The 121,896-nt window shown below is 30.5% G+C and overlaps 11 protein-coding genes, 1 long non-coding RNA gene and 3 other non-coding genes across 21 annotated transcripts in view; 6 read left to right on the top strand and 9 right to left on the bottom strand.

Moving 5' to 3' along the window:
* Positions 1–2,306, bottom strand: part of LOC124844551 (very-long-chain aldehyde decarbonylase CER1-like) — a 9,392-nt gene extending 7,086 nt beyond the window's left edge. The window contains exons 1-4 of the mRNA XM_088095562.1: positions 2,194–2,306; positions 1,677–1,900; positions 933–1,165; positions 68–287 (exon numbers count right to left, since the gene is read on the bottom strand). Of these exons, the coding sequence (XP_087951688.1) occupies positions 68–287; positions 933–1,165; positions 1,677–1,900; positions 2,194–2,253 (737 nt within the window). The 5' untranslated portion in view covers positions 2,254–2,306. The remainder of the gene's footprint in view (positions 1–67; positions 288–932; positions 1,166–1,676; positions 1,901–2,193) is intronic.
* A 14,143-nt stretch (positions 2,307–16,449) lies between these two features.
* LOC124823858 (very-long-chain aldehyde decarbonylase CER1-like) lies at positions 16,450–26,361 on the bottom strand. The gene is made up of 9 exons (XM_088093765.1): positions 26,203–26,361; positions 24,389–24,612; positions 21,935–22,167; positions 20,900–21,119; positions 19,344–19,719; positions 18,034–18,342; positions 17,591–17,686; positions 17,257–17,430; positions 16,450–16,826 (listed from the first exon to the last, which is right to left on the bottom strand). Exons 1-9 carry the CDS (start codon positions 26,356–26,358, stop codon positions 16,635–16,637), a joined length of 1,980 nt encoding a protein of 659 aa, XP_087949891.1. The 5' UTR covers positions 26,359–26,361; the 3' UTR covers positions 16,450–16,634.
* Positions 26,362–45,394: 19,033 nt separating this feature from the next.
* On the top strand, positions 45,395–57,106 carry LOC124823859 (putative ABC transporter C family member 15). Of its 2 annotated transcripts, none has more exons than XM_088094247.1 (12): positions 45,395–45,509; positions 46,603–46,682; positions 50,526–52,867; positions 52,962–53,048; positions 53,300–53,938; positions 54,186–54,350; positions 54,697–54,991; positions 55,139–55,353; positions 55,737–56,042; positions 56,187–56,250; positions 56,346–56,585; positions 56,835–57,106. In XM_088094247.1, exons 2-12 carry the CDS (start codon positions 46,643–46,645, stop codon positions 56,978–56,980), a joined length of 4,539 nt encoding a protein of 1,512 aa, XP_087950373.1. In that variant the 5' UTR covers positions 45,395–45,509; positions 46,603–46,642; the 3' UTR covers positions 56,981–57,106. The 2 variants fall into 2 exon arrangements, with proteins under 2 accessions (XP_087950373.1, XP_047152122.1); XM_047296166.2 differs by lacking the exon at positions 45,395–45,509 and adding an exon at positions 46,333–46,489.
* A 1,080-nt stretch (positions 57,107–58,186) lies between these two features.
* On the bottom strand, positions 58,187–58,699 carry LOC148195594 (TPD1 protein homolog 1A-like). The gene is made up of 2 exons (XM_088094211.1): positions 58,624–58,699; positions 58,187–58,541 (listed from the first exon to the last, which is right to left on the bottom strand). The coding sequence occupies exons 1-2, from the start codon at positions 58,670–58,672 to the stop codon at positions 58,237–58,239; spliced, it is 354 nt and encodes a 117-aa protein (XP_087950337.1). The 5' UTR covers positions 58,673–58,699; the 3' UTR covers positions 58,187–58,236.
* A 5,979-nt stretch (positions 58,700–64,678) lies between these two features.
* Positions 64,679–66,132, top strand: LOC148195595 (uncharacterized). Its single transcript, XR_015780741.1, has 3 exons — positions 64,679–64,818; positions 64,967–65,035; positions 65,850–66,132. It is a non-coding gene; the product is annotated as an uncharacterized LOC148195595 (long non-coding RNA).
* A 2,068-nt stretch (positions 66,133–68,200) lies between these two features.
* On the top strand, positions 68,201–69,851 carry LOC148195596 (glutathione S-transferase F9-like). The gene is made up of 3 exons (XM_088095031.1): positions 68,201–68,427; positions 68,504–68,552; positions 69,212–69,851. Exons 1-3 carry the CDS (start codon positions 68,284–68,286, stop codon positions 69,697–69,699), a joined length of 681 nt encoding a protein of 226 aa, XP_087951157.1. The 5' UTR covers positions 68,201–68,283; the 3' UTR covers positions 69,700–69,851.
* A 96-nt stretch (positions 69,852–69,947) lies between these two features.
* On the bottom strand, positions 69,948–80,982 carry LOC124823848 (ribose-phosphate pyrophosphokinase 1). 4 transcript variants are annotated; one of them, XR_015781016.1, is made up of 10 exons: positions 80,821–80,982; positions 80,556–80,741; positions 78,392–78,640; positions 77,671–77,814; positions 76,669–76,836; positions 74,953–75,022; positions 73,249–73,330; positions 72,060–72,219; positions 70,171–70,569; positions 69,948–70,090 (listed from the first exon to the last, which is right to left on the bottom strand). XR_015781016.1 is itself a non-coding variant. In XM_088095030.1 (9 exons), the coding sequence occupies exons 1-9, from the start codon at positions 80,926–80,928 to the stop codon at positions 70,348–70,350; spliced, it is 1,389 nt and encodes a 462-aa protein (XP_087951156.1). In that variant the 5' UTR covers positions 80,929–80,982; the 3' UTR covers positions 69,948–70,347. The 4 variants fall into 4 exon arrangements, 2 of the variants coding, with proteins under 2 accessions (XP_087951156.1, XP_047152112.1); XR_015781017.1 differs by having other exon boundaries at positions 70,167–70,569; XM_088095030.1 differs by having other exon boundaries at positions 69,948–70,569.
* A 3,887-nt stretch (positions 80,983–84,869) lies between these two features.
* On the bottom strand, positions 84,870–89,890 carry LOC124822771 (uncharacterized). Its single transcript, XM_088094947.1, has 5 exons — positions 89,616–89,890; positions 88,698–88,814; positions 87,226–87,260; positions 86,598–86,698; positions 84,870–85,238 (listed from the first exon to the last, which is right to left on the bottom strand). Exons 1-5 carry the CDS (start codon positions 89,792–89,794, stop codon positions 85,152–85,154), a joined length of 519 nt encoding a protein of 172 aa, XP_087951073.1. The 5' UTR covers positions 89,795–89,890; the 3' UTR covers positions 84,870–85,151.
* Positions 89,891–90,405: 515 nt separating this feature from the next.
* LOC124822773 (tRNA (guanine-N-7) methyltransferase) lies at positions 90,406–94,737 on the top strand. Its single transcript, XM_047294831.2, has 8 exons — positions 90,406–90,708; positions 91,311–91,367; positions 92,072–92,147; positions 92,468–92,547; positions 92,694–92,743; positions 92,820–92,904; positions 93,051–93,149; positions 94,126–94,737. Exons 1-8 carry the CDS (start codon positions 90,472–90,474, stop codon positions 94,345–94,347), a joined length of 906 nt encoding a protein of 301 aa, XP_047150787.2. The 5' UTR covers positions 90,406–90,471; the 3' UTR covers positions 94,348–94,737.
* A 1,660-nt stretch (positions 94,738–96,397) lies between these two features.
* On the top strand, positions 96,398–102,121 carry LOC124822770 (uncharacterized). The gene is made up of 2 exons (XM_088095500.1): positions 96,398–96,758; positions 101,689–102,121. The coding sequence occupies exons 1-2, from the start codon at positions 96,398–96,400 to the stop codon at positions 101,916–101,918; spliced, it is 591 nt and encodes a 196-aa protein (XP_087951626.1). The 3' UTR covers positions 101,919–102,121.
* On the bottom strand, positions 97,621–97,780 carry LOC124822775 (U1 spliceosomal RNA). The gene has a single exon (XR_007027599.2). It is a non-coding gene; the product is annotated as a U1 spliceosomal RNA (small nuclear RNA).
* LOC124822774 (U1 spliceosomal RNA) lies at positions 99,445–99,604 on the bottom strand. The gene has a single exon (XR_007027598.2). It is a non-coding gene; the product is annotated as a U1 spliceosomal RNA (small nuclear RNA).
* Positions 100,368–100,528, bottom strand: LOC148195597 (U1 spliceosomal RNA). Its single transcript, XR_015781189.1, has one exon. It is a non-coding gene; the product is annotated as a U1 spliceosomal RNA (small nuclear RNA).
* Positions 102,122–102,690: 569 nt separating the features above from the next.
* Positions 102,691–104,553, bottom strand: EMB1513 (copper ion transmembrane transporter). The gene has a single exon (XM_088093864.1). The coding sequence runs from the start codon at positions 104,312–104,314 to the stop codon at positions 102,908–102,910; it is 1,407 nt and encodes a 468-aa protein (XP_087949990.1). The 5' UTR covers positions 104,315–104,553; the 3' UTR covers positions 102,691–102,907.
* An 11,397-nt stretch (positions 104,554–115,950) lies between these two features.
* Positions 115,951–119,800, top strand: ASG1 (nuclear factor 1 A-type protein (DUF1005)). Of its 3 annotated transcripts, XM_088094936.1 has the most exons (4): positions 115,951–116,289; positions 116,449–116,503; positions 117,724–118,393; positions 118,891–119,800. In XM_088094936.1, the coding sequence occupies exons 3-4, from the start codon at positions 117,786–117,788 to the stop codon at positions 119,582–119,584; spliced, it is 1,302 nt and encodes a 433-aa protein (XP_087951062.1). In that variant the 5' UTR covers positions 115,951–116,289; positions 116,449–116,503; positions 117,724–117,785; the 3' UTR covers positions 119,585–119,800. The 3 variants fall into 3 exon arrangements, with proteins under 3 accessions (XP_087951062.1, XP_087951061.1, XP_087951063.1); XM_088094935.1 differs by lacking the exon at positions 116,449–116,503 and having other exon boundaries at positions 115,952–116,289; XM_088094937.1 differs by lacking the exons at positions 115,951–116,289; positions 116,449–116,503 and adding an exon at positions 116,581–116,701.
* Positions 119,801–121,896: the final 2,096 nt, after the last annotated feature.

Genomic DNA, 121,896 nt, shown 5'->3' on the forward strand with positions numbered 1-121,896 from the left:
TGACATAATTATAATAAATATTATAATTAAAATGAATGATAAAAATAAAAGAGGTAGAAAAACTTACGATGGAGTGTAGATGAGATACTTTAGGAAGGGAAATGTTGAGAAAATGGAGGTTGGAATGCACTCAAAATTGCAGTGACCCAAATTGTTCATGAAATCAATGTATGCAAGATAGCCAGCATAGGATGCTATGGAAGCTGTTCTTGTGACCACTGTTGAATAGAGTGGAATGGCAAATAACAAAAAGTATGCTATGTGTTCTGCAAATGGATGGATCACAGCTGCCAAATTCATCAACAACTCCATTAATTAATCAAGTGCAAATCTTTTTAATACTTTGAGATCTCATCTATATATATCTCTCACTAATTACACTCACATGCACTCTTTCTTTTGAATAATTATGTGGTCCTTCTCTCACAAAAAATTAAAAATTGTTTCTTTGACAATAGTGGCTTGGAAAAGGACATTATTACTCACCCATTATCATTCATTTATATTTTTTTATGTTAATTTCTACTATAAAAAGAAAAATAATAAAATTTACTTAACAATAAACATGTTATAGAATGATTAAACTTGTGTATTGGAAACCTACTTCTGTTATAAATGCAAAAAAATATAAATTTTTGTCTGTTATTAAATAAAAAGATTAAATTTATTTCAGAAATTTTTGTTTTATGTGATTACTTAAAAAGCTTATAAATAACAAATGTAAAAAGTTATTTGTATTAATGATAACTTTATTAAAAAGGAAAAACAGTGATTCAATACATGAATTAATTACCCATTTAAATTATAAAAAAAGCAGTGGATATTTTCTTGTACTTAACAAGTAAATGATTGATTTTTCAAGTAAAATTTTTCGTTTTTTATATGCATAAAAAAATGGAAAAATTACTAAAAGAAGAAAATGAAAAACCTACAAGTAATGGGTTCTGTGACAATGGAAGAATGGTGATGAGAATGGTATCTGGAATAGAGAAAATGATGATGAAGTGCTCTGTGCAGCCAATAATACAGAAACTCCACTGGTCCTGCATGTAAAAGAGCAGTGATAACCACACCATCCAATCTCCACAAGGGCATCTGAGAAGCTTCTGGAATTAACATATAACCTACGTAGAACAATATCCCATTGAACAAGATCTGGTCATCCCTGCAAATATTTCACATTTTTAACGTTAAATTAACCAATCTAGGAACTGTTTATATATAAAGTTTGGTAATACATATTATCTTCAATTCTCATTATTAAACCTTCTTTAAGCTTTTAAACTATGAACATAATATAGTTTCGGTATATCTAATAGTTTTACATAAAACTGATATAAACATAATATGGATATATTTAATAGTTTCAAATAGTTTGAGAACTAATTATTTAAAAACTAACATCAATATAGTCTCGATATATTTAATAGTTTCACATCGTTTAAGAACTAACATCAACGTAGTCTCGATATATTTAATAGTTTCCACCGTTTAAGAACTAACATCAACGTAGTCTCGATATATTTAATAGTTTCCACCGTTTAAGAACTAACATCAATATAGTCTCGTGTATTTAATAGTCTCACATCATTTAAAAACTAACATCAACATAGTCTCGAAACTAATATCAACATAGTCTTGGATATTTAATAGTCTCACATCGTTTAAGAACTAACCAGTTGCTTTCTCGATCAACTTGTTCGAATTCAATGGCCTTGTCAACGATTCTGGATTTGCCTTTGGCCGTTCTGTGGCGGGAAAGTGTGATCCAAATTTGGTCATGCAGCATCCTGACCAACATGTAGGGGAAGATGAGGAAGTAAGCAAGGTTTTTCTTCTTTGGATCATTCACTATGAAGGAGTAAGTGCTGTGCACGATCCATGGTGTCAAAATCACCCACTGTCATCACCATCAATATTATATTGTTAATTCACCATAAAAACAATTCAAATGTCTATTTTACTTTATTTATAATATATATTAAATTTAATATAAAGATCCATCAATATATATAAAAAATATATATAAAAGTTTGAAAATTTAGTCTATAATAATGGAAGCTTTGGAAGCCTCTAAACCATATGCAACATTCAAGGATAAAATGGTATGAACAAGAGAAGATGAAACAAGAGTTGATGTTTAGCTTATAGAAATAAGATTATGAGAAAATAATGAAAAAATAAGTATGAAACCTTGAAACTGCCGAGAGGCTTCCATGGCCAATTGGTGAGAATGCCAGGTTTTGAAGCCATGTTTGGAATAGCTTAGGGTAAGAAAAGGAAGGAGAACTAAAAATTTGTGTGTATGATGTTCTTGGAAAGTGTTCATATTTATAGTGGCTGAAAAGGGAAAATGAGTGAGCTATATTGATGGCTTTGATGGCGAATGTGTAGGGTAGATATATAGACTAAAAAGTTTAGATAATTTTTGCTTTCAGAAGAGAATAATAAATGTCTCTAACTTTAGTTTTTCATATATTTTAGCTGTATTTATGTTGTAAATTGTTTCTAATTTCATCCAAATTTTAATTGTTATTTGAGTCTCTGATGTGATGTATTTGGATGACTGTGAATAACAATTGAAAAAGATGTTTGAAACTCAGAATATTAGAATACTAAGAAAAGTATTTAAACAATTGAAGACTAAAATTAAACAAGATTTTATATATCAAATGTATGTAACCAACAATTTATGTTTATTTTTCATGCTTTTTTTATCGAAAAAAATAAATCAATTCTTAAATAAACAATGTGACACAACTACAAGGAAAACTGAAATATTAAAATTGCTTAATTATATATAATACATGAACTAATAGAAGTGTAATTAAAGTACTTCTAATGTTTTAAGAATTATTTATTTTGTTCTTCGAAATAAGAATTAGGGTTTACTTGACACTATTAGAGCTTTTCATATTTATTCTATTTGTTTTTTATAAATTGAAGAGAAAAATCACAAGAAATTCACTTATTTTTTTGTTTTTTACAATCTTTCCAAAATATTTTTAGAAAAATCTCATCCAAAATATGTATGTAAAGTTATAATGTGATATTCTATAATATATTTATTAAAATCTCTCATTACAAAAATTAACGACATAATAAATCTCACAACGAGTGATTAAAAGAAAATATATTTAAAATTTGTCTTTATGTTTATCTGGAAGTCCGATTTTGTCGGGTGAACTGAAGCTGCCTACACAGTTTGCATCAGAGCAGAAAAATAAATTATGGAGACAACAAAATTAATTTTGTAACTACTTCTTGCAGTGGAGTAAATGGGGACACAAAATTCATTTTCAATACATTATACTTCTAAAATAATCTTAAGGAAACAGAAAAAAAAAATCTGAAAAAAATAAAAAAAGGAAAGATATTTTCGTCATTAATTAACATGTTTTTTTTCTTTCTTGTTGTCATCAAGTTAATTATTAACGTAGCCTTTATGTATTGATTTTTTGACCATTTAAAATTTATAGTCCAATATTTTCATCATTTTATAGGACAAAGACCTTGTAAACAGATTTTCATATGATTTTGTTTAAGGTAATTTTAATTTAGCAAAAATGGTAATTAGCTAGTTGCTTGTGCATATATTGCTGCAAAGCACTTTTCCTTTACATAGAATAAATTATCATAAGAAAATACACTATCCTTCAGAATTTGAACTAATTATTAACAGAGATTTTATTGAGAGTATAGTTTTCGATTTAAAAACTTGAGCGACTTTAAAAAAAATCTTATTACATGTATTTTCCAATTCATAATTTAAACCAAATATAATAAATATATTTTACCAGCAAGAAAATTTTTTAATGTTCAATAAACTAATAAATATTAGAATTTATTAATTAAGATATAATATGATAACTAAATTCTAAGAGTATAGAAGATTTTTTTTTCAGATAATTAGAATAATGAGACCTGATTATTTTAATATTAAAAATTTATAGTATAATTAATTTTTTTTAAATAAATTTTATTATTCTAAAACACGTCTTCTCTCTACATATCTTTATTAAAATTTTCTCTCATTTTTCTTTTAGATATCTCACTAACAGTTCATTCTTTTAAAGGTTAGAGACTCTAGAATTTTAACTCTACAAGATTATTCTATTAGTTTCTTTAATAGAATATGATTCTCTGCCCCTTTTTTGGTTAGTTGTTCTTTCTCTTGCATGTGACTTTTGATCAACTTACATGTAGCGTTTGTGTTTGATCTGTACATTTTTGTTGATCAATGGTCCTAATGTTGTGTTCTGATCATGTTTGTTCATAGTGATCGTTTTGGTTATTTATGCGTCTAAGGGTACTTAGGGGTTCTTAAACTGTTTTAGGTCATTTTCCAGGTAAGAAAAACTAGTTATCATGTTTTAAGTTTCTGTTGCTTTGAAAGTTTGAACTGTGTTTAGTTTGTTTAAGATTGTTTGAAGCTCTTATATTGGTGGTTAAACCTATTGAATTTTTTATTAATTGAATTGGTTGGAGGTGGATTGTAATTGTTTGAATTGATGTTGAATTAAGGAAATTAGAATCTGGTCATTTGAGCAAATTGGTATGCAGTCTGACATTGAAATTTGTTTTTGAATCAAACATTGAAATTTGTTTTTGAAATAAACACTAAGTCAGGAATACCAATTTCGTCATCTAAACAAGTCTTTATTTCTCCAAATCATAGAATGAAGTGTATTGATTTTTGATGTGGCATTGAACGGTATTGGTATGGTGTTGAGCAACCATTTTGTGAAAGCTTTGACGTTGAACGCTAACAAGTTACTGCTAAGCGCCAAATTTCACTGTAAGCCTGAAACTATTTTAATTCTAATTCATTGAGCGACAAACTAGAGTCGTTGAGGGAGTCAATTTGTGAGAGGAATGGTGTTGAGCACCATTCTAACCACTGAGTGTCATTCTTACCATAAAGCGTTAGTTCATGTTTCATGCTTTTGGGTTGATTTTTTTGGTTGTTGATATGGATTTGTATCATTTTGATATTGCTGGTAACTAAAATGGTTATAATTATGTAATTATATTTATACATTATAATATGGATGTGTTGATGTGTGGTTTGGTTATTGAGAGAATTTCAGGGAGAAATTATATGTCGTGGTGAATGGTTAACATATGCTTTGCCACAAGAGAGTTTAGAAAGTAGATATCGTGATATGTTACCAATCATTCAACTCATATAGAGATGAATAAAGTGAGGGAGAGAATGACATGAGATCTTTATCTTGGACTTGTAGTATCAAGTGTGAAAGATTAATCTCGTGAGTAGTAAGGTGATAACCTCTACGTTTATGACTCTGTAGAGTATAAATGTTATTACAGGAGTACATCTACGGTGAAGCTCTATAATAAAGCATGTATCCAAACAATTAAGTCTAGAGTCAATTGCTTATATGTTTATGTGATTTAGAAAATGTTATAAATGTTGAAGTAACATGTGATGTGTTAAATTGGTTTATGAATTTTCCTTTTGAATACTAGTTTATCTTGCCTTCTTCTTTGTATATGTTGTTTCTCTTTAGTAATGATCACTTATTGGTGTAAGTAGAATATGAATTAGGTGATGACATGCCTTTGGTAGAGGCCGATGATGCTGCTGAGTGATCTCTTGGGGTTTTTAGTTAGATGTTTCATTAGTAGATACTTATCTTTTGTAGAATTTATTTCATATTCTAGAGTCTTGAACATATTCCATGTTAGTATGGTTATTTATACTAGATAAGTGTATTGATATTGTATATGTTTCTTATCTATTTATTGTGCAATATCAGAATTATAATGTTTGATTTAGTAATTCACACTATTAAATAAGATGTTATATAAATAACTAAATGAGATGCCAATCCCTTATCTGGGTTAGACTCAAGCTTCATTGGTGTTGTGTCCCTCCAATAAAACTTTTCCTTCGATAGATCCATCAGTGGCATCAACGTCGATGGTTAATTTTGGTGATTGACTTATACAAATACAGAAAGGGTACTCATGGTTGGAAATGTTTATGTTCGAGACAAAGTGTGAGTTTAAGTTCCATAGGGTAGAAATGAATTTCCCCTAAAAAACCCATCTCATTCCAATTTAAATTATGCCAAGTTCTCTTTTATAAAATGTATACACTAACACAAAAATAACTTACCACATCACTAAATTTATGTCTAACATTAGACAACAGACGTAAACAATGCGTGGTGAAATTTTTGTAATTAAATGATCAATATTTACGTATGACTTATAAGCATAAACCATTAAAATTTTTCGATATTTGACGCTTATAGATCATACGTAAATTTATGTCTAACATGTACACAACATATGTAAATTTATGTCTGTCTGACCTATAAGCACCAAATGTAAAAACTTCTTTTCTTATGTTTGGTGCTTATAAGTCAAACATATAAATATGTATAAAAAAACCTACAATATCCACTTCTCTTCTCTTTCTTCCTTATGCGAAACTCTTTCTCAACGATGGCGACCATTTTGTAGGAGTTAGGACTTCCAGTGATGACCAAAAGTTACATTTTTGTCTATTCTCGTGTGTAGTTTATTAAGAAACATATTTTCTTCGAAATATGTTTATGCATTACGGTTACTTTTTCATTCTTTTCACTATAGTGTTGATGACTATTTATGGGAGAACTCAGTCATTGTAATGCTTGAATGTCTTCCTTATTTATCTTAAACATGAATTTTATTTTATATTAAATGTTTGATATTAATTTTATATTTTTAAATAACTTAGGTTTATGTTTATATAATTTGATGTAACAAGACGTAAATTACTAAATTTGTGTTTGTTAATTAGACAACAAACATAAATTTATATTTTTTCTGAAAAAATTCCAAAATAATATAAGTATTTTTTATTAGTGATAGAGTAATTATCCTAAATATACAAAATCATTCCTGACTATCACTTTGTCTCATTCCATACAAAGCTACTTATGGCTTTTGCAAGTGCATAATGTGACTCTTACGCTTAAAAAAATTATTTATGTATGATTACTTGGAAATTCTTCCAGAAAAAGGCATAGTAAATGAAAGCTCTTTGTAGGAGATAACTTAACACAATGAATATTTTACAAATGAAGTTTATTACCTCCAAGTAGTGTAATAGAAAATTTGATGATGTAAAATGTGCAAACTTTTTGAATTGAAAATTGTATGTTGATCTTTGTTCTTTTATCCGTGTTTTATTAAAGTAAAATAATTATCTTTCAAGTACATTTTCTTTTAACACTCAATATATTATATGTAAGAAAACTATATCTTTCTAAATCCCTTAATAGCCCTAAAATTAACAAATTGAACTTAGAAATTAATTAACGTAGAAAAAATCAATTAACAAGAATAAAAAGTTTGAATCCCACTAAAATACAGACTTTATATTAAAAATGGATTTAAACCTAACTTAATTATGTAAAATTAACAAGAATGATTTGATAACGATCTAACAAAGATCTAATCATTATTCTGATATCATATTAAAAAAATAAATTTAAATCTAACTTAATTCCAAAAAATTAACTTATAAAATTTAATTTACATCCACTTATATTATAAATTGATTTTTTTGTCAAACACACTAATAAATAACATTTAAAAATATCAAAATTTAACATCATTATATCGTAGCAGTGCATGCACATATCCACTGGAAAAAAGTACAGTGAATCCATAAACGGTAAGATTGTTGTGTGACATTGTTTTCTTGAAAAGCTATGATTACTGACAAAGACAGTAAACAAGGTTTAAATATGCTTGAGTTCAGGTTTCGTACAATATTTTATTTACTCTATCACTTCAAAATTTATTGTTCTTCAAAATTTGGAAGGTGGTGGTTGTAATTCATTCATCACATTCATAGAACTACACCTTCTGGTGGGATTCATACCCTCTTCATTGGTTCTTCTAAATTAAAACTTAAAAAGTTATATAAATTAGGAATTTTATTTTATATTTATGACTTTGATATTTTGAAATTCATTCTTAAAAAAATAACTATATGCTAATTAATTAACTTAACATTTTCATTGTTTTTTCTCTTAACTTAATTATTAATATATGTCTATATATTATTCAAATGTTGTTAAATAGATATCTTACACATTAAAAATGTTAGAATATAATTTTCTCTTTCTCATGCCTCTTAAGTTACTCATTGTTTTTGTTCATATCTTTCACATGTCTCTTCTATTTTGAAAAGAAAAAATAAATAAAAGTTAAACACAAACTCATGTTACTTTTATTCTCATTACTCATTTGTTTTGTTCCATTATTGAAGAAAAACTATATAACTTTCTCTTTTTTCACTTGATAACGAAGTATTAGTTTTGTAGTATAATATTTTTTTATCTTATATAAGCCCTTTTAGAAATTACGTTATTGATCAATATTTAATTTTTCTTTTAGTTCAAAATCAATTCAATTATATTAAAAATTTCACTTTTAATATTGAGATATATGCAATTTTGTGAACGAATTTTATCTTTTGCATTTTAGTAGTGATAAAGAGAAGATTACTTTATTGATCACTTAATTTGTCTTATTTTAATTATTCATATTTATACAATAGAAAGATTATTTTGTGCATTGGATATTCTTAAAATAAGATTGTAAAATAAAATGGAAGATGAATTCTTTTTACAAACAAGAATATTTATATTGTGAAAGAAATAGTTGAAAATTTTAATTATAGTTTAATTATTGATGAATTCAAGAATTTGAAAAAAAATCGATACTAATCATTTAAATATACATGTTTTATTTTATAGTTATAATTATATTAAATTATGTATTTAACACTTTTGTATTGATGATAATTACTATTTAACGCTCTTAAAATTATTGATCAAGATATCTTAAATATCTATGTAAAAGGAAAGACTAATTTACATATATTGGCTTTGTTTACTTTTGAGGTTATTTAGGAGGGAAAATTAGTGGAATCCTAGTATAAGTAAGGAGATTTGAGAAGAAATATTATTCACATAGTTATTGTATTGAAATATTCAAAATATTTTGAAAAACGTGAGTGTATTTTTGGAAGTGAAATGGATAAATGTTAATGATGATGAAGAATTATAATAAAATAATAATAATAATAATAATAATAATAATAATATATTAATTTTAATTATAAGGACAAAATAATAATTTTATATGTTAATATATTAAAAAAAAATTTTATTTAATCACATCCATCAAATTGTTATAAATTGTTATAAATTTTACTTTTAAATATTTTTACTTTCATTTTCAAATCCTTTAAAATAAACTATCTAAACTTTACTTTCAAATATCTTTGTTAAAATATGTATGGAAAACTGCTTTTTCTATTTAACTTTGATTGCTATCTGCAACCTAATGGTAATATCAATATGGTTGCGGCAGCTTACACGTGCATACTGATAGTCACCTTTGGTCGTCATTAATGACACATTTATGTCTTACGGAATCTTGTTATTTGTTGGGAATAAACTTTAACATTGAAAAAATTAAAAAAAAATATGATTTATTTGGTCACAAGTGATTGTTGGTCCAATAATATTGTATTTATTTTATAATTTAGTTTTTACCACCTCGGGCCTTGGGCGAAGTTTCGCTCGATTTTCTCGCCAGGTGTTTTGGGAGGTAGGAATGATCGATCCGTCGGTTTTTCGCACTTAAAAGTTTCAGACGACAAGAACGATCGTTTTGTTCGATTATTTGCACGTGAAAGTTTTAGACGATGAAAACGATCGTCTCGCTCGGTTTTTCGCATCTAGGGTTGCTAGGCGTCGGAAGGTTTTTTGCGTCTGGGAGTTTTAGGCGACGAGAACGACCGTCTCGCTCGATTTTTGTGCATAAAGTGTACTAGGCAGCGGGAGCAACTGACTCGCTCGGTGTTGAACTAGGGGTTCTTAGATAACGTCCCTAGGTTTCCTTGAACAGTAGGCTCACATCGGTCAAATGATTTGTGCGCAATATCCTGTCATCTGCACTAAAGAAATATAAAAATTCGAATTTTACATAATGATAAACAAAGTAGTCACACAAACCAATGTATTTACAAGGTTATACAATTAATATTGAAATAGGTTATGCTATAAGGCCGAACGACCAATCAAGTAAGATTGCTCGGTCTTCGGTTGAATGTTTAGGACCAAAATGAAGATTCCGTATTAGGATGTGTCATGGCCGGGATGTACTTGCTTTAGTGCTTTGTGACCTGAGGCCATGGAAGGTCGGGTAGTGGAGGCCGAAAGGCCGAATACCTTGTGACACCGAATGGCCAAAGGGTGGAAATTTTCAAGCTTGACGTCAAATTTGGCAAAGTACCTGAGGCCATGAAAGGCCGAGCGGTTGAGGCCGAATACGTAGAGGTCGAATGACCTAATACCTGTTAAGCCGAATGGCCGAATGTTTGAATACTTGAGGCCATGGAAGGCCGAGCAGTAGATGCCGAATGGCCGAATGCCGAGCAATCGAGGCTGAAGGGACCGGGCACTTGTGAGACCAAAAGGTCGAGTGCGTGTAAGGCCAAATGACGGAGTACTTGTAAGGCCGAATGGCTGAATACCTGTGAGGCTGAATGGTCGAGCACCTGTAAGGCCGAATGGCTAAGTAGTTGAACACTCACAACCATGGAAGGCTGAGCAGTTGAGAACATTCCTCATCAAGCAATAAGCTCTCTTTTGATTAGGTGGCTTGTACACCGGGTCCTATCACCTGTACTTTGAAGCAAAATAGTATTTCGAATTGGAATGGTCATAAAAAGTGTACACAATCAAAACTTGAGATAGTTAATTAATATCAAATTAGTTTAGGCTATAAGGCCCAACAACCAAGCATGTAAGACCGTTCGGTCCCTAGTTGAATGTTTGAAGACCAAAACTGAAATCCATATTAGGATGTGTCACAGATGAGCTTGTAGGTGCTTTATCGCCCTCCAACCTGCATAAAAGAACAACAGCAGATGTTGATAATGACTGTATGGATATACATTTCTTGAGATGCGTTAGACAAGGGTTGAAGTGTCTGGTTCAGGCTCGAACAAAGCAAAGCCATTGGAATCTAATTAGGCTAAACATGAGGTCGAGTTGACCAAACGGGAGAGACCAAGGTCAACCATGAGCAGCCTGAAATAACAAAGTTAGCTAAAAGACGCGCTGAAGATAGTGCAGTGTTATATGGTTATGGTTAATTTGAGGTGTATAAATTGGCCAGTTGAAGGAGCTCCACACACTGAAAGGGCGGTGGATGATGCGGAGGCTTAACCGAATGGCACGACAAATGACACGGGTGGTGGATCGGACGGTTCGATGGATGACTACACTTGAAAATTCATTAGTAGGTAGAAGAAGCTGTAAAAGCAACTGAAGAGATCCATGCATTTGATTCTAAATATATTTATTTTCATATGGAATACTTATCTTGTTAATGAAATTTCACGTTGAGATGATCACCCATGCGGTGTAGCTTTAGCTTTGATGAAATTTCCTGGTGTTTATCTGAGGTAGCAACGTTGAGACTCAGCGCTCGCGAGGTTCCTTGCGGTATCAATGGGATGCCGCTCGACTTTGTGTGGTTGGACGGCTAGTGAATACAGTCGTTTGGATTGGTGTTGTTGGATTACTGTTGAATGTAGCCGTTCGGAATGATGTGGTTGGACGGTTGTTGAATGTAGCTGTTCAGATTGGTGTTGTTGGATGGCTGTGAATGCAGTAGTTCGAAATGGTGTGGTTGGACGGCTGTTGAAAGCAACTATTCGGAATGGGCTCGTTCTGTCCTTAGTGCCGCAATCTGCTCTTAGCATTTCCACTACATATCTCTGATTGGTTCCCTGGTGCTTTGTTGCTCCTCCGTATTTCTCGTGGTCATCATTGGGTTTCAGTATGGTTTTGTAGGACCGAGAGGCTAACATTTTCTGACGTGTCTTCCTGGCTTCTTAACGCTTGGATCGCCTGAATCGCCTGCCTTTTCTGACAACACCGTTCGACTGTCACCTGATCTGATGGTTGTATTCTTGACCAGAGAGGGAGGTACCTACAAAAGGCGCTCTGACCCTCAAGTTAGGAGCAGTTTTAGGAACTATTTATTAGAGTTTAGTATTTAAGTTCTGATCGGACGTAAGTAGAATGTAGTGGAGTCTAATCTTAGCTTTTGGCCCTGGCTTTGTATTTATAATTTGTCTCATGGACTCTAAACTAACACATGCCCAATAAAATATAAACAGATTTTACCTTAAAATCCAGTTGATTGCTCATAAACCGCCTATTAATATCTTTAATCAAATTTTTAATCAAATATCCTTGATTATTTTATCTTCTGCTGAACCATTGGCCCAATAACTTAAACGCTGACCCAAAAACCATTCGACCTCTTTGACTTTAGTTAATACAGTGGATGATAGCCTAATTAACTATAATTGTGACCGAACAATTAACAATTAATAACCGTTCATATATATATATTATATCCTATACACTTAAAAAGTAGGGGCATGGTCTATGTAAAAATAAAAAAGCATTTTGCGTGCTCAAACTAGATTATTTCTAACCCTTTCTTCATTTATATTTTTGTCCTATATTAATATGCATTTTTTATTATCTATATCTATATCTTTGTTTTGATTTAATAATTATTATTTTGATTAATTCTTTTAATATATTTATCCAGACTAAACACTTACTTAATATTAAAATATTTTTACAAGTAATTAATCGATTGGAGAAAAAAAAACAAGTAGAAAAACATTTGAAGAGAACTATCATCATATATAGTTTAAATAATTAGAGAAATAAAGAAATTAAGTGTAATCAACATAGTAATAAATCCATTAAGATAACATTGTCCTCAATGTTATCTATTTATCATATCATTTGTCATTTTTCATACAAAAGTATTCTAATGATGATTTTTTGATATCCTTCTAAGAATACTAAAGGAAGATGATTTTTATGCGATTTCTTAATTTACTATCATTCCTCCCTGGTTATGTTCTTGTTCTCTTTTTCTTTGCTTTTTTCTTGTTGCATATCAAATTATATTCTATCACCCTGTCCAAAAGAATTAAAAATTACAAAAATAGAGACAATTGAAAATTAAAAATTAAAATTTTTAAAACTATAACAATTTTAAAAATTAATTTACGTTAGTTTTTTTTCTTCTTGAAACCAAAGCAAGTTATATCACATATAACTTTTACATTTAATTCAAATTTATTTTCAATAACCAAATCAAACTACACCACACACTCCTAAAAAATGTAAAACAAGTTTTAAAAATCCTACATTGGATTAATAAATTTAAAATTTAATTCAATAACTTAATGATATAGTGACCATGCAAATGAGTTTTATTTCTAAAATTAAATATAATTTAGGCGCATAAAATAAATAAGTTATGCTATTTCTTAACAAAAATCTAATACTCATTTTCTCCCCTGCTTTCCGTATGTGTGTTGAAGGAACGTTAATTGATTATATCATGGGACACCTATTACATATATATGCTATTTTTTTTTCATTGGACTCCCATATTTTGTTTTTAAATCCTACAACAAATATTATTTATCTACGAAGGTAAATAACAGAGACAATGTTTTACTTATAAAACAATGAAAATAAAAATTATTTTATGGGGATCACAGTTAAAATATTCTTACCTTATAAGCTCAAAAGATAATGATCTTATTAAAAAACAATTTATAAATATTTTTTGTAAGAAAAAAAAGTAAAAACTTACTTATTTAAAAAAATTAAAATAAAGTTCAACCTTTTCCATGATTAAATGAATTAATTAAAGTTATATGTAAATAAATTAAATAATTACTAGACAAATTTTAAGAAAGACTAAATTTACGAGAATTAAAATAAAAGTTAAACTTTTCCATAATCAATTAAATTAAATAAATTTATATGTCAAAAAATAAATAATTACTAAACGAATGTAATGAACGTTTGAAAAGATTCTTGCTTTTCATTGAGCATATAAAATAACCTTTCTTATTTTTACATAGTCGTTATATCTTTTATGGGTTAAATATGTTTTTGGTCCCTTAATTTTCAGCAAAAATTGGAATTAGTTCTTCTTCAAAACTTTGACCTAATTTAGTTCCCCAAACTTTAGAAATGTGTGAATTTAGTCCTTTTAACTAAATTTTGTTAAGTTTATTTGATGTTTCAAGTGTGTTTCATGATAGCATTTGAATTGTTTACACCGTTTGACACATTTTTGTTTCAATGTTCATTGAGAAATGCGTTTGAAACATCAAATAAAGTTAACAAAATTTGGTTAAAAGGACTAAATTCATACATTTCTAAATTTTGGGGACTTAATTAGTCCAAAGTTTTAAAGAGAGACTAATTCCAATTTTCGCTGAAAGTTAAGGGACTAAAACCATATTTAACCCTTTTTTATTTATAATCAATAATATATGTTTTTTTTTTTCATTTTCTCTTTTTATGATTGACATACAAATCATTTAAAGCATATAGGAGAAGTAATTGGTAAAAAGAAATAACATGATAACAAACTTTAAAAATAGTAAATATTTATTTATTTTTTGAAAAAAAAAACAGAATATATATGAAATGAATATAACCTCCACCATCAACTGTGCCTGAAACTCATCAATGGGGTTTCTTTCATTGCCAAATTGTTGGAAGTTGCTTTTGAGCTACGTGATGACGATGCATTCTATAACTCTATGAGGACCACAGCTACACACACGCTACACATTTGTCCCTTGCATTCATTAGACATGCTAAGTAGGTGAAACTCTCAACTTCTACCATCAACACTTAGCTGAGGTGGAACGTTTCCTAAACATTCAAAACCCATATTAGGATTTATTTTTTTTACAAACAGATAACCTTCTAGCTATAGTTAGGCTTTATTAATTACATTTTTCATTATTAGGAAGTCAATTTTAAGTTGTTGATACGAGAAGTCCTTCCGTTCAAGTAACTCAAATGAATGGTTAATTATGTTCTTAACTTGGTTTGATGATAAATGAATAATTGTTTTTGAAGATGTTAATTAAATTTCATGACTTGAAAAATAAGTTGTGAAACTATGATTAATTGTATGTGGTATCAATATATATTGAATGTATGATGAAATGTATTGAATATTAAAATTATCAAGAGCTGGTGTCTTACTCTTTGTTTTAATTGATTAAGAAAATCAGGTAATCGATTAAAACTATGCGTAAATTTTAATTGATTAAAAAAATAATCTAATCAATTAAAGTGATTTGATCCAAACCAAGAAGATTACTTTTTGTTTTAATAAATTAAGAAAATCATCTAATCGATTAAAACTGTGTGTAAATTTTAATCGATTCAGAAATAATCTAATTGATTAAAATTAACATATATGTGATTTTGCTATATATATACGTGGTTCATTTCTTTTTGCAGGCATAAAAAACATACTTAGAGCTTTCAATTGTGAAATAAGAACATTCTTTGAGAGGTCTTGGAGCATTCTTGGAGAAGCCAAGCATGAATTAAGGAAATTCAAGTTGCATGGCTTTAATAGTGAAAAAAAATATCAAGGAAGAATCTAAATTTTGGTTTCTTTATAATATCAACACTAGAGGTGTACTAGGGTTTTTTTTTTCTGTAATTCTTTGTGAAAGTGTAAGTAAGGTTCCTAGTGTGAGAGTGTGTAGACTAACCCTTAGGAGAGTGTTCTTGATTCCTAGTGTAAGCGTCTCTAGCCTCACCCTTAGGAGTGTGTTCTTGGTTCCTAGTGTGAGTGTGTTTAGTCTCACCTTTTAGAGTTTGTTTGTGTTGTGATTTGAGATTTAATGTACATAGGTCAATCTTGTATTTTGTAATCTTGACACTTGTAATTAATGAATTTCCTTCCAACTAAGGTGGTTGAAAGAAAACTAGATTGTAAACTCTTGAAAAGTAGAATGGATGGATTATAGTATTTTAAAAGTATTTTCATTTTAATGTATTTTTTGCTTAAATATATTATTATATTTCTAATTCTTAACCTCTTTTCTTGTGAATCCTTGTTCATTTACCTCTTTTTTTATTTAACCTTTCTTTTTGTTTATTTGTGTAAAAATGTTGAAATATCACAAGTGTTTTTCATTAATATGGTTGATAAAAAATAGAACCTAACTCTAAAATTTCATTAAAATAATTTTGAGGACTTGGAAGAATTACTTAAATTCTTTAAAATGTATTGTAATGAAAGAAAGAAAAAAACTTAGAGGATAAGAAACATGTTTTGTTTTTTATATACTTATATATAAATTATTTTAGTTATTGCACATGGGTTAAATTTAAAAAATAAATATGGGTTGGTTTTTCTTTGGAGATTTGTGGAGCTTTTGTTATTAACAAGGCACTATTTAGTTTTAAATAAGTGTTTTGTTATTTTAAAGGACTTTTCCTTAGCAATGTAGGGTAAAACCTCTTTTGTTCCTTATATGCAAAGTATATAATACTTCTAATATATATATATCATGTGTTGCACTTATGTAAGATGGTATTAGCTTGTCCAAATGTAACACTTAACACCCTTATTTACCATGATGATATCCATAAATAGGATCATCACTCACCAAAGAGCTTAAACATAGGAGAAAAACACATTGATTATAATGTTTGTCTTGTTCTTCATTAATAATATTGAGCTAACTCTTTGACTTGCACTTGCACTTGAAGAGGTTGAAATCCATGTTGAAGAGTTGAATGCCAAACTTTGTCTATGTCATTCATAGTGTGACCACATTCATGTTCATTCCATCCTTCAAGAGAGTGTACTATTCCTGCTATGCGCCATGCACTCATTACCCTTCTTGCCAACCAATCCTACAATTCAAATATAAACTTTTTATTATAATAATTTCATATGTTACTAATTTTTTAATCAACAAAAAAAAATCAGTATAATATAAGAAATACTTGAATTGTTCCAACCCTTTTATATATTAGGTTGAGATAATAACTCAATTGTCTTTATTAATTAAATTTGTTATTGATGATAAACAAAATTAAATACTTGAATTGTTTTAATCTTTTACATACCAATAAGTATATACATTGTATTTACAAAATAAATATGTGTATACATTCTATGCGGAATATTAAAACGAACAACATACAATAGCTTTAATCATAGTATACTTGATCGAACTATATCAAACATAAGTTTTTTTAACAAACTTTTGTTCAATCTTTGTTGGTTGAAGTTAACTAGGTTAAAGTAAATCAAATGAAGAACATGATTATTAGAACTAACCTCACAAGAATGGATATTTTGAAGTGAAGGAGGAGCTAGCATTGCTGGGGTGGAATGGTAGAAGCAATCCTTGCGATATTTCTTTGGTGGAAATGGTGTGTATGGAATGAATATTGTTCCTTTGGGTGCCTTTAGTTGTTCTTCTTCACTCAATTCATCTCCTACCAACCAAATCTATCAAAAGAAAAAATGAAGATGAAAACAAAAAATATTACTATATTTCAATTCCAAAATACTCTAAGAAATACTTTTAATGAAAGAAATTATTTTTCTCGAAAAAAAATTCATTTTCTAAATATATTAAGAAAATTTTCGAAAAGGTCATGTATTTTACCTTCTGTGTGCTACTTTTGGAAAAGGTCAAATTAGTTTCAGAGCCTTTGATTGACTTTTTAAGCCTCACATAATCATCTTCATGCAATGTAGCAACCTGAAAAGATAACAGAAGGGTTAAAAGTACATGCCATTTTAGATGGATATCTAGTAAGAAAATGGTTCTAATAAAATAAAGATAAAATTTATATTTTTAGTCTTTTTAAAATTATTGAGTTTATATTTGAAAAAAAATACTTTTTTTATTTTTCTAATTAAAAATAAATCATTGTCTCCAAATGATTTAGACAACATTTTACAAAAGCATGAAAACGATTTAAATATACAACAGTACACATTTAAAATAGTTAAAAAAAAAGAAGAAAAAAGTTGACTAAAATTGAACTTAAATTATTTTAGAAGAAATTCAAGCATTTTTTTACCCATTTAGAGAAAAAAAATTACCTGAATACTTTGTTGACACAATGAGAAGACAAGAGCATAAGCAACCTTAGTGAGTTTTCCTCTAAGTAACACTTGAGTTGTTCCTTTGGGAATGGTGTTAAGAACAACAGCAACTACAAGACTGCTTCCATCGACAACCTTAACTTTTATCTTTGGATGTCTGCTAACAAATAATCCTCCATAGATGTTAAGCTCTTCTTCTTGATTTCTTAGACCTAAACTCAACACTTTTATGCCTTTTCTGTCTGCATCAAGTATTGCTTCTTCTATCATTGTGTTGATAGCCACTTTTTGTGATTGCATGGAGTACTACAGAAAAAAAATAATTATATATATGAATTTTACTTTGAGCATGCATTGAAAGATCAATAATAAAAGTCAACAATGTAGACAAAATAATTTCATAGAGTATGGGCTTTATGATCATATATATTCTCAAAACAAAACAAAAAAAAAACGTTTTATTTATTTTTGTCTGCAAAATAGATACGTGAGAACTTATATACCTAAAACAAATTATATACGATAAGTATTCTCTAAATTCATTATGACATAACATCTCACTAGATCTCGGGCCCAAGTTTGAATATGATAATTTTTCCACAGCATGGGGGGCTGTCAGCACAGCAAATATGTCTATGAAATCAATTAATGTTACAGGGGAACACAGCAACCATATAATAAGAAAAAAATAATAAATAATTTTTAATTAGAGTAAAATATAAGTACATCTTGATTTTTAAGTATACTTATTTCCTTTTTATATATCTTACCTTAGCATATCACATATCATATGTCGTGAAGATCTATAAATTAAAATATTATCTTATAAATTATTTTTGTGAAATTAAATTAAATTTAAAATTCACTTTTAAAATAAAATCATTTAACTAAATTTAAAATTTACTTCCTAAAATAATATTAAATTCAAAATCTATTATAGCAAGAATAAGTATTTATTAGATCTATAATATCATCAACTATTATAAGATCATTCATATTAACTAGATGATCCCAAATGTTTAGTTTAATTAAAATTCTTTACTGGTAAAAAAAACATATCAATTATAAATAAGATAAATTTACAGTATTTCAAATTCTATTTCTTAAGATATTTTATACATTTGTTACTTTCATTCTCTTTCTAGAATCATTTTAGTATATATATATATATGAATTATTTTTCTTTGAAATTAAAAACAATGATAGCAATTATTTTATGTACACCTATCACACAAACAATTACTTTTGTCTAATAACTCAGCAAATAGATCAAATAGGTATAGAGAATGAAAATAGAGAAAACTTACTTGGAGAGTGTACTTGGGAATGGACCAAGTTTGCAACTTGAGTTTGAGAAAACGATTTCCCTCCACAATGAATGTTCTACCATAGATCCATGTGAGGATCATCGACCAAGCTGTTAGAGGCCACATCAAATTCAGGTACCATTTTGACGTGTAAGGCTTAGAAGCCAAGTAAGCAAATGCAAGCCTGATATGATAGATCGATTCAGGAGTTGTGAGATGTGTAAGGTGCACAACATCTGCTGTTTCTTCTTCTCGTTTTAATGCAGATTCGTGTAATGTATCAGAAGCTTTATCAGTTGTGCCATAGATGTAATCATAAAGTGGCATGAACAAGGAGTAGTTTGTTCTGAACTGGGTATGGTGTAAAGAATGAAACCTGCAAAACATCGTACAAAGAAAACATTTCTTTGTTACTAAGGTTCTGCATAAGAAGAATGTTTGTAATATGTTATGTGTTATTTAGAAAACTATAGTTATGATTTTCAAGAGTGTATACATACATTCTTCTGTTATGTTATGTATACTATGTAGGTTTTTTTAATAGACTTGATCAATTTCATAGATGTTTTATATATATATATATATATATATATATATATATATATATATATATATGTATATATATATATATATATGTATATATATATATATATATGTATATATATATATAAATTTAATAAACTTTACCTAATAATAAATAAATGTTGAAAAGAATATGAATGAAAACACAATTTATATGTTATTAGTAATCATTTAGATGAAAAATGGTGAATATTGTATTTTAGATGAAAAATATAGTAATATGAAAACGAGAGAAAATAAAACAAATTATTATCTATGATTTATTATGCATTTAACTTTATGTTAAAATAGAATATATATGTTGCTCGTATTTATTAAGAAACAACTATATCTAATAAAAAAATTAATTCTTTGTATTTTCAATAAAATGTTATCAAGGTTTCTGCTTTTATATAATTAAGTTTAGTTTTGAACTTTAAAACATATGAATGTAGTTTTTTCAAATATTCATATTGTTTTCGAAAATTTTAAGGTTCAAATTCATTTATGAAAGAATAAAAATCTGAATTATATTTTATATGAATGTTAAAAATAGAAAACGCATTTTTCATTACTTGTGTATACATAATAATTCATATTAATTAAAAATAAGCACCCTCTAATTTTTTTGATACCACTACACTACTCCTTCTCTTTTACCTCTTCTCTTCTTTTACACACATGTATAATTTTTTTCATCCGTAAAGTATACTATATATTTATAAATAGAATATTTGAGATACTCCAACTTTTGTAATTAATATTTATAACAAATATTGTGATAATTTATCAGTTTAATTAGATTTTCCTACCAATTCTACACTCAACAAGAAGTATAATATATTTCAAATAAATTGTTTAAACAAAACAAAAACTCCTTTCACACTAATCAACTAAACAAAATACTTATCCAACTTAAAAAAAAATGTAAATTTAGCATTTAGATTACATAAAGGAAAGTCAAAATTCATGTAAATGACATTAAAAGTACTTACGATGAGGTGTAGATGAGATATTTGAGAGGAGGAAAGATGTCAAAGAGCCATTTTGGGACAACCTCAAAGTTGGAGTGACCCATGTTATTCATGAAGTCAATGTAAGTGACATACACGACCATGGCCCCCACAGAAGCTGTGTTTGTGAATACTAGGGTTAACATGGGCATTGCAAACAGAACAAAATATGATATGTGTTCTGCAAATGGATGAATCACAGCTGCATCAACACAACATCCCAGTTAGACATAGAATCAATCCACCCATCAAATTCATTTGCTCCCTCATAATTACCATGATCAAATATATATATATAAAATGAAAAAATAATAATTAGTATTATATTTTGAAATAAATTGTCTTAAAATGCATGGAACAAACTTAGCTTACAATTTGTTCACATATTTTCAATTAACAGCCTCCAAAATATAATTTATGAAAGTGATAAAAGAAATCTGAAATCAAAATTCTGCTTCCTGGATTTGGTGCATTCCTTCAATGGTGTAGAAATAAAACCAAAATACTTAGTTTAAAAAGTCTAAAAATTAAACATAAAATATTCCAACAACAACATAGACTACCTCTATAATTAAGAGAAAACAAAATTTGATGTGTGAAAAGAATCAACCCTAAGAGACCAAACTACATATCTCATTGTCAAAGGAAAACGAAGTTATGACAAATGCCAGCAAGTGTTTCAAGATCAAAAGTGGATGTTTTTTTTTCTATTAAAAAATATATGTAAGAATAAGATTATTATTTTTAGTAATATATTTTCCGACATATAATTTCTAATAAAAAAAATCATTTTTGAAATTCCTTGAACATGCATGACCTACTAAAGGTATGATACAGGTGAGTGAATGAATTACTTTGTATATGAGATAAACCATAAAGTGAATCTAAACCTCTAAGAATTTGACAACACAGACAGCACTGACATTTGGCAATAAATGTCTGAATCGAAACACGAAAAGGTTGTTGGGCAGCATTGAATTTTGTAAGCAAGAACAATTAATGAGATGAATGACTCACAAGTTATAGGTTCTGTGACAATGGAAGAATGGTGGTGAGAATGGTATCTAGAATATAGAAAATGGTGATGCAGTGCTCTGTGTAACCAATAATACAGAAACTCGACTGGTCCTGCATGAATCAGCAATGCCATAACCATTCCATCTGTTCTCCATAATGGAAGACGTGATGCACCACGTAATGTGTAGCAGGCCAAGTAGTAGAGTAATCCGTTGAACAATATTTGGTCATCCCTGAGCCAAGTAAAATATACAATCACATCACTATCTTAACCTTATAATAAAATAAACTATGGTTTTATCATTTTTATGTATACATTTCAAGAACAATAATATATAGTTTAGATAATGCTTTTCATACAAAATTTATTTTATATTACAATACAGAATTATTTATATGTGGACATACTCTACTAGAACTTTTCACACTTTATGAAATTTCTCTTACAAATTTATTTCTTATAAAATTTTGTAAAACAAAAAAAAAAACTTGTTTTACCATGTTTTATAAAACTCTTAACTGACAAATAATTTCTTCATAAATAATTATTTCTTACAAAAGTATAAAATTTGTACGTATTGTTTATAAAATTTTATGTGGAAAATATTTAATTATTATTCATAACAAGATTTATAAATATTTTAAAAAATGTTTTTAAAAAAATTAACAGAAAATGTTTGTTTGTTTTATTTGTTTAGGAGATTTTATAAATGAAATCCATCACCAACGAAATCTGATTCCAATTTCGTAAGAGATAAATATCTAATTCTTACCCAACATTTAAATACATTAAGTTTATAGATTTAAACTCATTTTCAACAACTTTTGTAATATTAATGTTAAAAATAAGAATCAAAAGTTTCAAATTTTTTTATATAATCTTCTGACATTTTATCTACAGTTATATATTATATTATTTATTGTTAATCATTGTTGAAAAGAAGAAACCTATAATAATAATAATAAGTTATCAAAATGTAAAGTAATTATCTGTTTTCTTTCTTATTATTTTCAACACATATTTTCTAATGCTTTTATGAGTGTTGTATGGGCACAGGGCCACGTTCTAAGAAAAAATATATTTTCATTACTAGACATTGACTCAAAAAAATCTCTGAAAACATTGTGTAACGTGTCGTGAAAAGAAAAGACAAAGAACTATGGATAATATATAGAGTACTATAGGTAATTGTGAAAAAGAGAACTGTGAGAAAATCAGATGATCTTTTCAGAATTATGTTTTAGGAAGAAAAGAAAAATTAAGGACAAAATTTCCATTTTAAATAAATGATTTAGGGTATTTAATATAGAAATACATAATAGATTAGAATAAATGTGATTTTTTAGCTCTTATTTATTTCCATAAATATACTATAACTATATTAAATTTAAAATAAAAAAATTGTCTTCCCTTTCTTTCTGAAATATACTAATCAAAAAGTATTTTTAAATATGTAAATTTATGAAATCCGTAATGAACTATTGATATTATTTATTAGTTTTTGAAATTTTTTTGTTTCGTTAATTTCCATATCTTTGAAGCATGTGAACAAGTAATGTATTGCTGAAAATAATCAATATATATGAGTAACAAATATTAAAATATAATAATATTACATATTTTAATTGTGTGAGAAAGCATTTAAAAGAACTTAAATATGTTACCGTCATTCAACAAAATTAAGACATTTGAACCGCAAAAGACGAACCACCTTGCTCTCCAAACATATAACTATATATGACTCATCACATCTAGAAGATGATCCAAAAAGAAACATTAATGAATGCTAAAGTTTGATAAAATATGAAGTTGGACTTTAATATTTCTCATAAATGGTCCCAACTGAAAACCTAGGTTCAAAAAGCAATATATTTGTTGCTTATAAATTTAAAGTAGCTTATAAAAAAATTAAATAAAAATTTAAAAAGTTTAAAATACGAGATAATTTTTTGTAAAAGGAAATATATAAGCCATGACAGTATCTGTACATGTTTGTAAACGGATTAGAGCACTCCAAGCATTATTTTTTCTTTAATTCATTTGTTTTTTATTGATTAAAGAATTATACGAGAAAATTGTATGTTTAATTTATTTATAAACTACCTTTTATTTATAAAAAATTAAAAATGTTTGAGGAATTGAAAAGCTTATTCAAACATATACTAGATAAATCACTTCAATTGTTTTTTATCATAAAAAAATATATTATCATACTCCAACCCATTTACAAAAGTAGTTGACAAAAAATAAAATAAAAAGAACTAAACTCATTTTGTGTGTTTGTAAATCCATTTTTTTTTTCATTTCGGTTATGTAATAGTTTTGTAAAATCATAGCACGATTCTTTTTGTTTTGAATTTTTTTTTCTAAAAAATTAGAACATCTCAAATGTTTTTCTATAAATATATATATAAAAAAATAAAATTAGGGTTGAAAGTGTGGAAGAATCTAACCATTCTCTTTCTCTATCAACTTGTTCAAATTCAAGTCCTTTATCAAGAATTCTACCATTTCCTTTGGCTGTTCTGTAACGAGAGAGAGTGATCCATATCTGATTATGAAGCATTCGCCAAACCAAAAATGGTAATATCAGAAAAGTGCTCACATCCCTTTCTTTTTCATCCTTCACCATCACAGAATAACTGCTGTGAACCACCCATGGAGCTAACACCACATACTGCAAAAATTTAATGCAATTAATGCAAAATTCATAAATGCAATTATATCTACTTATGTACTTTTTTTATAAAATATATACCATAGCTATTGAAAAAATATTAGAGATGGGTTTTTAAAAAAAATGTAGAAATATAAAAAAATAAATAAACTCACTGAATAATTGAACATTTGCATATTAGTAAGTTTTTATATCATAAACAACTGTCATTATTATTGGTATTGAAGTTGTGATGTTGATTGTTAATTAATAATTGGATGTGGCTAACTAATTATAATGCAACTGTATATACCAAATCCCTTTCCTTTCTTAGCAACACATTTGCATGCAAAAGTGTAAAAATAGTAACTAGCTAGATTCATACTTTCTTTACTAATTATACTTTTTTAATATATATGATTAAGTTTCAGGAAATTTAGGATAAAAGTTAGGAAAACATAAAACCAAACCCATAAACTATCCACTCATTTTCACTTCGTAACAAAAAAAAAATTCTCCATACAATAAAATCAATTTACATAAAGTATAAATTTCTATAGTTTAATTTTTAATTTATATATAGTTATTTTTTTAAAAGTGAAATAAATTAAAGAAGAGAGCAAAAGGACTAGAGCCAAACCCCAGATTGTTAAGAAAAAATATATATTTTAAGAATGCCCATAAAAATATATATCACATGCCCTAGATCTTAATTAGAAGGGAAAAAACAATTTATAAAAAGAAATCAATCCTTAGAATATAATAAATGAGTTCCCCCAAAAAAAAAAAAAATCTCTGACTAGAAAGTACATTGAGAGACAAGTTAACTGTACAGTTAATTATTTTAAGGAATCCAACAATTATTCATCACCTTTACAAAGTACATGTAATATGTTTTGAAGTTAATGTTTATACTTAGTATTAAAAATTCAACCACTTAATTCTATATATCCATTGTCACTCCATAAAGTGTCATGTTGAAACTAAACCAAAGGGGCATGCTTGAACACATTCTAAGTTAAACATTGGCTGGTTTTTTCTTGGTTTTTCCCATAGTACTAGTTTTTCTTTATCGACAATAATAATTAATAATAAAATTAAAGAATTAGATATTAAGAATATATTTAGATAGGAGATTTAGAAGTTCAATCTCCATTCTCCAACACTAATATTATAAAAATAAAATTATCTCCACTAACCAACCTGTATTGTATTGTGATATAACTTTTATAATCTCTTCAAATTCAAAACATTAAAAAAATTAATAGATACCATCCAAAAATTACATTCTTTCCTCTAAGGTTTATATTCAACATAGATAATACAATAGAGAAATAAGACATTTTTTAAAACCATAATAAAACTTTTTCATGCTTGCATCTTTCATAGAAACAATGATACATAGATAGCAATGTAACATGATAATGAAAAGTACGTAGTGTGAGTGAAACTTGGATTTTCTTCACTAACTTATACTGATTTTAAGGTTTTAAAATACATTAAAAACAACAAAAAAAGACAACACCAAAATGAAACAGAAAATATGAACTCCATGTATGTTTGTTTATAGAGCTAGAGAGATGAGAAGTAATGAGGAATGATGTGTGCAACCTTAAAGCTTCCGAGAGGTTTCCATGGCCAATCTGTGAGGATTCCAGGCATTGAAGCCATGCTTTGTTCTAAGAACAAGACAACCAATGTTGTTCTAAGAACAAGACAACCAATGTTGTTCGAAGAAAAAGAGTGTTTTTCTATGGTTTGAAGCATTGCGGGTAACTTTATTTATAGACCTAACTCAGTTGCCCTTTGGAACAATTGATGCATTTAATTTACCAACGAAAACCGAACCCACAACTTATCATCACATGGGAAAGCAGAACTAATAATAATGTTGCGTTTTCAAATGAAAAACCTCTCACCACTTTCCTACATTTATTTTTCAAACATAATCGTATTCAGATATGTCATCATTCATTGCTACCAGGTAGATAAATTCGTGTTAAGGAATGTTAAAATATATATTCTTTTAAACACATGTTATTCTTGGTTGTTAATTTTTTTCTTTTTTTTTTTTGGAAATTATGGATAATTTGATTACATGATAATTTTCTTTTCTCCGTGACAAAAAGAGACTGCACTTATAGTCTTTAAGAAAAAAGTATAACTGATGTATCAGTTTTCGATGAAAAATATTAATATTTTTGTTCATAGTTTATTCTCAAATTAATTATTTTCTCCATCTCAATCAAATTAATATTTTTGTTGAAAAAAAATGAGGGGCTATTTGAATGAACTCATTTTTTTAAAAAATCATATTATTGTTATTCTCAATACGTGTCATGATCAAAACATTAAATAGATCATGTTGGGACAAAGGTGGTATTTTCAATAAATTTTATATGAAGTTTGTCTTAATATGGTATTTTTTTAAAGCATAAATATAAAAAAAAAAGGCAAAGTCTAATTAATTAAAGTTTAATATCCCACCTATATGAACCTTGCTTAATTATGTAATTCCAAAAATACCCTTGTGCATTACTAATAAATATGATTATGGGTAGTTTAAAAATCTATTTTTTTATACATAAAAGTAAAAGAAATTTTGAGTAAGTATTTTAATTAAGGGGAAGTTAGATATTTGCCTTTGAATTAAGCAATAGTAACTTACTTTTTGGACTATTAATTTGTTTTTATTTTTTCAAGTTTTATGACCGACTTTTAATGCGACAATCAATGGAGGGAATAAATTAATTTTTGTTTGTTTTCATTTATTGGACTCACCAAACTTTTGGTGTGGGTTGGAGGGCGTAATTAAAAGTCCTTTATTTCGATGTCTATTGCTGTGTTGGTTTTAATAATGCTTTTAGGGCTACGTCAGAAAAAGGCATACACGGATTCATTTCTTTGTTTCGTGTAGTTTATTTAACAGTGTCCATGATCAGGGTTTTATCAAATTGCTGTGAGAAGTCAGAGAAGTACGATTCCCTGCTATAAATGAGCAATCACAAAATGGTTTTCTTATCATGATTTTTAATTGTAAACCACAAAGTTATTGATATAAAGTTTTACAGCTGAAAAAGCAACCAAGAAATCCAAACCCTTATCCTAAAAAAGCCACGGGTTTTCATTTCTTTTCTTTTCTAGTTTAGTGGGGAGGTTGTTCATACCATTTTGTCATGAGGAACACGTCTCATGCACTTAAAAATTTATAAATATAAAATACTCAATGATGGACGAAATAAATAATATATATATAAATTTATATCCTATTTTATAGATATATAACATTCCAACTTTTATAGCATTTAACTACTATGAGATTTGCACTTTCAATTTTACAAAACACTTAACTCAAAAAAAACCTATAATATGTAATTACATATATCCATAAATAACTTATAAGAGCAAAATATATATAAAGTTCTAGATAATTATGAGATATTACACTAAACCAAAAGTATAATAGGTCTTTAAAAAACAAATGAAACTAAAACACAACGTTTTACTTTAAGCCACAATTCCATCTCCTTCTAGCACCTGCTCACCCGAGACATTCTCTAAGCTTACATCATTAAGGTGATCATTATAAACGAGAAAAACCAAAATAGACAAATAACATAAAGGAGAAAAGGTAAGCTAATGTACCAAAAACAATTATATATCACATCTATAAAAAATTTTTGACATATAACACAGATAAAACAATCAATCTTAGGTCATACAATTCTTTCCTTTAGACTTGACTATCTGGATACATGTATTGATGTCGAACTATTGGGAGACCTATGCATGTATGGTGAAACAACATACCACCCAAACTACTACACAAGGTTAGTCCGTCAAACACCTATGGTCAAATTAACTCGAAACTAAGGATCTTCTACTAATGCTCACTACATAACTACCCCTCTTTACTTGAGGTTGGATGGCTATTGGAGTCAGAAACATTCTCTTATTTCAAAGCTCCTACAACAATACATTACACATCACATAATCAACTTAAGGATTTCTCCTTGTGTGAAATGAACAAAATCACTTATGTTAAAGCACAATTTTGTCACTCTTTGTGTGAAATTGACCTACTCAGGGCAAAAACATGTATGCTTTGAATATAAATCATAAATTTATGTTGATGGAACTATTAAGAATTAACATGAAATTTAGTTACATAGCATCTAATATATGGGTTAGTTATGGGATGATACATTTCAACTAATATCAACGTCACACAATCTTTTTATGTTTTTCAAATGAAATTGGAGTAGAGCTTTTTCATAGGTCAAGGTGCTAAGTTTAGATACCTTGCCTTCAAATTCTTACAACTTCTCCTTTACCTTAATGATTATAATTTGTTTATGTTTTATGATGCAGGTGTTGCTCGGGTGCAACATCTGGCAAGACTACAATTTGCGATATGATCATTTAATAGCTTCATGATCAACGAGTTGAACTTGCTAATCAGGTATTGAAATAAATTTGAAAGGATGTTTAACTAATACTTTGGTAATGTTAATTAGTGTCCTTAAAAATCACTTTGGAACCTTTTCTTTTTTTAATGAAAATAAATACCAAAGTGTTGTGTAAATATGAAGGGATTCCTTGTCAGAATTAAAGAATAGCAATTATATTTATTTATTTGAGATCTATTTATGAGACATCTAATAAAGTTTTTATGTTTTGATTATTTAATTTAAGAACCATATGTAATCATATACTGATTTTTTGCATGTAATAATTTTTCTGTGTATAATTAAATACAAATTTTTTAGTATATAATTACATAGAGATTTTACATTTATATTTTTTCGTATATAACATTATCTACAACCATTTAACATATGGATTTTTGTTCATGTGTAATCTGTGTGTATCACTACTTTACATACAAATTTTTGAGCTTACCTATACAAATTGATATTTGGTCAACCATATATAAAGTAGAGCTTACTTATACAAATTGATATTTGGTCAACCATATATAAAGTAGAGCTTACCTATACAAATTGATATTTGGTCAACCATATATAAAGTAGTGATACATACGGTCCAAACCAACAACTCAAAAACTCACTAACATAAATAAATAATAAAAAAACTATATTTCTGCAAAGAGCCAACCATATAAAAAAAAGATAAAAAAAATATCTTAATTACTTTTTTAGTGCTTCGTAAATGTTTCATGACTTACATTAATTATTTCCTTTAATTGATTTCAACTAAAAAATGTGCCTAAATATCATAAACATAAACATAAAAATGAGTATCAAAATGTGATTTGATGAATCCTTGTTTTACAGCTTTCACTTTATTTTAATGATTTTCTACTTTTTAAAATTAAATTGGTTGGTTCACCAATTAATTCATTGACCATGCACGTTGGATCAAGCAATTTTGTTGGTCAATTTTTGTCCCAAACTAAAATGTGAATCAATTAACCTAAAAGCTGGCCATTCTATCAAATAGGTTGAAACCCTAAATGTATACTTTTTCATGCTACAATATTGATTGCAGGTGCATGTGGATTATAAATATGGAAGTTAATGGGATAAATATCATCTTGTGAAATATAAAATTAAAAACAATTAAATTTTATGTAACCAAATTATTTAAATTCATGGAAGGTCATAGAATTTATAAAACTAACAAAAATTACTTATTAAAACACAAAAAATGAAGCTTTTTGTCATGTCACCATCAAAATCCATGTTAGCAAAAGTCTTAGTGTCATGTGAATTTCTTAAAATAAAATCATATAGCATCTCATATAAAGAAAATAAAATATGGACTTTGTTAGTCCACGTGGTGAGTTCTTCCAAACTTAAAATTTAAAATTAATCAAAACGAATAAATTTAATAAAATATGAATTAAAATAAATATTCATTTAAATATATAAAGGTGGAGTAAATACTTTTGGTCAAATCCAAATGAAATCATATCTAAGATAATCACTATTAATGTTTTTCTTTTGGGGTTTCTGTGAATATTTTGTGTGTTTTTATAAAATTAATAAAAAATAAATAGAAAAAAAAACTCAAATTGTAATTTTTTTCATAAAAAATTCTAATGAAAATATTAAAAAAATGACAAATTTTAGTGATGAATTAATGTTGTAAAATTACTTTGTGTTGAATCTATCTTTTTTTTACAATTCTTTTCATTTCTTTTTATTTCTAGGGACAGCGTTTATGACATCTTTTACTTGTTGAATTTTCTTTTGTCTTGCTGTTTATAGTTTTGGTGGAAGGACATTTTACTTTCTCGAAATTTATTAGGTTGGTTGAGGCAATTACCACATTATATGTGGAATTGAATTCAGATTATTGCATTAATCTTAAAAAATAAAAAATATTTTTAATTTTAAAAAAATGCCTTTCTAAAATTTATAACATTGATTAATGGAATTAATGTTTTTTAATTTTTTGTTTTTGTAATTTCAATTACGCTTTTAATATAAGTTTATCCATTTTACTAAATATTTTGATGAAGTCTCTTAAAATTGATATTTTGCCTTCGTACTATAAAACACCAACAATAGAAGAGTTTCATTGACTAAATTAAAGGTATTGTCATGTTAGGGCAAGAACATGACGCCTCAAGCATCACCATATTTATTAAAATAAGAACCTTTTCAAGAATGGCTTCAAATCATGATTTAGTCATATGACTTAAAAGTTACCTAAATCAATTAAACACACCCTTGACATGCGTATTAGGTCGGCCAATCAAAAGTATTAGGTTAAAAAAGTACCTTAATTACATAATGGCATGCAAATACTTTCGTACAATTCTAAGTGGAAAAAACATTTATTACATAGGTTCGTGAATAATAATAATAATAATAATAATAATGAAAATTCATGTTTATTCCATCAAACTAGTGATGATAATTTGATTTGAGAAATTTCATGTTCTCGAAAATGAAATTAGATATATATGGATGGTTTAATAGTGATATGATAAGGATGAAATGATAGATTTAATAACGAAGTTCCTTACTCAAGCATCTTTAGTAGATGATGAATGGATGGAAGGTTGCAGAAGCTAAGTTGAAGGAAAGATGTGTTTGAAATTTAAAGAAGCTTAGTTAAAGGAAAAATGTGTTTGAAATTTAAAGTGGTGAATCTTAAGAGATATGTGAGGCTAACTCTCACGAAAGAAAAGTAGCAATATCTTAATTATTCTAAAGAGACTCAAGAACAAGTTGAGGTCAAAAATGCATAACATGTTTTTACTCATTAAAATATATATATATATATATATATATATATATATATATATATATATATATTTTGTCTCTCTCATTATTGATATTTATTAGTTTCTCCAAAAGAGTAAGTTAGTTTTTACTCTTTTCTTTGGTATGTGTCCTTTCCTTTGCATGCGAAGTGTAGTGTTTTTGCATGTGTCATCTGAGTCTTCTATAAGACTCTCTGTTAATCAGTGGTTCTAACGGTATACTTTGATCGTGTTTTTGTGAGTTGTAGGTACAAATAGAATTCCTTGAACTACTGGAGTCATCTTAGCTCTTGTAGAGCAGTTGGGTTCTCTATAAGTTAAGGGAAACTAAATACCTCTTTTCTACTGTTTTAATGTTTTGATAATCTGGGTTGATATGCTTGAGTTTGATTAAAAAGATTTAGTTTGTTGAGATTATGTCGTGTTATGGTATAATTGCTTGAAATTCAATATAAATAGGTGTATTTGATATTGAAATAACCTTGTTGTGAGTTCTTGTTGGTTGTTACATGTTTTGGTCACTTAAGCTGATGTAGTTGAAGTTATAATTGGTTGAAAATTTCTGTTAAATCTTGATGTAGTGAAAGATGAAAGTCTTAGCTGGTTTTGAGGTATAATTTCGGGGGGTTTATATGTGAATTTCTAGATGAGTGATTTCAGGGAGAGACCTGATGCTTGGGGTTTGTTTTTAGGCCATTTAAGACTTGTTTAGCCTTTTAGTTTATTAAAATCTAATTTGAAATGGGTGAAATCTACTAAGTTATTAGGTTGTTGATGCAAGTGATATTGGATTGTAGTTATCTTATTTGGTTTGGTTTATTATAAGAGAAGTGGGAATTCTGAATCAATTAAGTGAATTGGTGTTCAACCTGACATTAAAACCTATTTCATTGCGTCACGAATACCAATTTGGTAATCTGAATAGGTCTTTGATTCCCCAATTCGCAGAAATGAAGTTGTTGATTTTTCTAGTATAAGGTTGAACGATACTGGTATAGGGCTGAGTGGTACTAGTGTAGGGCTGAGTGCTAGAAAAACAGTGAGCCTTTGATTCTTGGGAACTAAGCGATACTTTTGACTGTTGAGCGCTCCCAAGTCAGTGAGCCATCGATTTTTGGGCGTTGAGTAGCATTCTGTGGTGCTGAGCGTTATCCAAGGGAGTGATCCTTTGGTTTTTTGGGTGTTGAGTGACATTTTTGGGCGTTGAGGGTCACTTTCCTTTGCAGGTCTAGTTCTTTTTCCCCTTTAATTCGTTGGGTGAGGGCTTGGCTCGCTAGGCGAAAAGAATTGTTCTTTGGGCGCTAGTTTATTGTCGTTGAGCTCCCTATTTGAAGTCATTCTTTAGGTTTTCTCTTCTTTTGATTCCTTGTTTGACCGAGTTGGTTTATATAGATTAATTACTTACTTGTGTGGAACTTAGGATAATGTTTTATGGATGGTAAGCATAAATGCGTGTATGGATTTAATATGTGTTATATGTATGATGATATTCAAATGAAATGAAAAGTGTGGATTAAGTATGATGTAAAAAAGATTCCACGGGAAAATCCTTATGGTTGTTATGTTGTGTTATGTATTGAGGTAGAGACTTCGAAATTAGGGGATGATTTTGACACTCTCAATAACTCCATTCTCAAGTAGGAGATTATCCTTCTGTCTTTGTTTGTTTGTGTGTATGTTTGTTTTCTCTTTTGTAATGATCAATGGTGTGAGCTTAGGGGTGTCTCTGGTGAATAGGAACTAGCTAATGGCGGAGCTGAAGCTTAGAGTAGGACGTTTTGTCATTCCTTTTTTGTTTTGTAAAGTCTATATTATGTTGTTGATACAATGTAATATATCTCCTTGTAGTGTAAAACAATGTATATATATATATATATATATATATATATATATATATATATATATTATTATAGATTATTTATGGATAATTGTAATAACAATTTATATGTTCTTCTTTCAATCGACTGTTTTGTTTTACTAAAAAAATATGATTTATTTATAATAGTTGAATATTATGAAAATTAAGATGTTAGATTTTGATAATCAAACTATATTTACGTTTCTCAAATTTCATTAGTCTATTTTCTTTCATGTATTTTACTACCATTTTCAAAATTTTATATTTTACTATTTAATATCTTTTTCGTCCATTTCACAATTATATTTATATTTTATTTTTAAAAAAAGTTAGGGATGAAATGATGGCATTCTTTAAAAGCCATCATCGTTTCATTACAATGTGTAAAGTTAGAAAAACATAATAAGAAAATGTTCAAGACAAACTTATGATAAGAAAAGTTGTAAAATAAAAATAGTTGAATGATAAAATATCCAAATAAGTCTACTTTTAGCTAGTTTTAACTAACTTTTTTATACTTATTACTGATATTCATATCATGTTTTAGAATATTTTGATGGTTTTTTTATTGTTTTTGTTATTAAACTCCTTCTTTTTCTATTTCTTTTATTTTTGTTGTTATTGAATGAGTCTTGTTTTTGTTATATGAGATTGTGAAATTAAAGATATGGTTTGTTTATGTTGTTGTTGAAATATGGTTATTTACTATGCTATTGTGTTGTTGAATTTTGGTTAAAGTTAGAGTGAGTTGATGTACTCAGTCACTAATCATTTGAGCAAGTTAGTATTCAATCTAATATTTTAAACATGTTTTGAACCAATCACTAAGTTAGGAATACCAATTTGGTCAATTGAATAAGTCTCATATATAATCAGATCACAATTTTGAAAGATGCATATTTTGTAGTATAGCGTTGAGTGTCAGCTTCATCACTAAGCGAACCAAAATGCGAATGGTTCGACATTGAGCGGTGATAGGGCACTGAGCGAGAGAAGATGCGAGAGCTTTGGCGCTAAGCTCTATACCTAGCATTTAGTGATCGATGTTGTGATTTTCTGATTCTTTGTTTTTTTTAAATGGTTCATATTGATTCATTTCATATTTTATTGGAATTATGGGTTCTTCATGGATTGTAAATATAACGATGAGTATGGATGATATGTGATGTGAAGAATCTCAAGGAAAAATTCTATGTCTTGGTGATTATTAGCGTGTACTTTATAGACCATAATTTAGAAAGGAGGTATTTTAATATTCTATCAACCATTTAACTCATGTAGAGATGAATGAGGTGTGGGAGAGAATGACAAGAGGTATTTATCCTAGACTTTTAGTCTTAGAAGTGAAAGATTAACCTTGTGAATAGTAGGTAATAACCTCGTGTTTATAACCCTGCACAATATAAATATTATTACGAGTGCACACCTTTAGAGAAGTTCTATGTCAAGGCATGTATTCAGAAAATTGAGTCTAAAGTCATTTTATATATATGTTATATGAGAGATACAATGTTATACATAATGATAAATCTATTCTATGATTTAAATTGTTAAAATGAGGTTTTGTTTTCTTTTGAACATTACCCTTCCTTTTCTTTATGTGTTGTTTATTTTTATTGCAATAATCATATATTTGATATTTGATGTAAGCAGAAGATGAATCAGGTGCATATATGTTATTAGTAGAAGTAGAGGATATCATTGAATGATCTTTTACGTTTAAGTTGAAATATTCTTATATAGTCAATTTTTTGATAGAATTATTTTAGTATTATGTAACCTTGTACATATAGTGTGTTTATATAATTATTATTTTAGATAATTATATTAATATTTTATATATTTTTTATTTAGCTACGGAGAATAACCATAATTTTAATATTTAATTATTTTTATATTGATATTAAAATTAAAGTTATAAAATATTATATTTTAATATGAATATTTCTTTTTATTTTCACATAATCGAGAAGTATCTCTCAAGTAAATTCATCGTCGTATTTTTTTATACGTTGTAAGATTTTTTTTCTCTTTTCTTTATTTACATTTATTTTCTCCTTGGAGCAATCAGGATAAAAGAATCTTATTTTGTTAACAAACATTGTTTTTTTCCAAATGAATAATAAGATTTTAGGTTGTCACAATTACTGTCATAGATTAAGATGTTAATTACATCCATTTTTTTCTATATTTAGTGTTGGCAAAAGCAAAAGTGTGGGAAAAGTTCTTATATCTAAGAAAAAGAGAGGCAATGGCACATAAATCCAAAACATGGGAAGATAGTGGTTGTGAGAATCCTAACAGTCTTAGTAAGACCCACCATGTAAAACAAATACCCAAACATTAACGCAAACAGGTAGTGGGCACAATAACCTAGGATAAATTGGGCGTCAATATTGTATTCTAGACCACTTTCTTCATGTATTTTTATAATTTTTTTATGGTTCGGATTTGAAGAAAAAGTTCAATTGTTGGGATTTATGAAAAGAACTTTGAGATAAAAAAAATTTATGAAAGTTGATGAGGGATGATATAATGGATTTTATAAATTTGAAAAATGTTATAATTAGTAAAAAATATTATATATTGTTATGATTATTAAAATATATAAAATAAATTAATATAAAAATAATTTTCAAAAGTGTAAATTAAAATTAAAGTAATTTTTGAATTATATAGTTTAGAAGTTATAAGTATTTTTTTATTATGTAATTCAAAAGTTAAATAGTTTATGAATTTTGTAATTCAATAGTCATTTTCTAAAAAGAAAATAATTTTAGATTATACGATTTGAAATTTATTTTTAATTTTAAATTCTGTAATATGATTATTTTGACAAAAAGTGATTTCCAGATTATATAATTTTAAAAAATTATGAATTATACAATAAAATTAAAAAGTAAATTTTAAATTATACTGTCTAAAGAGACAAAGTGGGAAAAAAATATTTATGAGAGAACAGGAAAAAGTTATAGAGGAGCCGAAAAAAACTGTCCTATTACAGTGAGCACATGCAATGTACACAAGAATGAAAAATCATAAACTTTTAACCTCGATTTGAATTATGCATATATGTTGATGTGACAGATGCAAATTTTCTTTTGTTTTATGTTTGTGTTTTAGTCTTACTTCTAAACTTTATTTCATTTTTATATTTTCCTTAATGATATTATTAGATTTAGTTCTGGAATACCAATAACTTTAGTTTTTGAGTGATCTAACTAACAGTATACTATGTTTCATGACATCTATACATTTTATAGATGTTTTTATAAAATTAAAAGTTTCCTTTTTTTTTAATGGGAGCTCAAATTAGGATTATCTAGGGGTTTTTTACTTGAACCGAAATTCATATATGAGATTAAAGTATGCTTATTATGCAGTTCGTCAAAGATCAAAACATCATTTAACTTTGAAAGAAACTTGAAGAGCAAATGGTTGGAGTTGGTTTTCTTCGGGAAGTAAGTTGATTTTTGTTTTCGTAGGAATAAAGGGAGAGATTGGGGATATAGGGTTTGACCATGTAGATAATTTACTTTCGAAATCATTGTTGTAGTGAAATGAAATCTGACAATGGAGGGTTTGGTTGCACGGGAAGGAGCACTGGTTCGAGAATGTCACAAACATGTGGATCCTCTTCACAGTTAGCATCAAAATTATGTGGTTGTGTGAAAAAATTATTCTTGTTGAAGGAAAGTACTTTGAATAACAAAGGAAGATTATTTTTGAAATATAGAAATTGGGCATTAAGTGAGAAAATGATTTACTTATAGTGATGAAGTTTTTATTAATGGTTTGTAATTTTTATTACAGAGTAATTGACATTGTAGCTACTTTGAATGGGTTGATGAAGGAGAATATGAAATTGAAGCAACCTTACAAAGAAAAAAATTAAGAAGTTGAAGTTTGTTTTGAAAAAGAAAAGGTTGTATTGGATCTAAGGAAGAAGAATGAGAAGTTGAAGAGGAAATTACATAAACACAGAAGAGTTGGAAAAATTATAGTCTTGTTGTTTAACAATTATGTTTTTTTATTATGTTTTTGTTGAAGCTAAATTGCAATTAGTATTGTAATATTGTGTTGTAGTAATAATGTTTTGATTGTAGGAGTGATGTTACTAAAACATTAAAATTGTAGTTTGTTGGTTAATCCTAGAACATTGTGTGCTTTTGAGTATATTTATGTTTTTGATCTATTTTTTTCAGCAGCTCTTAAACACTTATAATACTGACTACATCAACCACAATGTGACTGTTAGAAATAAGGCAAGTTGGATGGAAATTGGAAATAATATCAATCATTTTGGCATCATGAGTGCCCAAGTTGTTTTCGTTTTGCTACATTTTTATGAACCCCATAGTAGAACTTATCTGTTACCGTTGACTTATTAGAGCTGAAACTTTAGCTTTTCAACTGGTTTTCCATAGCTTTATTTTTTTCCATCTATTCAAGATTGAGAATGACGAGTGGTTATCAGTAACACAAATAAAGGAAAGAAAAAATTGTACCTCACCAACAACATCTAAATATTTCTCTTCTTTATATTACAATACATCAGTATTATGCTTAGCAGAAAAAAAAAAGTAGATGAAATTTAAGGTAAAAGATTGAAACTTTGAAAGCCATGAATATGAGATGTGAATAAAAGAATTATTTGTTTAACGTAGAGCTTTTGTACTTGGTTTTTAACATAATTGTGTTGCCTATCATAACATTGATGATTATCTACTGTATTTTTCTATATATTTCACTAGTGCAGCAAAGGAAAATGACAATAATTGTTTTTGATAATACGCTTCGATTTTTGAACCGAGACATATACAGGCGAGACAAAAAGTTTGTCTCGGTTTGGAACCGAGGCAAAAAGGTATAGGCTTTTACCTCGGTTCAAATGCAACTGATGCAATAAAGGTTGTTGCTTTTTTTATTTTTATTTTTGTCAGACTTTTAGCATCGGTTGTTGGAGAATCGAGGTAGTAGAGATGAGTCTTTTGCCTCGGTTGTGGTTGAGCAGAGGCAGCAGAGGTGTTTTTTTCGTCAACCTTTCTACCTCGGTTGTGGCCAAAACTGATGCCATAGAGAGCTTTTTGCTTCGGTTATGGTCACAACCGAGGCATATTCTACTATTTTTTTAAAAAACAAGTTTGTTTCTGCAACAATCTCAAATACAGAAACAAATCTGCATATTTTAAAATTCTCGAGAATAGTCCAGAAGTATATATTTCAATGAAGATTATAATAAATCATAAATAAAATTCAATGTACATAAAATTATAATCATAAATTAACTTAAAATCATAAATCAAACCAATGACAAAGTTAACCTAATCATATATATGCTAATATAAAACTTACTATATACTAATATCTACATACTATTATAGAGTTGAATTACATATTTTGCAAGTGGTTTCCTTATGGATTTAAGGGGTTTTTCTGGAATTGGAGTAATAGAATTGAATCTCTGCATAAGACAGACACAATGATTTCAATTAATGTATATGAATTCTAAACTATAAAGAAAAAAAAAATTAATAAAACCAAATATTACCATTTCCTTTCCACTTGTAACATGAGATATCAAATATTAAGTGATATGAGGAAAAAGAAAAAAGAGAGTTAGAAATGTTAAAAAGGGTTTTATATAAATAAGAATAGTGTAGTCAATTTAGAAATTAAAAATGAATATGGAGTATGAATTAGAGAAAAGGAAGGTGAAAGTAACATAGATTCCATTAGATTTGTAGTGTAGTGTTGGGCCTATGTCTATGGAGCTTTTCGGGTAATTTCCTCCTGTACCTCTATAACTTTCTTGCTGCACCTCCATAAAAGATTTTTCCTACTTGAACCTTTTCTAATTATCTGGAAGTCAAATATATTTGTGGATTGTATAATCTGGGAGCTAAGTGACTTGCAGATTATATAATTTTTAGGCCATATTTTGAGAAAAAATAACTTATAAATTGTACAATATAAAATTTATTTTTAATTTTAAATTGTATAAATTAGAAGTCATTTTTAATTTTCAGAATGTAAAATCTATAAGTCATGGTTTTCGAAAAAGAAAATAACTTTAAGGTGAAACATAAAAGTTATTTTTTGATTTTTTAGATTTTAAAATATTTTTTTATTTATATAATTTGTATATAAAAAAATTTAAATTATATAATCCAAAAAGAATAAAATGAAAAATAATTACAAGTATACAAAAAGAAAACTATGGGAATGCAGCAGGACGAAATTTCCAGGCTTCGGTTCCCTTATTGGGCCTGCAGTGCCCCAGGGTTTCTTTTATGCAGTTTTAACTTTTACATAATACTTAATTAAGAAACAAAAATGTTTTTTAATTATATTAATTTTCTTTTATTCTGTTTTAAATTACAAATATTTTAAAAAATTATTATTTTTTAAATAAAACTGTAGTTTGTTAAATAAAGAATATAGGGAAAGAGAGAGACTGCAGAAGTATTTTATATTGGTTCGAATAAGAATATCCTACATTCAGTTGTTAATTTTTTTATAGAGAAATTAACTAATTGTTAAGAAATGACTAGAACTTAAACTAAGGATGAAAGATGAATGACTTTCCAAGCAACAACAACACTTACAAAATTTTATTTTTCTTAAAACTTATTCTTCTTTAATATTTTTTCAAATTTTAGCTATAATTCTTTGAAATCCTTTTCCAATTATCTATGAGCAATATCCAATTTTTATAATTCATGCAATATTTATTGAAAAACATTATGCAATTCATTATAATTATAATCATAATTATTGCTAAATAAACTTACTTGGCTTTCGGATGATACATTGTTGACCATTAAGCACATGTTTGCTTGCTTATCAGAATCACATAAGCTTGAGGAGCTTGAATCATTATCCTCCTAAGCAATATAAGTTTTCTTCTTCTTGAAGAATTTGTTTTCTTTCTTTTCTTCACCCTTTTAATGTTTAGACAATATGCATTTATGTGCCTTTTTCTCTACAACCATAACATTTGTACTTTGAAAAAGATTCTTGTTTCTCCTTCTTGTCAATTTTAAATTGTTCCTTACCTGTGGATTTCATGAACTTGTTGAATTTTCTAATCATGTGACTCAAATTTTCATCATTTGAGTCTTCATCTTCCTTGGGGCTTTTGCACCTCTCAACTTCATATTTAAAAGACAAGTTCTTTCTCTTTCCTTGGTCCTCTTCTTCCTTCAATCGTCCAAGTTCCATTTGATGTTCTCTCAACTTACCAAAGAGTGTCGCCATAGACATAGTGGTAATTCTTGTATAAAAAATTTCTTTCATGCACGCTTTACATCATTTGTTCCTTCATGTGTCACTTTTATACATCCCAACTTCTTGAGCACTTTTATAGACAAAGATCATGTAAAACTCATCAAGGGTTAAGGCAAATGAAATTATGTTTCTTGCTCTTCCATCATATTGAGCTCTTCCATTTTCCTCAGTAGTCCACTAAGCATAGGGCTTTGGTTCCTGCACATTATTTACAAGTATATTAGTATAGTAGGTAGATATGGTCCATTTAAAATAGCACCCCACACACCTCTATCGATAGATATGGTCCATTTAAAATAACATCTCACACACCTCTATCGACACACTTTATACAGATGTGCATTCTAACTTTCCAAAATGGATAATTTTCACCAGTAAAAAATGGAGGTCTGTTAATAAAAGCACCTTCAATAAAGGTTTGGTTTTGTCCCGCCATTTTCAAAATATTTGAAAACCTATCAAAGCAAGCTTTGATACCAATTGTTAGATCGCGTAGTGGAATGTTCAAGAAGGAGTTGAATTGGTTTGTTAAATAAAATTGCACTTTTTAAAAAATTTCCCTTTTCATAAATTGGTTTTATAACAAAAATCGATTCCTTATAAATAACAACAATAAAGATAAAGAGTATAGAGAAAAAGAGAGATGTCATAAGTATTTTATATTAGTTCAAATGAGAAGACTCTACGTCTAGTTGTTAATCTCTCTAAAGAGGGATTAATTAATCACTAAGAAATAACCAGAAGTTACAAATGATGCATGACTTTCCTAGAACCAACAACAACATTTACCTATATCTTTTATTTCAAAGTTATTAGAGAGAAAATTCTTTACAACATGTAACAGCAATATTATTAGTAGCAAGCAGAACATCATCAACATATAAGACTAAAATTTCAAACTTGCTCCTACTGACCTTTATATAGATACACTAATCAACAATATTTTCTACAAAATCATATGATGTGATGGTATCATTAAACTTTATTGTCTAGAAGTTTGTTTTAATTCATATATTGAATTCTTTAATTTACACACAATGTTTTCCTTTTTTGTGGAAATAAAGCCTTTAGTTGGTCCATATAATTTTCTTCCCCTAAGTCACCATTTGAAAAGGCAACCTTTGCATGTATTTGGTGAAACTCTAAATCATCATGAACCACCAAAGTAAAAGAATTCTCAAAGAGTCTTTCTCAAAAATAGGAAAGAAGTTATCTTTGTAGTCAATGCCATCTTTTTAAGACAAATCTTTGGCAACCAATCTAGTCTTATTGCCTTTTGAGTTATGTTTGGTCTTAAAGAATCATCTACAACTACCTCTTTTTTAACTTTTAGGCAATTCAACTAGATCTCATACTTTAATTTTCATCCATTGACTTTAATTTTGATTTCATAAGATTCAACAACTTTTCTGAATTGTCACTTTCCATGACTTGTTTAAATGAGAGTAGATCCTCCTCAATACCGTTAACAATAACACGAAAAATCATCTATAAAGGTGATAAAATACCTTTCACCACTCCAAGATGGAATCTTAAAAAGCTCTACAAGTGTGTATTGATCCTAAAAGTTCATTGCCTCTTGTAGAAAAATTCTTGGATATTTAATTGATTTGTTTCCTTTAATGCAATCCAAATATATATCTCAATCATCAAAATTTAATTTAGGTAAAATGTGATTTTTAACTAACATCGTTGTTCTTTTCTTGGATACCATAAATAAGAAAAATTATTATAATGCACTTTATTCTTACTACCAATGTAAGAACTTAAAAAATAAAGTATTAGAATAGATAAATATTTTAAAATAATGAGACCAAGTGTTTTAAAAAGTTAAAATAATTCAATAAAATAAATAAAAAATTTTAAACTCGTCTCATTACTTAAAACACAAATCATCTCTCTACAACTCTTTCTCATTTGGTTCTCACTTCGATGTTTCGTAGGTGTTTCTAGAAATTTCTTACGTTTCAAGCAATCAGTGAGACGTTCTTAGAGTTTGATAGTTTGTTGTGAGGTAAGGGAAGTTAGACTATGCTCTATATTACGTGCGTATTGTAAATTTAGTATCTCCATGAATGATAGATGATTTAAGTGAAATTTTCATGATTGTGTTAGAACTCTTTATGTATGGTTCAAATTATAGTATGTTGTTTGTATGCTTGGTATTGTATGGTTCTGATATATGAAGTTGTCAGGGTTATGTATAATGAAGTTGTAATGATGATTTGGAGTTAGTTGCAAGGTAAGGACTAGAGAGTGGTTAAATCATTAGGTTCTAAGGTGAAAAAAGGAGGTTTTGATAGGTAAGTTTGTGAAATAGGTTTGGAATTGGAAAATTTGATATTTCATGTCTAGAGATATGCTATTTGTGATTTTTTAATACCTTGACTTAGTAAAAATCTAATAGGAAAAGTGAAATGAGTGAATTTGGTAATTTTAGAAGATTTTTAGTTGCAAATTAAGGGGTTTTAACATGTTGAGAAGAAGTGGATTAGGCTGAGTTATAAGTCATTTTGGTCAAAAATGGAGGTTTTAATAGGGAACTTTAGAAGTAAGGGCCTAAAGGGAGCAACAATAATCTAGGACATATTGTAGGGTCATTTGAAACATGTTGGCACCTTGAGTTAATAGAAATCTGATATGGAAATAGGTATGAGTTAATAGGGTGGTTTGGAAGGTTTCAAGTTCAATCTTAAAGGTTTTGGCTAGTGAGCTTATAATCACTACTACAAAAGCAACTTTTTAAGTCCCTTAGTTTAAGTCTGTTTTCAAAATAATAGACTTAATAAATGTGCGGTGATATTTTTGTAAATAAAAGTCCATATTTTAAATTTGTTAATCTCATAACAAACTTAAATTTTAGTTTTCATCTGTTAAAATTCAAACAAACTTAAATTTTGTTTCTATTGAGTTTTCTACCAGAGTTAAATTAATATTTTAAGTTTTTTTTTTAATGTAAAGAGATCTTAGTTTTATATCTATTAGATCCATGTTTAACCTAAAAGATAACTTTTTTCTTCACATATCACATAACACTTCTCTCTCCACTTTCTTCACAAATCTCCTTGTCTTTGCCTCCAAGGGCACGCATGTCACAGCTGCTGCCTCGCAGGCCATGTCTCGCCACCCCGCGTTGTTGCTGCCATGGCCTCTCGCATTGTCGTTGTCGCGTCGCCGCCGTCTCTCGCGTTGCCACATCGTCGCCTCTCGCGTTGTGCTGCCACAGCTGCCTTCTCTTGCGTTGTGCTATCGTCGCTGCCTCTCACGTTACGATGCCACCGCTGTCTCTCGCGTTGCGCTGCCACCACTGCCTCTCGCGTTGACGCTACCGCCGCTACCTCTCGCCGCTATCGTCGCTACCTTTCTTTTTAGGGTTTTAGATTTTAATCTTTTTGTTATAGTAATTTTTAGGGTTAAGAGAGGAGTGATACATGTGATGAGAGTAGGAGGATGTGCTAGCCTAGGTGCTCCAATATGGTCTGAGACACGGAACAAACTAACCTTGTGTGTGTGCGTGTGGTAGGATGATGCTTATCGGCAATGACTTTGCAGAACAATAGAGACCACCACAAGTGCATGACCCGCCATAACTCTGACATTCATATTATATCTGGATGGTCAAGTCTAGGTCCATGACATGATTATGATGGTTAGTTTACTTTGTGTGAAATGTGATGTATGATAAAATTTTAATATTCGATGTTAGATTTTTTTTTTTTTTTACATTAACTTACCCTCTTTGTGAGTTTTCTTTGTTTGATTATTCGTGTATGATTGGTTCTTTGGACGATGATCATATGGTAGGTGTGAGCAAAAGGAGACGATTGTAGAGCAAGCTCTAGGTAGAAATGACTCAAATATATAGATATCTTAGTATATATATTTTCTTTTGGTTGTTTTAGAGAACTAAAATTATAATTAGATTTTGGATTAAAAAGTTGTATATAAAACTTGCCTTATAGTTATGTTTATATACCTATTACGAGACTTTATATTTTATTTCTATTAAGTGTTCTGTTTTATTGAATATATGATGTTTTCTAAATAGTATATTATACTATTTAAATGGATGTTATACCACTATAAATAATGCAAATTCAAATACACCTATATTGTGAAATATTCTCATTTCAATACAATTAATTTATTATTAATGACTGGACATATTATGAAGAATTAAAAAAATAATAATTTCAAATTAAATGAACTAAATATATATATATATATATATATATATATATATATATATATATATATATATATATAATTTTTTATATCTAGGTAAATTGTGATCCAAATTCAATTGCTCTTGTTTAATTCTGTATTTACAGTGTATGCTATCTCCATTATAAACATCATGGTGGCAAACAAAGCATCAATATCAAATGAAATTGCAGTTTGGTGTGGTTTTGAGGGATTAATTCAGAACCTCTCAAACAATTTTGTTCTTCAATCCAATCTCAAAAATTTCCCTTTATCAATCATTCTTCCAACCACAAACTCCAACATTATGCTCCTGATGTTGACATCTAGGTACGCTAAAATCATTTATTTCCTTCAGAATTCTCGTTCATAAAATGTGCGGAACATTCGTACGATTAATTAATTGTACTTACATACGCAATCTGAGACATGGTTCAAGAAATTTTAGGTTTTCAACCAATTATGAGCAAGAACTTTTTGTTCTTCTTCTTGTTTTTGCTGCGTTAGAGGTAAGAATTTATAGTTGAATACCCATAAGTTGTATCAGAAAACTTCCATAATTCTCAAATATTTAACCAAAATGTGGGATATATATCTCTCTTCTTTTACCCCAAAATGAGAAATTTATTCAGCAATTGAAGTTTTTTTTTCTACTATTGTAATTAGGGTTTTGTCTGAATTTCCAAGTAAAAGACTGTCCCATTTGAATTTTTCTAAGGAATTTTTCAACTTTTTCTGTAGTTATTAAAGAATATCAATATCAAACCATCTGTGTCCACAAAAGTCAGTTCCAAAACTATTTGTATAATCTTTCATGTTTTGGACCCATTTCAAGGCATTCTAAGTCTATATGACATGTCTAAGTTGTTCACTTTTCTTATGAAGGATGTGTAATGTGGGAAATATTTCATTAATTGAACTTTGCAACACTCATGGTATTCCCTTTAACTGGATTTGCTTTATCAGCACTCATGGATCCATCGCAGATTGTTTTCTTTTGTTAATGGCAGCTTTTTTCTATCTTACTGAGACCACAAAAACCATACATTGATCCAACATAACATGCCAAAATGGAATTTTGCAGACTCTCACGTGACATAATAGCAGTCCAATTTTCTTTCTCACCAAGAAAATTGACCATAAAATAAACAAAAACATATTTTCTGCACAAAGCTAGCTATTTACCTTTTCTCTATTGCAACTCTTATAAAATCTCCCCTAACCCTTCTCTCTCTTTCTCTGTATATGTGACTCTCTCACTTTTCTCATGCTTGTTTTCTCAGCTCTCAGAAGCTCTAAACTCATCACATGTTAGTGGCTATGTCTATGCATATATTGTTGTAGTTATTATTATTAATATTATCATAAGATATAAGGTGTTGAATAGAAAGCCAAATAATGATTATGTGACTCTTTTCTGCAGAACAAACAGCAGAATTTGAGCTTCAAGTTCAGAAGCAAGCATGGCTTTGGAGAACTTCTACAACATATTTGGTGCCACAAGTAAGTTACTTCTGACCATTCTTACAAGTTTTATGCAGCTTCTCCTTCTGTTATATGCAATACATCAAACAAAACTGAAACTTTTTTCTGTCATGAAATGTTTTTCTGTCATGAAATTTTCAGCCCACCATCAGTTACTATACTAAAAGAGCAGAAGTTTAAGTATATATAGCATTGAATTTGTCATCCATAGAACTGAAACCATCTTATTTGCAGTGATAAATAAGATCATTGGAGGGTGAAAATTTTCTTTTGATTGATTACCAAACTGGAGATTAATCTAGTTTACAATACTAATTAATTAAGATCATGTATGAGCATTACTTCATGTTTTATTCTATTTGTCTTTTTGTTCTTCACTTCCTTAATGACCCCTCTGTTGTTCTATCCCATGTTTTGAAGGAATTTTGTTTTTCAGTTTCTAAGAGATTTTAAGATTTAACAATAAAGGAAAAAGGAAAAAAGAGTTACTAGTTGTGATTCATAATATGAAATATATAGTTTGCTTTTCCAAAAATACATTCTATCAATAATTTTAACTGGTTTATGTTTATATATATATCATAATAAACTGATATTGTATATTCTTAATCTATTGAGTGATGTTAAGTAATAGAAATATTTTAAATTTATAGATGATTAATCTATAAATGAAATTTGTTTATCATATATATAATATATTATATATATATAACTTCAACTATATTTCATAAAAAATATTTTAAATTTTTCAATTCTTTTTTTTAGTTCATATTAAACATCCATAAAGAATTCAAATGTCTTTGTAGAGATATTTAAACTTTTTCAATAAAATCCTTAAAATTATTATATTAATCTTGTCTTTTAAGAGATATGAAAGGACAATCCAATCATTAAATTAAAACATACTTCCTAAAATTTTCTAACACACTCAAGTAAACAATGACAATGTGAAGATCAAACTTAAACTTAAATTAGCGGCTTTAATTGTTGTGTCTAAAATAACAAAATTCAACAATAACATACTAAATAATTAGTTTTCTTACGTATCCAAAGTGAAGTGTAACACTTTTATAATAATATACATGTTGATATGTGAATTATTAAACCAAATAATTCCACATAGTGGTTTCCAAGTAGGTTCCACATATTAGAAAGTGATTGGTGTGAGATTGAAATGACAAAGACCACATGACATGACCTTTGTAGCTGTCAGGAAATTACATTGTCTTTTAGTTTCTTGTGGTGGATTCATTGTTCTAAGTGCAAGAACCATTTCCCATCAATATAATAATACTCCACATGCCACTCTTCTATTCTTCCAAAAATAAATTTCCAATTTCCAATTTTTCCTTCAAGTGGGGAAGACAACAAAACTTAAACTTTGCTTTCTTGATCTTTCAAAGGGTTGGAATTCCAAAGGGTTTCTTGTGAAGTTTCTACTTAAAAGATTAGAATTTTCAAGGTAGTAAGTTAAAATCTCCATTGTGTGAAGAAGTTGAGTTTTTAAATGAATTTTGTTGTTTTAAAAAGTTTGTTTTGGATAAATAATATTGAATTGAAAAACACTAACAATTCAATTCATTCAAAATAATAATTAAATCTTTATAAACATGCACTAATTTTTATATCATAAAAAAAATTGTTTTTTAAAAGAATTAAGTGAAAATAAAAGCAATAGATAAATTAGGTTTATTTGGTATCATAAAAAAGTGAAGTGATCAATAGTTTTTTTTTCTTTTTTACTTTAAAGTTTTAATCTTGAACATTTTTTATATTCCAATGTTTGTTTACATCTTTATACCATTTCAAATCTAATAGATACTCAAAATATAAATAACGAAAAAAATTAAAAATATTATTATAATAAACTATTAAACAAAAAAAAGATCTATAAAATGTTTAGAATAAGAACATGACACAAATGCTAAGATGAAATAAGTAACTTATCATAGAAACATTTATGATTTCGAGAAGACAAATTTTGTTTTGAAAACCACAGTGACAACTATGCGGTGCGGTACAGTGATTCCAAAGCTGTCTCGTTACCTTGGTTAATGCATCTAAGTTTTGGGTTTCCCGTAAAATTTAACTTTTTGTTGACATAATGAATATACGACAAATATTCCTTAATTCATTAAATTTTAAGAACCGGACAAGTTTTCACAATCATTGCTGAGTTGTTTCCTACGTTTCTTTCAACTTTACACAAACTACTTAAACTAATATTAAAAATCATACTCCTAAATCAGAGTCACACAAAAACAATATCATAAAGTTGTTTCAATGAAATCTTCAAAGTATTGACTCAGAAATTATATATAATAATATTGTTCTCTTCTATTTTTAATTATAAAAACAACATTAGGAATAGTGAATCGTTTTATATATTACTTTAACTTTAATAGATTCTTAATGCATATTTATTTATTTTTATGTTGCTTTCTTTAAATAGGAATAACAAAGTAGACGAGGGAAAGAATTTGAAAGTTATGAAAGACATTGTGAGAAGGGAAAGAGAGTAACTTATGGGAATTACGTAAAAGAAAAATGAATCAATACATAAAAGATATATTAAATATTAAATGTGTAAAGAAAGAATAAATGTAGAGATAAATTATTAATTTTATTGTTAAATGTATTGGGATACTATTAATTTAGTCTTTAGAAAAAAAAAAAAACCTGAATTGGTATGTGGATGTGTGGAAATTATAGATTCAACCTTAGTATAATTTAATAATGACAGAGTCTTTGTTATTTAGTGTTCATTAGTCTTTAAAATTATGTTTTAATAATAAATTAGTTGTATAAAAATTAAGACGACATAATTGATGGATCTTTTGACACTTTCAATATTTCAAGTACTAAATTAACAGTATCTTATATGTTTAAAAACTAAAATTGATATTTGTTTTCGATTTATTTTATTCAATGGAAAGTGAATGATTATTGAATAAGTGGCTATTCTGTTTTATTATCTAGTTGTTATTTTTATAACTTATACAATTGTCTAAGCGGTACTATAATTAACTTTATAAAATTATAACTTTAATAAACACTTACTAAAAAAAATTATTCTATTTTATTTTTATTTTCAATTGTCTTTATATAAGTGCTTAACAACAAACATTATTCAGCAAAACATTCTCACCTGAATTAATGATTTATGTTAAAAAACTTCGTGATGTACCCACTTTTTTTTCTGTGCAAACCACAAAAAGAACATATATATATATATATATATATATATATATATCATTAATGTCTCTCATCACTTTTATGTATGTAAGTCTTAAATAATTAAAATATTTTTAATTAATTTTTTATTACTTTCGTGTAATATTTATAGAATATATAGACTCGGTCATTTTTCAATTCTTCTTTTTATCATTTTATTGTTATTCAATTTTTATTTAATATTTTTGATTAATTATAATTTGTTTCTTGATATTTGAAATTGAGAAGAAAAAATATATGTATGTTTTTTACATTGAATAGTTAATAATATATTATTTTATTTGTTGTGATTTCTATTATTTTTAAATTATTCAATTAATATTTGGAATAATAAAGAGATCACGAGCATAATATGAGTATAGTGTTGCTCGATGAAACGAGAATGAGAAAGAAAAATTATATCAGTTGAATAGGGAGATGAGGATGAGATGGTTAAATTCCTACCCGTTTCATTGTTACTCTTAAAACCAAGTCTTTCATGCATGAATGAATGAAATAGCTAATTTGAAACTGTAATACCTGAACAATGAGACAACCTTATCACATTATTTAACGTCAACTTTTGTTGGAACTAAATGGAATATATCTTCATGAAACTGACATGAATGAATTTGTTGTCTTTGGCAGAGCTAAAAAGTCAGTTTTGGACTTCATGGCAGCCATTAGAATCACCATGCTTGTTGGAGCATGTGATTTTACCTGTGGAACTCGGGTTCTCTGTGATCTTGTTAGTCCAACTCCTGAGAAAATATGTGAGCCTGATCAGAAAGCAAACCAAGGTTCCAGATGGTGCCACAAAATCGATGCATCCACCAGCAATCAAACATGGCTTTGCTTACAAAATCAGCATTGTCTGCAACACACTGTTGCTGGCTGTTCATGCATCACTGCTGCTACTGATGCTGAATCAAGAGACTCAATGCACCTCAAAACTTCAGGCTTTCACATCAGAAATAGTTCAAGTGCTATCATGGGTAACTAGTCTTGTAGCAATATGCAAGATATCAAAATCAAGCACACATTTCCCTTGGATTCTGAGGGCTTGGTGGCTTTGCAGTTTCATTGTGTGCATTATAAGCACAGGCCTTCATGTTCATTTCAGTGTCACCAACAGTGGTCAGATTAGCATCAGAGAATATGCAGATTTCCTTGGTTTGCTTGCTTCAACATGCCTTCTGGTTATTTCCACAAGTGGGAAGACAGGCACTGTGATGCTTGCCACAAATGGTGCAGCTGAACCACTTCTTGGAGAGAAAACTGAGAAACATTCAGAGTGTCTAAGGGAATCTCCATACGGAAAAGCCTCACTTCTCCAACTCATTAATTTCTCATGGCTTAACCCCTTGTTTGCAATAGGGTATAAGAAACCCCTTGAACAGAGTGACATTCCTGATGTTGACATCAAAGACTCTGCTGAGTTTCTGACCTGTTCCTTTGATGAGAGCCTTAGAAAAGTCAAGGAGGAAGATGGCACTGCAAACCCTTCTATCTACAAGGCAATCTACCTGTTCGCTAGGAAGAAAGCAGCAATGAATGCATTGTTTGCAGTGGTAAATGCTTCAGCATCTTATGTTGGTCCTTACTTGATAACAGACTTTGTGGATTTCTTGGGAGAGAAGGAAACTCGTGGCTTGAAGAGTGGATACCTTCTGTCACTGGCTTTTCTCTGTGCCAAAATGGTTGAGACCATAGCTCAGAGGCAATGGATTTTTGGAGCTAGGCAATTAGGCCTTCGCCTCAGAGCTGCGTTGATATCTCATATATATCAGAAGGGTCTGCATCTGTCGAGTAGATCGCGCCAAAGTCACACGGGTGGTGAGATAATGAACTACATGAGTGTAGATGTGCAGAGAATCACAGATTTTGTTTGGTATGTAAATGTCATATGGATGCTGCCAATACAAATTTCCTTAGCAGTGTTCATTCTGCATACAAATCTAGGACTAGGTTCATTGGCTGCACTAGCTGCTACGTTGGGAGTGATGACTTTGAACATACCTCTAACAAAAATACAGAAAAGATACCAAGCCAAGATCATGGATGCCAAGGACAACAGGATGAAAGCCACTTCAGAAGTCCTCAGAAACATGAGGACTCTGAAGCTTCAAGCATGGGACACTCAATTTTCTCAAAGGGTAGAAGCACTGAGGAATGTAGAGTATAATTGGCTAACAAAGTCCTTGAGGCAAGCAGCGTTTTCTGCTTTTATCTTTTGGGGATCACCTACATTCATCTCTGTGATAACTTTTTGGGCATGCATGTTCATGGGGATTGAACTGACAGCAGGAAGGGTCTTGTCTGCATTTGCCACGTTCAGAATGCTGCAGGATCCTATATTCAGCTTGCCTGATTTGCTCAATGTGATTGCTCAAGGAAAAGTCTCTGTTGATAGGATCGCTTCCTTCCTTCGTGAGGAAGAAATCCAGCATGATGTCATTGAAAATGTTGCAAAGGACAGAACAGAATTTGATGTAGTTATTGAGAGAGGGAGATTCAGCTGGGATCCTGATTCAACAACTCCAACCATTGATGAAATAGAGTTGAAAGTTAAGAGGGGAATGAAGGTGGCAGTTTGTGGATCTGTAGGTTCAGGAAAGTCTAGTCTGCTATCAGGCATTTTGGGAGAAATATATAAACAGTCTGGGAATGTTAAGATCAGTGGAACAAAAGCTTATGTTCAACAATCTGCATGGATACTGACTGGAAACATAAGGGACAACATCACCTTTGGAAAAGAGTACAATGCTGATAAGTATGACAAAACTGTTGAGGCATGTGCATTGAAAAAGGACTTTGAGCTATTCTCATGTGGTGACATGACAGAGATAGGAGAAAGAGGGATTAACATGAGTGGGGGACAGAAGCAAAGGATACAGATTGCTAGAGCAGTTTACCAGGATGCTGACATATACCTTTTTGATGACCCTTTCAGTGCTGTTGATGCTCATACTGGTACTCACCTCTTCAAGGTTAGTTACATTTTCTTAAGACTTAAAAAATATGCAGACACTTCATGGTGTGAGAAACAATTTCTTTACTATTTGTTCCACATGTTTTATGCAGGAGTGCCTTATGGGGATTCTCAAAGAGAAAACTATAATTTTTGTTACACACCAAGTTGAGTTTCTCCCAGCAGCAGACCTCATTCTGGTAAATGCAGCGTGAACGTTTTGTTTTTTTTTTTTTTTGTTTATTCTAATCACCAAAGAACAGATCAAATTATGCTACTAAAAGACATTAAAATCTGATCAACTACTCATGTTGTTTAAGAGAGCTAAGTGTTTGGTGATCAACTAATTTAAATTTAATCAAACCATACAAAATTACTTTATAAGGTAAGTTTGCACCATATTGTCAGTGTTGCTTAGTATATAACAAATGGTGACCCAAATGAAATCTAGGTGATGCAAAATGGAAGGATAGCACAAGCTGGAAAATTTGAAGATCTTCTAAAGCAAAATATAGGATTTGAAGTTTTAGTTGGTGCTCACAGCAAAGCTCTGGAGTCAATTGTTGTTGCTGAAAACTCAAGTAGAACAAGTTTCAATTCAATAGCTGAGGAAGGTGAATCCAACTTCAACTCCAAGTCAAGTCTTCAGCATGACAAAGTGCAAGACAATCCTCCAGAGGACAAAGGAAATGATGGAAAGTTGGTGCAAGAAGAGGAAAGAGAAACAGGAAGCATAGCAAAAGAAGTTTACTGGACTTATTTGACCACTGTCAAAGGAGGAATGTTTGTTCCTCTCATTATCTTGGCACAATCTTCATTCCAAATACTTCAGATTGCCAGTAACTATTGGATGGCTTGGGTTTGCCCCACAAGTAGTGATGCCAAGCCTATATATGACATGAATTTCATACTACTTATTTATATGGCACTCTCAGTTGCTGGTTCGTTCTGTGTTCTGCTGCGAGCCATGATGGTGTTAAATGCTGGACTTTGGACATCACAGACACTTTTCACAAAGATGTTGCATAGTGTGCTCCGTGCCCCCATGTCCTTTTTTGATTCTACCCCAGCTGGAAGAATCTTGAATAGGGTAAGTAAGCTTTCATAACAATTATGTTTATGCTTATCATTACTACCACAATAGTATTTCTTGATTCTTAATACAATGGAATGGACTAATGTTTTGCATTAGAGTGACAAAAAAGTTCTGCACAAGTTCATCCTTGGCTATCTTATTGTGTACTGTTATACACTTTAAACAGTTGGATGTAGACTGTTTATCCTCTTTGAAGTGTTCTTTTCTCAATGATACCAACACTAGAAAACTTTGATTTCAGGCTTCCACAGATCAAAGTGTGCTAGACTTGGAAATGGCAAACAGAGTAGGATGGTGTGCTTTCTCAATAATACAGATTCTAGGAACCATTGCCGTGATGTGTCAGGTGGCATGGCAAGTATTTGTCATCTTCATTCCAGTAACTGCAGTCTGCATATGGTATCAAGTATGTAATTCTTTTTCCTTCTTGATCTATCTATGACAGGACAAACAAAAAAGTGAGACAGATTCCTGGTTTCAAAATTTATACAAGATATAATATGATTTCTCAAGTTTATCAAGTAAACATTGAAATTCATATCAGTCAATGATGTAACAAAGTTAAAACTAAGACATTGGAATTGGATGTTACAAACTATGTGAAATATATATTTGAATTTTAGATCAAACATTTGAAACAGAATAAGGAAGTGATGGTACTCATCTTAAACTAATAGCAGAAAATGATTATGAAGTTAATCTCTTTTTCTCACTGTCCAATCCTAACAGAAGTTGAATGCTTTTTATTTCAGAGATATTACACCCCTACAGCTAGAGAACTGGCTCGCTTAGCACAGATACAGATCACTCCAATTCTCCACCATTTTTCAGAATCTTTGGCAGGAGCAGCATCAATAAGAGCTTTTGATCAAGAGGGCCGTTTCATATACACCAATCTTGTCCTTGTGGATGGCTTCTCAAGACCATGGTTTCATAATGTTTCTGCAATGGAATGGCTTTCTTTCAGATTGAATTTACTGTCAAATTTTGTTTTTGCCTTCTCACTGGTCATGCTTGTGAGCCTCCCTGAAGGAATAATCAACCCAAGTAAGTAGTAATTTTTTATTTGGAAACTTAACATTGTCAATCACCACAATAAACATCCATGTTTCATTGGAACACACTAATAGATCATCAGATAAATCACCTTTCAAGAATTAAGAATTACATTTTTCTGCATTGGATTTGTTACAGGTATTGCAGGACTGGCAGTAACATATGGGATCAATCTGAATGTGCTGCAAGCTTCAGTTATATGGAACATATGCAACGCAGAAAACAAGATGATATCAGTTGAAAGAATTATTCAGTACACAAATATAAAAAGTGAAGCACCTCTTGTGATTGAAGACAGCAGGCCACCAAGCAACTGGCCAGAAACTGGAACAATATGTTTCAAAAATTTGCAGGTTAGATAGCAACGGTTTAAAACATGTTTAACACATATAAGGAATATGTTATAATATGTATAAGCATACATGCATATGGTAACATTAGGGTTTAATTTCTGTTCACTGTCTGCAAAAAGTTTTACACCATCAACCCACCAAAGATCATAAGAGATATGTTATTATATGATAAACATATATGCAATATAGATATAACTAATAAGATAATCAATGAAAATGTCAACAAGTTTTCAATACCTGACAATATCTGATTGAATAATAGTACAGAAGGCATATAGATTCATGGGCTGTTTCCTCAGTATACTTCTTGCAACTATATTTTTCTTTTATGTCCATGAGTTCTTGAATACTTATATTCTACTATGCAATAAAATGTGTGACAGATACGTTATGCTGAACATCTGCCATCTGTGTTGAAAAACATCACTTGCACATTTCCTGGGAGGAAGAAAGTTGGTGTTGTTGGGCGTACTGGGAGTGGAAAATCAACCCTCATACAAGCCATTTTCAGGATTGTTGAACCAAGAGAAGGAAGCATTATCATTGACAATGTTGATATATGCAAGATAGGCCTCCATGACTTAAGGTCAAGGCTTAGCATTATCCCACAAGACCCTGCCTTGTTTGAAGGCACTGTCAGAGGAAACCTGGACCCTCTTCAGCAATACTCTGACATTGAAGTGTGGGAGGTAAACAATTTAATCAAACAGTTTGATCTAGAACATGAAAATGGAAGCTAAAAAATGAAGATTCTTTTTCACACAAGGCCAAAATGACGTTTTAAACTTTTCATAAACATTATCATCATCTACCAGTGACTTTTTCATTTTCAGGCTCTAGACAAATGTCAACTGGGCCACCTAGTGAGGGCCAAGGAAGAGAAGTTGGAGTCCCCAGGTTGAACAATTTATCTTTGAACTTTCATAGTTTTGTAATGCTTGTTTGTGATACTTGTAATCGTTACAAAAACTGACATGAATCCTTTTTATCAGTGGTTGAAAATGGTGATAACTGGAGTGTTGGCCAAAGGCAACTATTTTGCCTTGGAAGAGCCCTGCTGAAAAGAAGCAGCATACTAGTGCTGGATGAAGCAACAGCCTCGGTAGATTCTGCAACTGATGGAGTGTTACAGAACATCATAAGTCAAGAGTTTAAAGATAGAACTGTTGTCACAATAGCTCACAGAATCCACACAGTTATTGATAGCGATTTGGTTTTGGTGCTCAGTGATGGTATGTGCATTTATCACATTCTGCCTTGCTTCAACAAATTTTTCCATAAGCGATTTTGTGAAAGAAAAACAAGAAGAAAAAGATGAAATGAGCTTCTACATAAGCTAAACTTAACTTATGCATAAGTTGTTTTAGGGATCAAAAACTTAATTAATTCTAATAATTAAAAGCAAACATGATAATGGAACTAGAAATTTGATATGTTAAACTGATAAGGGAGTTGCTTAATGCATCAATCTTATGTTACAGGGAGAATTGCAGAGTATGATGAACCATCAAGGTTACTTGAGAGAGAAGATTCCTTCTTCTTTAAACTAATAAAGGAGTATTCTGGAAGATCACAAAGCTTAAACAGTTTGGCAATACAACATGTCCAAAGTAGGGAACAATTATAGAACTTTATGGACATTGATTAAGATATTGAAGAGGATAAAACCAGCAAGGATATACCAATAAAGGGGTTCCTAGCCCCATCTTGTGGTACTTATCCACAGCAAAAAAGGATTCTTCAAGTGACCCTTCATTGATATATATATATATATATATATATATATATATATATATATATATATATATATATATATATAATGGTGAAGCACAGGCACCAGTTTGAGCATGAAAGAGGAAAGTGGGAGAGAAGAGAAAGAAGATCATACACATAGTGAGTGAATGATGAGATTTTGAAATGGCAAATAAGGATGTTTAAGATGTGTAGGTTCATTATGACTAGTAAACTGGTGAGGAAGTGCACTTTATATTGGCCATATTGTACAATGGAATTGAAATTTTATCACTAGGGTTTGGAATTTGGGTTGATTTGTTTTGTTTAAAAGACAATTGTGTTGGACAGAGTAAATCAATTTGAATATATTAATGGGAGTGAAGTAGTCTTATAATCAAATTTCAGCCTTTAATAAGTAGACTCCTACTATTGATAATTTTTTATATGTAAGAGCTAAAAGATGTTTAAGAATAATATGTTTAGAGAAAATATTAAAATAATATCTATCGAAATTAAAATAAATTTAGTATAAAGTAAAAGGTAAAATTTATTCAAAGTTAAATGAGTAATAAAGCCTTTAATTTATTTCTTTACAACAAGAATTAACAAGAAAAGCTCTCATGCTAACTGGACTTAAGAACATCATTGGTCAATTATATGGAAAATATTAATCAAATACATGAAATTATTTGACCATCTTATTATCTTTCTGATAATCTAGCATTGAGATAATTTTACTTAAAGAAGCAATTTTACCATTGAAAGGTACTTATCTAAAAATAATAATATGGACCGAATAATTTTAGATTCTTGACATCCCAAAAATATAGCACACAACTATATACAAGTATCCACATTTAATAATATGATAAAACAGTTACTATAATACGAACATCAAACTTACAGTTATTACAAAATACCCATTAAATTTTTCGTTTAACTTTGCAAGAGCTTCCTGTACCACTATCGAACGTTCAACATATAACCGAACAGTTATATTTACAGAACAAAAATAGTGAACGTTCGGTTCACCAAAACTATAATTACTATACGATCGAACGGTCATCAACTATTCAGCAGAGTCTCACCAAAACATAAACCTAATGTCTTATTATAAAATAATAATAAAAAAGGTGTTTGGTTGTACATTTAACAATTAATATTTGAAGAAATGGGATTTAGAGGGAATTGAGAATCCCAAGCATAATTGAATACAATAGCACCATTAAAGAGAGGTTGACCTGTGCTAACAAGGCACACATCACCTGAAACTTTCAAAAGTAGAGGGTTAACTGCTTCAACTGTTTGAAATCCTTTACAATTCAATTGTACATTGGTTTGAACACATGCACACCGATTTGTGATAGTCACAGTCCATTCTGGTTTTCCATTTACTTTACGTCCTGTTCCATTTTGAACTACATGGATGTCGCTTAAAGAGCATTGACTATAACCTAAAATCATCATGCATCACACAAATTATCAATAATATTCAATAAAAAAAACTCATGTTTCATTCATGACAGAAACTCTCACCTTGTGAGACAAGAGCAAGTAAAAGAGTTGTGATCAAAATCTTCACCATTTCTGATCTCACAAATACAAGTTTCAATTTTTCAATTTGTTTAGACAATGAATAACATTGTATATATGATGTTATTTATAGACCTATTTGAATTTAATCCAATTAATTTCTTTTTTCATTTAAAAAAATGGAATTTAAATTTAATGATCATAAACTAGGAAGGAAAATAAGGCAAATTAGCAAAGAGAAAATATACTTTTAATTATATACTTGATTATATATCTTCATTATTTTCCTGATAATGTTCCTATTTCTTTCAAAATAATTCTTAGAAAGGTAACGCAGTAATCAATTCCATATTCGTTTTAAAAAACATGTGTATTAATTAATTTCAATTCAAATTACTCATTAAAAATTCATTTTTCCTCCTTATATAAAATACTAGAATATTTAAGTAATTCTCAAAAATTAAAAAAATTGGTTTATTAATTTAGTTTTTATTTTTCAATCTGTTAATACTTTTATTATTTATCTAAAATCATCTTTAAAATATTTGTGGCCAGTCATAAAATATTAAATTAAGATTAATTATTATTGTTTATAATAAATAACATAGTGTTATTTATAGATATAGAATGATTGTATAATTCACTCCTTAAGTAATCACTACTAGCATCTTCGTATTCCCCGTGCATGTATGATATATTCGTAGTAGCATCCCAACTTGAACTTGCTTTATTCTCGTCCATATTAATCATTAAAAGAAATATCATCAATGTTATTGTCTTTTGTTTTCTTAACACGAGTCTTCTTCAATCATGAATTAGCCATCACAGACAGATTAAGAAGGATGATAATTCTCCTTTTAACATGAAAATTTTCCTTTTGTTGTGCTAAATATTTATGAATTTATTAACTATTTTGTCATGAACATTTATGAATTATGAAGCTACTTAAGACTTATTAAGTATGAGTTACTTTTATCATTTATATTATTTTTAATAGCAGTTGATTTTGGAATGGAAAGGAACCCAGCTAGTAAGATTGTCCATTTAAGGAAATTAAAATCAAAGGAGGATTGACTAACTTTTGTATATTCTAATGATTTGTAGCTTTGTATAGATTCTTTGTGCTCATAATTTATGGTCTGTATTTTTGTTGTGGTAACTAGAAAATTGTATTTCATTTTGGAATTTGTGGTATGTCCTACACCAAATGCAAAATAACAGGGGAGGGAGGGGTCAAGGGGTTTGAATAGTGTTTCAAATTTTTTCGCAAAAATGATGTTTAATAACTATTAAGAGTGTTAGATAAATTGCAGTAGTTGTTAAACGCTTGTGTTTTTAAATAAGCGTCTAGAAAAACATTCTAAATAGAATAAATAGTAACACAAGTATTTTTATACGGGTTCATTTAATCTAAGCTATGTACAGTCTCCCTTAATATCTCTTAAGGGGTTCCATTAATCTTTAACAAGATTACAACGGATACAACCTACTCCTGGTATATAAGTATTACCAACCACTTCTGGTTCCCTAGTCAATCTGACTAGACCGAGTTTAACCACTACTGGTATCAACCATAGATAATTGTCTAGACCGTTTAACTCAACTGAGTTAAAACATACATGTATTTTAATTAACTTCTGAATACAACAATCAGTGTTTTGAGTACAAGTACAAATTCAATTAAGTCTCACATAGATGATAAATTCAATAAAATGAAATAAGAGAACTTGTAAAAGCTTTAGACGATGTTAGCTTGGAAAGCAGCAGAGTAAGAATTCAATTATCTCTTCTTCTATATAAGTTATTGTTTTTTCTCTTTTGCGGGTCCTCCTTATATATAGTCTTCTTCGAGAGATAATCGTTACTTAGAGAGACTTAACCTCTTGAGAGTAAGTGGCTTCTGGTACGAAGATTGTACTATTCTTCATCTTGGGAAGAGCAACATTACTTTAGTAGTGAGATCTTGTATGATTATGACAGGACATAAAGCTTTAAGGAAACATTTCATAAATGTCTTCCTATTTCTCAACATCTTTCTGATCCATGTGTAGTGTTTTTAAATAAAGTTTGGTATTGTCATTATCTGCACAGATAAAGAGAAAAAAAATAAAGTAGATAAATGTACAATATGTTCATGCATTTAATGTTCTTACGTTAAGCGTTTAGGCATGATTCGTTGTATGAGCGTTTAACATGAATCTATTCTTTTGAAAGTAGTATCTCAATTGATAAAACATACATCTTTATTATTGTTTTCTCTAGACGCGCTTTTGACAATTATTGTTTAAACTTTTATAATTGACACGCCATTATTTATCTTGCTTGCTTTTAACAAATATGTTCTAATATGCATTTCTCTTAGACGTTATACTCACTAAACGATATTTTGTTATATATTGTATATTAAACGTCAAAACTCGAGTTGCTATGGTCATTGAATCTTACATATACATCTTCCTCAATATTAGATGTTCTAGAGTTATGTGTTATTGGCATTTGATGCTTGAGAGTATCTAAGTAAAATTCTTTTTTTCAGTTTTATAATCAATTTGTCCCAAACTCTCTTTTATGTTTATAATAAAACATTATACCCCAAATGGATTAAAAAAAATGTTGAATCTTTTATTTTTATTTTTCATAATTCATAGTGAGTATTCTTAATCAATGCTCTTATGTAAATTCAATTTTGTAAATAACATGTATTAATTACTTTTTTTTCAAAACTATTTCGATATGAAGTTAGCCTTAAACATTGTTCTAGCCATGTCTTGTGAAACACAATTTTTTCTTTCAACAACATCATTTTGTTGTTGTGTCCTTCGAGGAGAAAAGTTATGGTTAAAGTTACAATTTTCAAATAGGTTTAATAAATCTTTATTTTCAAACTCTCCACTGTGATCACTTATAACAAAAACAATTAAACCCTTTTTAATTTTGAACTTGTTTCAAAAATATACAAAATACTTTGGAAGATCAATAATTTTACCCAACTCCATCTAGTATAATCATTAATAATAACTAGACCACTTAAAAACTTAGTCCTAGTTGGTCCAAAAAAATGTAAGTGTATTAGTTCAAGAAGTCTTTGTTTGGATACCACATTTATACTTTTGATAGAGTTTTTGACTTGCTTGTCTTTAATACATGACTCATAGAGAATATTGTCTTTAATGTTTTGTTCACATGAGGTGATTTGTGGGAGATGATTTGGGGGAGAGTAATTGAATGGATTTAAGGATAATTTTTTTGTTGTTTTTTGAGTGGATTTGTGAGTAATTGAGAGTGGATTTGTGGGTAATTGAGAGTGGATTTAGAAGTAAAGTTTGTGAGAATTAGTGTAGGATTTGATTGATGTGATAGATTTAAAAAATTTGTTTTATTGATAGAAATTAAAGATTACCAAAATGTCCCTAGGTATTACATTATAAAATGTTATTTATTAAAGTTATATGTAATTGTAAAAATGTATATAAAAAGACAAAAATTATAAATAATAATTATAATTAATTTTTAAAAATTAAAAAATTATAATGTAGTAAAATGAATTTATTTTTAAATGTAGTATTTGTTTGTAATATAATTTACTACCAAGTATTTCCAACTATGGTTAAGGTTTTTTTTTTACGTTTTGAATTAATTAATAATAATAATAAACAATTAATTAATTTAATATTTTTTATAAAATTAATATATATTAATTTTTTAATTTATAAAATATTAATTATTAAGAAAATAAATAATATTACAAAATTAAAATAAAAATTTAAATAAAATATGTTAACCTTTGGAAATACGTTTATCATATTTAATTTCAATATATTAACCGTATTTTCAAGGGTTAAAGTTTTCTTTTTTATTTTTATTTAATAATAATTATTATTTATTAAATTATATGAAAATATAAATAATAATTAAATTATGAAAAATATTAAATTAATTAACTAATTATTATTACTAAATAAAAATAAAAGAAATAGACACATGATCAACACTCCTTCTCTGCTCTACTACGAACATGGAGTTCTTGTCCTTCCTCTTCCTTGTCCTTCTCTTTGTTCTCTCTCTACTTCGCCAGAGAAAAACCCCACAACAACAAATGCTTTAGACCCTACCCTCTCATCAGAGGATTATTGGAATTCCTCAAAAACCGCCATCGCTTCCTCGAATGGACCACCCAAGTCCTCAATGATTGCCCCACCAACACCACTGTCATGTCCCGTCCCTACAGATTCAACATCATCGTAATGGCCAATCCCGACAACGTCGAACATATGCTCAAAACCCAATTCAAAAACTACCCAAAGGGTGAACGCTTCATCCACCCCCTCCATGACCTCCTCGACAACGGAATCTTCAACTCCGACAGTGAACTTTGGAAGGTGCAGCGAAAAGTTGCCAGTTACGAGTTTACAACCAACTCACTCCGTAACTTCATTGTCAACTCCATCACCACCGAACTCCAACCATCACCAAAATCGCATCAGCCCGCAACACGCATCAGCCATGCACAAGGGAGGAAGAATGTTGGGGAACCGATTACTGCACATGCATTCTTCAAAGCTGGAACCGTATACAAGAACGTGGAACTGAATACATTTTTCTGTGCAATTTCTTGAAGGAGTGGAACTGAATACAACTTCATCTTCATTTTCTTCTTACCACTAGAATCGGTACCATATTTGTGGAACCGAATACACGCCCATGAACCACCTCTTCTTCAAGCGTCGTTGCTTCAGTAAACTTCATCTTCATCCATCAAGTTGTCCTCAACATCAAGCTGCAATCAACCCCGTTCTTCGTCTTGAATGGTTGTGTCAATGGCAGAGAATCTCGCCAGCTAGGGCTACAAGCGATGCACATCGAAACTGCAAAGTTAACAAAATTATGAGGGCACACACGTAATTTGCGAAGAAATCAGCGCAAATCTCCTCATTTTAGCGAGATGAAAGAAACAGTCCCATCTCGCAAATCAATGCATTTCGCCGCTTGCAAATCTGCACAAACGAACACCTTCTCACCCTCAATTCATCGCTCGCATTCGCCTCTGAACAGTAAAATCTGTTCGGCCTAAATGACATGTCTGATGAGCCTATTATGAGACATTTTTACTTAGCATTGCAAGAAATCTTAAGCTTGCATGGGCACATTTCCTATGCCATTGACAATAATATTATTTTATGGTCACAAAAAGTAAGAGACTTTTTGAGTTAATAACTCGTCCATATCAATTTTATAAAAGTTACATTTTCAATTAGCATTAAATAATTTAATCTCATCATTGTTGTTAATTATACATTGATCTTTATTATAAACAACATCACAATCATTGTCACAATTGCTTATACTTAATAGGTTGTGTTTTAGACCATATACAAAAGAACATTACTAAATAAAGAAGGTTTCATATTTACCTTATTAGTGCCAATAATTTTTCCATGTTGGTATCCTCCAAAAATTATCTTGTCTCTTTTCTTCGTTTGAAGACTTTGAAATATACACATTTTTTTCGTTATGTATTGTAAGTATTAGAACATCGATATTTCTTGTTGGATTGAGTATATTTGTCAGTAAAATTATTTATATTTTAGGTATTCATATTTCTTTTAATCTTTTGTGATTAATTTTGGTAGAGTATTTTTAATTAGAATTGCTAAAGGATATTGAACTAGATATATTATAAATCATGTAAGTGGTTTAATATTTAGTTTTTGTTCATAGCCTTTATTATAAGATTTTCTTATTTTCCTTATTAATAAATTCATATATTTTTTACTTATATTTGATTGAGCTATAAGTTCTCCTAAGGCATAATTCTCGTATAAATGTATTCATATCACTATTCGCTATAGGTTATTTTTCAATAATTTCCTTGGTGATAGACAACTCCCTTAGAAAATTGATAAAAAAAAATATGTTAGAGAGTTTTTGTAAGAACCTGAAAATTTATTTAAAAATTTAATGGAGTATTAAGTTAATGAAGCCAGGAATTTTTCCTTTAAAAGCCATTTTCAGACCTATTCTGGTTCATTAACCCAACTTCATTCTCTCTCTAAAAACTCAGAACTCAGTCTTCTTCTCTATGTCTTCTCTCTACCATTCCCTCACCTTCAGTCATTGCATGTTTGATTAGGTGGTGCTCAAGTGACCGCGGTGCAGAGAGCTTCGCAATCATCCGATTAAATTCTCGTTCTTCAGCGGGTAAGTCATTTCCCCTTTCTCCTCCGTGATTTTGGAACCTAGGGCATACAACTCTACTTGTTGCATGTAGCTAGTAATAATCCTTTCTACTTCCTCTGTTCATTCTAACTCTAAGAGTTGTTTCCTATCACCAATTTGGTGAATGTAGGGTGTTGTGCATTTCGTTGTGAGAGGTTCTGTGGAGTCGTTGTTGTGAGTTGTACTGTGAGAACCCTAGGTAAGGGGAGCTAATTTTTTTTCTTTGAATTTATTTCTTGAATCTGCTTTGTAAATGAATGCATGTTGAATTTTGGACTGTCGTGCGATTTTTTACGATACTCTGGATTTGAAGTATATAGGATGGTTTGAATTGAATGACGTAATTGATGGAACTGTGATTGATTGCTTTATAGTGAGTTTGATGAACTTAATTACTATATTGGGTCATGTTAGAAGTGATTTGGAGTGTGAAATCTGTTGTAACTTTAGCTAGGTAGAAAACTTGGTGATTTGGTAGTGTTTTAGGTCCTTTTGGAGGAAGTGAGGTAGTGAATTTGAGAGTTAGGGGTTCTGGGTATAATTGGGCTATTGGGGAAGTCTTAGCAAGTGGATTGTGACTTGTTTGAGTCACCAAATTGGTCATAATAGGTACAAAGTGTTAGAACTGGGTTTGGGGTCCTCTAGTTATTGAGTTTGATGTTTTGGAGTAGAATTTGAGTTGGTTTAGTACATCTAATTCCTATCCAAATGACATAGACTGGTATGAGGATTTACCTTGCATAGTGTTGGGGAGGGCCAGCTGAACTATGCAAGTGCAAAGACGACCAATAGTTCAACAATTATACAAATCCGGATGAGTCGTGTTGAGTACTTAATGCATGGTTTGAATGACATTCTTTGATTGTTCTTTTTATATGTAACTAAACATGATGATATTGATGGATTGTAGTTTATGTATGTTGCTTGTTCATCTAGCTCACTCTTGCTTCTGTGTTACGTGTTGCTTGTGTATGTTTTTCCTTTGCGATGATCATCCACTTGGATGAGAGCAGATGTGGTTGAGGAGATACCTTTGGAGCAAGTACTGGAGGATGCTGATGTTGCAGTGTAGTCTACTTAGGATTTCCTCTCTTTGAACTCATGACATTTTGAATACTCTAAACTGTTTAAGTTTAAATTCTGTCTTCTTTTATGGATGATTGTAATCTCATACTTAATCGCAAGTCATGCTCTAACTGTTCTCTTTATTTGAATGTTGACACCTATGTTATATGATCGTGGTTATTATATATTTGGGATGTTACAATTTTAATTTGATTTTTACTTAATTTTAAAGGTCTTCGTTTTTGTATACAGATTGACCATTTTCAATAAATTATTTACCTTAATTTATTATGTTTTATATAAGGTATTCTAATACTAATATGACTGTGATGAGTAAAACATAAAAGTGAAATTATTATACATTTTAGGAGGATTTTGGTAAGGGTTAGTTTGATTTTTTATTAAATATATATTTGAACCAAATTATATAAACACTTAATTTAATTTAATCAGAACATAATTCATTTAATTTAATCAGAACATAATTATTTTTTAAAATTCAAATAAACAATTTTTTATGATTAGGTTTGGATTAATTTTATAATTTTATTACACAACTTTTTACTAATATGTGTGTGTATGTTTGCACGTATTTTCCAGTAATTTTGTTGCACTTATTTTCCAGTAATTTTATTAAAAACATTATTGTATTAATTAATATACGGTTAAAAGCTTCAAAAAATATTTCATAATAGTTACGTTTTATGAATTGAATGTATAATATGTAATGATCAGTTTGGAATATTAAATCGGAAAATATTAAATAATTATTTAATGCTATTTAATAAAATTATTAGTATCATACGTTATATTTGTAAAATAATATAATTACATTCAATGGTATTATATTTAAATAGTGCAATAAAAGAAATGATAGTGTTTAATTTATTAACTTAAATGATCAATTGGTCTTAATTTTTGTCAAGATATTTTAAAGTGATCTTCAAATTTTTCTTTTTCAATTAATTCTTGATGTTTTGTAAAATTTATATAATTATTATATCAATAAGTTAAATATATATTTTGTATCCCTTTATAGTTTTTTGTTTTTTATTTATTTTTAATTTTTTAATTTTTTATAAATGTTCACTTGTTAAGTCAGTGTTTTGAAACATGACTCTATCAATATAATTTGATAATGACAGTGTCACGTTTGAATGTTTTACATTTAATTTAGTCTTTATATTTTTATTTGTTTCAATTCAAATTTAAATTTTTTCAAATTAAAAGCCTCTTTACAAATTTAAATCAAATTTAGTTTTTATATAAGTATGACACTAATATTTTTATTAAAATTCATATTTTTATTAAATGTTTCTAAAATTATTTTTAAATCAACTTTAACTCTATTATTCGAATATAATTATTTAATTTATAATCAAATTATAATTTTTGTATTATTGGAATTTGACTATTAGATTAATATTTGACTTTTGCTATCTGGGGTTCTAGTGATAGTTTCATTTTATTATCTCATTATTATTAATAAACATATATCTAATTAAAAAAAAGAGTTAATAAAAGTATTCACAGATATTAAAAATATTTATATAATAATAATTTTTTTTTGCATTAAATACTTTACAATATCATGTATTTTTGTTGTAATTTTTTATTTCTGTAAACAATTGTTTAAATTAATATTTGAAATAGTAAACGAATAAGTAAAATATGACTATTACAAAAAAAAAATTATCAAATAACAATCAATTTTAGAAACAACAAATAATTAGTCACTAGACTAATTTAGATACTAATTTATAAATTAAAAATCATTAGTCTCTAAAATAATCACTATGAATAAATTATAACTAATAACCAATTAGATTTTAAATTGACCACTAACATTAATTATTTATCAAAAAATTTAGTGTCTAAATTATAATAAAACTTTTTTAGGGTACGAATATACTACTTTGATGAGAATAAGAGAAGAGAAAATGTTCACACTCTTTAAATATGAATATTAGGATTAAAATGAATTTTTACTTTAGAAGATTAAAATTGAATAGGTAAATTAACACCTTCTCACTTCTTGTCATCACTTGTTTATAAGACATTGAATTGTGCTTTAATACTATTATTTATTATATTTATTAAATATTTATTATATTTATTAAGCCTTATCCACCTTGATGGTCGTAATTAAAAATAGTGTATAGTGTTTTACTACCGTTTTTGTTTTTATTATAGTTATTAATGCAATACCATTATTAACTTTGGTATGAATTAATATTTTGAGCACTTGAAGAATTATTGAATAAAGTGGTCCGTTTTCCTTAGCCAGTCATGAAACTTCATTGTCCTTTTGTTGAGGTTGGTAGTATAAGAGAACAGAAGCTTAACGCTCATTCCTGCATAAAATTTCCTGTAATATTGAGAATGGTGGTGAAGGTGTATGGCCCAGACTATGGAAGCACTAAGGGAGTGATAGTGTGTCTGATTGAGAAGGAAGTTGAGTTCGAAACTGTGCATGTTGATGGCTTTAAGGGAGAACACAAACAGCCCGAATATCTCAAGTTGCAGGTTCTTTTTCTTTCTTTATGGAACTTTTAGGCATTCTATATGTCAGATCTCATTCCTTGTTGCTTCTTGTTTGCAGCCCTTTGGACTGATGCCTCTTGTTCAAGATGGGGATTATGTTCTTTATGGTTTGTCCCTTTTCCCTTTCAAAAGTGATATTTTAACGCATATAAAATTTTTACATTCATTTGATACTATCTTTTTTTACTTTTTACTCTCTTCTTTCTTGAAAAAATACAAAAAGTTTATATTTTTATGACTATTTTACCCTTCTACAGTGTGTCAAATGAATGTAAAAGTGTGTGATAATACCATTACTCTTTCATTTTTCGTATTTTGTTTATGAGTAATGATTTCTTATATACATTCATTTGACATAAAAAAAACGATTCTTTGACACACATCAAATTTTTTATATTCATTTATTATTTTTTTTTATTTTGTACTCTCTTCTTTCTTAAAAGAAAAAAAGTAATGATATCATGACACACTTTTTCTTACATTTGACACAAATTATAAGAGTAAAATGGTTATAAAAATGTAAATTTTTGTATTTTTTTAAGAAAGAGAGTAAAAAGTAAATAAGGATAGTGTCAAATAAATGTAAAAAATTTAGGTGTGTTAAATAATCTTAATTTTTTTTTAAATACAAAAGTCTACATTTTTATGATTATTTTATATTTATACTGTGTCTCAAATGAATGTAAAAATGTGTCGTGGTACCGCTAGTAATAATCATTTTTCTTTGTTTATACGTAGATTTAATATAACATAAGTGATTGTGCAGAATCACGGGCAATACTGAGGTATTATGCAGAAAAGTACAAAAATCAAGGGACGAATCTGTTGGGAAAGACAATGGAAGAGAGAGGGCTTGTGGAACAATGGCTTGAAGTTGAAGGGCATAACTATACTCCACCGATCTACAACTTGATCAAGATGTACTTTGCTTCTGTACTAAATGGTGAAGCAATGGACCCAAAGGCCGTTAAAGAGAATGAGGAAAAGCTCGAAAAAGTTCTTGACATTTATGAAAAGAGGCTATCCGATACAAAGTACTTAGCAGGGGATTTCTTCAGTCTTGCTGATCTTAACCATCTTCAATTTACTTCTTATTTGGTGAATGAAATGGAAAGAGGGTTTATGGTTAGAGAAAGGAAGAATGTGAGTCGTTGGTGGGATGATATTAGCAGCAGACCCTCTTGGAAGAAGGTTCTTCAGACCTACAAAAACGTTTATGATGTGCTTAAGGAGATGAAAGTAACAGCGTCTTAGCTTTTCTTTCACCTCCGAATAAAATGTTTCCTTTTCTTCGTAGTAGTTCTGGACCATATGATAAGAGTTTGGTGTTAACATGTGAATCAAAGCTATGTAAAAGGCTTTCATGGTCAAAATAAAATGCCATTTTATGAGTTTATTATGTTTCACCAATTGATCCAATTAATCATCGCTTGCATCTCTTTCATTATGGTATTCTTAGCCATGGAGCTTAGTGAAAGCATCAATGTAATTGGAACTCGGAGTAATTGTGTCAAAAAAATTGAATATCCTCCCTTCAACAATAACAGTTTGAACACTATGAAATTGTTAACAGCCCAATTAGAATAATAAAAGAAGTGTTAATAATAGAGGAGAACTTTTCAGAAAAGCATTTAGCACCAGCAACCTAGCAAAAGGAGAAATTGTTCAGAAGAGAATTACATAATAGCAGAAAGAAGAAAGGTATCAGACCAAGAGCTCACCCACCACACACATGCCTTTCATTCAATGTACTTCCAATAAAAGTTCCTACGCCTTGTTGTAGTGCCTCTTAGTGTAAACCTGCCCTCTGAATATTCTACCATGTCAGCTTCCTTTGCAGCTAACTCTCTCCTTTTTTTTTGTTTAATGTTTTGGTGGGCTGGAAAGCTCTTATTTGGGCCCTCATTTGGGCTGCACATTACACAACCATATTATAATTGCCCAACATAGTACTACAACACAAAGCAAAATCAAACCCTTTCTTCTCTCTGCAAATAGTTTCTTCCGCATGTGGAAAACTTCTTTCTTTCCCACTTCTGGTTGTTGCTTAGTCTCATCACCACATTCCTCTTCTACGTCCTCCTCTACATCTACCCGTTTAAAAATTGTGCACGATTTGGATTTCTACAAAATCAGAGACAATTTCAATTACTTTAATACATAAAAAAAACACAAATTTCCAATCAGAACATCTCCAATAGCTTCATCCATAGTGTAAATCATGAGATGAAAATGCCACGATTGAAGCTGACGTACAACTAGACCCCTTGCATAATGAACACTGACTCCATTACTCTCCTCACGATGTTGTGCCCTGATGAATCCTTTCTCTAAGTTAATTAAGATTCTATCTTAGAAAAAAAATGTTTGCATCCAAATAAAACGTGTATATTCCACTTAGTCAAGTGAATAGTGACATGTTGAGTTATACGATGTTGGCCGTGTAAACAAAGGTTTTATAACGTCATTTATGATGAGAACTAGAAGTGAATATTTATAAATTACAGGAACTAAAAAAAATTAACTTTAATTTAAGAAGAAAAAGAAAACTCGATCCAAGCAGGAGAAAAAAAAAACATTTGAACTGACAATTATATCTAACAATTAACTATTCCACTAAAAAAAAGTAGTTAACAATAAACCTTTACATTTTACTGAGCACTGTATAATAAAGATGGCATTCTGTTGTGGCTGATGCCCACTTCCGTTCAGAGAAAAATAAATAAAACAATAATTTCGGAGTCCAGTCAATTCCGAGAATAATCATGATCACTTTGATTTTTTGCATTATTATTTTTCATTTTAAAAAGTCATTAAATAAGGTAAAACTATTTTTAAGGATACTTGAAATCATGCAATATATATAGTATATGCTTGAGCTGGTTTGATATGAATCTACGACCACACAAGGACAAGGAATGGAATGTCTGAGAACATAGCCACACAATTCAATACCAATCGTCGAGTAAAATTCACCATTTTTACTTAAAGATCTGTACTAAAACGAAAAACAAAGACGCCATGCGACTTCCAGTGTGGATTTCCAATACCTATAACATATTCTGTACGTACAAAAATCTCCAGAAACAGCTCTCTATAAGGGTATCCTTAAACATAAAGCTTTCACTATAATAGAACTTTACAATTTTGCCGCTTGTTACCGCAGTGTCTTAAGCTGGAACGTGCTTACCAATGATACAAATTGTTCAATCAATGCCCAAACTTGAATAAGGTTCAATTCCACCCTGACAAGGAAGATAAATGAAAAAAGGAAAAAATTGCAACATAAATCTAATTTTGGCACCATTTCATCCCATACAAAATTAAAACTTCTATCTTAACCGAAATTTTGTTTGACAAAAGTGAAAAGGCTAACATACTAAACTATTATTAGAAATCAAATCTAACCACCGACATGCGATTATCAATACAATCTAGTGATGAACAGGAAGAGCCAAAGCTATAAAACAATGATTTTTTTATTAATTTATTTGAAAAAATATACTGTACGTACGCAAGGATGCATATGCATGAGTATTGAGGATGGTCTCGTTTTCTCTATCATGAATAAGAAACAACCAACTAAACTTATTTTACAGAAATATACTACTCACTGAGCAATCATCATGAACTCGCCATACAGTCTCGCCCAGAAGGTTTGCCACCGACAGGACAGTTAATTGGGGGAAATAGTTTTGTTCTGCTACTGGAATTGTGTTAGTTATGATAACTTCTTGAAACAAACCGCTTGATAACCTCTCTATAGCAGGAGGACTGCAAAGACAAGAACGATGCATAAATCATGTGTAAAACAGCCTTACATCAAGGGATATAATTGTACATTTATGCTAATAACCATCATTGCAATACATACTTCATATATCCATAATGACAGGCCACCGGAAAAGAGGAGAACAAACGTTGGAAATTTTTTCTATCTCTATAAATACAAATAATTTTCTATCCACAAGAAAAGTGAGGCTCCCACACCATATAAGAGGCAAAAAGGCTTTTACAGTTTTCAAATCTACCCAGACACCCACTTATGCTAAAGGAAAAGAAAAGGTATGCATAGGGACAAAATATAAAGAAAAATAATTAGGAAGGTTGAATGAGTATTGCAACTTCCTCAGGAGAACTAGTAATCCATGTTTCTACCATCCATTTTTTCATGATAAAATACAGGCCACGTTGGACAAGAGAAAGCTGATTGAGGTTGTCACCTCCACCCAAGAAGTACCCACATACTTAAAGATTTCTAGGCCGCTTAGATCAGTTAATCACCAAATGAGAAACCAACGGTGTAATACTTCCTGGCTTTCAAATTCAAAGGAAATACACAATGCATAAGACGAAACAGCAACAGCAAAAAAAGTAGTACATGATAGGTACCCCCATAATAGAATAAATAGTTTGTAAGTTGGGGCTGGGAAAATTGGGAAAGTAAGGAATGTTGCCTCATAAGAAAGGGATTGACTGGGAGATTTTATCCTGTAAGGGGAAACTCAGATTGTATTCTTTTGGGTTAATAGAAGAAACTTCTTTTTCTACAACTCTAATCACATTTCCATTACTACATAGGTTTTTCTGTATGTAGGGGATTTTTAAAACAGCTTGCGTCCACTGGTTTCTTTTCCCATGTATTTGCCAAAATAATGAAACAAAGAACTCAATCAAAACCTGAAGGAAAACAATCTGTTGATAATTGGCCCTTGTTGCAGATTCACCACAAAATGTCACCATAGAAGTGTTTTGCAACAAACCTTAAAAGTAAATAACTGATTTATATAGCAGTCATTATACCTGAAAACAGCATGCGTGGTGCATGCATAGACTTCCCTTGCCCCTTCTTGATGCAACAGAGCTGCCCCTTTGGCAATAGTCCCTACAAGACAGCCAAATTTTATTGAGAACAATTGATAAGACAAACAAGTCATACTGCTGAATAAAAGAATACATAAATAAACAAAACACTTAGAAGTGTAAGCTATCCCTACACAAAATTTCAGCTAAAAATAATCACCACAAAAGAATAGAATGGTATGTATGATACCAAGGAGCTAACTCTTTGAAGTTTATGCTGCTAGATACAGAGCTAGTAATAACTTTTCATGTCTAACATGCCCGCTCAAGCTTAAGCCTATTTCACTCAAAACTCTGGAAAAGGAACTGACCTAGAAAATATATCATGTTATAATCTAATTAAATGTGAAGATAGAAGCATTGATGCCAATGTCACGGAATGACAAAGAAAAAGGATGTCACAACATCAAATACAACTGAATTTGGATTCTCTCGCTTTAACTCCAACCATGATAATGCCATTTTAGAAGAGAGGTAGCACAGATTCAACATTCTGAATAGAATTTCAATGTTTTGTAAATCTGTACTAAATTCACAAGATTAAGTTAGAGTATAAAAATTCAAGTACTCAATGATTGAAGTTACCTCCACAATTATCTGCAAGCATTTATTTTCACCAAAAAAACTACTACCAAGACAAGGGGAAGTACAAATAAGGGCTCAAACAATTCATAATACAGTAAATAACTAATTAGAATGACAATTCAATTCAAGTTTTTTATTAATTACTAAGTCACAAATTCATGAATTTCACATATGCACCACTATGGCAACCCAATGCAACATCAAAAGTTACTAACATCTACTCTAAATAATGTCCTCCAACAAGACAGCTCTGAACTCTAAATTCAATCATATTTCTTTCATTGTCCAAAGTAAAGCATACCAAGTAATTATCAGAAGGTAAGGACTAACTTCACTTAACTATGCAAATAAATAAAAAATCTCATTGTTACGTTCTTTCTGCTTGAACTAATTTTATAGAGAATAATTCAAAATAGTTTCCAAAATAGCAGGCTAAACACATACATTCCTATCCTTTTGGGAGAAAGGTTATGTTCATATATCTACCACCAAAATGTTCAAAACAGCAATAACTACAAAGGGTTCAAAACAACAGTAATTCCTTCCTCGTCTTCACCGACTTCTTTAATGAGAGAAAGATAGCAGAGGGAAACCTTTGTTTTTAACTCAAAGATATAAAGAATATATTAGGAAGCCGAAAATAATGTTAATATAAACAAGAATATCCACTATATTTCTTCATTTGTGTACTAAAACTAAAAGAAAAAAAAACAACAAAACAAAGTAAAAAGAAACTGTATCTGCATAAAACATTGAAAATCAATAGCAGAAGACATCCAACTTTACTATTCTCAAACTAAAAATTATCTTTATTGAAGCTAAAATGAAGATTTTGTTGGTGTCTATAGTTACTTTGGGTACTAGACAACAGAAGTTCACACCATTTACCACGAAAAATAAGAAAATTAATCCATTTTACTTGAAAAAAACCATAAATAGGAGAGAAAAAGGGAGGAAAAAGATATTGCACAAGTATTGGGAACAAATCAAAGTGATTATAAGGATCAGAGACAAACTATCATCATTCGCTCCAGCAAATAAAGAGTTTTACTGACTTACCAGCAGTATCAATCATGTCATCTACCATAACTGCTACCTTTCCCCTTACATCACCTATCAAATTCATCACCTGCAAGATGAGATTCAACCAATCACAAGACAAATCCTAGAAGGTGCTTTAGTTTAGAACAATAGTTTATAAACTATGATTTATCATCAATTGTAAGGGAATAATATTGGTCAGTGGCCACCCATCAAAGGTCTTAGGCGTTGTTTTAAAACTCAACTTGTCTGGTAACTGATTTGGAACTTGCCACAAGTTCTGACTGGATTGAACTGTCCCAAAATGCTCAATCTGGGAAGCCCAGGACAAACCCAAGAACCAGACTTGATTCAGGTTACTAAAAACCAACTGTCTACAAATTGGTATATATATGTATAAAACTTCCAAGCAGTGGTTACCAGATCATAGATGACTTTGTGAGGGAAATGCAAACCAAGTTTATAACTACACTTTTTAGATTATCGATTTAATCACGTTTTTATCTGTCATCTGACAATTACTAGCTAGTTGATTAACTAGTTTAACTAGAAACTCTTACCCTAGTTTTCCCACTTTCAGCCACCTTTTCAACTAATTTTACCAAACAGTCGTAGGAAGAACTAGGAAATAGTACACTACCACTAGGTTGTTTTAAATTAAGTAATGTTCAACCAGTATTTTTTTTGTCAGAAAAATAACAAAATTTAAATTGCATTATTGCTAAATCTATCCTTTCCTAAAGTTTTAGACTCTAACCGAGCCAATGTCTAATCTCACCAAGTGGGATAAGGCTTTGTTCTTATTGTATTGCTAAATCTATTCGTGCAATGTGACAAAGAACGACAACAAATTGTGCCATATTTTTCCAAAAAATTCATACAAACTGAAAATGCTTCAGACTGAAAATGAAGGAATGTCTACATTACCTGAATTGAATCAGCTACAACTCGATGGGATTTGTAGGTTCATTGATTAGGACTTAACAGGAGGAGTTTTACATATCCAATAATTGTGAATAAAAATAAAATAACTTTAAATTATTTGTGGAAACATATCAATTGGTAGAAACCTTGATGATGAAAAGGATGTTGTATATGAAGTGTACACATATTTTCTCATACTTGAAATTTACAAGGATGGTGCAATTCCAAATATCTAGAGTTATATGTTTGTGTGCGTGGGTGTAAGAACTGAATTATTTTATATAACTATTATGTCATTTAGTTCAAACATTGGCCAAACTAATTATGTATTGTCCAGGACCAGATTTTAAATAGTTGGTCTTACATATGAGACAATTTAACATGAGCTGAAAAATAACAAAGATATAAATCATTTTACAAGTGGAAAACCAAGACTCTTATTTCATGCTGTTAGAATAAGTATTAAAAGCTGGGTAGAAAGTAACGTGTTGGGAACCACATCCTGTTATACCTATGAGTTGTACCTAGTTTCGCACCTAAGTGTCTAGTCTAGTGCAGTCTTTTGATTTTTCATCTTCTCATTATATCATACTTCTATCATTATAAATAGAAGATAGTAAGAGGGGACTTTCGAGCCCTCCAAAGATATATTTTTTCCTTTTTTAATCTTAAGTCATGCTAAAAATTCTAAATTTGTGTATCATAACTGAATTTGAATTATCTGAATTCTGTATATTTCAAGCTACCAAGAGCCTTATTTTTAGTCATTTTAGTAAAGATATCTAAACTCCAACTTACAAAGAATCATACCTCTGCAACATTATGCCCATGACGCCTTTTATCAACAATAGCTAAGGGAGCATCAGATAATTTTTTGGCAAAAGCACGTGCTCTGGCAACACCACCAACATCTGGTGAGACAACTACCAAATCGTCTGAACAAATAGTTTTGCTGGCAAGGTAATCAAGTATGACAGGCTGGCAGTGGCACAAAAGAACATATGATTAACCAATGACTCAATTACATTAATCCATGATTATTGAAATCCAATACAAAGTGAACATATCATTAGATCTCAAATTTTGCAGAAAATGACAGGTACCAATTTGAATACTATATATTTTTCCCTAGAATAGTCTAACACAGTACTACATGAAATCCTCCAAGAACATCAATTTAGAACCCAACCATTAAGAAACCCACTACTAACCATCCAAGCAAAGACTTCAACGTACATTTTGCAGTTAACCATGTATTTCATGGACGAACTGAAAAGCAGCACAGACAAAATACTTCTCATTATTGCTACTGATCACAAACACATTACAATTAGACATTGGCATTAGGATAACAATTTGTTTAATTTAACCTGCCCCAGCACAACACATGGCACAACAAAATGCATGAAAGGGTCTCCATACCAAAATTTACGAAGAACAGCAAATAACTAGAAGATACTAAGGGATGGTTCAAAGGTTTATTAACAAGAGAACAAAGTGCTGCAAGTCACCAGAGTCCATGTGTGATTGAACGGAGAAAAAAAAAATTAGAAGATTTCTATACATCTAAAAAAACCAAGATTTCAAGTTTCTTTATGACAAACTTAAATTATCATATAATTATAAACAATAAAATTGGCATGCCACCAGAAGTGTATTATTTCAGTCCAGAATTGAGATGCACCAATAAAACAAATATTGAACTGACTATCAAATATACAAAATATCCAAGGAATGTTTGTTTGAGTTTAATAGATTAAAAAAAGTTATTCTTGGAAGCCATTATATGGTAATGACATAATAGCTCGTTACCTGTCCATATACATGATCAACTGGAATATCAAAATAACCCATGGACTGCCCAGAATGAAGATCACAAGCAAGTACACGATTTGCACCCGCTTCTGTAATTAAATTTGCTACAAGCTTTGCAGCAATGGATTCACGCCCTTGAGTCTGAAACAGTAGATGAAAAGCATCTTATACCAAAATTGAATTTGGAAGTTTAGTTTCTCTCTTTCCAACAAATGCTTTGAAAAAAGCAAAGCAATTATTTACAACCAAATAATCTATACCAAAAAATGCATTTCATCCAACAGTTTAAGTTTTTGGCAGAGTTAGTGAACGATGGTGAACATAAAAGTTATCAATACAAGAAATGTTATCTTCTTTGGGCTCATTACTAATTGAGACAAATAAATTAATGCAAAGGGATGAATCAGTCATCAATATTAGAATTGCCACAAATTGCAATAACTAATAAAATGGGTCATATTTAAAGGTTAAGCAGCTTGAGATATGAGCCTTATGCAATAATTCGTTTTTCCAGATTATTTAATAATGGTTTATTCTATCATAAGTGTACCATATGTCTTTAGAAAACTGGCATACGATGGTTTATGAATAGTTACATCAGAATTTGTGCAAGTAACAAAAAGCACAATTTCAAACATCCTGGGGGGATATGATGGAATGAGAAGGACAAATTTCATAACAATAAATGTACTGTACATATGTAAGCTGATAAACAGACCTTTCTATCAGCTCTGGCATATCCAAAATATGGAATGACAGCAGTAATATTTTTTGCTGAAGCTCTCCTGCAAGCGTCAATCATTATGAGAAGCTCCATAAGATTCTCATTTGCAGGAGGACATGTGGGCTGCACAAGAAACACATCACACCCCCTGACACTCTCTTGGAGCTGAACATATATCTCGCCATCAGCAAAACGCTTTATCTTAATTTTTCCAAGCTCCAGACCCAGGTAGCACGCAATTTCCTACTTAAATTCATGGAAATCAAACATTTCAGTAAATTATTAAAGAATAACATGTGTGTAACATAAGACTTCAAATTAATACATAAAACTACATACATTCATTTCTAACCACACCAATTGTTTCCATCTTACATAAAATAAAATAAATAAATAGAGAACAAAAGGAAATGGAAAAAATAGAGTGGTGTTTGTTTATGGCACATTTACTTGTTTTCTTTTTTCATTTTGTGTTTTCACTTTTTAATAACGAAACTGTCACTTTGTTTTAAAATTCCTATTTTAATTATTAGCACAAGAAGCAACAAAAAACAAAAGGTTGTTTCCAACGTTTATTGTACAAATCTTTAAAATCTGGATGCACATTAAAAATGAGGAAACGGTTTTGTAATCAAAATGCGAAAACAAATAAATCTTAGAAACATAAAACAAGGTGATCTCTCGCAATCATAAAAAAAATATATCAAATGAAAAAAAAATTACTCACTCTAAGCTAGAGAATTCATTTCAATGAAATACAATGCTAATCAGAATTACAGAGTAGATTACTATTAAAATGTTAAAACAAAATTACTAATTAGTTTGCGCAAAAAATTCCATACCCAACTGAAGTTTATTTTTGTTTTTTCATTTCAATACAGTGTCAATGTAAAAATTTGAGTACTACAACTACTACACAAAAAAGACATCGATTTATTGATATGTGAGTACATGACTCAATGACTGTGTACAAAAAACTTCAGCTAACTTTAGATTGAGAAAAATGAACGGAACAAAGGATAACGAAATGACATTGGCAGGAACAGTTTAACAGTCTAACATAAAATGGAATGATATGAAACCTATCTATTGTTGTTAAAATGTAATGTTATTCTATTATTATTTCTTTTGTACGTACCCAGCTTTAGGGGTAGTGTTTAAGGTAAGGGTCTTGCCTTATTATGTATATCCTATATATGCATCAATGAAAAGCACAATAGTGTAGGTTGAATCCATTGTTTTTCTGCCATCTTATTTAGTCAAGTAATATTGACTGGTAGCTATTCTATTTTCATCTCCGTCTCAGTCATCCAATACCTATTTTTGTGGTTCGCTGCAGGTATTCTCCTTCACAGGCAATTTTGGTCGAGACAAATTTATGTGTTAAATATGTGGGCATGTAATACCGCTATCTATTGCCAATTTGGCAGACCTGGGACTAAATCAAGTTATTATTTACTAATCTCTTCATGTTTCATTGGTATCAAGTTCAGAACACAGGTCATGAAAGTAACATTTTTCCTCATGTCATAAAACCAAGCAGACAAATCATGGTTTTATTGTCTCGTAAACATAAAGTCAACTACTAAACAAACACATGTTTACTCCTAACCAATTGATTTTATTCACTTCCCAAACAAACTTGTATACAATTCCTTATGATCTTTGGTGTGACACCGCGGTAACCTATTCTCTTTTATTGAAAACTTTTATCACATGGACTACCAAAGTATAACTCTAATTCTAATTACTCTTACACTTCATTTCAATAAACTTATCCATAAACACTTATAAAAAAATAAAATAGAGACAAGACGAATTGAGTTTCTCCTAAATGTTCAAACAACTTCGGTATTTTAACTTTTACAAAAGTTCTCTCGTCTAACTTATCTAAAAGTTGAGGTATCAACTTATGAAAGAAGTTTAATTCATTTTATATTATTAATTTTACTATCTCATAAGTTCTCGTGAAAAAGTTATCTAAACAAAGCTTTATTCTGATCGCTTATCAACACTAAAAATACCTATCGATCGACGTTAAAGTCTCCTACATGAACTCTAATTTCTCTTCATCATTTCATTTCCTACATATTCGAACTCTAGTTCTCCTACTCCAGATGTCCAAAAACAAAACAAATCGCTCAAGAAAAAGCACGACCTGAGAAAGCGCGGGATTGGCGGTGCCGGAGAATATTCTCAGACGCGTGTCGCTCCGGTGAACCAAATCACGAATCCGCGCGTTCGGCGCCACGACGTAGCTCGGAATCGCGTTTCCGCTGACGACGAACTCGCTGGCGCTCGGCCTCCCATTCTCCAATTGCACTGCTTCTATCGCCTTGCAGCGCTGAAGAAACGCGCGTTCCTTTAAACAGTTCCATAAATAGAGCGAAGAAAACGAGAGAATCGGAAGCAGATTCACTTACGACGGCGTTTCGGAGCGAGACGCGAGAGGTTTGGAAGAAGCGAGAACTGGTGATCGGAGCGAACGAAGAGGAAGAAGTGGGAGCGGAGTGAAGTTGCAGAGTGGACATGGCGTTTCGAAACTTTGAACACGATGATATTTTCAGATAGCGTAGCTATCTTTATATGTCCTTTTTTTCATTTCTGTGTTTTATAATATATTTTGTTTAGTCTGTTTATTACAAAATGATACTAATTAATCCTATTTTTAAGGAATTATTTAGAAAAGGTAGAAAATTTTACAGTTTCTCTTGAACTAAAAATAAATAAAACAATAATATAATATTGTTAAATCAAGAACAAAGTTTATAAATAGCATAAAATAAATAAAACTAAATAAGTTTTTTGTCTTCAAAATGTTCTATAAAATTATATTTTATTTTTAATTAAATTACATAATATTTTGTCCTTGCCTTTCATAAAAGTCAACATATATTATAGTATACTATCTATGTACTGTTTATTAGAAAAAATATTTTACATTATTTTTATGCAATATTAAAATAAAATAAGTATATAGTTTATTTTAATAATTAAACACGATTCTTTTAAATAATTTAGAAACAAAAAAATATATCTAATCATAAAAATGATATCCTTAATTTGATAAATTAATCCAAATTTTGTGAACACAACAAGAAGATGTTCTGTGAAATTTAGTACTTTGAAATCTGTTATTGAACTCTAGAAGAGAATACAATATAGCCTAGTGAAAAACCACAAAAATAAAAAGTCTCACTTTCACGCACCAAACATGATTTTAGCTTCACCTCCTAAAGATCGGGTCAGTGACAAATCTGACTTATTAAAAGAAAAAACACGTTCCTATTTAACAGAAAATCAAAAACAAATATCTACTCACGAATTTAAATAACCAATTAGGTTTTAAATATTTATTGTCTATAATTTACAACATTAATTTTGTTTTTATTTTTGGTCTCCTATTTTCTTTTATCTCAATTATGTTTTTATTTTTATAAAATTGAGTCAATTATAATCTTAATTGGACGGAACGACGTTAAATTTTTTAAATCATGACAAGATAACTGTTCCAAAAACTCAATTTTATAAAAATAGAAATTTAATTAAGAAAAAAAAATACAATGACTTTGAGATTAACGTACAGAAATAGTAACATTCTAAATTATTAAACCTATTAATTTCATAAAACGAGGACACGATAATGCCTTACGTTTTTTTATATTCAATCAAACGTACTTTCTAGCTGCACTTATGTAATCTCTATAAGATTTCTGGAACAAGCTTTCCCTTTCAAGAATGTATGAAATATATTTTGAAACAAAAGTTTTCTTAACGAAATTTCTAGAATAAGTTTTCTAAAACATATCAAATATTTCCCGGAAGACTTAAATACTTTGGTTTTATTTTCTCAATTTTCGCTCAATATAAATGTTTTTTTTAATATTTAACGTGTTCTCAAATTCTATAATTTATATTTAGTTTAGTCACTTTTATCATGTTGTATAAATCGGCAGATTATACACGTTGATAGTATTTGAATGAATGGTTGCTTCCGTCCTCCACAATGAAAGTTGCTTACATGGTTGACGAAACTTATTCAATAGACCATGACAAGGATATAAATCTCGTTCGTCTAAGTCACAAAATGCTCTTGTCTACTTCTGATGCAAGTATTCTTCGTGTGTGTGGTGCATATGCGTTTTTTATTTATCCAAGTTTTCATGTTTTCAGTGGCACGATATTGATGCTACTGTAATGGTTGATGGCTCACGGTGAGTTGCGTTCATGAGGTGTGGTGGTTGAATTGTTGCTTGCGTTGTTGTCATGTTTTATTGGTGGTTTGTCGCTATTTTTGATCTAGTGGTGGTTCAATTCTGAATATGTACTAGATGTGTACTAGATGTGTGTGGTTTGCGGTTACGGATTTCGAGAAGATAGATTCATATTTTGCATTAAAGGCTAGCGACGATTCAAAGTGTAGAGGAGATAGCATGAAGACGCTAGTGGCGCGAGTTGGTTCATGGTTCTTCCTTGCTGGTGTTGCACTCGCGATGGTGGTGAATTTTGATGTGTCATGGTGGTTGAGGAATGAAGATGCTCTGGTGGTGGCTCCAATGGTTGTTGACAACGTGGTTCGATACTCACGGTGAGTTGCGTTCATGAGGTGGTTCATCTTATGAAGCTCACGATTTGGGGTTTTGTAATTTAGGGTTCAATAGTGGTTAAATTGTTGCTTGCATTGCTGTCTCGTTTTGTTAGTGGTTCATTGCTATTTTTGTCTCATGGTGTTTCAATTTTAGATTTGCATTTTGCGATTAGGGGCTTCGAGAGAATGGATTTGCGATTTTGCGTTGAAGGCTTACGATGGCTCGGAATGCAGGTGGAAGAAATAACATGAAGACACGGGTGGCGCAAGGTGGTTCGTGGTTCCTCTTGGTGCTGCACTTGCGATGATGGTGGAATCTGATACATCATGATGTTAGAGAAACGAAGTTACTTCGATGACAACGTAAACAATTCTCAATATACAAGACAATCGCATAAGCAATAATTTGACAACTCATTCAAACATTGCCAATATGTATCGTCTACAGTTATCAATTTAAACAGTGTCATAACAAAGATCAAACTGAACATAAATTACAAAATTTGATGTCATTGAACATAAAAAAATGGGTCTCATGTTGAATAAATTTAACAAAATTAAAACCAAAAAAATATTTAAGTTATTGGTGAACATGTGAAATACATTTTAAAATAGAATTTATAAAAGAAGCGGGCAGAGCATAATACGGGCTTTACATAAACAAAAATTAATATAAAAATAAAAATATATTTTAAAATTTTATTAATTTGATCCTCAAATTTTTATACTTTATAAATAAATTTTCGCACTCCAAAGTATTTTTAAAGATCCGTTAGTAATAAGATTTTCAATATACATTTTCCAAAACATATATGTTATCTTCCTAATTGAACTTTTAAAAAAAGCTCCAAACAAAACCCCTATTTTACCCCTTTCTCCCTTCTTCCTCAGAAAAAGTGAAACAGGAGAGACAATAACTATTTTACCCCTCGCGTCGACAACAACAGTAACATGATACAACAAGAAAGGATATTTTAATCTTTTTACTTATAGTATTGGATGCAATTAGTAATCACGAGCTTCACAGAGAAAAAAATTTCCAATTACACTCGAAAAGTTCTTTCCGAAACATATTCCATGCAGTGCTGTTTCGAAAAATTTGTCCCGGAAGACATTATTTACATTCTTGAAGTTTATTATAGGAATTCTAGAAAAATTGTTTCGAAATGCATTTTATTCGTTCCGGAAAGATAATTTTGTAATACATTTTATGGGTTCTGAAAATTTTGTTTTAAAAGTCTCATTTCGAAATTTGTTTTCGAAAATCTTGTTCCGAAAATCTTTTTCTGAATTATTTTTCAAAAAATTTCGAAAAATTTATTCCAAAAAGTTTTGAAAAGTTTCCAAAACATGTATTTTAAAAGTTATTTTTATGGAAGGTAAAATGGTCATTTTAAAAAGGCTCCCAGATTACCACCAACATGATTTAATTCATCAAGAATTAATTATTTAGTGAACTAATCAACGAGTCTAAAAATTTAAAACTCCATCTGATCCATGATGAGATGATGGTCAAACAATTTAACTCATTTTTAATTATAAATTTTTCTTAAATCCTAAAAAAAGATAAAATTTTTTTAATTGAAATCTAAATAAAATTCAAGGTTAAACTCTATATACAATTCAAAATGAAAAAGTTAAATGATGTTAAACTCCAATATTGCATAGATTGTGTAACAAATACTTTCATGGAGAACTATCATTACTCTATACAAAAAAGTGTTTATGGAGATCGTCCAAGCACGCATAATAGCATATGATCTTTTCCATTTTCCTTTATCTCATCCAGACAAACCATAAAGGGTTTATTAGAACAGTAAAAGTTAAGGTTTGATTCAAGCCATTCTCCTTTCAACTCTTGAGAAAGTAAAATAGTATTAACTCTTGAGAAAGTAAGATAGCATTAACTCTTGAGAAAGTAAGATAGCATTCAAGCCAAACAACTTTTAAGTAACTAGAGTCCAAATTTGCAGGGATTTGCTGCAGTCTATACATTTCAATTCTCTTTATTACACTTGAAAGCCTTAGCAGACATCAAAGGACTAAGTTGAGTTTGATTCACATTGTGCTATTGCTATGTCAAAACTTTCTAAACGTGAAAATCAAAGCATGTCTTAAAGTATTGGTTAAGATCCTCAATGGAATGGACGTGAACAGGTCCAGGCTTCATGCAGAAACTCCATGTGGAAGAAGTGCAGCAGCCACAATTCGACCTTCTTCATTCAGTATGTTGTAAGTTGATGCTGCATTTCTCTGTGTAAATAGTCAAAAGCATTTAATTAGCATTAACTCGGTATATAGATTTTTGCAGTCATCAAGTTATGGATTGCCATGCATGGTAAAAAAGTTGTCATAAATAGGGTGGTAACTTCTAGTAAGTTGGAAGTGTAAAAGGCTTTTATACTGATACTGCATAGAACTAAACTCTGATGAATAATAAACAAATCATGTAACATTCAAAAGTCAAAGAACCAGTTAAAGTATCAATTTTGTTTGACTTCTTTCTTACACCATTTGGAATTGTCTGGATGAGAATAATAGCATGGATAAGTCTTAAGGTATTAATACCATATATTAAATTCATTATTCAGTAATAATTACACATAGATGCAACTTATCTATCAACATTGATCAAATAAAATGAAAATTATAAAAGATAATGTAAATTAGTTTTAAAACATATATTTCCCAGGACTCATTTGATACATTGGTTACTATAAACTTTGTTTCACATTGGAAGTTTCTATCAAATTCTTTCAGTGATATGACAACATATGGTTGAATGATAATGTGTAAGGATATGGGGTGGCAGGGTATAATGGGTAATTGATTTAGGATAGAAGTAAAGAGCGGGAAGGTTTGTTAGGCTGTTCGAGGGAGAAATAGAGTATAAATAAGCCTTTTGGTAATTCTGTGGGGGGATTATTGAAGATTATTTTGTAAATCTGGACATTGGCCAGAAGAGGGGGATTAGGCCTCCGTTAGGGTTAAGAGGGGGATTAGGCCTCCATTAACACTATCAGTGTACTTTGTTCTCAATTTTAATACAGAAATCCATTCTTTCTTTGTTCTTTTGTTGACAGAGAGCGTTGATTTCCAACTCAGAAACCTAACATAATGTAAATTAGTTTTAAAACAGTAGGTCAAAATTAAACTTTCCACTAATCATTTGTACCATCATGCTTATATTATGAACTGTTGGACTAACCATTTAAAAACTTCTGAAAGAGATAGATAAGAAAAAATTGAAATGAGTTTTTCCATAAGTTCAAAATTAGCTTATGCATCAACTAATTTGTAGAAGTTCTTTCATATACCTTCTCTAAATTTTCATTTTTTTTATTTTACACAAAAGTCAAATTAACTTTCAGAGAAGCTCGTCTCATTTTTTCTAGTCTTGGTCTATCCTCTTAAACCCATTTCTTTCTAAATCTTAGAAACAAGTTTAATAGTTCTGATGCCTCCCTCTATACCCACAACTTACAAGGACCTCCTAAGTGCTAGTTTACTTAGATTACTTAATAAAACATAATAATGAGTACCAAACCAGCAATGTAAGATGAACTAATAAAATCAAGCACAAGTCTCAAACCAAATAAATCATATAGATACCGAATCTACAGCTTCTAATTTCATGCCAGTAGATCGAATAAACCGTCTCAGTTCAGGATCTACATGTTGAATGTTCCTTCCACAGCCAAGAATCAAAATCTCTGGCAAATAATTTTTCCAAGAGTCAGTGAATATAGATCAAAAGCAATTAAATAGGCAATCACAGCGTTCAATTAATAATATATTAAGAAAAGGCAATGTGTTGAAATTAACTAAAAGTAATTAGCTGTATATGGAACAATATATCAAAGATAAGAAAAGAGAAATAGAGATAGGACACAACAAATTGAAATGATATTACTTCTACTAATTTGCATTATTTGAGAGAGATATGTATCCACTTTAAGGTCCTAACTACAACAAACAATATACATATTTACAATGAAACTAACTTCAATGTATTGCATGTATAGGATCCACCTGTTTTAAGTATGTCAACCACTTCTAAAGTGATTTAGAAATTAAAGCATGCATTCATTAATTATTCATTCAGGGAATAAAAGATTATGAAGTGTCCTACCTAATCCCAAAAGGGAAATATAAAAGGAAAAGTAGAACTTCACCAAAATTTGGGAGAAACAGAATGTTAAGCAAAAACAAAATGGATGTCAAAACTAAAAAATCCTACCTGGAATAGGGCGAATAACTTGGAAGAGTGACAAGCTGTAAGAAGAGACAAGATAACATATTAGAGCAAGATAACATAATGCTTTTTCCCCTAAACAGAGATGAAACTAGAAAGTTATATTGCATTTACTTCTTGTCGCTTCTCTGCATGTTTCATTACATAACTATTACACTACGATGCACACATCCTTTAAACTGGAAGTAGAATTAATAATTGCCAATTATCAGATGTTATCATCCATTTATCGTGTGCTCAATTCTGAGGATATACAAAATAACGATTCAAGAAGGATAATAAACACATTATAAATACCCTCCCTCTACAAAGGAATCCAAGTAATGCAATTTAAAAGTGGTAATCAAAAGATTAAAGAAAACAATGGGTCCTACAAATACTTTGGGAAGAAAAGGAATGCATGAGAGAAAAGCAAGCAAATACAAAATACAGAAAATAAAGAACCACAGAGAATCAGAAGTGTTCGTCATCCATGCACAAAGCACCATCAGTTTACTTCCCAGCTGTTCACATGCCAAAACATGCAAGAGCTTGACATGTCATGTCACTTGGTGTTGAATACATTTTGACACAGGTGTTTGCCTTGCAAGTTCTTCATTCATTCCTGATTTTGGAAGTTTTATCTCAAGCTAACCTATGCAAGTCATAGTTTTGCCAATGGTGCTTTTGCCTAGTTCTCAAGTTCAGATCTAAAAGTTGTTTTAAGTTTCATTTATGTATGTTCCACACTTGTGGCTACTTTTTTGCACGATAGTACTAGTGATTTGCTTATTCCTTTGTCCACAGAAGTATTTCACAATTCTCCTTTTGATTTAAGAGTGGTGTTCTCGGTTAAGCTCTCATTGTGAGGCTTCCAGTGCACTGGTGTAGCATAGCAAGGTTTAAGGTTTCTTCTGGTAGTCATCTGCCAGCATACTAGATCAATTTCATTACAGTAAGACAGTGGCCACTACCTAAGTTCTTATAGCATGTTCGTGCACATGATTCACTCATGTTGCAACCATTTCAAAATGCCATTTTGTGAGAGGCAACAATTTCTAGCTTTTAGTGGAAATTCCGTTTACAGGTTTCAAAACTGATAAAGAAAACACTGACAGATTGACTATCGGTTTATAACCTTTGTTGCTTCATTATTTTCTGCTTATAGAAATGTTAAGGTTGTATACATACATGGAAGTTCAGTTTTTTTCTTCTATTTTTCTTCAAACTTCAAAGGTAAATTGGAAACCTTGGACTTGAATCAATAAGGCAGCACAGTTAACACTTCTTTCTTCAACTTTAGGCGTAAAGGATCAATTTCAGGACAAACACTAACTGTTCAAGAAACGATAAAATACAACAGCTTCATTCATATATAGGGGTTTAGAGGAACAGGAGAATGCATAAATGCTTATTTGAATAGAAGTGCTGCTAACAAAGATAAGGAAGAAGAGACAAGGAACATAGAACAAACAAACCTATCGGCTGTGATCTCTGAAAACTTCTTAGGTTTCCAAGACATGAGCAAATTTCCAACACAAAGCAAGCTTCCTTCATATTCAACCCCATTTACAGTAAACCCCGTATCATTATACCTAAACAAATTGAAATAAAAAAATAATAATAATTTACACACATGTTAAGTCCCTGCAAAAATCATATGCTACAAGCCCATTTCACAATCAATTAAGTCTATTACTTGAACCCAATACTGAAAAAATTGAAAATTTAAAACACCCTACTTTCAGAATGAGAAGAAAAACCCCAGAAAGGCAGAAAGTAACAGAGAAATTGCAACCAAGCAAAGTCGATGCATCAAATTACCTATCATGTCACCATGTTGTTTGAGAAAATTCTACAAAACCCATTTCCCTTTCACTTTTTTTTTTTCTAGAACCTCATTAAAAATTCAAAATTTTAAACACCCATACCAGAATGAAGAAAAAATGAACAGAAATTACACCCAAGTCCCTAAGTCCAGTTACTTGAGAAAATTCAAGAAAACCCATTTCACATCCAATACTCTTCCTCGTACCCTAAATTAACAGAAGAAGAATAAGAAACTAAAATTTAAAACACCCCATTTCAAAAATGAAAAACAAGGAACAAAAATATTACAATCAAGTTCATTCCCTGCATCAAGTTATACATCCGGTCACCATGTTATTTGAGACAATTGCAGAAAACCCATTTTACATTCAACACTCTTCCTCAAAGCCCACATGAAAAAAACCTAAAATTTAAAACTTTCCATGAACAGAAAACAAAAGGGGAAGATGAAATTGGAGAAAACCCATTCTACATTCAACTCTCTTCCTCAATCCCTACAAGAAAAAACTAAAATTTAAAACTTTCCATGAACAAAAAACAAAAGGGGAAGATAGGTTGGTACCAACCCTTGAAATCGGAGCTGGTCTTCGGGGACTTGATCGATGAGGTTGATCTGATCGTACAAAGAGAAAGCGCGTCGAAGAGAGGGTAACGCGTTGACATGGCTGTGAGGCTTTAATGGTTCTTTCCGAAGAGTGCGTAAAAGGGTTGGAAGTGCAGATACTGCTCTTTGCCTAACCGCCATGCCTTGTGAGTCTTGCTCTTTCCAGCACCAAACACTCAGTTCTTCTCCACCCTTCCCTCAAGCCATTTTCATTTTATTATTGTTTGTTTAATTACATGATTGAAGAGTTTAATTATTCTATCACCTGCATGACCATAATCGGTGTAATGTGAAATTATCTAAAAACACGACAACTTTATTATTCAATAAGTTTATTTTTTTTTTAAATAGTAAAAATTACTTATCATTTTATAATAGCACTAATATTATTTATTTTAATTGTTTAAGATGTGAAGACAAGTAAGATTACTAATAAAATAACAAGTACTTAATTCGTTAAAGGAAAAATTAAATAATACACAGTCAATTGGGTTTATTAATTAAAATAATGTTTTAAAAAGTTATGTAATTAATCAATTTGCATGTAATACTTTTATATAAATTTAAGAAAGTTTATATCTATGTATCAAATATCCATACAAAACTTATATGATTTTTTCAAGCACTTGTCTATATGAAAATTTTATTAAGAAATTGGTAACTAGTCATTTTTTAGGGATAAATTTGCGCATTTATATATATAAAAAAAAGATAAAAAAAAACTAACCAAAAACCTTAAATCAACTAAAATGGAAAAGGGGTAAACAAAACAGAACAGGTGAAAGTAGAATAAACAACAACACCAACAACAACGTTAAATGGCTTATTATTCTTCTTCTTCCTCTCGTTTGTTGTTGCAATTACAGAGTTCTTCGCAACTAATGTTACGTCTCTCACCCTTTCTCGCTTCTTCTCCTCCTTCTTCTTCTTCTCTCTCTTTCTCCGCAAACTGCCACGTGTCCTCTTCAGCTCAATCCACACTCCAACCGGCACATCAACGAAGCTCAGAAGTGGTGGCATTGGAATATGCTGACCTCAATCTCTCTTACAACTTGGTAACCCTTTTTGTATTCCTCATTATATAAATCATATACATATTTTGTTCGGGTACTGTTATTTTGATACTTCCACTTAATGGTTTAGCGTGATTTTCCCTCTCTCAAACCCATGATTTTGTTTCACATTGGAATATTTCAAAACAAGAAAAAAATTGATATAGTTGTAATTCAAAAGTGAAAAGAGAGAATAGTAGTTCTGTTAAAGCACCCTTAGTCCTTAAAAGTAAGAAAATTTAACTAAGTTACTGAAATTTCCCATCTTTCATTTGGGTCCCTAAACTTAATCGCTTGTTGACATTTTTGTTCCTAATTATATGTTACTGCTATCATTTTATGTCTTCAATTTTAGTTCACTCTGATTGACGAATTGTACTTTGTGAGACTTATTTTGAATTTTATTAGTTTCAGGAACTAAGGTGACAGTATTAGACACTTTTAGAGACTATAATGGTGGTTTAAAAATATATTAATCTGTGTGATGCATAACATAATACAAGAGGAACTACTATATTTGAGTTTGTTAGTGTGTGTGTTAGTTTTTTACTTTAGGATTTGCTGTTTATTTATTTAACCATGTTATGTTGTGTATCCAATTTCAGGATATGGGTCACCTCAGGATCAGGCAACATGTTAATCCTCTAAGCGCTTCTTTCTCTGTAATGTGTTTCTTTATAAATTCAATGTATGCATTCAATTATTTTAGCTATGTTCGTGTTTTATTATTATTTTTGTAAGTTGTGTATGAATCTATGATATTACATATATAGATAAATAGGAGTGCAAGTGACACAATCTTCAACACACGAATTATCTTATGGGTTAAAATTTATTGGAAATTATAAAATTAGGAGGGAGACTTGTTAAATAAGAAATGAGACTCACAAAGTTCCATGTTTTCCATTGAAGTCCAACTGATGTAGAGCATGTTCTGAAAAGTATGTTTCACTTAAAGTGTAATTTTTGTGACAACATTTGCTTTCAATTTATTCATTGTTTGCCACGTTTATTCAAGTTGTTATACAAAGAGGTATAGGAATTAAGAATGTAAATAGAAAGCTCAAAATGTGAAGGTCTTTTACTCTATGATTATGTATGATAAGATTGCTGACATCTGTAATAATTACTTTAAACGTCATATTTACAAGGATTAGTAATTAATTAACAGTATATAAATCTGTGCATTGATAGTGTATCAAAATTTAACTTGTGATGCATTGTTGTGGAGATCCAGAGGCAGATACAGAAACAGCAGTTAAATAGCTTTTGTGGCATAGAGTTGGACTATTGGTTCAATGAATCATTCATCATGCATTGAAGTAGTCTTTTGCTTTCCACTGAAGGTGGCTCTTTTTCTTTATAGGTTCCTGCACAAGTACCAGACTGGAACCATGTCTTTGCAGACCCAATGTTGCCACTCATGGTGGACATTGGATGTGGTAACCTTAATTTCAATGATAAATTTATTTGATGCATTTTTGTGTGTCTGTTATGGACTGGCACATATCATGTATGTGGAAGTGAAGTTAATAATGATGGAACTATTTTCTTACATGATATAATACCGAGGTTGCAATTGGCTTTTGGTTTGTTGAATCAAAATATCTTGTTCATATTGATATAACAATCATTTTCATTAATTTTTACCCTTGACATAAAGATGCCATTAAGAAGTATCTGTTGGACAATGATCTATGAATCATTTCACTAAGTACACCTATTCAGCATATCTGATGTTGTAATTTGTGAACAATGTCAGGCAGTGGCAGGTTTCTAATGTGGTTGGCTAAAAGAACTCCTAAAAAGAGAAACTTTTTGGGATTGGAAATCCGGGAAAGGGTATGGAATCATTTTCTTTCCATCACTTTTGGTTTGAAATGCCCTCGATAATTGCTTCTTTCAATCAGTTATTATTTCTTATCTGTTGAGCTCATTAAGCTTTGAATATAGGGGATATCTTGTCTGAAAATGCAATTCTTGTGCAGATAGTCAAGCGTGCTGAGACATGGGCAAAGGATCTGGCTCTCAATAACATGTACTGTCCTAAAACTCTATATATGTTTTTCTTTTTCAATGCTGGAGTAATGACTGTTGTTACACTAAAATGCCAGACATTTCATGTTTGCAAATGCCACAATTTCTTTCAAGCAGTTGGTAGAATCATATCCTGGGCCCTTGGTCTTAGTCTCAATTCTGGTGAGTTGTTTTCTGTGTAGCACTGCAATGTAAGAAAAGGGTGCCACAGAGCTAAGGGCTTGTTGGCTACGTTGTCATTACTTAAGGGTTTTACATAAAAAAATGTCTTTCCTTTGTGGTTAAGTGATTTCACCCAACACATGCAGTGTCCAGACCCACATTTCAAGAAAAGACATCATAAAAGAAGAGTTATCCAGAAGCCTTTGGTTGGTGCTATAGTGGACAATTTAATGCCAGGGGGACAGGTATATTTCTGCATGATTGCAAACTCATGCGTGTTCATCTAGAGTTTTGGTAAATATTATTCTGTGAGATTTCCTTCTTATACTATACTGTCTTATTTTAATTGCTACAAGTTAGATGTTTTTTACATTGGTTGTACAAGAGCTTGCTCCATAAATAAAGACTGAAGATGGACCATGCTATGAATTTATTTAATTGAGATAAGTATGTTACTCTTTAATTATTTTTAAAGGAACTAATAATGAAAAAGCTTAGGTTTTGAGAAATATAAATCTGTGAAAATACTTGACACATTAGTTGACTTGTGATGTATAATATATAATCTTCCAGTTAGAAGACAATTATCAGCAACACGCTTGAGAGTTTCTAAATGGTGTTTTACCTTAATGGGGGTAATAATGCATGGAATGGCATTTTCTATATCTGTCAGAGGAAATGAGTAAAACAAAATTTTCTCACATACACTTTTCCTCTCCTCTTGTGCTTTTATATTGATTCTGGGTAGTCACTGTCATAAAGATTGTGGAAGCAACTGATATACTAAAACAAGAGTCCAGATTCTATGTTGGGATTTTTGGTGTTGTCTTCTGTTGAACATTAAAAATACACTGACGTTGGTATATTAAAATTCTTTTTAATATATTTTAAAACATCAAAATCAATTTCCATCAATGTATTTTAAAGACACACCAAAAAAACCAGCAGAGAATCCGAATTCCTAAAACAATCATATACTCTAGTTCTGACTCAATTTGTATTCACATTTATATTGATTTTGGAAAGTCATTTGCATAAAGACTATGCGTGTATCATTTCATATAGTGTAAAATTAGGACACCTACAGAAATGTTGAGGTTCTTTATTTCATTTTGTTATCAGATTCATGTTTTGGTTCTGAATATTTCTTTTACTGATATTAACACTTATTTTGGAGCTATTAACTGAAATTTTGGTTCATTTGTTACTGTGTTATGACAGGTATTTGTACAGTCTGATGTGCTTCAAGTGGCACTTGACATGAGAAATCAGTTTGATGAAGTTGAAGCATTGAAACACATAGATGTTTCCAACCCAGCTATGTTGTGTGACAGTGAAGGGTGGTTGTTAAGCAACCCCATGGGAATAAGGACTGAGAGAGAGATCCATGCAGAACTTGAAGGTGCAAAAATCTTTAGAAGATTGTACCAGAAACAGATATGAATGATGAGTTCTCAAGATTGACTACTTTGTTGATTTTCTCTCCTACTATGAAGCAAAATGGACAACCTTATCCATGTCAGACATAAATGGAAAGGAACACTCATGAGACACACTGTGCACCCCATATGACACCTCAAATTTTAACAACATGCTTGGACTTTTTTTTGTCTGCAGGGTCCATGTTCTTTTACATGTTCAACCAATTCAAAACCTCACATCTTCCTACTAGAATGCTTGCCAATGAACTTCTCGTGGTGCACATATCATACCTAATTGGTTAAGGTTTAGGGTTTTTGTATTATGTATTTGAAGTGTATTTTTATATGATCAAGTACTACGACAGTTGAAAAGTAATTTTGTGGAAAGAAAAGGCACAAACTTTTTCCCTTCCTTATTAGACTCAACTTGGATTATTCATGATTTCATGTGTTTTTCTGATACAAAGGCCCGAAACAGGAGAAAAAAAACTATATTTTAGTTTCAAATACAATAAAAAGTATACAAGTAGTTATCCATGCAATTTATAAGGTAGGGTTGGTAAAATGGTAGGCATAGTTTAGGTGAGGTTCAAAGTAGTGTAAAGGATAATATATTTTTTTCATCCATGTCTTATGAGAGGAGGGTATTCTTTAGAAATCTTGTTTGAATATTTCTTTTTTCTTTTCACTCAAATCAACAATTTTGTTTGAATATTTCAAAAAGTAATTAAAATAAAATAAAGATTGCAGTCTAAAAAGCTTGATTGTCTGCAAGTAATTTATGCTCTCTTTTTTTAATTTTTAAACTAAAAAAACTATTGGCAATTACTAAAATTAATGTAACTGCATACCTAACATCACACCAACATTGACTGATGAAAGGAAAAGGACAGCGGGATTCTACGAACATTAACAAAACAACTGTTTTTGGTTTTTCGTTATTTTATTCATGAGCAACAAAAGTTATAACTGGTTAGTAACCCAAGGTGTAAATATATATTTCTAAAATTTATAATTACATTAAAAATATCCTACAAAATTAATTTAATTGTTAAACAGTTCTTTTAATGATGATAAATTTAGTATACACACAATTTAAAAATATTTTAATCGATTTAATTTAATATTAAAAATCATTAAACTATTCCATGCCCTTTTACCTGGAAATTGTTTTTGTAACAGTTTTCAAGAAAACGTAAACGCGTAAATATACATGTGCTCCTCAAAATGAAGAGAATGATAGGTATAAGAACAGGTAAAGTTTCAATTCATTCATTCTTATTCTTTTGGAGGCAATTATCTTCTTTCATCAACTTTAGAATATTTTGGAGAAAGCACTCACAAATTCCCTTTGAGTAAGCATGAAGCAACAATGATATTCTTCTTTTCCATGGTTGCTGCTTAATATTCTGTGTGGAAATGAATTCTGTTTTCAGTCTGGTTTGATTGACATGTCATGATTCTTTTTCTTTTCTTTGGTAAATTTTGTATATGCTATACAACATGATCAACAGGGTTCTTCATGGTTATTGGATTGTGCCAATTTTAGTGCTTTTGTTCTTATTTTTCTTCTCAGATTATCCTTTATCCTTTGGCATGATCATGATGAAGGAAACATGGATTTGATCAAATTATAGATTCTGAATGCTGTGATGAACATTGTTCTTGATTATCCATGCTAGATATTGATATATTGGTTGTACTTGTTTCAAAAGAGAATAAAGTTATGTTATTGATCTTAGTTCTATAATCTTTTCCTTGCTCCTGTTCAGGATATTTATGAACTTATCCTGAATCATTTTTTGTTCTGCAAGGACACTGTACAAAAAACCAGTATTGATTTTTTTGTCCATGAAGCATGGATCTACTGAATCATGTGAAGATTAAGGAATAACTTCATTCCATCCTTGAAAAGATTGGTGTAAACTCCTTTTTAACATCTTACTTATAAATTTTTCTGAAATTATAACTGGTTTGTGATTGGATGTAAATGTAAAACTGTTTTTCATTGATCAGCATGAACAATAAATTAACATCCTTTTTCTTTTTCTTGGTTGTAAGGTTGAATCAACATGAGCAATAGAAAAGATGATGATGATGAGTCAAGTGAGAGAGGTATATTTCCACATATAGGGTATCCAAGTGCACCTCCCTACCCTCCTCCAACTGGATATGCAGCACCAGGTTACCCTCCTCCAGGAGGGTACCCTCCAACAGCCTACCCTTCACCAGCATATCCACCACCACAAGGAGGGTATCCTCATCCTGGTCACTATCCTTCAGAATATCCACCTGCATATCCACCAGCACCAGCACCAGCATATCCACCTCCTGGAGGGTATCCACCTAATGCTTATCCTCATTCAGGGTACTATCCACCAGCTTACCCTGCTCCACATGGTTATCCACAAGCTATGCCTCCATATTCTGCAGGTACACTTCAACAATACTATGGAGATTATATATGTTTGAAGTCTTGAAAATAATAACTTTTCCCTTCCCATACACAATAGTTTTGAGATTCTTAGAATTTACTTTCACATTATTCTGTTAGAATTTATCACAATGAAATTTGAGATATCAACAAACCATATCATACCCAGGTTTAGTAAGCAACCCATGGAAGGAAACTTCAAATTGGAAAGTAAGAATAATACACCCAATACAACAATAATTAAAATAATACCAGCAAATAAATCATTCACAACTTAATTTAAGTAGAAAATTATAGCATTTATCAAAAATTAGCAAATCATTCCCGAACACAATCTCCTATCACAAACTATGACGTAGAATCTGACTCTGTCACCCGGATTATCTGTCCCTCAAATAGACCTTAAAACAGAACTCCTTCAAAGTGCAATGAAGGTCACTGCCATGAGCCTATAATCAATTCCGTCCAAGCAAAAAGAATGCCGCAAGCATTTGTTTCATCCGTCTTTACTATCCTTTTGGATATTTCAATGTGAGACATAAAAAACCTTTCTGTGCGATTCAAGTTCTTTTAAGAAGAACCTTCTTTTTAGTCATAAACAGAATACGACCAAGAAAACACATGTCAGGAAAAAAGACATTTTATTTTATTATGAAGATATTTCGTCAAAATCATGAAAACATCATTAAAAAAGTAATGAAACTGACCTAAATAATAATGCATCAAATACTTGCAGAGAAAACAGTCCAAAGATTCTGAGGTTAGAATCATTTTAGAACAAAATATTTTCAGTAAAGCCTTAACTACTTATCTTCGAAGGAACTCAAATAAGATTTTATACAAGAAAAGTTAAACTATATAGTAGGGGCTGCGCGAACGCAAGCCCCTCTGCCACAAATTATGATGTAGGCTCTGCCACTAGGACAGACCTTAGAACAGCACCCCTTCTATGTGCAATGAAGGTCACAGTTCTAGACCATGAGCCTTTCTGATCACTCATTCATCCCATCCAGGTAAGTATGTTTCTCAATGCCACAAGTATTTGTTTTATAGCTAATGCTCTTTACTAATATATTGAATATCTTGATGTGGGACTTTAAGTCGTTTTTACAGTAATGTACCTATGTGACTGCAAAGTGTATTTTTGGTTATGAAAAAACAGAATACAATAACCAAGGACACAAAAATGTCAAAATCATTTTTGATCCAAATGATTTTGGCTTGAATTTTCAAAATTGTTTATTTAAAAAATAGCAGATAAGTTAAATATGCAGTTGGAGTCTATGATAGGGAAGTTGAGACCTTCTTCTTAGCCTTCTTGTTGGTTTTCTCGCTTCTTCAAACAGACAATTTAAGTCTTCGTTCGTTTTCAAAACCGCTTCAAAGTCTTGTTCAGCGGTATGCAACTCTTCAGCCAAGTCAGTACCCTTAGAAGTAGTTCTCACATAGTACATCATGCAAATCCCAACCTAATCGGTGAGTTCAAAGGTCATATATACGACTTCTTCCGAGATTATCTCCTTAAAATAGACCTTTTTCTTGTTGGATAGGTTTTAGCTTACTCATTGGGTGACCCAAACGTTTGGATTACGACCTAATGAGAAGAGGCATTTCAAGCGAACTCCTCTTACTCCTCTTTTGCAAGGAGGAAGACTTCTCTCGGGAAGACTTTCTTTTCCCTTATCTTTGGAAGTGGGGGAACAACTGTGACAGGCGTGGGACGCTTGCCGCAAAGGACACACGGGTCTTAGGTCTTGGCTTGCTCAATTAACTCTAGGATAGAAGAGCCGACGAACAACAATGTCGACTCCAATCCACCATTATTATCTTAGTATAGTAGATTAAGTAAAAACGCTCGGTCGTAAGAAGTAAGAAAAATAGTAAGTGTGAAAATGACAGCGAACACACTCATTATTTATAGTTGAAAAAGGATTTTTGCAGGCGAATCTTAATCGTTGAAATGATCTGATGATCCACGAAACGCGACCTCTCATTTCAAACGGTTGCATGAATGTTGAGAATCCACATGTCTTACTCACACCAGTTACATTTCCCTCTAATCGCCACGGTAACTGCTTACGCGAGCAACCGCTTTTGGACGAGCAGTGTGACGGAACCCCTCCCACTATAACATGCATGGTCACCCCTCGCCTTCAACAAATCTCTTCTCATCTTCTTGATGGAAGACATGCTCAGACTATGAGCAGAGTAACATTAAGAATAATTACATAACAGAAATCATTACTGTTTAGATAGCCGTTAAACTAAATTTATCTCAAAATTTATAAATACATAACAGATTTAATATTCAAAATTTATAAATACATAACAGATCTAATATTCAGTAGCTATAAATACATAACAGATTTAATTAGCAACATTTGGATTCAGACATTAGAGTACTGCATGTAGAAAACTTTACTGAAGAGTAAGATGGACTTATAACAACCAAATTAGAAAGAATCATCTTTTAAGACATAAAAAACAGCATACGGCCAAGAAAACACAAATGTCATCAGAAAAGTTCATTATGTGAGATAATAAATATTTCGAGGAAAACAGACATTTTAATTTATTGTGAAGATATTTTGTCAAAAACATGATAATATCAACAAAATAATAACGAAACTCATCAAAATAAATTAAGTTACAAGTACCAAAAAAATCAGTTTTAAACTATACACTATAGGGGCTGCGCGAACGCAAGCCCCTCTACCACAAATTATGATGTAGGCTCTGCCACTAGGGCAGACCTTGAAACAGCACCCCTTCCATGTGCAATGAAGGTCGCAGTTATAGGCCATGAGCCTTATTGATCACTCATTGACCCCATCCAGGTAAGTATGTTTCTCATTGCCACAAGTATTTATTTTATAGCTAATGCTCTTTATTAATATATTGAATATCTCGACGTGGGACTTTCATTGCAAGGTGTATTTCTCTTCTTGGAAAACAAAATACAATAACTAATGATACAAAAACGTCAAAATCATTTTTATCCAAATTGTTTTGACTTTAATTCAAAAGTTGTTCATTTAAAAAAATAAACAAATAAATTAAATATGCAGTTGAGACCTCAATAAAAAAAAGTTAAACTCTTCTTCTTAGCCTTCTTGTTGGTTTTTCTTGCCTTTTCAAATTGGCGATTCAAGTCTCGTTTGCATTTAAGGCAACCTCCAACGGCCTACAACTCTTCAACCGAGTTAATAACCTTAGGAGTTTCCAAGAAGTATGCCACACAAATTCAACCTTCTTGTTGGTCTTTCTTGTCTCTTCAAATTGGCGATTCAAGTCTCGTTTGCCTTCAAGGCAACCTCCAACGGCCTCGTTTGCCTTAAAGGCAACCTCCAATGGCCTATAACTCTTCAACCCCTCCAATGCCCTATGACTTTCGGCCTATATTTAATACAAAATGATTTAAACTACACGTAGAGGCTATAATAGAGGTTGAAAACATTCTAGAATAGACCTATATTTAATACAAAAAGATTTAAACTACACATAGTAAAGGGTATAATAGAGGTTGAAATCATTTGAGAATAGACCCATGTTAAATACAAAAAGATTTAAACACAATGTTAAATACAAAAAGATTTAAACTACGTATAGTAGAGGCTGCGCGAACGCAAGCCCCCTCTACCACAAATTATGATGTAGGCTCTGCCACTAGGACAGACCTTAGAACAGCACCCCTTCTATGTGCAATGAAGGTCACAGGTCTAGGCCATGAACCTTTTTGATCACTCATTGACCCCATCCAGGTAAGTATGTTTCTCAATGCCAAAAGTATTTACTTTATAGCTAATGCTCTTTACTAATATACTGAATATCTCGATATGGGACTTTGAGTCGTTTCTATATTATTATGGAAAAACAGAATGCAATAACCAAGGACATTTAAATAAATCAGCAGATAAGTTAAATATGTGGATTATAAACTCAGTTAAATATTTTGAGGAAAAAAATATCATTTATTGTGAAACTAATTCAAAATGTCTAGTAAGAATATGTTTTTGGATTCGTGTCCAAAAACTGCATCAATCACAAAATCTGCATTAAACAGACCAAAATATGTGAAGCTATAATGACTAATTTGGTCCTAAACAAACATGCAGCTAATACAAATACTCTAAAGTGAATTATGAAATGGGAAATATAGAGTGGTATCCATTTGTTGTTATTTTATCGTGTGTTCTTCCTGGTAAAGCAGGTACTTTTACCAAATCAGTTACAAAATAAGAATGGTTTAACCAATTAGGCTAGCTCATTACTGACATACCTAGGTAAGTCTGCTAGCATTATACCTTAAGGAATTAGTGATGCGAACAAAACAATATCACAAAAATCCGTATGCACACACTTTGACGAACAAAAAACAATCAAAAATATGAATTTCAATAGAGACTATTCTGCATGCACATTATGATATATTACTACAAATTACCATAAGGGTTGTAAAAAGTATTTATGAGTCAATCTTGGTGAACATGGTATAGCAAAGTTTAACAAAATAGTATCCTGTTCATACTTCACTAAGAGACTGATAAAGTATTGGAGGAGATCTTATGTTCATAAAATTGTTAAGCAAAAGATCAACATGCTTCAAGAATGTTGATACTCAGCAACATATAAACCTGGGTTTTGGCTTTCACAATCCCCTGTTTGGACATATCTTACTTGTTGCTTACTATTTATTCACAGTTGACCCAAATAGTTGAAGTTAAATTCACCTAGCTATGTTTTCTTCAAATAGAATGTATTGACCAATTAACTAGTTTGTTTTCTTCATGTAAAATGTATTGATCAATTAACCAGTTTTAAATAGGTAACAATAACAGCCATTTTATCTTATTTAGTGTGATAATGTTTTTACTGTTATTGTTGGAAAATGGTTCTGATATGACTTCTGATATGGCTTCTGATATGTAGGGCGTGGAGCTGGCATGGGAGGATTGTTAGCAGGGGGTGCTGCTGCAGCTGCTCTTGCTTATGGTGCTCACCATTTGACTCATGGACATCATCATTATGGACATCATCATTATGGACATGGTGGTTATTTTGGTCATGGAAAGTTCAAGCATGGGAAATTTGGCAAACGTTGGAAACATGGAAGGTTTGGATTTGGCAAGTTTAAACATGGTTGGAAAAGGTGGAAGTGATGAAGTGACCATTGTGCTAAATATGTAATTCTGAGTAAGGTCATGAGTTGTGAGGTGAATAATGTTTACAATCTCTACTTTATAGCAGTTCAGTAAATTTGACAGCAAGAAACTACTACTGCGTGGCATCCATGTGCAGCTACTTGGTTGTGATCTAAACATCTCACATGCATGTTATTTATAGCTCACTATTTACTCTTTCACCTAAAGTTGTCATTGTGAGCCTTTTACTTTTGCATCAAACCAGTTCAAACAGATAGTTGACACTGCATAATTTTATCATGCCAAATCTTCTATAATAAAAACTAAATACATTCTTTTTTTCTTAAAAATAGGAACCAAGTGGAAAAAATGAAGAACATCTTTTAAGATCACGCATATAGCTTGGTGAAATATTTATATTCAAGTCGTGTTTTGATAGAAGAACTAATTACTGTAAACTGACTTGCTTAACACTTAGAGTCCTTTTAAAATATTTCAACAGAACTAAATTGAACTGTATAAAAAAGTTGAACTGTTTAAAATAAAAACTTGCAAAAAATTGTTTTATTAATTTGACTATTAAGAATTGAATTACTCTCATATAGGATTCCTTAAACTAAATTAAACGATAAATTATGAATTACTCTCAGGATATGCAGAGGCTGAGTTGGGAGGGGTTTGTAAACTTCATTGGAGGGTTTCTGAACACTCTCAAAGTGCTCTGAGTTGTAAACACTCTCAAACAAATATATAAATGCATCTGTGCTAACAAGTAAATAGAAAAAAAAACTAGAAATTCAATGTTATCTTTTGATATTCAAAGAAATATATATACAAAATATACTTTCACACAATGACATTTGACTAGTCTAGTTTTGATTTGCCACGTGTACAGATCAGACATACATATCAAAAGGACATGACATGCACCCTTTTAGACAAATCATCAGTAATTGGTAGCAAAACTTGTTGAACCCCTAGAATGATTAGACTAAGAATCCATGGCTCTAACAACTTGTAGAGTCAGGTTCCTCATGCTTCTGCTGGAATCCATAACTCCCATCTTGTTGCAAACCCATGTCATAAACTTCAGAATTTGCACCTCTACTACCTCTTCCTCTTGGTGAAGCATACTCTAAAGTCCTGTTAGTAAACTTTCCTCCACTTCTGCCTCTAATGGAATTGCCCCCTCTCTGTTTCCTGACAGAACCAACTCCCTCATTAGATCCATCAACAACATCCTTGGAGAAAACCCTCCTTCCATTACCCCTGCTCCTCCTCAACCTGCCATCAAAACTTGTTTCATTCCTCTCAAAATTTGAAGAGGGAGGAGAATGCTCTCCACCATCAAACCTTCCATTTGCATTCCTCTCATAATTCAAACGAGAAGATCGCCCTCCATTGTTAGACCTACCAACATCATCAGACAAAACCCTCCTTCCATTTCCATTTCTTCTCAATCTACCATCACCCTCCACTCCCTTCCTCCCATGAGACTGCACTCCATTTCTACCAACATTATCAGACAAAAGCCTCCTCCTATTCCCATTCCTTCTCAAACCAACCTCACCCTCACCCTCAACTCCATTTCTCCCATAATTCACATTAAAAGATGAAATTTCTCCATCAACATCCTCCAACAAAACCCCTTTTCCATTCCCATTTCCACTCAAATCCCCACCATACACAACCCCTTTCCTCCCATTTCCCATTTCACTCAAACCTTCATCAAATTCAAATTTCTTCCCCCAATTCCCCTTTTCATTCAACTTTCCGCCAAATTCAATCTCCTTTCCCCCATTTTCCTTCTCACTCAACTTATCATCAAAAGCATCCCCCTTTACCAAACCCCCTCGTTCCTCATCATACCCCTCCTTCACCAGCCCATACCCATCAACCCTCCTATAAGGCTTCACACTGTGCACCACCCCTTTGGGGAAAAACCTAGCAGATGGCAACTCATCAGGGGTCTCAAACAACACAGGCCCATCCTTCTCACTCCACATATCAAACCCACCAGGCCTCTGAAACCTGTCGGCAAGAACCTTCACCTGCTCATCAGCCCCAACAGAGAACAGATTGGGCGCCGCCGCCGCCGCCCTATCCACCACCTCCCACGGCCTCTCCAGCTCCGACACCGCCGCCTTCAGCTCCGCCCGCTTCCTCATCTCGTATATCTGCCGCTCCCTGGACAGACGCGCCTTCAGTAGCTGCTTCGCCTTCTTCGCCTGCATCCGTTTCCACACCCACTTCGACACGCCACCCGGGTACGTGCGGGGACCCCCACCCATGCGGATTACGGTGCTCGCACGTGCGGGAGGATTGGGAAGAAATTGGAGGGTTTTGATGGGGTTGTGGAAAAAGGGGCATTGGGAGAATGAAAGGTGGTGGTGTTGAGGGAGTAAAAGGTTCATCTTGAGTTTGATTTCAAATGCCCACAACACCAATAACAGATTTTGTTCAAAAAAGTATCAATTTTTTTATCTAAAAAGAAGAAAATTTTCAGAATTGAAGGGTTCTTTGGAAGGCACTGCAATCACAAATCCCTAATCCTCGTTCATTCTTTCTCGTACGGTGTTGTTGTCCTTCGCAGATATGGCTTATGTTGTGTGTTACTGTTAAGTCGTGTATGGTTGCATTTCCAGGAACGACGTCTGTAGAAATTATAATATTTTGAAACAAAAAATCTTTTTTTTTTCTCAAGTTTCTTTATAATTATACTTTAACTTATTGAACCTATTTGTTGTATGAAAAACATATATGGCCTATTTTAAACCATTTTAGAAATGTTATATATGCATAACTTCATTTTAATTTTTTAAACAGTGAAATGAAAAATTACTAAATTTTTAAAAACTAAAGGGCTGATAATAATAATAACAAAAAAGAAGTTCAAAAAGTATTTCAAAGTTCGAAATACTAAGATTGGGTTAACCTAATTTTTTTTAGTTTATACTTTTAATTAATGTTTGAAAGGTTTTGTTTTAGTTTTTTTGAAATTGTGTTAAATTAAACTGATGAAATAAAAGATGGTTTGAGATAAGGGTGGTAATGGAGTCATCTCATCCTCTTTTGTCTAGTTTTTCATTAGGTTTACAAAAAGTGGGTCAGACCAACCCGTCTTTCATAACAAATGTGAGTTAACTTTTTTTTGTCCGCTCCACATAATATTTAGTGCACGAGCCGATGTATCTCCTCTAATATGGTTTAATAGCCAATTTAGTCCCCACTTTTGGTTGAAAAATCTCAATTTAGTCCCTCGTTATAAAAGTGTTTTACATTAGTCCTAACTTTTAAAATAGTGGGTCAGATTGGTCCCTTTCGTTAAATATAAGTTAACGAAATTAATGGATGATGATGTGACACAGCTTAAAGCTGATGTGTTAGATTGGTCCCTCGTTAGCTTTAAGTTGTGTCACATCATCATCCATTAATTTCGTTAACTTATATTTAACGAAAGGGACCAATCTGACCCACTATTTTAAAAGTTAGGACTAATTCAAAACACTTTTATAACGAGGGACTAAATTGAGATTTTTCAACCAAAGTGAGGACTAAATTGGCTATTAAACCTTCATAACAAATGTGAGTTAACTTTTTTTTGTCCGCTCCACATAATATTTAGTGCACGAGCCGATGTATCTCCTCTAATATGGATTGTTTATTTTAAATTTTGTTATTTTGAATTAACAAGCATGATTCATTGTGTAAAAAAAACATATATTAATGTAAAATACTTTGCGATTATTTATACCAGTTATAATTTATTAAGTATAAAAAATGGGATGGTGAGATAATAGTAAATAAAATAATATTTTATACATAAATAATAGTTATAATAAGTATAGAAAGTGGATGTGATAATATTTATGTAATAATAAAGAAAAAACATTTTATAAGTTATAATAGATAAATAATGCATTAACATTTTTGCAATAATAAGAAAATTTTCTATATCTTCTAATTATAACTTATATAAAAAGTGGATTACATTTTTTAATAAATAAAAAAACTTCTTATATCGGTTTAATTATAACTAATATAGAAAGTAGTTTTTTTATATTTAAAAATAGAGGGTTCTCAAATCCTTAACTCTCGTTCTTCTTATTTTCCTTTCTCGTTCATGTCTCATTCTCCTTCATCATCTGGCAACATGTGTCTTTTTTCTTTCTTCCCCAATGCGCGAGGCCTTATGCACGCCTAGACTTATCACGTTGCGCCCTCCGCCAACAGTCACATCACCAATGCGAAGGAGGAGCACGTTAACTCTTGTCTTCTCTACGACATAAAGTTTTGTCACCCAAGGTTGTTGCTCCCCCGCCACCATCACATCGTGCATCCGATTGAAACTTCAACTCATCGGACGATTGTTTCTTTCTTTCTTCTCTCTATTTTCTCTTTTGGCTAATTTCAATGAGTGAATGTGGGTGCCAAAAAATGAAGATGGAGGAGGAATCAATGGTGAAGGGGATTGAATTTGTGCTTGTGAAAGTCAAAGGTGATGTTGATGCTAGTTATGGCCATGTGTGGGTGTTGGCAAGGCTAGAGCGGTTTTGTTCTATGCGGGTTTGTTGTTGGAAGGTGAGGGTTGATTTTGTTTAGTCATGAGGTGATGAAGAGTTCTGGAATGTGTTAGGGAGAACCAAAGAGTTGTGTGATAGAGATGTATTGTTTTGTGTTCCATGCAGGAGATGAATGGTTGTTATGGAGATAATGAGTATGCAAAGAAGATAGCCCCCTATCACTTTGTGGTTGTTGAGTAAATTGAAAATGATGTTGGTGCGTGGAGTGCAAAAGGTTGCTTGAGATTGTTAGTAGTTGGTAATGGGTTCTAGAACAAGAGTTAATGATGGAGATTTGGATTGGATGTGAGTATGATGAAGGTTCAAGCTTGTGAAGGAGTGTTTGTGATGGACTAGATGATAAGAAAGTGTTTGTGATGGGTCAGATGATAAGAAAATTTTTCATATCAATTGTACCTTTTATCGATATAAAAAGTGACACTTTTTATACCTTTATGTTATTTTACAGTGAAAAGAAAGTAGAAATAAGTTTGGAGTAGTTGATGATAATAAAAATGATTTTGAATTTATTAGACTTAGAATAACAACGTATGTAAAATTTTTTTATTATTAAAATTAGGAAGTTTTTGTGTTTTAAATGGTAAAAATATTTATTTAAAATTTATTTTTTTAAAATTTGAGTTTAAAACTAACAATAATATTATTCTATATTTAAAAATAATTATATTAATGATGGGTGTCATTCTATAATTATTAAATAAAATACTTATTGTCTACTATAATGTTTAAATTTTAGTTATTTAAAATTTTAATATAAATGTTCAAAATCAATAATATTTGTCAATTTTAATAATTGGTATTTGTAACTAGATGAAATCGTCGTGCTTTTGTGAGTTGTGAGTATGTGTACATATTTTTTATGATAATTTAAAGTTATAGTTTCTTTTATAACTTCAACTATTGTTTAACCACATGAGTGGTCTCATTTTTATCACTTTTTTGCATTTACTTACTCCATGATATCGCATGTTTATTCTTACAAGATTCTTTTTATTGATATAGAAGCATAGGATTCCCCTTACAAACATGAATTTGTTTATGTCAAAGTTTCATTTATATGTAATCATTAGTAGTTTAAATATGGTCGCACCTTGGCTTTTTCATTTATGTTTGAATAATGTAATAATAACTTCCAAAACCAAGGGTCTTATTTGGAAAAGTATGTGTACTAACCCAACAAAAATTTCCTAAATTCTTCCTATTTCATGGCAAGGTCCTTGTTTGTTTGGAAAGGTATGTGCACTGATAAAAAAATCCGTAAACTTTTTATATTCCATAGCTAGTTTATATAAATATGTACTATACCATTTGTACCATAACGAGAGGCACACATCTGAAATGTATTTTGAGTTTTCTAAATTTAATCGGTGATTTTCCTTTGTATTTACCTTTCTCTCAAGGAAGTGTCATGTTCTTTATTTTATTCTCTCTTCCATTTTTTGTTTTTATTGTTGTTACATTTTTAACTCATGTTCAAACCATTCTAGTAATAATTCAAGGATTTTTAATAGTTTCTACCAATTGCATTGATTTATTTTGGTTTCTAATACATATATTCATATTACTAGTAAAAAAAAACTTGTTAACATACTTATTACGTTTCGATTATCGAGGCATAAAAAGGTATGAAATTTTTTCATTTTTTGTGAATATATAGGTCTCAGTAAAAAAAACCAAAGTCATAGCATACGTTTGACATCGGTTGTTCTCACACTCGTTGTCATAGGATCCTACGAAATTGACAATTGAAAACTTTTCAACTGACAAGCTTTTTGTACAAGACTTATTACTTCGATTTTCTGCAGACCCGCTGCCATAGGGTCCTGACGTTGCAGAACCCATGAAATATTTTCTCTTCCCTTTCTCTTGGGCGGTTGGAGGGACGACCGTAAGGGGAGTGGGTTGCGGAACCTGAGGAGAGGGACTCACGATCCTCATATCTTGAACTATACGAGAGGGAGTAATAGTGGTAGTGGTTGGAGCATGCGAAGTACCCTTCCCACTATCCTTATCTTGAGCCTTTCGTCTAGCGGCCAACATAGTGAAAGCATTGGAATCTATAGTATTATACGATGCCATGAGATATGAAATAAAATACGAAATATAGATAAGTTAAAAACGATAATTATAACACATTACATAATGAAAAGCTTACCGAACACTCTATTACAGAAAGCTTCTGATTTACTAGATTTATGAGGTCTTGGGAAGGGATGCGAAGGGGTAGCTGATTAATCAGATCGATCCACTCTTTCTTTACGGGTGTCATAGCATATTTGGTCCACAAGGTCAACCTCCTAGATTGCTCAATCCAGTAGAGGGGAAACTTAGGTTGTCCAGTATTAAAAAATAATTTTGACCGACCAGTCTCCTTTATTACCATCTCCAGGTAGTTGGTCTTAAACCCTGATAACAATCTCCTAAGCTCGGTTGGGCCAAAGCTAGAAAGATGCTATGGAGATGGTCCCTTGAAGATATATGGTGCGGAAATGTAGTGGATCATCAAGGATAGGGGATGGAAATGTGAAAGTTATGGTGTTTGTGAGGCTAGAAGCTCACAACCATATGTGGTGGTGTGGTGTTTGAAGGCTCTAAGAGAGGTTAGGTCAACTCAAAGAGGAAGGTGACTAGAGTTGCCTCATTGGGTGCTCTAGTCTTGATCTTAAGATGAGTAATATGGTAAAAAATGGGCAGCATAACTTTACTCAACATCAAATATGATTACAAGAGAGAAGACACATCTATATATAGGCAAGGGTGTCTCTTAAAAACCTTAAAAGCATGATCTTCCACATTTTCACTCATTAGCCAAAAATGAGGCCTTTTAAGGAGTGGACAAGTGTCCACAAATTTTCTCCAATGAGGGGAGGACATGTGGCCACTCACAAATCACAATCCTTTCCATTCTTAAAATGCTATGTGACCACTACTAGAACTAAATCCTCTCCAATGGAAGCAAGACACATGACACATACTTTTCACATGGTTTGGAAGTCTAGCTTAAGAAAAAATCTTATACTAGTTAGGCCTTAATAAAAACCTTAAACAAACCTACGTACTTAGCTGAAATATATGGTCTAAAAAAATCTACACTATTTTTCCAAAAATACATGGCTTAAAGAAACTTATACTATTCCAAGCTATGCTCCATGATGGCTCCAAAGACGGCTCAAAATTTAGACCATCTTCATGGATGACTTCACTTTTCTTGTAGATGCTTGACCATGGCTAAGGGGTATGTCATCATTTCTCCCTTTTGAAAAGGATTTGCCCTCAAAACTTCAACTTTGAACTTAGGCAAACTTTCTCATCTTCTTTGGAGTCATTGTGATATTTTTCGCTGGCGTTAAATATCAATCTTATAACACAAGTTAGAGCAACTGTTATGATAGTGAGTAGATGAAAAATATAGCTCTCAAGAATTATACACCTTAAATCAAATGAATGATCAAGGTCTTGGAGAGTAAGAGCATCTTTGAAGCTTTTATTTGTCTTGTGTTGGATGTAATTGTTTGAAAGACTATCCATTCCAACACAAAAGTCTATTTGTAGGGATATGTTATCATACCCTCCCTTTTGAAAAAGATTTTTCTTCAAATCTTCATGTGTTTTTCTTATGACAAAAACTCTTTTCTTATTATTGGTTAATTTGTGTATCTTTCCACCTGGATCAAAGATCCACATGCAAGTGTCATCAAACATAAATCCAATAATATTATGTGCCACAGACAACATGTATTTAGATGAAAGATTTGAAAAAAGACTTTATGTTAATTTCAAAAAAGTTTACTTGAAAACTTTGAAGGTCTACTCCACAAAATTGTTTGTGTGTTTCTTTGAGTTAATTGTAACCTAGAAGTTAACATCAACTTTTGAAAAAATTTCAACTTCCTTCTCACCATGAAAAAGAGTGAACAAGAAAAAGGAGTTGAAAACTAACTTACACGATGGAGAAACTAATCGATCCAAATTAAAGAGCTCGCTACAAGAATCAATCTTGTAGTCTTGGTTCTTCAATTAGACATAATAGAGAGAAATTATTGAAAACTCTATAATATGTTTTAAAATAATAAAATTCGTTCATTTAAATTAAAACCCTTTAATATTCAAAGTCTTACTATACTTTTAACTCATCATTTTCTATATTTTTTATCATAGGATTGATTACATGATGATATTCTTTAAATAATTTCAAATATATTATAAAATAGTCTCAAAAGCATATAATTAAAAACCTTTTATTATTATTTTTTCAAGTCAATCCAAATATGAGAAAAAAAATAATAATCAAAGGCTTTACTATTTTAGCCAACGAAATTATTATCATGGTAAGATATAAGTTTTTTGAATAGAACGAATTCCAGAATGAGTAATTTAAAATAATTAAAGATTTATTTTTCTAAATATAACTTTTATAATATTTTTAAAACATATAATGTAAAAGTTTTTAATACTTTCTTAAGGTTGTTTTCGGAAATGAAAAGATTTTAAAAAGTTATTGGTATTATTCTATCAATGAGAGGTGTGAAAGGAAATTATGAAAATAAAGTACAGAAATAAAGCAAGCAATTGCCTTTCTTGACCCCATCGTATTTGTGTTAAGGACATTACTTCCTTACCTAAAAAGTTTTGTTTTTTCTTTCAAAATTTAATGACACAATTATACTTAACAAATTGTTGTTTGGGTTATGTTGGTTACTTCTTTGGACCATGTTTGTGTTTAAGGCATGTGATGTTTTTGAAACATACCTTTCTTACCTAAAATGTCATTGTTTTTTCTTCCAAAGTGTTATGACACAATGGTACATATATAATTAATGCGATTTTGTCCATGGAATTATACATAACATTTAAATTTAAAAATATTTTCTTGAATAATGGGACTATGATTGTTTTCTTAGGCTTTTTCTTCTTGTATTCATATAATTTTTAATTGTATCTTCATAATTTTTTAAATGATCATTTTATTCTATAAAAATTACTTCCAAATTACTTGTTTTAGAATTTTTTTAGGATATGATTTTTAAAATGGGATTTTTTGAATAAAACTTTTAGAATAATTTTTTCGAAACTCATGAAATATATTTAAAATGAGTTTTCTGGAATATATTTTTCTAAATAATTTTTTGAAATTTTAAAATAAGTTTTCCAAAACATATTTCAAAACGAGTTTTTTGAAATAAATTTTTTAAACAAACTTTCCATGACTTGCATTCAAGAACATGATTTTCGAAATAATTTTTCAAAATATACGAAATACATTTAAAAGAGTTTTTTGGAATAAATTTTTTATTTTCTTCCTTGAGTACAACGATAATGAAAATTAAGGACTCCGATGTGTTGACAAATTTTTATAACAACCTTTTGACAACTGGTCATGTATTACTATTTTATTGATTTATTTGAATTTATTTTAAAAAAATATTTGAAACAGACCAATCACAAACTACCATGTAGGCGTTGTTAAAATGTTGTTAAAAAGTTGTTAAAAAATATTGTTAAGAAAATATTTTTTGAAAATTAGTGTACTCGGAGGTAACGTGGTATAGTACGAGGGTATTTTAGTCCTTTTCTAGGCTAATATGGGTTGCAGATAGTTATGAAGGGAGTACACGAAGAAAAATATATTTTCTTTCAAAAAGTGATTAAGCTTAAAACAAACCCAATTAGCTAATCCCATGTGATTAAGAATATTACTATAAACTAATCTTTGTTTTACGTTTGAAAAAAAGAGAGTATTGTCTAAGTATTACATTATACAATAAGACCATGATGCATGTTACTTGAATAAGCACTTATTTTGACGAAACAAACAAATATTCAAAGCAACATTATAAGATTCTTTGTGGGAAATTAAAATTCATGCAAACAACTTGCAATTTAGATTTCAAAGATTTTTTTCAATGGCCATTAATAAAGGTCAAAACCAAACTTTCTCATTCAAGTTTATACCTACCAAAACCATATTTTATTAGTAGTCAAATAATACACAATTTGTCAAAGAGTGAAGAACAAGAAGAAATCACTTATAAATTGTGATTAATTAACAATTAAACATCACAAATTAACTTTGTTTATACAAGTTATTTTCAGAAATGACTTTGTATTAAAAGACAAATAGTTTGCTTCTTAATCTAGTTATTGTATATTTATGGCTGTAATAAAATCGTGTAGGAAATTAATTAGATTGCTTTTAAAATTGTTAAATGGGTATTAATGTGCTACAAATTAAAGCCATTGTTGTTTAGGTGCATCATCTTCTCTTGCAACATTAATAGTAAAAACAATTTAAAAAATATTTCTCAAAATTTTGAATGATATTTGTTTTTGGAAATACAGGAGTAAACTGATAATTTTATTACCATTTTAATTTTTTAATCACATTAAACAATTTAGTAAAAGTAATATTACTTTTCTTGGGTAAAAAATCGTTTGAATTTGGGAGAATTATAAGATTATTTTGTGAGATAGTTAATTATAAACATTAAAAAACACATTTTTAATGATAATGTGATGTTTTAAAAACTAATCTAAACACGAGAAACAATACTCCAATCATTTATTTATTGTTAGGTTGAACATATTTTAATGGAAACCTGTGATAAAGTTAATTAATGAGTCATAACTATATTTATTAATTTAAGTTATTTCTTTTATCAAATTTTAAAACGTATCCCTTTTCTTTTTATTCTGTTTGTAAATATGCTTTCTAGTGAATTTCTTGTATATCGTGAGGTTATTTTATGAACAATTTATTGAGTCATATTTTGTATTTTAAAATAGAAAATATATCTCTTAATATTTTTAAAATTTTGAAGTTTAGTTTTCATTTTAATATTTAAATGTATATTTTTGACAAGAGAAGTAGTTTAAATAACGTGTTCAAAAACTAAATTCGAATATTGGATAATTTTAGAAGAATAAAAAGCTATTTTTTTTTCTGAAAAAAAAGTTTATTAAAACTAGTCATCATTATTTCAGTGTGAACAAAGTAAAACGATACGTTATATTTAAATTTCGAAATATTATTTTCACCATTTTAAAATCTCTAAAATACTAAAAACAATAGTTTTTTTTTTCATATTAAATCAACATAAACCACAATATTAATTTAAAACAATTCAAATACTGTTAATTTATGCCTATTCCATGATAACTTACAGTTTCTCAGACAAAATTTTTCGAAAATCAAAGTGAGATAGCATATATTATCTTAAATAATAACGAAAATACATATAGTCATGTTTACGAGTTCGTATTTTTGAAAATTTAAAAGTTCTTAAACCATTAATAAAAATTACAAAAGCAAATTTCACAATATATTTTAATTTATTTTCTATATGAATTTGATGTAAAAATGTCTAAAATTTAAAAGCTTTTAATAGAGAGGTTACAATAAAGTGAGTAATTATGTAATTTTATAAAAATTAACTTCGTCCAATTTTAAAAACTAATAATAAAAGTTTTAAAACATACTCGAATAGGGATTAAAACTAAGTACGAGTTTAACTATTTTATTTTTATTTTTAAATAAAATTTTATCTTCAATCCTATATTCACATTTGAGATATTAGTATTATGCTGATCTTTATTATAAAATTTGTAAAATGATAAGAACGATGTCTAATAAGACCTTATTTAAAAATAAAATACCAATATATATACAGTTGTATTTTTATTATTTAAAATATCAATTAGATAATCTTTTAGTAAAAAACAAAAACCATAATAAAAAATACAAAACATATACATCTTAATTTTTAATCTTAAATATCTATATAAAAAATTTAAGTATATAAATGTCTCATAAAAACATTAAATAATAATTAAATAAAGATAAGAAATTTATAAATAAAACAAAATAGTTATGATAATAATTATTAAAACAAAAAAATAACCATTAAACATTATATTGAAATTATATAAAATGTGCTAGAAAAATAATTTCCAAGAATAAAAAATATATATTAAAAAATGATATTATTAATTGTGATAAATAACATGGACATAAATAAATAGTACAGATTGAACAGTTGCAAATTTATATTTGAATAAAACAAAATAAGTTTTGGTATAATACACTTAAAAAAATGAATGAAAAAGGAGAGAGAAAAATAAGATTATGGAACAGGTGAAGGGAGGCACATGCATCTGATAGCGATTCGTAACTTCATTTCTTACACTCTCTTTTCATTACAGCTGTATTCACGACCAGTTCATTGAATTTATTAAAAAGACTATAAAATTAATATAAACCTTTTTCACAAATTAAAATTAATTTCTGAGCAAGACATAATTTTTTTAATTTATCAATAAATTATTTTTATTTTATTTTAATTTTTGTTTCACATGTTATATAAGATAATGTTTTGTATTTAATATTTATGATTCTATCTTCCAACTATAGTGTCAGACTCTTTCACAAAATCCAAGTTCCCAGTTATTCCTGTTCATACTTCGTATACAAGCTTCTGGTTGTTGATCATTTGTTTTTAAATATTCAAAGTTTTTTTCTTCTTCTAAAGACAGCTGTGAAGTTTTTAATTTTTAATTATAAAATACTATAATATTGGTTTGGCAAGACAAATCTATTAAATTAATTATTAAATAATTAAGACAGGCTATAATTCAACAAACATAGAATAACTAATGGAGTTTTAGGTATGAGTGTTTTTTTTTTCAGGTAGAGAAATTTCTTTATTGAAAATTGGGAAGTTATTTATATCTTTTTGGAGTAGAAAAAAAATAAAGAGTAGAGAAATTTGTTTTTAATTCATAAATAAAGCTTTTAATTAAAAAATCATAAAATCTACACTATTTTGACATTATGGGCTTTTACTTGTAAAATCAATGTGTAAAAATAAAAATAAAAATAAAAATAAAAACTGATAATCTTAAGAAATTGTAGACTAATTTGATAGTTTAATAGATTAATTTGAATCACTAATCAATTAGGGGACAAAAATAAAAGTTTAAAAGTTCAAAAGCAAAAGTTGGAAAAAGAATTAAGCTTACACCTCATTTTAAGTAATCATGTTTCGTCCTACTTTTATTAAAAATATAAATGGAGAATTTGTTTAGAAAATGTTTCCCTACTTATCATAAGAAATAACTTTTTTATCTCTTTTTTTTTATAAAGAAATTAAAAACTAAAAATAGTAAGAAATTAATTGTACTGTTTTTAGTCCTGTCATAATTTGTTGACTTGGATTTAATTTATTTATAATCATAATAATGAAATTATTCTATCAAGTTTTCTTTGTCTAAAGTATTTAACTTTTGAGAGTTTACTATACACATAAAGTAAGAAATGATTTTAAAAGGCAATGAAGTTAGATAAAAAAATCTTAAGACTAAAATTAGACATTGGAGTGTTTCTTAAAAATAGAACTAAACCTTAAATTCTTTTGTCAAAATTCCATAATCATGTATATTGGAATGTCTTAAAAAGAAAGAAAAAACAAATGTGATTCCTTTACTTTCTCCGTCTGTTTCGTGAGAAATGGTGTAGAGATCATAATTTGTGAATTATTAAACTAATAATTATATTATTATATTCAATCTTTCTCTTCTTTTTCCCCTCTTTCTCATAAACAAAAACACAAAAGCATGCCACAGAAAAAGAAGAGATTGTGCAAACATTCATTGATTTTTGGGTTATTACCCTCGTGATCTGTGCACAATCATCTTCTGCTTCATAATATATACCTTCATCTTCCTTTTTCCCCTTTTCTTGCTTTCTTTGTTCAACACCCTTCTGTTGGGAACGACCCTTTTCCAGTTTTGGGATTTGGAGGCTGCAAAAGGTGAGATTTTTCAGCTGGGTTTTGTATGTCATGTTAAAAAACCTGTTTTTTCTTTCTGGGTTTCTTTTTTTTGGTTTTATTTTATTTTACTTTGCTGTTTTTTTTTCCTTCTGGGATTTCTTGTTATGCATGTGAGGCTGAGCCAATGTATTTTTTAAGGTTTTGTCCCCTGTGTGAAAGGATAAGGGAGTTTGGTGCATTATGTGTGAACTAGGTGAGCTCAAGTTGCATTTTTATGTGCCTAATGACTTTGACTTTTTGTTTTATTCTGTTTCTTGTTCTTGAGCTCCACCTGCTGCTTTTTTGTGTATTGCAAATTCAGACTTGGATGAATTGTTTGTTGAGAGGTTTTTGCATCATCACAATTGACTGCTTCTGTAACAGTTTTAAGTTCATTGCAAAAATTTCTCAGGTGCTTGAGTTTGTGGAATTGGTTTATTCAGTTCTGTTTCCTCAATTCATTTGATATATGGGGTGCTTGAGTTTTGTTGAGGATGATTATATACTTATACTGCTAACTTCTGACTCTGCTGTAAGTAAACTTGTAAGAAGTCTCGTAATTGGAAAGTGCTTTTGGTTTCTGGAAATGCAAGCTATCTTAGGTTGAAGAGAGAGATGCTTGGGGGCATGAGTGTTATTGATATTTTAATATTCTTCATAATAGATAGAAAAAACATGGTAGGTCTAATTGACTTTTTTGATTTTGTTCAAAGATTGGCATATTAACATGTGATTAGGGCTTTGGTCAAAGATGAGGGTTGCCTCATAACTTCCAAATGGGTTTGAGCTAACCTGATCAGTTATTTGATTCTGTTAATTTCCTTCTACCTAATTTGTCATACTCATGATTTGGTTTGATTAATATCTTTGCTTAAAGTCAAAGAAAAACAGAAAATTTATCTGATTGGTGACCTGAACTGATTGCTTGGTGTATGATCAGAGTTTAGCCCCCTTGAAAAGCCATCTTACATTCCATCTTCTTTTACTAAGAAATGAGCTTTCACCTGTTAGAGAATGGTATACTTGGTACAGTAGTTTTATGGTGTTTTAAGAATCTAAATGCAAAGTTGGTAAATACCACTTTTGTTCCTTTCATAGCAATCACTTTAACTGTCATTTGAATAAATGTTTTGAAATAATATCATTTTCCACTGCACTTTTGGCATGAAACAAAATTATGTTATTTGAAAACTCTGGATCTGTTTCTCCTTCAGAAGACTCTAATGTAATAAACTACGTATTGAACAGAACACTATACATTTGCTGCCATTCGATGCCTTTAGTCCTTGGTGGCCTTTGGATCTTCTCTTCTGTGCTGTTGAACTTTCTCATCTTTTGCTTTTTTACACTATCAAGTTCTCTGCACTTCAAAATTTTGTGTATTGTATACAGTCTCCTGCTACCTAATCCTTGTTTCTGTCTTATGTTTCCCAGGGCATCTACATTTTGTGAACTAGTGCTTTAAAAGCAATAATGGGGTGGCAATTCTGACAAACATGGATCCTCAGGCCTTCATCAGGTTGTCAATAGGTTCTCTGGGGTTGCGATGGACTGGAATTGAACTGCACACCGGAAAATCTGGAATTCAAACACTCTCACTACCTTGTGTTTGTGAGATTCGGCTTCGAGGTTTTCCTGTTCAAACATCTTCAGTCCCTGTGATATCCTCTGCAGAAGTTCCACCTGACACTCAGAACATTGCCTCTAGCTTTTACCTCGAGGAGTCTGATTTAAAAGCATTGTTAGCTCCTGGATGCTTCTCCAACACTCATGGTTGTTTGGAGATTGCTGTGTTTTCAGGGAGGAAGGCCTCCCATTGCGGAGTCGGCATCAAAAGGCAGCAAATAGGGATCTTTAAAATGCACGTCGACCCCGAGTGGGGTGAAGGAAAGCCGTTGATTCTTTTTAATGGGTGGATAGGTATTGGCAAGAACAAACAGGAGAATGGAAAGCCGGGTACCGAGCTACATCTAAAAGTGAAACTAGATCCTGACCCTAGATATGTATTCCAGTTTGAAGATATCACAACATTGAGTCCTCAGATAGTTCAACTGCAAGGATCTATCAAGCAGCCAATCTTCAGTTGCAAGTTTAGTAAGGACAGGTGATATGAAACTTGCAATCTATTTCACTTCCAATCATGTTGACCCTTCTCAGAAATCTTTAAAAGTCACCATTTTGTTCTCATATAACATGCATTCAAGTTTTAAAATTGAAATCAATATCATTGTGAGATCATGGATGTGTTAAATATCAACCATTGGTTTCTTCTAAAATGACTGAGATTTGTGTTACTTATATTTTCTTTGCATCCTAAAGCTCAGACAAAACACTTTTACCAAGATATATACGTGGACTGATGTAGTTAACGGGTCTTCTCCAATGGAAGCTTAAATTAATAAAGTCTTATCTTAATAAGAACTTGAATCCTGATTTTTGGACCAAGGAATTAAATCACTGCCTCAAATCAGTATTTGAAGTAGAAAATTGGTAGTGTGTTTTCTTTGCTGTTTCTGTCAGTTGGGCCTGATATCTTAGGATATGCAACGGTAGTCTAAACATTTGTTGTTGATCAAACTTTTGATAGTTATGGAATGACAGGGTTTCCCAGGTTGATCCGTTGAGTGCGTACTGGACAGGCTCTACTAACGAGATTTCTAACTTGGAGACAGAGAGGAGAGAAAGAAAGGGGTGGAAGGTGACGATACACGATCTCTTTGGCTCGGCTGTCGCTGCAGCCTTCATAACAACTCCCTTTGTTCCATCTTCAGGTTGTGATTGGGTTGCCAGATCCAACCCAGGGTCTTGGTTGATTGTTCGGCCAGACACAGGCCGATCCGAGAGCTGGCATCCATGGGGAAAGCTCGAAGCATGGCGTGAGCGTGGCATCAGAGATACCGTTTGCTGCAAGTTCCATCTTTTATCTGAAGCTCAAGAGGGAGGTGAACTCCTCATGTCTGAAATAAACATAAGTGCTGAAAAGGGTGGAGAGTTTTTCATAGACACCGAGAAACATCTGAGAACTGTAACTGCAGCAGCAAGTCCAATACCAAGTCCACAAAGCAGTGGAGACTTTGGTGGACTGAGTCCATTGGTTGGAGGTTTTGTCATGAGTTGCAGGATTCAAGGAGAAGGAAAGCAAAGCAAACCGTTGGTCCAACTCGCAATGCGACACGTGACATGTGTCGAGGATGCTGCCATCTTCATGGCACTTGCAGCAGCTGTGGACCTCAGTATCCAGGCATGTAAACCTTTCAGGAGGAAGGTGAGAAGAGGTTTCTGGCATTCTATGTGAAGAACACAAGGCAAAAATGCATGTGTAAGCACCATCATAAATGTGAATTTTCTGCCTTTGTTTATCTGCAATGCTTAGAAAAATGTACAGCTTAAGTTAGTGCCCTGCATTGCTCTCTTGTGAATTTTTCAGCATATTATTAGCATTCTGATGCTTGTACAATTAAGGTGCACAAAACAATATCAAGTTAATGAACTTTTTCTAGAATTGACCTCATTCTGAAAAGGGTTCTGTTTTTTTTCATAGCTGTTCTTGTATCATCCATTGGCTGAATTTCATAACAAGAACAGATTTATAATTCTGAATATCTAAGCTAAACAAACAAATTGTCATTGTAGAGTCCTTCAGGAACTTGAATCCATGATAATAGTTGCTGAATTTGTAATGTGTTTGAATTTGAACCTGTTTCTCTTCAATTCTATGGAAATAATGTGATATCTACATTTACATTTTGCCCATATCCACTGAAGTTTTTCAACACATTTTATGTTTTGATTATTAGGTTAATATATAGTTATTTTATTACTTTGAATTTTCAATAGTTTTCCCAATTTATTAATTGATACATGACAAGATAATTTACCTTCAAAATGAATATCAACTAGGCAGCTAGTTGATTCAAAGAAGAGTTTAATCTTTTTTTTTGGTTATACAGATAAAAGCTTAATTTTAAACACTGAAGGTTAAAATAGTATACTTTTAACAAAATAATTTTTTTTTCTTATATAACTTTTAAAGCAATTATTATTAACTCAATAAATTTATTATATATACTTACGGTAATGCAGGTATATATGCTTCTCTCACATGTCAACACAGCTTGGTTTGTCACTTGTCAAATAATATACATGGATTAGAGATAAGGTGATGAACAAGTAGATGTAAATTTTATTATATAAATTGAATTATATTTAAATCTCACTTTTTTTTTTTAAGTTTCATTATATATGTATATATTCAAATTACTTATGTGAAAATTTTTGTTATACAATTTAAATTTAAGATTGATTATGATACAAAGTTATGTTTACAGTTTTATTTTCTGATAGACTGTATTTTATCTTTCTTAAAGTTATATTTAAATGTTGGAAAATGTTTTTAAGCAAAATTTTTGAAATTAAAATTTCATAAAAAATATTTATACACGAATAAATATCGCACACAAAATAAAACTTCTAAATCACAGCATTCAATAAACTTAAGTTGAAATTTCATAATCATAATAAATTTCAAATTCATAATAATAGAACTAATATTGATAATTATATGCTAAGTTTTATTTCGCTTTTTATTAGTATTATTCAGTTATTATATAATATGTTCACTATTGTTTTTACCCGGTTCAATTAAAGAGTGTGACAGTAAGAATTTTTTAAGCCTCTTTATTGCAGAATAATTAAACCTATTTAGGTTATATTCGATATTATAACTAAATCTCGTCTCCTGTTAGTTATTATTTATTATATTATTATTATAACTTTTAAGTAAGTATTATTTCAATAGAAACATAGATTTAGAATTTATGTTAATTTTATAAATATAATTAGTATTTTTCGAGGAATACTCACTCTTACACCCTCTCTTAAACATTAATACATTGGATTATATAAAAAGTCTTAACTGTTTTACTGACTTGAGTGTCAGCAAGTTTTTTGCAAGTGGATATTTCTCCTCTCAACAGCAAGAAGACTCTTTTCAGACAAAAGGAGCAATCAAACCACCACTAGGATCTTATCATTTGTTCGCAAGTTCACGCTCAAGATCCAAGTAAGATCATTTGATACTCACAACTCGCAAGACGGGTCCAACTCAATGACAATCATGCGACATCAATATACATGTAAATCCAACAAAACAAACAACGTAACAAGCAACACCTAGTTAACTTGTTGAGCAACAATATGATATCGAGCTTGAGGCCTTGTGCATCCAACAATAAGTTGACCTACAAAAATCGACAGGAGCTGACTGACAATAGAATCTCCTCGGTCGCAACCACACTCCTACTACAAATGTTAGGTGTTGATTTGTTGTTCATAAGCACGAAACTTGCCAACATGAGAAGCTTTTCAATGGTTCTAAAAGTACTGTCCTCCCTCTTTATGATGGTGATGACACTGAAAATGTGGATGTGTCCCTCATAGGTAAAATGCCTCTGGATTTTTTATACTAGTTGATGATGTAGGTGTGGAGCACCAGGGCTTGAAGTCACTACAATATAGAAGGATGTTCCTATTTAGCCCACCGAAAGCTCAGGTCCAAATTTGAGAGGATGATGAAAGCAATCATCACTATCATTTGCAAAAAATTTA

Source organism: Vigna umbellata, chromosome 7 (assembly GCF_029865625.1).
Source record: "Vigna umbellata cultivar VRB3 chromosome 7, Vumbellata_1.0, whole genome shotgun sequence".
NCBI classification, from domain to species: domain Eukaryota; kingdom Viridiplantae; phylum Streptophyta; class Magnoliopsida; order Fabales; family Fabaceae; genus Vigna; species Vigna umbellata.

What these genes read in the sequence shown, in the direction of transcription:
- LOC124823858 (XM_088093765.1), bottom strand. Translation starts at nt 26,358, where the DNA reads ATGCTTCAAACCATAGAAAAACACTCTTTTTCTTCGAACAACATTGGT. An exon ending in GTTGATAGAGAAAGAGAATG is followed by an intron (nt 22,168 to 24,388) that starts GTTAGATTCTTC and finishes TACTTGGCTCAG; the next exon opens with GGATGACCAAATATTGTTCA. An exon ending in CCAAAAGTAGCACACAGAAG is followed by an intron (nt 17,431 to 17,590) that starts GTAAAATACATG and finishes TTCTTTTGATAG; the next exon opens with ATTTGGTTGGTAGGAGATGA.
- LOC124823859 (XM_088094247.1), top strand. Translation starts at nt 46,643, where the DNA reads ATGGCTTTGGAGAACTTCTACAACATATTTGGTGCCACAA. An exon ending in CAACATATTTGGTGCCACAA is followed by an intron (nt 46,683 to 50,525) that starts GTAAGTTACTTC and finishes TGTCTTTGGCAG; the next exon opens with AGCTAAAAAGTCAGTTTTGG. An exon ending in TATGTTTCAAAAATTTGCAG is followed by an intron (nt 55,354 to 55,736) that starts GTTAGATAGCAA and finishes AATGTGTGACAG; the next exon opens with ATACGTTATGCTGAACATCT.
- LOC148195594 (XM_088094211.1), bottom strand. Translation starts at nt 58,672, where the DNA reads ATGGTGAAGATTTTGATCACAACTCTTTTACTTGCTCTTGTCTCACAA. An exon ending in ACTTGCTCTTGTCTCACAAG is followed by an intron (nt 58,542 to 58,623) that starts GTGAGAGTTTCT and finishes TGATGATTTTAG; the next exon opens with GTTATAGTCAATGCTCTTTA.
- LOC148195596 (XM_088095031.1), top strand. Translation starts at nt 68,284, where the DNA reads ATGGTGGTGAAGGTGTATGGCCCAGACTATGGAAGCACTAAGGGAGTG. An exon ending in CCGAATATCTCAAGTTGCAG is followed by an intron (nt 68,428 to 68,503) that starts GTTCTTTTTCTT and finishes TCTTGTTTGCAG; the next exon opens with CCCTTTGGACTGATGCCTCT. An exon ending in TGGGGATTATGTTCTTTATG is followed by an intron (nt 68,553 to 69,211) that starts GTTTGTCCCTTT and finishes GTGATTGTGCAG; the next exon opens with AATCACGGGCAATACTGAGG.
- LOC124823848 (XM_088095030.1), bottom strand. Translation starts at nt 80,928, where the DNA reads ATGTCCACTCTGCAACTTCACTCCGCTCCCACTTCTTCCTCTTCGTTC. An exon ending in TCTCGCTCCGAAACGCCGTC is followed by an intron (nt 80,742 to 80,820) that starts GTAAGTGAATCT and finishes GCGTTTCTTCAG; the next exon opens with CGCTGCAAGGCGATAGAAGC. An exon ending in CCAATCCCGCGCTTTCTCAG is followed by an intron (nt 78,641 to 80,555) that starts GTCGTGCTTTTT and finishes GAATTTAAGTAG; the next exon opens with GAAATTGCGTGCTACCTGGG.
- LOC124822771 (XM_088094947.1), bottom strand. Translation starts at nt 89,794, where the DNA reads ATGGCGGTTAGGCAAAGAGCAGTATCTGCACTTCCAACCCTTTTACGC. An exon ending in GACCAGCTCCGATTTCAAGG is followed by an intron (nt 88,815 to 89,615) that starts GTTGGTACCAAC and finishes CAATTTGTTTAG; the next exon opens with GTATAATGATACGGGGTTTA. An exon ending in TCAGAGATCACAGCCGATAG is followed by an intron (nt 87,261 to 88,697) that starts GTTTGTTTGTTC and finishes CTCTTCTTACAG; the next exon opens with CTTGTCACTCTTCCAAGTTA.
- LOC124822773 (XM_047294831.2), top strand. Translation starts at nt 90,472, where the DNA reads ATGGCTTATTATTCTTCTTCTTCCTCTCGTTTGTTGTTGCAATTACAG. An exon ending in CATGGTGGACATTGGATGTG is followed by an intron (nt 92,148 to 92,467) that starts GTAACCTTAATT and finishes GAACAATGTCAG; the next exon opens with GCAGTGGCAGGTTTCTAATG. An exon ending in GATTGGAAATCCGGGAAAGG is followed by an intron (nt 92,548 to 92,693) that starts GTATGGAATCAT and finishes ATTCTTGTGCAG; the next exon opens with ATAGTCAAGCGTGCTGAGAC.
- LOC124822770 (XM_088095500.1), top strand. Translation starts at nt 96,398, where the DNA reads ATGAGCAATAGAAAAGATGATGATGATGAGTCAAGTGAGAGAGGTATA. An exon ending in TATGCCTCCATATTCTGCAG is followed by an intron (nt 96,759 to 101,688) that starts GTACACTTCAAC and finishes TCTGATATGTAG; the next exon opens with GGCGTGGAGCTGGCATGGGA.
- EMB1513 (XM_088093864.1), bottom strand. Translation starts at nt 104,314, where the DNA reads ATGAACCTTTTACTCCCTCAACACCACCACCTTTCATTCTCCCAATGC.
- ASG1 (XM_088094936.1), top strand. Translation starts at nt 117,786, where the DNA reads ATGGATCCTCAGGCCTTCATCAGGTTGTCAATAGGTTCTCTGGGGTTG. An exon ending in TGCAAGTTTAGTAAGGACAG is followed by an intron (nt 118,394 to 118,890) that starts GTGATATGAAAC and finishes ATGGAATGACAG; the next exon opens with GGTTTCCCAGGTTGATCCGT.